Below are 144,179 nucleotides of genomic sequence, written 5' to 3'. Positions count from 1 at the left end.
CGGGATCGGGTCGCGGGGGCAACAGCTCCAGCAGGGGACCCCAAACTTCCCTTTCCCGGGCCACATTAACCAGCTCTGACTGGGGGATCCCGAGGCGTTCCAAGGCCAGAGTAGAGATATAATCTCTCCACCTAGTCCTGGGTCTTCCCCGTGGTCTCCTCCCAGCTGGTCGTGCCTGGAACACCTCCCAAGGGAGGCGCCCAGGAGGCATCCGTGCTAGATGCCCGAACCACCTCAACTGGCTCCTTTCGACGCAAAGGAGCAACAATAGAGACGGAGAATAAAAAATGGAGCAAGTTATCGCGGTCAACAGAGAATGGGAATTGTGGAGCATTCTGGGGCGCGCCGCCATTTTTGGAAGGTAGCGTACGGCAGCTACTGGTCATTATATATCACCGGTCCTGTCATCTGTCAATCGTTCATCATTAGAAATGTATAAAGTACGTGCGGAAATCAAATGCAACTAATCAACTTGCTTGGGTTTAGGAAAAGATCGACTTGGTTAAGTTTAGGCAACTAAGCTACTTAGTTAGGTTCATGAAATAAAACTACTTAGTTAGGTTTAGGAAAAGATCAACTTGGTTAGGTTTAGGCAACACAACTACTTAGTTAGGTTTATGAAATAAAACTACTTAGTTAGGTTTAGGAAAAGATCGACTTGGTTAGGTTTAGGCAACACAACTACTTAGTTAGGTTTAGGAAAAGATTGACCTGGTTAGGTTTAGGCAACTAAACTACTTGGTTAGGTTTAGGAAAAGATCGACTTGGTTAGGCTTAGATTATTTGTTCTTATCAATCGAGTAAACACACCAGTCTGTTTGTGTTGTTAGTTCTGTTGACCTGTAATCTCGCAGACCGTTGAGCTAACGATAGAGACGGAAAATAAAAAATGGTTATCGCGGTTAAATGTCAACAGTGAATGGGAATCGCGGAGCATTCTGGGGTGCACCAACATTTTTGGAGGGTAGCGTACGCAGCTACCGGTCATTTTATATCACCGGTCCTGTCATCTGTCAAGCGATCATCATCGGAAATGTATAAAGTACGTGCGGAAGACAAATGCAACTAAACCACTTGGTTAGGTTAAGGAAAAGATTGACTTGGTTAGGTTTAGGCAACAAAACTACTTGGTTAGGTTTAGGAAAAGATTGACTTGGTTAGGTTTAGGCAACTAAGCTACTTAGTTAGGTTTAGGAAAAGATTGATTTGGTTAGTCTTAGTTTCTTTGTTCTTATCAATCGAGTAAACACACCAGTCTGTTTATGTAACTTCACAATCATCCGAACAAAGATAAGAATACTAACAATATGTTAATACTGCATATTTAAAATACCGGTGTCTTGCAAAATTAAACACATAAAGTTAGCCTTAGAGTTGTACCTATTCCAGTGTTGGAAATGCGTCAGATACTGCCCAAATTCGGGATCAGGTATTGGCAAGTATGCCAGTCTATGCACCGATCCGATACCATTATTTATTTACTGGAAATGAATTCTTCCTTGCCGCTCCAAAACAGTCGCCTTCACTGTGCTGTCGCCCTGGATATATCATGGCTGCCACTGGCAACTACAGTTTTAAGAAATGATTGCAGCTAGTTTGTCACGTGACAATAGCAAACAACAACAGTGCAGTGCTAGTGGAGAGTGTAACGGTAACAGTAGTCAGAGCGAGGAAAATGTCAGCCATTTGGCAATATTTCACAGTGGAAAATCTGTTCATGTTTTGCAAAGGGTCTATCCTGAGCCAGGCCACACAACAAAGATAGTAATGATACCACATCATACATGGTCAGTAGTAAACAGCTGTTAAATAATTAAAACAATAATAACTATATCTTTTTTTTTTTATCACGCTCGGATCGGTACTCGGTATCGGATCGGTACTCGGTATCAGATCGGTACTCGGTATCGTCCGTATCGGGAAGGACAAAATGGTATCGGAACATCTCTAGCTAGCTTACCTTTGTGTCTGACTATATTCTCTATGTACTACAATAAGGCTTTTGAATCTTATTCACTATGCAGTGTTGTGTGTTATCTTTGGACACTTGCAGTAAACAGCCAGCGGGTGGCACTCTTACCCTTTATCCTCCAAAAACGTCTGACTTGCTGTCAGTGACGTCACATTTCCATTCCCTATTAGTAAGCTAGCTAGCTAGCTAGCTCGGGGAGCTTTTTCCCATTCTTCAATAGAGTGCTGAAGGGATGACGTATTTTTGTAGGTCAACCAGGAAGTTAGCATCGCCGTGGTTCCCTCGACAAAAAACTAATGGGATTTTCCATTGGATTTTGAATTATTGCAGAAAATAAGCTCTGTGGCAAACAAACATTTATGATACTTACGCAAAATAATCTCCACAAATTAACACCACTTTAATGATTATCAAAGTGTGAAAGCAATCGCCAGAAGTAAAAAGCTAACATTAGGCTATAAACGAACTACACCACAGTCTCATGAAAGGAGTATAAAAAAACGAGGCTGTAAAGATGACCGAGTTGGCCTGATGACGTTTTGTAGTCTCATTTAGCCACTTGTTAAAAACCGCCTTTTTTAAAATACGTAAAAGCTTCAAAATTCACATGTCGAGTACGTTAAAAACCTCTTCAGCTGGTGTTATTCACAGACGTTATTTCAGGCATCTAACTAAAAACCCATTAAAAAAAAAACATTGACTTCAAGACGAGGGAAACTGGAAGTGCTAAAATGCTAACTCATTTCCGGGTTTTAGGACTCATTCTTGCAGCATTCTATAACTCTTTATTGAATGAAATGATACACAATCATGACAGTAAAATGGTGGTTTAGGACATAGAAAACTGAAAGGAGCTTTGAGAGCCATGCGACTGACTAGTGCTTGCATGTTCCCGGCTGCTAAGTTACGAAGGTATGACCTGCCCTACTCTGCCTCAGATTACTCACTGTCTGTCTGTCTGGTGTGATTGGTTAGGTTTAGGCATGAGGAGTGAGATTGGTTAGGGTAAGAATATCAGGGTAAGCCAATCAGAGGCAGAGTAGGGCTGGTCAGGGGCAGAGTAGGGCGGGTCATGCCTTTGCTATAGTATGATTCATAATATTGCTGCCTGACTGGCCAGCGGATTAGTCGTTACCCCGTGAGTTATAGTTGTCACCGACGAGCCTTGCAGTTCCTAGGTCACAAGGCTGTGTTTCGCATACTGACATATTGAATATTAACGTACTGCATACTAACATACTGCATACTACAATAACCTAAACTGCATACTCAATCTGTATACTGCATATTGCTTACTAAATTAACGATTAATTATGCCATTACTGAAGTAAAATCAAGCAATACGTCTTCTCTGCATCACATGTATCGTCCAAGCCACCGTATTATTTTAGGACAAATTGAAATTATTACATATTTTAGTCCACCATTGTACAGTCTGAAAAGCCGCAATGCATTTTGGGGCGGTTGAGTATGTTCAATAAGCTCTCATCTCATACTCAGATTTTCTTGCTAATCTAGTATACATCCGGGCATTTCTTGGGTGCACAAAATCCACATACTATGCATTCGGAACGCACTGTATACTCAATTTTGCGTCATACTTAGTAGGAATCAATATGTTAGTATGTGGTGCTACCTCGCTAGCAACAGTTGTTTACAGAGCCTTGCAGTTTCTTGGTCTCCAAGCCTCTAAAGCTGCCTTCACATGATAAGACATTTGCTCTTCACTACGCGAGGTAGGGCGCAGAGCCTTGCAGAGGCAGCAGGTAAAGTATGTCACCAAAAAGAGCGCAAGGAACGCCATTCACTAGGCAACAACGACAGTTTTAGCTCTTCTCATTGGTTGTGCTGGTCAATAACTCTGCTTATCCACAGAATATGTTGTTTCTACACCCTCTGGCGTTTCGGAGCATATTGCAACGAAAAATGCTCTGAGCATAAACACTTCACACATGGTGCATGCTCGTAGCACGCACCATCTACGGAGGCCTACGCCACGGTGTCTATAAACAAAGCATAAGTAACTGAGTTTATATTAACACACAGTAACGGGGAACTGCCTTACCTTAAAACAAGCGTTTCTTCCTCTGGGGAAAACTATCCACCATCTTTGAGTACTTAGTTCTGGTATAAATGATTAGTAATTGCTAACTCTACACTCTGAGCTAACCGGGTGAGTTCAGACTTGAGATAATGAACATTTCCACCCATTACTAGGCCTACTATAATAATTACTGACGTTTTTTATGACATTTTTTATGTTGCACTAGGCTATGATCTTTTTATGACATCTTTTATGACATATTAGGCTTGGGTGGTATCTGTTTTTTCATACCTTCCTACGGGGTATATGGTACATTAAGGCCCGGGGGGGGGGGGGGGGAATGCTCGGAGGAGCAGCTTGTCACTAAAATGAGAATAGCTGGTCTAAGAGCCTGAGCTGAAGTTGTGGCTAACTTTAAGGCTATCTCCCTACACTTAAATCAGCAGCAGGTGGTAAGCAAGCCCGGGAGTTGTAGCATTTATTCACCAACAAATAGCCTAAATTGTACACACACTGCTACGTTCACAGCTATACCGTTATTGATAGCTAACTCTGCACTCTGAGCTTACCAGGTGGGGTCAGTCTTGAGATAATGAATATTTCCAACTATTACTTTCCACAGATTTGTACAGTTTAAGCCTTTTAAGGATGATCTCCTCATAAGCTGTCAGTCATTATGGTTTATTTTCAATCCCAGGCATGTGTGCGAATCTCACGGTTGACGTCTCTTGGAAACACATAGTCTGAGCTCAATTCCTACAATCAACCATGTTTTTCACTGGCATTTATGCTGGGGAGACCCGGTACGGATTAAGCCAGATTTTTGCCCCCGGCTAATTTTAGAGTTGTGTCAAAATTCTGCTAGATCGGTTGTCATTTGATGTGCAGTTTGAGGGGGTCACGAGTCACAATGCCTGATTAATTGTCTGAATGATCTGCCTCAGACAGATTTCTGGCATGTCATAGTCAGCTGTCTTGCAGTTTGAGCAGGTCTGAATTTCCGTCATGGCTGCTGTCAAAAGATCCGTTATAAACTGTTGTGAGCTTGTTTTAATAATATTAGAGAAGTATTTTACATGTTGTGTAAAATTGTAGTCTTGAGACTGCTGTGATATGAAACAGAACTTGAACTGAACACCGCAGAACAGACAGACCATATTGTTTGCATCTTTTTCTGCTTATTTTCCGTTCACAGTACAATTGCACAAAGCAATCTTTCTCTCTCATTGTTGTGGATGCAGTTGTTGTTGTTGTCTTGTTTGAAATTCTATTGGAATAAGTTGTCAATGGACAAAACCCACCGTTCCGTGCTCATGCTCATTGTGAGCTCCGCGTTGTGGCTGTGCAATTGATCCGAAGAGTGTGAGCATAATAGTCGCGGGTTCTGGCCGTGCAGAAATCCCAATTAAAATGTGTAGTGTTTACACATTTTGCCATCATGTACATGCGGGCTGATGAGTAACAGGCTGCAGTAGAGAAATGCTAAGGACATGCTTGAAGACATTTAGAGACAGTGTCTCCATTACCTAGTTTGTCCACCAGAGAGCACCGACCAAGTTTATTTTTGGCTGGACTGCAGAGGGCCAGCCTTAAAAACGTAAAAGTCTGTCACTGAGTTAATGAGTGATGAAGTCACAGGATATGTCGGCTGAGTGTTGGCGTTTCCTCATTGGCCGTTGCTCTTTCAAAATTAAAAGGCGGGAACAGTCTTTTTTTTTACGTTTTCAGGGGGCACGTCAGCGATTCCACTCACCGGCGCGAGCGGGTTATGGCTAGAAAGGATCCGTCTAGAGTAAGTATGACATCATGTTCTCGTAATCGGAGCGACTCAGGGAAAAAAAACTCAGAAGGGATCGGGATTCCGAGGTGTGCGGGATGCCCTTCGCGGGGGAGAGAAGATTGTTACTGTTGTGTTAATGTTGCATGTTGATTTCTCACTTACTTTTGACTGAAACAGTCCTAATGTAAAGCTTTGTTTATACTGGCATGAGACCCCGTGGCGTGGGCTTCCGTAGATGGCACGCGCAATACAAGCATACAAAGAGGCGTTTATGTTCAGCGCGTTGTTCGTTGCAACATGCTCTGAAACGTCAGGAGGCAACGAACAACATATTCTGTGGATGAGCAAGAAGTCAACGAGTGATACAGGAAAGGAAAGTAGACTGCTTGGTAACAGTAGTAAACACTAAACACCAACGTACCGCCAAACATTGCATTTGTGTACTGTAATTATTACTACCGCTTACTTCCAAGTCAAAATTACTTTCTGTCTCACAGTGCTCTCCCTCATGTCGCCACTCTTTCCATGAGACCTTTTTTCAGCTTTTACAAAACGTCTTCATGTGATTGTCCCTGTGGTCTCTCAATGAACAGTCATATAGACAGTCTTCCCTCAAAGGCATCCATGTTGAAACGAAAAGCAGCGCGCGCAGTTGGCGCGTAGTTACAAAAATTCAGAGTTGCACAACCAATCACTGCAACAACTTGCGGAGCCAACGGTAGGGGTAGGGAAAAAAGTCGATTCAACTATGTATTGCGATTTTTTTTTTCTACGATTTTGAAATGGATTTTTTTAATGCCAAAATCATTTTTTTTTTTGCTTCATTTAAGTCTATGCTTAGGTAGAATGAAGTCACCGCTTTATTCTTTTAGCCAGAATAACGTGACGTCATATCCGTTCCGTATGTGTTAAAAGCAAAACAAACAGCGAGCCGCAGTGAGTTCAGCCGAGAAAGTTGAAAACGGCAGAGGGTCTGCGTGGATACGACCTGCACCCTCACAGTTTAAATCCCAAATGGTAAACACTACACATACAGTAAAGTATGGAAACACTTTGGGTTTCACACATTACCAGGAAAAGCAGAGCTAGACATCATGGCTAAAGCTGCATGCTAAATCTGTCATGGACAGGAAACATTATCATATTGTGGTAACGGCCAGCAGCCACTTGCATCTCTGTCGGCTGACTCTACAACTGTAGAGCACCCATATACTGACATTTATGGTAAATGCATTCAAACGGTCCTCATGGAGCTGACAATGGATGTATAAAGAGAACGGAGCTGATGGAGAGTGTACACATATGACTACATCTCGTTTTCAAAATAAGGTGTTAACAATGGGGATTGTATATATAAAATACATATATGGAAATAAGATTGATTGGATTATATTCAACAGAAGTATAAAACATTACATGTACATTACATTATAAAATACCACTAATTTGTGAGGGAAATGTCTTTATTCTTTGATTTTTGGGTTGCTGGAAAAAATGTAATAAATACTTCCTGACAATGACTGATATATTTTAATGTATTAATTTAGATATTTTTCAAATTAAATGTCCCTAGAAGTCTATGATTCAACTTTTCCCCATGGTCTAGTGTTAAAAAAGTAAACAAAAATCGCAATAAATTGTTGAATCGCAATACTTAAAAATAGCAATACTTATTGAGTTGGCACCCAAGTATCGTGATAGTATCGAATCGGGAGATAGGTGAATCGTCCCAGCCCTAGCCAATGGTGCAGGACTCACCGCAAAAACTAGGCCAACAGACGCTCATCGATGGCCCCAAACTGTCCGACCGTCGGCTTGGTGTGTCAGGGCCTTTACAGACATGCTAATCCTATGCTTGGGCAAAAACCATGCAGTTTTTTGCACGCCTATTCTAAAAATAGTTTCTGCATACTGAAGTCCCTAAACAGGAAACTGGAATTGCTGTAAAGCTGAGACTCTTGTGGATTCAATGAGCCCAATTGTATTCATGTGTGATGATATTAGTCCCCATAGTAGCCATTTCATTGTAGTGAGACCATTTTTTGAAACTTGACCTTACTGTATAAAATGACCTGCTGTGACCTCTAGCATAAACAGCCTCATGAAGCTTTACAGCCACAAACTAGAGACCTAGTGCATTCAGAGTATGTATGACTTTCTTAGGCTTTCCTCGCCATGCAATCTGCGGAAAAATGCAGTTCTTGCAGAAACCTCCAAATATAAAAAGTTTTTGATGCCAAATCACAGAATGGCTTTTTCTATGGTGTTCCTCAAGGTATTAAGTCTTAATGTGGTATTTTGGAGGGTTTTTTGATAATTATTTATCAATTTGTGGACTGCTAAAAACTTGTTAAATTTAGCACCAAATCTGTGTAACAAATGGGCCCGACGCTGACTTTCGTTGACTTAACGGCAACAGGTGTCGCTGTTAACAAGCAATTCTGAAAGCCCCGCCGAGTCTATTTCCTCTGTGGTGGTGCGCCACGACCGACTCTAGGTTGACTTGGAAAGGCCTGCGGTGAAGATGACGCTTTACAGCACCCCTCACCTGGACTTCGCCGCTTAGTGCTCACCGTGCCTTTTCTGCCTACACTGAGTTAGACTGGATCGGGCTTGTTACATTTCATGCTCTGCATCTAGAGTTCCTGCTCTGGCGTATCAAATGAAGCGCTCTCCTTTCATCAGTTAACTGACCAATCACAGACGTTTGTGTCAGCTCGCTCTGATTAACTGCTCTGTGACCACACAGCAGCAGCTGCATTTTCACCGTGAAGGCAACCTGCAAGAGAAACAAAACTACATTTACTGAGGAAAGAGAATTGCTTTTGATTGGTTTCATTCTTTGATCCAGTTGTAACAGCATTACACTTGAAGAATGTGTTGTTTTTGTTTCAAATCATTTGTTTTACATTTTGACAATTTTTCCAGCTGCGGTGGTGTGAAGTAGGTTCTTATTCGCGGTTCAGTGATTGATTCGTCAATACTTTCTTATTCCCGCCAACAATACTCTGATTGGAATAGTTGTTTTTTTCGTACCGGGGAAACGGCTGCACATGAGCACAGCAGACCTGTTTGAATCACAAGCCCCTTTTACACAGAGATTCTGCAATACTGCCGTAAAGAAGATCCACCATTATGCCGGCTTTGCTTTTTCACACAGAACCAAACAACGGCCCCAGTGTGTCATAGATAGCATGCTGGCATCACAGGAGCAAAAGAGGCGTGACGTTTAACACAACAGCATTGGCGTCTAGTGTGTGTGTGTGTGTGTGTGTGTGTGTGTGTGTGTGTGTGTCTGTGTGTGTAGTTCCGCTGTGTCGGCTGTCCCTTTTACACAGACGGCGGCTCGGCTCTGTGAGTACCTCAACTGCCGGCTCAGCGGCAGAACAACTCTGTCTCCCCATTCCGCCTCCGTATCTTTTATACAAAACAGCGAGGCGTAATAACGGCGCAACGGTCCCGCCTTGAGCAGGCTGTGTGAAAGGGGCTACTCAAAAGAATCATGTGTGGTTTGTGATGAATCACTATAAAGCAAGGAATCTCTGTCTGTCTCTGTCCTTTGTCCTTCTGTATGTCTGTTGCATATCTCAAACGTTCATCCGATCAACTTCACACTTAAGCCAAGTTCACACTACATGATTTTCAAAGTCGTCAGATTGCAGTACTGTTCACACTACACAACTTGCTGTCTTGTAATCGGGAGTCTTGGGCTCTCATTGGCTGTAGCTCATGGCCGGAGTCCCTGACAGGTCCAGATATTTATAGGGATGCACCGATCTGACTTTTTCAATCCCGATATGATATGTACACGTGTTCATGAATTATTCATATTCTGCCTTTCCCCGCCAGAGACCGTAGGTGTTGAAAGTGACCAATCGAAGAGCGGACACATCAGCCACTGTCTATTCCATCCCTGCCTCCAAAGTCTCAAAAGTCAACTTGACGAGCGAGCGAGTTGAGCAGTTCCGAGCGCACAGAGGGGGTCGAGTGAGCGCTCATCACAGCCAAGCGCTCGCGCAACTGCATTTATGCACGCAGAGCAGAAATGCTCCCTTGGGAGGATGCATTTCCGCTTGCGCATACTGTTCTGTGTGCGCGCGCAGGTTTTGACACTAATTAAACGCCATTGCGGACCCCACCCATGTAATGAGAAGTGTAATGTTGCATTCATACCAAGCGCAAAGCAAATGTTTGCCTCGCTTTACTCGCGCGAGTTGGACCGCGGGATCATTTGTGTTCATTCATGTCACTTGCGCTAAATGTGCTGGAGGGGTTTACCTCCATGGATACCAACAGTTTCATCAACCATGGCCGAAATAACCAATATTGCTGCTTTGTAAATATTGTGGAATCTGTAAAAGTCCCAGATACCTTGGAAATCCAAACGCTGTCCTGTCTGGGTTCAAAACATCACCTGGCTGTATTCACTGTATCTAGCAAGCCATACGTTGCTACAGCTGTATGAACCAAAAATAGACAAATTGTGCTGTGATTTAATTGCAATAAACACATCAAAAGTATGCCTAAATAACTACATAATGATGTTGATTTGTAAAACGTCTGAATTCATACTTTGTCAAGTCTGTCTGCAAAACGACAAGCAAACAACTTTTAAAATACTTGTTTTCTGAATGGAGTTCGGATCGATCAGTGCCAGGCTATGCTAACATTGTAGCTGCTTCATCAACGCTCAAGATAAAGTCATCTAGGCATAAACACAGCTGCAACAGAAGGCTACAATATTTCTCTCCTCCATTTCTGAATCAACAACGTCAGGATGTGAGTGACGACAGGAGGAGAATCTCAGTGCTGATAGGCTTTCGCAACACAGTTGCGAAAGCCTATCAGAATGTATACTTCAATTTCAACAGAATATACACTTCAATTTTATTTAGTTGTTGAAAGTAATCTCACCTCACAACAAGAGCCAGTTGCTTGGTGACAGTGATGACACAAGGCAGACGGTTGGCCGTTGGACAGTTTTGGGTCGTCAGCCTACTTTGTGGGGTGTGTCCCGTACTGTTGGCTCTAGTCTGCCCGTGTTGGAGGTTATTTGGCGGAGCCCGCCGGTGACAGAAATCCCTCTGGTTGGTGGTTCAGCTTAAATGAATCAGTGCACAAGAAGAGAAACGTAAATGAGGAAAGCAAGCCAACGAGTAGAAAAGAGGAAAAACACAGAAGGCTCTTCTAATTTTTCATCTCATCTGATCATTCCAATACAATGGAATGATGCTAAGTGGTGAGTGAGAGTGGTGTGAAAAAGGTCGGCAAACGCTGCTTTGTTTTATGTACGTATCATAACAACGTCTTGTATCCACCGTCCTCAGTCTTCTGGTTACCCTTTTTGATTGATGAATACGGACTACTGTCACCTGCTGGTAGGGAGAGTTATTTCATCTCATGCAGGCGCCAAACGTACGTGGTAGTTGGTCATTGGGTGTAGTCTTAGCTGTGTGTTTGAGACCAGCTTTTTTGGCCAAGACAAAGGAGACGCAAGTCGACTCAATATTCGGCCTTCATCACTGCTAGTTCTTTGATGTCGGTTTGGTGTGTCTGGGCCTTAATCCCCACACTGGGGATTTTGACAACTCTGCCACCAGATGGTCTTCCAAAATTTGGCCAATGATCTCCACCATTGATGTGGCTGCTCATATATTTGGTGTTGGCACTGAACTAGGGGCAGAAAAGTGATTAGGTTGGCCTACTTGACAGTAATTATGTGGATATGTTCAATTTACAATCATGTAATAAAATAGCTGCATAATTTACAGACCATCAAAACAAGCACAGCCGAGTCGCTTGCATAAGAAAATAATGGGCTCATAGCTGGTGTGGTGGGGCCACTTTTGCTTGAGGCATTCATGTATTATTTTGAAGCAGCCTTTAAGAGCCCTGTGGTCCACGTCCACTTTTGCAGCTATGGCATGCTGCAGTGTTCTCCCTAAAGAAAGTAATTATTTTTTAAAACAACTATTTTATATTAGATAATAATTTTTCATAACTTATAGAGTGAAGTTTTCATAAAAGTGCTGCCTTACCTTCTCTATTGCATTTCTCCTTTTCTTCTGCCACTTTTTGGATAGCTGTCATGACATTTTAAGTTATCCATCCTGTAGTTTGGGGACCGCTGTCCCACAAAGCCAGCAGCAAGCTGCAACGTGGGGGCACAATGCTTTTGGCATAGGTACCATGTATTGCCTTACTCATTATGTCTGAGCCAGGCAAATTTGTTCAGCCGTTCAACCATAACGTTAATTTAGGTAACCTTTTAAAAAATTGGATGTGTTTGGATGCAAAAGAACAGCCACGGTGTATCAGGGCGCCGCCGACACAATTTGACTTGAAGGGAAAAGACCAGAAAAGACTGTTGCTCTCTTTTCTTCCTCATTGGTAAAATAAGCAGCGCCTTTCCCGGTGCACTGTGGTGATTACTACACTGCTCAAAAAAATTAAGGGAAAACTTAATCATCACAGTATTACACCAAGTCAGTTAAACTTCAGGGATATCAATCTGTCCATTTAGGAAGCAGAAGTGATTGTGAATCACTTTCCCCTGCTTTGGTTCAATGGAGAGGCAACAGCAAGACGACCCCCAAAAAGGGGATGTTTGGCATGTGGTGGCCAAAGACAGTTGCCTTCACCCTATCCTTCCTGACTGATTCTTCTCTAGTTTTGTGTTCTGCTAGTGTCCTTGTCATTACTTGTAGCATGAGGCGGTACCTGCAGCCCAATCAGGTCGCAAGAAGGTTTGCTGTGTCTCCCAGCACAGTCTCAAGAGCATGGAGGAGATACCAGGAGACTGGCCGTTACACGAGGAGGGCTGGACAGGGCCGAAGAAGGCTATCAACCCAGCGGCAGGACCGGCCAGAGAACACCAGAATTGGCAGGTCCACCTTCGGCAACCTGTTCTCTTCACAGATGAAAGCAGATTCACACTGAGCACATGTGACATGCGTGAAAGAGTCTGGAGACACCATGGTGAACGTTATGCTGCCTGTAACATCATCCAGCAAGAGAACTGGGCGCCAATGGCGGACCTGCCAATTCTGGTGTTCTCTGGCGAATGCCAATGGAGCTGCACGGTGCTGGGCTGTGAGCACAGGTCCCACTAGAGGACTTCGAGCCCTCATGCCACCCTCATGGAGTCTGTTTCTGACAGTAGCCTGCTGGAGGTCATTTTGTAGGGCTCTGGCCGCGCTCCTCCTGTTCCTCCTCGCACAAAGGAGCAGATACCGGTCCTGCTGCTGGGTTGATGCCCTTCTACGGCCCTGTCAAGCCCTCCTTGTGTAACGGCCGGGCTCCTAGTATCTCCTCCATGCTCTTGAGACTGTGCTGGGAGACACAGCAAACCTTCTTACGACCGCAAGAATGGATGTGCCATCCTGGAGGTGCTCTACTACCTGTGCAACCTGATTGGGCTGCAGGTACCGCCCCATACAACAAGTAATGACAAGGACACTAGCAGAACACAAAACTAGAGAAGAATCAGTCAGGAAGGATAAGGAGAAGGCAATTGTCTGTGGCCACCACATGCAAAACCATTCTCTTTTTGGGGTCGTCTTGCTGTTGCCTCTCCATTGCACCTGTTGCCACTTTCATTTGCACCAAAGCAGGTGAAAGTGATTCACAATCACTTGTGCTTCCTAAATGGACAGATTGATATCCCTGAAGTTTAACTGACTTAGTGTTATATTGTGATGATTAAGTGTTCCCTTAATTTCTTTGAGCTGTGTATACAGCGCCACCACCACATCGGCATAATGCTGCAATTGCAGTTACAAATGACTAAATTCCACAGAGTGCAACACCGTGCAGTGCTTGTTAGAAAATAACGTTTCCCATGAAGACACCCGTTGTCGAGAGCTGGAGGCGGTGTGAAATTTGACGGAAGTGGCCGCCTTGTAATTCTCTATGCAGGAAAAACCCAGGTTACAGTCCAGTGCACCTGCAAAGCCGCCCCGTCACCAAACGAGTCATGAGTCTGAGCTGTAAGACTCAGGCTTTAATGCCTTTGTTCATCATCTGTGATGTGGAAACATCAGATTTCCAGACAGCCAAAGAAAACAAATGTCGGGCTCTTGACAGCGCGGTCACTAGGACTATACCGAATATAATTTTTTTTACATTCAAAGCTTCGATTGGGGTTTCCGGATGAAGCTTCCAATGTCCGTCATATGTTATGACGCCATGACCCTAAAAAGATCCAAACACAAAATCCTCAATTTGAATAAAGTGATGAATGAATGAATGTATGAATATAACTTGCCAGTTTAGTCAACATAAATACGCTGCGCTCGCTGTGTAGATTGTTAATAACTAATAGCTTATTCACATGACATGACTTTAACCCTGATTTTCTGCTCCCCCACAAAAGCCCCATATCGGAAGCAAATCAGTGTTGACTTGCCGCGTTCAAGCGTCATGTGTGAGCTGCTCAAAGACGCTCACAGAGAGGCTCGCTAGCGCTAGCCGATGCCTCACTGACACATTCCAGATATCTAGCATGCTAAACATCTGGACCTGTAGGGGACTCTGGCCACGAGCTACAGCCAATGAGAGCGTGAGATACGGGTTGAGGGGAAATCTGGGGGAGGAGGGGTCGCCTGTACAAATAGGAACTTACTGTATGTGTTACATTTGCAACGGTCGTGTCTAGAAGGTAACCTCCAAGTGTGAAAACTGGTGGAAACAGGCTATTTTGTGAACACGTGCCAACAACAACATCAACAATATGTCTAGCGCATGGTATCACGTCATTTATCGTGTATCTCTTTTGTGTGTTTTCGTGACAAAATGTGTTCAGAAGTATTGATTTTGGTAAATTGCATTCACATTTTGGCAAATTCCATGATATTTAGCATTTTACAGTGGATACCATTTTTATTATCAAATTACACGATTCTGTCCGTGTTTTACGCATCGCGGAAATCATAGGGCCCTACTTATACCAGGTGGGGATGATTTTCTGTCTGCGGGTGTGCAGTCCTTCTGTCTGTCTGGCAGCAGCATGGATACTTTGTGTGTTGCTGCCTCTGATTAATGGGCCTGATAGTGTGCATGTTCAACTGCAGAGTTGCAAGAGATCTCCTTGGCCTACTCTGCTTCTGCAGGCTATGCTGTCTTCTGCGCCGTTTAAACTGTAAAATGAATAAATTAACTACCACATACTCATACTCATATACTATATATAGTTTACCTGATGAAATACAATCTCATTCATTGTCTGCAGTTTTGATGTAAGGTAAACAGTAAACAGAACATGGCTTGTAATATTAGATCACATGTGAGGTGGAAAATTACCAACAGCCAGCAGACTGATGCTGAGATCTACAGACTTTGTCTTTTATATCAGGCAGCTAATTAGCATCTCCAGGTTCACTGGTATTCTGATGTACGGTTTTCTTGTTTTCTCTACTATTTTATAATGCTGTTGATAGCTTTCTGGTCTTTAACCACATAAGAAGTGATTAGTTTCTTTGACCTTTGTCGATCCTTCAGAATAAATATTTGAAAAACATACACAGTCTTAATATAACTAGTTCTCCCAGAAAAAAAGTGAGTAGCAGTTTGAAAGTATAACTGTGTTGAATCTAGCTCAATTTTCTCGTTCATTGTACAGACTGTAGCCACGGAAAACCTTTAGTTTGTCAGCTTGTTGGGGGTTATGATTGCCAGGAGGCAGAGCTTTGAACTAGAGAGAGATGATGATGATGATGTCGGCCCGTCTGTTGAGCCAACATTTTGGTTTAGATTAGGGTTGCAAATTGTAAGCATTTTACTTAATCGATCATTGGTGGCATTAACAATCAATCAATCGATTAATTGTAATTTTAAAAAAATTGCGATTTCTGCTTACTTTTACTTTGACTTGTTCTTGGTGCTGTTACATTGCTGCTAGACCGCCCCGTTAATACAGGTGTGTTCAGGAAAGTAAACCGTTTTTGACCGCAGTGAAAATGTTGTTTTTGAAAGGCTAAACTCCAACATATATGGATTGAAGCAGAATATTCCTAAAAATATGTTATAAAATTTAGAAATGATTACATCTATCTTTTTTCAATACATTTTTACTTTTATCATCCCGGTGATCGGCACATCTGGGTGATGCCGTCATATGTGCGTTAGCATGTTGGATGTGTTTACATTCACATACCCTACAATGATGTAGCCACGCCGACACACCGTCCCGGTCTTATGCACAACTCTCTCTCCGTTGCTGTTGTAGCCGACTTGGAACAAATCTATTTAATTGTTAATGAAACGTAAACATTAGTTGCAACCCTAAACATCAGCATGCAAGTATGTTCTAACGTTTGCATGTTAACCCAAAGGATGGGTTAGTTCAGCTTAGGCAAGTTCATCCTGATAAAGTGCAGCTGAAGGCTTGATCCGACTTGCTGCATTGAAACAGGATCTGCCACAGCGCTTGTGCATTTAACCAGGAAATATCAAGCAGAGTAACTATATCAGGTAGCAAGCGGGGGCAAGTGCATTGGGGTCACTGGACCAGTTGATTCACCATGCAGCCTGGCTTCAGTTTGTAGTCTGATGGGATATTGGTATAATGATTACCCCTCCCTTATTTATCCACCGACAAATAAACAGCTGCTAACGTAGCACAAAAACACACTCTGTTTGTCAGACAATCGCTATCGTTAATCTGGGCAGACAGAGTATCGTTACGCCGGGCAGACACGGCGGACAACCTGCTAAACTAAACTAAATGTGTGGTGGAAACTTTTACTGGGAACGTGGCTGCATGTCCGCGACACTACACGCAGCACCATGGGTGCTGCAGTTACTCTCCTGATGGTTAACTGAAGAATCCGTTGTCTGTTGTGCTCCATTCACTGCAGCTGGTGCACCGCTGCATGCTAGGCACTAATCTTGTTGGTTAACGGTTAATAATCGGTTAACAAGGGTTGGTTATCGGTTAAGAATTTTTTTCAAAATAGCAACCCTATATATAATATTCTGCAGTTTCCCTCCCTCGAGACTCGTTGAACTACCATGTCAAGTTTTTCTTATTTTTTTCTGTTGGAAGAGGATCCCAGGGCGTTGTTTCTCCTGTCCCAATGGTCCTGGTTGCCATGGTAGCTAATGAAGCTCGTTTAAATGAAGGGTATAAAGGTGTTGAACTGGTGCTGAACTGAGAGAAGGTCGCAGTGGCAACAAGCCAGCTGGGGTCATTCTCTCAACAGATCGTGGTGCTTCACTGTTTCATTATATTCACTGTTGCTGTCTGCTGGTCTGGCTGTGTGAGGTGTCTGATTACACTGCTGCTGACGGTAAACTAGCTTCTCCCCCAAGCATTAATTTAGCAATTAAAAATGCTCAGCCTGCGTGTTCACAGCTGCAGCAAGTACATGTTCATGTTAACATTTTATATTCAGGTGACTTGTATCATGCGTATCAATAACATTTAGCAGTGAACTCAGCTGCAGAACACGCGTCAGTTTCCGGACTACATTTAACAAGTAGTAGGGAGGTCACAGCACCCAGACCCAGCGGAAATGATGATGGTAGAGAAATGTGTAGGAAAGACAAGAGTTGAACCACACATTGTTTGGATATGAACAGCTAATGCACTCTGAACAGATGTGAACAACACTCATTCATGCTGCTGTAAAATTTGAAATGAACATTATACATAATTGAAGCAAATCTACTGCAGGAATCAGTGAAACTCACTCCTTCCCAGGGTTGGGAGGTTTACTGTAAAAATGTAATCTGATGCGATCACAAATTACCTGTTAAAAAATTGTAATAAGTAACCTAATCCAAGTATCACAATACAAAAGTAATGTAATCTGATTACTTCCCATTACTTTTGGATTACCTCAGTACCAAATATGCAAATAAAGACAAGAGAAAAGAAAAATGCTGAAATTCGCAATTATTTTGTATGTAAAGCAGAAAAGAGTAACATCACGGTACAGTGCAAGGTCTGCCTTCCAGCTGTGAAAATCCTGTCATAATCCAAGGACTTGAATTATTGGCACATTAGTTAAATTAACTAAAATGAAATGAAATGAACTAAAATTCTTTCTTTTTTTTTAAAAGGAAAATGTGTTTTTGCATTGCTGAAAGCCCCTACATTTTTGTCCATTATTCTTTTCCCTCTGTACCAGTAACAGCTACATAGATCGTTCTTAGAATCAGTTTAGACTTTTTTGCGCTTCCTCTGTGACACAAAGTGTCACCAGCCACTTCTTTTTGTCTGCCAGGTTCACTGGGAAGGTGCAGGGTGGGAGGTCCACAATATCCCAACAAACATAAATTTGGAGTTAATGGAGGGTAAATTCCTCCTATTTTGGTAGAATGGGGACCGAAAAAAGAGTTGTAACACTATTAGGTTATGAAATAACAAAAGAGGTTCTTGTTGTTCCTTTCTGTGATTCCGTTTAACCGAATGCTTTCTCTACTTCCGGCAGGAATAGAAACATGGCTGATGCGGCGCGAGGTCCCGTGGTTGGCCGGCCATTGGCATTTGCCAATGAAGAGCGGGCAGTTCACTCCTGGTCCCGGATCTCGTCAGCGGGGCACAACGTCCTCCTGGATGCTCTGAAGATTCTCAGTCCGATGTCCCGTGACCTCTCGAGCAGTGAGGAGCTGGTCACCTTCCTGCAGGAGCTGGGCGAGGAGGGCCACAAGCCAACCGTGCTGCGTAGCAAGGACGTGTATGGCTACCGCTCCTGCACAAACCAACCCCTGACTGAAGACATGCTGAAGCCACCCAACAGAAACGTCAGACCCACCGCCAAGAGGAGGGGAAGGAAGCCCCTGGCCAGGAAGAGAGATGTGCACCCGTCCTGGAACTCCTCTGAGAAGAGCAACCCCAAGATTCAAGGGGTCCGCCCTCCAGAGCTGCTGGTGGACCATCGAGCCATCATCTGCAGCAGGACACCCAGTCGGACTGTAGAGATGTCGCAGGCACTGCAAGTGCGGCCGTGCCTCAGACTGACCAACATTGAGGGCCTTTCTGGCTTCCATACGGCCAGACTCCAGATCCACACTTCCTGGGACTCATCTTCTGAGGCACCCTCTGTTGGCTTTTCACAGCAACAGCACCCTCTTATGCTTTCAGGAATACCTTTGCAGCCTTCTCAGAATGGTGGTGGGGCGCCCACCACAGCAGTGGCCTTGTTCAGCCAGAAGAGCCTGTCCTGCCCCATCCGATTGGACGGTGCCCTCATTGGAGATTCTGCACCGGTCTTCTACGCAAATGGACGGGCGTTCCCAGAGACTCACACAGAGCTGACCAGCAATGGCTGGAGGAGCAATGGCTTCCACCGAAATGGTCGGGGCCCCAAAGAACTGAACAACACGACCCGGCAGAGAAACGGCTGGAAGGAAAAACACAGTCTTAGATGGAAAGTGATAAAGGTGGATGACTCTCGCTCTGTGACTGAGGCCTGCAGAAAAGCGCAGAAGATCCTACAGGTCAACCTGTCTCCAGTGATTCAGATCCAACCTCTCAACCATGTGCTGAGAGACTTCAGATATCAGAATAAGTGACAATTCCCCTCAAAACCCACAACCATTGTCTCCTTTAGCAGATGTTAGTGTTTTACATCCATTAGCCTATATCTGGCTGAGCCCCAGTGTTCATTGCAGACGTCTTACATGTTTTTGTTGTGATCTCTGCTGAGTGTTGGAGGTAGAGAAGTCAGTCTGTCTGTGAAAGTTCTGGTTCCTGACAGGGGCACTCGGGATTGAAAGGCATTTGAAGTTAGGTGATGCTTTTCTCAGCAGGCTGGGAAATGACTATCGGCCGAATGCTGGTACATTTTCACGGTCTACTTTAGTTTACACTATACAATACTTCAACCAACCATCATTCTGCTTTGAGTTGACTGCCTGCTAGCCGATGTTGCTGATGTATTTTAGGACGCAGCATCCACTGTGACTGTTAGGTTAAAGGTGAATTTTCTGCCCTTCAACAAGGCACTGGGTGCTCACAGTTGTTTGAAGAGTATTTATAACTCATTTGAAGTATAGCGTCGTTTTGTTGAAAAGCATTTTTTTTACTTGTAGCGCTTACAAACAGTGCTGTCACTGCAGCGCCCCATTTTCCACTGGAAAGAAGGAGAAAATAAAGCTAGTGGTGGGACAGGACGATCCCATTGGACTCCCAGATGAACTGGTGGATGAGCAGGGCGGGTTTCCAACGCCTTCAGACGAGCAGACGTGGTGGTTGGTTGGTCCCAAAAAAACAAATAAACTAAAAAAAGGAAAGAGAAAAAGTGTTTAGTTTGTCTTCCTTTTTTGTATTTTTGTTGTGTTTCCACTGGAAATCGGGAACGCTCTGGGAGCGAGTACAGCAGGGAATCAAACCCGTGGCCCATACAGAGATACACTGATACCTGGATGATTTGTTTCAACTACAGTCCTTCACTAAGTGTTCCTTTGGTTTAGTTTATCCACACATGGAAACAAAAAAGTTATAGAGTATTTTCAACTGTTGGGTGATATGATGTCTTACTGAAACAAAACGCCGATCAATGAACTGCAGAAAATGGCAGGTATTGAAGAGGACTTGGGCCTTATTAAACATTTTCACTTCGGAGATTCATCTTTGAATCTTAATTCTGGGAAAACTGAGAATTGTGAGATATAAGAATTCAATATTTAAAGTTTTTCTCATAAAACTTGATCTCTGAATTCAATATTTACAAATTTCTGACTGTAATTTCAGAGTTTATTCTCTATGGCTATTTCCCTCAAAATTCCTCCATTCCATGATGTGGCCCTGGTCCACCTCCATCGGTTTAAGGTGTTTTTCACCAGATACAAAAACAACCCTAATGCTGCTCAAGGTTTACCTTTGTCCAACACATTTCTGTACTTCACAGGCAACCAACTGTCATTTGGAGCCTTGATATAAGACATTTGTTTGGCCAATTCAAAAAATCTTTGTGGTGACATTTGTTAACTTGAGCTGCAGGACTGTTTATTTTCCAACCAGTTAAATTTTAAACTGCATCATCTGAAAGTTGAATCTCCCATCAGAACTAATCTGTGCTCTGTTGAGTCAATGGCGAGAATTGCACTTTGAGAGTGTGACGGTGCTTCATTGTTGCCTGTTTCCTGAACATGAAAGTCATTAATATTCGTATTTCCTGCATCACGTAGAAAATGTGTGAAATAATCGAAAAAAAATTGGTTTGGCTTTCTTTGAGCCCACGTTGGTTTTTGCTACAGGTGCTAACTTTGCAACGTTGGTGCTGAATTAAATGACTGGCACAAGAATGTCGTCATGTTCCTGTTTTTCTAGTTCAGATTGGAGCATTTAGAAGCGGTGACTTCCTGGGAGTTATTCTCTGATGGATTGATAGCACTGCTGCCCTTTGCAGGTTGGGATGAGCATGCCAAACTGCCTTGTGTGCTTTCCAAAGGGTTTCTAATGTGATGAGCCACCTGAATCCATTTTCATGTCATCATCTGTGAGAAACTCCTGTGAATTCCCCTATAACATTTGTTTGCGATGTTTAGACAAAACCACATTCCACGAGACAAAAGTTTAGTTTTTACCTCGGAAACGGTACTTAAACACAAAATCCTAAATCATTGTCCACTTACTAGCTTTTTTCGGAGCTTTTACGGATCTCAAGACCATTAAATGTGAATGAAAGCTCTGGAAAAAGCCAGTAAGCAGATCTTGATTTAAAATGTTTTTGTCAAACTACATTTTAATTCTTTCTCCAAAAAAATATCCAAATATCCAAATATTGACTACTTTAACCACCAGATCTTAAAACGGTTAAAACAGAGCTCGGTAAATGAGGACTGTTGTTTCAAAAACTACCAAAAAGATGAAAAAATTAAATTGTATTTCCTGTTTCATGTTTAAATGCTGTGTTATGGGCCACTTGGTGGAAAGAACTAATCAGATGTAAAGTGGAAATCTGTGCTTTCTACTTTGAAGTTCATGCATTATTCTCAAATTAGCAATCCGTTCTTTAAACTGAGGCCACATCAGTGTTTGGTGGTCGGCTTTACAGATTTCCACGTCTGTTCTTGTGAATTTTACGTTATGGAAGAGTCTCGGTTTCCTTGCCCCCTCCTCCCCCCTTCTGCGATCTGTCTGTACGCAGTCATGTTCATGCCCACTGACAGTTCCCTTTTCTAGATCTTCTATCTGTTAGTCTCGTTTGTGCCACACTTGTATAATATTGTATTTCCTACATGATCTTTGAAAACTCTTTTTGTTCAATAAAACCGATCTGAAAAGAATCATTAATTTTCCCCCACCAACTACAACATTTTTCATAACGTGACTCTTTAGCAAGAACAGTACAATCTCTAATTTCGAGAAAGTTTAGTTTCATTACCATATGATCAGATTGTTTATGTTCTTAGACCCCTGACTCACAAAGCCAAAAGTCATGTGTCATTGAGAAACGATTAAGGGATTAGTCGATTAACAGAAAATGAATCAACTGTTTTGATAATCATCATTTAAGTTATTTTTTTTTTTCTGGCAAAAATGACAAACATTAATTGGTTCCAAAATTTCATTTGGAAGAATTTGCTGCTTTTCTTATTCTCTTGTGATAGTAAACTAAATATCTTTTGGTTTTGGACTGTTTGCCGCACAAAACAAGCCGGCATTTTCTCTTATTTTTGACATTTTATAGACCACTAATGAAAGTCAGTCCTCCTTTTTTTCAAGTTTGTCTCAAACTATAACCATCATTGAAGTTGAAAATTGGCTGCTGATGAGGGGATTTTAATTATCTGGAAAAAGTCTCAAACTGTCCTTTTCTTTATTTATTTTTTTACAAGAAACAAAGGCAGTGAAATATTTGAAACTGGTCAAAGATCAGGAAAAATTAAAACTTGGTAACATAAAAAAAATATGTTGGCAAAATATATGCCCAGTCTCAAACATACGGGACAAGGTATTCTTTATGAAATATTGCAATCTTTAAATAGAATTATCAGGTTAGGAACTGATGTACAGTTTTGATGGCTACCAGCTCATGAAATGGTAGATCAACTTGCCAAAAATGTATTAAAAGCAAATTAGGGAGAGTTCACAAAACCAATAAGTAAGTCAAAAACCGAAGCTTTAATCTGGAACAAAATTAACAACTAGTGGCACATACAGACGTAGGCAAAATTGTTGGTACCCTTCCGTTAAAGAAAGAAAAACCAACAATGGTCACTGAAATAACTTGAAACTGACAAAAGTAATAATAAATAAAAATTCACTGAAAATTAACTAATGAAAATCAGATATTGTTTTTGAATTATGGTTCAGCAGAATCATTTAAAAAAACAAACTAATGAAACTGGCCTAGACAAAAATGATGGTACCCTTAACTTAATATTTTGTTGCACAACCTTTTGAGGCAATCACTGCAATCAAGTGATGTCTGTAACTCTCAATGAGACTTCTGCACCTGTCGACAGGTATGTTGGCCCACTCCTCGTGAGCAAACTGCTCCAGCTGTCTCAGGTTTGAAGGGTGCCTTCTCCAGACTGCATGTTTCAGCTCCTTCCACAGATGTTCAATAGGATTTAGATCCGGGCTCATAGAAGGCCACTTCAGAATAGTCCAATGTTTTGTTCTTAGCCATTCTTGGGTGTTTTTAGCTGTGTTTTGGGTCATTATCCTGTTTGAGGACCCATGACCTGCAACTGAGACCAAGCTTTCTGACACTGGGCAGCACATTTCGCTCCAGAATGCCTTGATAGTCTTGAGATTTCATTGCACCCTGCACAGATTCAAGACACCCTGTGCCAGATGCAACAAAGCAGCCCCATAACATAACTGAGCCTCCTCCATGTTTCACATTAGGTACAGTGTTCTTTTCTTTGGATGCTTCATCTCTTCGTCTGTGAACATAGAGCTGATGTGACTTGCCAAAAAGCTCCAGTTTTGTCTCATCTGTCCAAAGGACATTCTCCCAGAAGCTTTGTGGCTTGTCAATATGCATTTTGGAAAATTCCAGTCTCGCTTTTTTATGATTTGGTGTCCTCCTCGGTTGTCTTCCATTAAGTCCACTTTGGCTCAAACAGCGACGGATGGTGCGATCTGACACTGATGTACCTTGACCTTGGAGTTCACCTCTAATCTCTTTGGAAGTTGTTCTGGGCTCTTTGGTTACCATTCGTATTATCCGTCTCTTCAATATGTCATCAATTTTCCTCTTGCGGCCACGTCCAGGGAGGTAGGCTACAGTCCCATGGACCTTAAACTTCTGAATAATATGTGCAGCTGTAGTCACAGGAACATCAAGCTGCTTGGAGATGGTCTTATAGCCTTTACCTTTAACATGAAGGTCTATAATGTTCTTTCTGATCTCCTGAGACAACTCTCTCCTTAGCTTTCTGTGGTCCATGTTCAGTGTGGTACACACCATGATACCAAACAGCACAGTGACTACTTTTCACCCTTTAAATAGGCAGACTGACTGATTACAAGTTTGAAGATACCTGTGATGCTATTTACAGGACACACCTTAGTTTAACATGTCCCTATGGTCAAACTATTTTACATCTTTTCTAGGGGTACCATCATTTTTGTCCAGGCCAGTTTCATTAGTTTGTTTTTTAAAATAATTCTGCTGAACCATAATTCAAAAACAATGTCTGATTTTAATTAGTTCATTTTCAGTAAATTTTTATTTATTATTACTTTTGTCAGTTTCAAGTTATTTCAGTGACTATTGTGGGTTTTTCTTTCTTTAATGGAAGGGTACCAACAATTTTGCCTACGTCTGTACGTGTAAATTTGACTGGCACTGAATCGGCTATCTAAGACTAGTGATCCATGCATCTCTACTGACCTGTAGAGAAGCGAAGACCCTCCCCTACCGTGGACCACAATGGGACCTTAATTCGGAAAAAATATGTACTGTAGTTCATGGTGAGAGGCAAATACATTTTTAAATCACTTTGAAATGCACCATGATTTACACGTTGGTCAATTTAAAAGATAATTTTGCAAGTCAAGAAAGTCGCAGTTTGTCATAAAACTGTTGAAGATGCGTAATTAGAAAGACTACACACTCAGAAGTTGTGCGTAAATGACGTCTCTCTCGCTACGATTCCTGTCTGTTTCACACTTCGATGTACTCACACGAACAACGGGTCTCACTCGTTCTTTCTCTTCCTGGCTGATAAAAAGACCAGGAGTCGCTGGATAAAAGACATCAGGTAAGATAACGTTACATTGTGTGTGTGTGTGTGTATTTGGAACATAGTTAAGTTAGCTAGCTAGCTGGTGTTGGTGACATATAGGCTATTATGCGAGACGAGTTCACTGAACGGTTTCACACAAAACTAAATGTTACTCGGCAAACCTTCCTGTTCCGTCCCAGTCACGAGATGAATGGTGAAAACTCCCATCTCACGGGAATCCTGTTGTCAGCCTCTGCTTTGTATCAGATCCAGCAAGTCATAGGAGTGGGAAGGTCACTTGGGAAAAGTAGGAAAGAAGAGGAAGTCTGAGTTAATACATGCGCAAAATTAACATTCGCCTCCCGTTTGCTTACATTCTGTGTGAGAAAAGGTCCGAAAAAACACAAAACAATCTTCACGAGCAGTTGTGGAAATTTGATTTTGAATCTCCTCACTTATCTACAAGACACAGAACTGATAATTTAAGACTCGGGAGGTCTGCGCTCTCCCGAGTGCCATTTTAGTTTACTTTGCAATTGCTGTACACCTGTCTACCACAAATATACTGTATTATTTTATTTTAAAATCTCTCTCTCCATGAATCACTGCTGATCCTAGTGTTGGCTTTTCCTGCTTCATGTACTTCCTTTAAAATATTGAGAGACTTTACAGCTTTTTGTTTTTTGACATTTTCAAGTGAGGTGCCGTACTGCTTGAGTTCAACAAGAAACCGACGAAAGCAAGGTTGTTTGGAGTTAGACCATTTTGATTTGTGAATATGGAATTTACCAAGAATAATCAGAAGCTGAATTATATAGGTAATGTTGCTATCCATCCCATAAAATACAAAATATAACATCACATCAAATACGTTAATCTGTACATTAGTACTATTTATGAATTTTTGCATATCAGTCCAAAATAAAGTCGAATGATTACAATGAAAAAAAACAAATGAAATATTGTGTCTCGATCTGAATCAGTAGAAAACACATTTAGAGTCTATATTCATTTTAAATCTTTCTAATACTTCTTTAACAGGGTAAATTATATGTACAATCTTGAAGGTTACTTCTTTCACTTTTTTATTAGGAAGCATGTGCAGGCTTCCTGGTAGCCTTATGAGAATACACTGTTTACCATTGGCAGAGCATTTTGACAACATTTTCTTGGGCGCTACCCACATAATCAGCTGTGCTGCTCATCCCACAAATGCATGATCCTTACAAGTTGGACATCATTGTGAAGGTAAATAAACAGGCTTTCCAACGATGTAAAATACAATGACCATTAGCATTGTAACAACAGAGAAATAATCGACCAACACAAGTTTCCGAACTTTGTTTTTCCAGTTTATATATATATATTTTTTTACTACATTTGATATCTTCATTCAGATTCAGATTAATAATACAAGTATATCAATAAATTAATTTTGATTTTGATTTTACCAGCTGCATCAGTAAAAATAATATAATATATATTATTCTTAAACTGACCATTCTGCATGATGAGTACTTTTAGTTTTGGTACTTTTAAGTATATTTTGATGCTAATTCTTTTGTACTTTTACTTGCAACAGAGTTCTACACTGTGGTGTTGTTACTTTTACTTTACTACTTACTTTTAAGTATTTGATACATGCATTGATGATAACCGGTTAATGTTTCAAAGAATTTATGCGTATAATAAATAATATGCCTTACGTATGCCTGGTTAATGTTCTCCGATGTTGAGTTTTTATAATGTCTGTTATCTAATCTATTATTGATTAGTCAGACTGGCTATGGTGGCTAGGCTAACAATAGACATGTTAGCTTAGGCTGGCTCTATTATTAGCTTCAGGGTACATCGGCAAGTATCAAATTACTTTATCTATATTCAGACGCTATGTTGTTAATAAAGACTAAAACTAAAGACTAAATAAAGACTTTCAAGGAAACGGTATATGCCGGTGGACAGGAATGGCATACCACTCCAGGGACTGACCTATGACTGCAGTTTTATAGCTACTGTGTATATATTAGTGTATGCTACAGTGTATATATTATTGTATGCCAAGTATATAGATAATTAGTCTGTGTAAGTCTTTTTTTCCCCACAATGTTCCTAGTATGCTTTTCAGCACATAAACACAAGACAGCTCCAATAACACCAACAATACAACCTCTGAATTAGATCCATGATATTTGATGTGCATATTTAGCACTTGATACTCAAAGAGATAATTGCACACTCATAAACTCACAAATGTTGTGGAAGTCTAAATGGGAAGATGTCATAGCATCTATCTCTCTATGTGACATTTCAGTGTGAAGGGAGGGCGGCACGTTGAGCGAAGCTAGGTGGTCTCCTGGCTGTTTTTTTATTTTTGATTCACTGCTGTTACAGTGGATTCTAATGATAGAGTCATAGTAAGAAATGTCCATTAGAAACTTCTTGATGCTAATCTGAATGTGTAGTCTCTTCTAAACACACATAGTTTCTCCACAACACTGCTATAGAAACAAATCCTGTGTTGCACCCTCGTCTCAACTATCTGCTACCTCAGGTTGAATTTGTTTATTTCAAATGTAATTTACTGAGAATTTATCTTTAGACTTAACAATGTAGATTTACAATGCCAATGCCATCCATTCACTTAGCATGGTTGAAATAAATAAATAAAAAATATGGCCTCAGATCAGTTCCGGTCTCAATTTCACGGTTGGTTCACACTGGGAACGTAGGCAGCGCGTGGCGGCTGCGGAACCTGTTGTTTTTTATTCCGGTGTCCATGTTAACGGGTTAGAGCAGCCACACAGTAGATTAAAAGTGTAAGGTATGCACATGACTTATTTAAATGGACAATGTTTTGGATTCATCCCCCAACACTGGTGTTAAAAATCAGGACTGGAATGGCAGAAATTCAAACCAAACCCTCAGCATCTGGCTCTGATTACTGCCTGATACAAACCAGCAGTAATAATTCACCTGCCATAAGGCTAAGAGTGTGACAGTGAGCTGTTTATTGACCTGTTTGAGTAATGTCCGACTCAGAACAGGTCACACTGGTGTTTTCTGTGTCTTCAGTCTTCAGGAATGTTTATTAGACGACCTCAGTTAAGATTTTCTCACAACAACTGTAGTCTCAATGCAGGTAATAAAACTGTGGACTTCTGTTTGTTTCTCAGAACGTTCTGGAAAAATGCAGGAGGGGCACCAAAGTCAGAAATATTCAAATTGCACAGATATTGCAGAAATAAAATAATGATCTTCGGGTTAATTCAATTCACAAAAAATGGCTGTATGGGTCCAGATTGACAAACAGAATGCACAACCTCCAGATCAATCTTTAGGCGTGACCTTGCCAGGCTTTGCGTGAGCATTAGTTTACGCAAGTTCTACCATTGATCAGGAGAATAGTCTGTCTCGAGTCTGGTGATTTGTTTATAGAGGAAGCAACTGTTTGATCAGTGAACCACATTACGAATTCAGAGCCAACAAATTACCTCCATCAGTTCCAGCCAATGAGTGAGCGAGGATAGGGCAGCCCTAACTAATTACGGTCTGTCAATTGACCCTTCGCTTATCCCCGCCCCCCGCTGCTACTCTGTCAAGTGTTGCCTTCAAATGGGGTCGTGTTTACCGTGTTCACGAGAAGAGTCCATATGAACACCCCCCTCTTGTGGTATTCACGACCTCGTACGTGGAAAGTTTCTGAAAGCTTTGAGTTTACGAGTTGTGACGTGTTTGTTGACGCTGTCAGAAATTTTCTTCGGTGCATAATAAGTTAATATATTGTAATTTTAGCCGTATATTGTTTTTCTTCGTAATTTTATAATATGCCTGAGGAAAATGTTGATATTGCCAACGGCTTCATCTTTTTCCTCTGTCAGTATGCCTTTGCATTTACTGCATTATGTTACCTGCTTGCTAGCTTGTATGGGGCGTTGCCTTGGCAGGAGCCCCGAGGGGAGGGTGTGGGTTTAGACGGAGCTCCAGAGGCGATGCTACTTTCAAATTATGCTAGCTTTCCAACATCGTCAACCCTATCTTTAACTGACAAGATTAGTGCGTTGCATGCAGCGGTGCTATTTTTAGTGCGTAACAAGCCGCACAGCTGCAACGATAAGCTGATGCACAAAAAGGTTAAATCCATCATTTATCACCAGCTGCAGTGTATGAGCAAAACAGACAACTGAGTCCCCAGTTTGCCAGATCGGGAGAGTTACTGTAGCAGCCATGACGCTGTGTGTATTGTCGTGGAAACATGCATCCACTTTCCCAGTAAGTCTCCATCGCATAATTTAGTTTAGCTGCAAGGTTGTCAGCTGTGTGTCTGCCTGGATACTCTGTCAGCCCGGCGTAACGAGTGTCCGACAGACCGTATGTGTTTGTGCTCTCCGTTGTCACACATATACGGTCTGTCAGCGCGGCGTAACATTAGCGAGTGTCCGACAGACGGCGAGTGTGGGGTTGTTAGTGGCATTATAGCTGTGAATGTATACACAGTGCAGTGTGTATACAGTTTATTTGTCGGTGAATAAATGCTACATCTCCTTAGCTCAAGACCCAAGCCAACTTCCTGAACCAGCTTTTCTCCTTAACGTGACGAGCTGCTCCTCTGAGTTTTGCTCAGCTTTTTAGCTTTTTTAAATATTTCTTTTAACTGTTTAACCGAGAGCATTAATCGATTACAATCCTTAACGTTGGTTAACGGTTAAACAGTTAATTATTCACATCCCTTGTGAGAAGGCTCTTTGTTGGTATTGTTCTGTATTCTAAGGCAGTGCAGCTCATGCTGATCCCAGAAGGGCAGCACATTTTTGGTGCTTGTCTCTAGTGTTGTCAAAAATATCGACATGTCAATACATATCGATACTGAATATTTGAAACGGTTTCATTACTCATTTTCTGCTGTATCGATACATCTGCTCTCTTTTCTCTGACAGCAAGTTGACACACACATTGCTATCATTCTTTTAATAAAACTATTACATTTTATGCCAGATGAACAGGGTCATTGGACAAGTAGACATTGGGGGTTGAAAGCTACCTTGCTCTCCAGCAGTTTCTGTGAGATTATTGACCGTTTTTCTACTACAGGAACATTTCTAGGAACCAATGAACCTTTTAAGGAACTCAAGAACTTTCATGTGTTTTGGCAGGAGGAACTGACTTCTAAATTGAGTTCCTGGGTCGTAGCTCGTCCTTTGGGGAACTATCAGGTGTTAGCTGTGTCACTGATTGGCCAAACACAATCCTCACGACTGCTGCGACAAATGCTCAGCATTCATTTAGACATTAAACAACTCCAAGTTCTGCGGGTATCAATAATGAACTTCTTGTATCATCATTTAAACAATGGAGCCAACTTCCCAACTAGTCTAGATAAGAGCTAACTAAAGAGACTAGATGATCTCGAGATTGAGTGTTGAAATATTATTTGCTTATTGCAATTACAATTCATTTCCCTAGATGTAACAACAAATAATTTCTCCAGTACTACCTGTGCATTACAACGCTGTTGCTTTTAAACCCTTCATCGCTCTAATCTGTCTAATCTTCACAATTCTTCAGAAGACAGAAATGCACAAAAGCACTAGTCCTTTTAAAATTTTTAAATTCCAATGGCACGTCTGTTTCACCATTTGCGTCGAAACGCACCTCATTCCTAAACATCCAACAACAGTGCTAGCAGCGTAGCTTTAGTTATGCTTAGAGAGAGAGAGAGACTTGCTTGCTACCTACCTGCTGGTTAAAGTGAAAGGGGTTAGCCCCGAAGTTAGCAACAGCTCAGGCTCAAGTAAAGCTGCAGTGGGTAGAAATGGAGCAAATGTGATTTAAAAAAGTTAGTTTTTAACAGTCACTATATCGTGACAGTAGTACATGAGACAGGTAATCTGAAAAAAAATCATGTGCCTCTGTGTCCTCTGGTGCTCCTAATGGCATCTGCAAGATTTCACAGACCGGAGGAAAACAAACAGTTAGAGCTGATCTGGAGTCTGCCGTCCAGCTGCCGTCTCTGAAAGCCGGCTGTCAATCACTCGTGAACTCCGATCAAACGGTCAAACTAGGCAGCGCTGATCAAATATGAATCAATATTATGTTACGTTAATGCCTATTTCTCGCCTCAAATGTTTTCAGTCTAGTTTGACTGTTTGGTTGGAGTTCGCAAGTGATTGACAGCTGCTCAGAGACAGCAAGGCTCCAGCTCGGCTCTGATTGGTTGGTTTCCTCCGGTCTGTGAAATCTTGCAGATGCCGTTAGGAGCACCGGAGGACACCAAAGGACACCGGAGGACACAGAGGCACATGAGTTTTTTCAGATTACCTGTCCCATGCACTACTGTCAGGATATAGCGACTGTTTTATAAAAATAACTTTTTTAATCATATTTGCTCTAATCTCGCCTACTGCTGCTTTAAATGGGCATATGATATTGTCTCATATCGATCGCAGGCAGAGTTGAATCAAGTCAAAATTACATTGTGGCAGACTTTGTAATATCGGCAAACATCGTGTCGTCGTCAAGAGAATCAATGTATCGTATTGTGAAGAGACTGGTGATTTACACCCCTATATATCTGTAAATGTACACAAGTTTAAGCAGCTGCAGTGTCTGTGTTTGACCAATCAGCGCCGTTCAGTTCTGCAAACTCTGCCTGATAGTTCCTGAACCATCAGAAAGAACTAAACCCCATAGGGACATTTTTGGCACCAGGAACTATGGCAGAGGACCTAATTATAGTCCCTGGTTCCTCTGGTCAAAAGGTAGATGAAGTTCCTCAAAAGGTTCTTGGTCCCCTGCCAAACGGGGTAATTCCTAAGTCAAGTTCCTGGGTATATTTGGTCAAAAAGGGCCATACAGAAGGTCTCCACTGTGTCCTTGTCGGGAGTGCTTGCACTCCGACCAGACCTTAGGTTCATCAGTAAATTTATTCTTTCAGGGAAGTTCACACCAGTGAAATATGTGATAGAGTTGATTTTCAGTAGAGTCAGCAGAATGGAGAATCCATCCCCAGGGAGTTATAGGAAATCAGATGCTGCTCCACCAAGGCGGAGGCTTACCCGTGTGCCTCCAGGGAGTTGATGCTTTCTGCTTTCTGCTGGAGCCATTTGCATAGAGTTCAACCTTTCTCAACTGCTCCATGTCATGCTGTTGGGCACCTTTTGAATTTTGAGTCCAAGATAATTCATTTGATGTTGAATTCACAATGCATGGCATTTTGCAGCGTCTCCAGTGTTGGAGTCCTTATATGTGAAAAGGGGGTTAGACTTTAAGTGATGCCTTTGGCTCTTTCCAGCCTGTTCTCATTCACAGACTCAAATACTGGAGATGCAACAGAATGCTCTCTGACGCACAGGACTCTTGTTGGAAACCCCTTGCAGAATAGATGAACAGTTGTTTTCTACTCCACTCAACTACGTTAAAGAACAATGAAGGAAAAGTAGACCACTTCTCCGCTCTCTACGACATAACTTAAATGAGCTATCAGGGCTACAACAAGAAATGCAAGGCATGAATTACGTTGTCATATACAGTGTAGTGTCACCGTGAAAAAAGAACTACCCAATCAGAGTGTATTCGTGTGATTAATGTTAATTACACCAGCAAGTTTCATCCCCTCTTCATACATACAGACGTGACCACAAAGAACGTATATTGCTAAGAGGTGAAAGTCAATCGTTCGTTCCATTGCAACATCAGCGCCGAGCAGCAGAGCTACGCTTCCATTACTTTGGACTGAAAGCAACTACCGGACGCCAGTAAAACGTCTGCCTACAAAGAGCCGTACAAAAGTAAAACTAAATTATTTCTATTCTATTGTCATAATTTTAATGTCTCTACTGAAATTAAATGATGGAATGAAATGACATAAATATTATAAATAGGAGTACAACGATACGATACGTATCACTTTCCATGGTTCCGATACGATTCAAGGACGATATTTGTCTCATCTAGAGCAATACGATACAATTCAATGAATTTAAATTGATACAGTAACTTCTTTTTGCCAAAGATTCAATCAGTGTGACTGTGAAATAGATCGCTGGATACTGGACAGTGCAGGTCAGGATTCCTCAAAGTTTTTCTTGTAAAGGAATAAGGGATAAATTAATTATGGATATAAACAAGTAAACACAATGATTAATGGCAAATACATACACCTTTTATTTGATGATAATAAAAAGTGCAACTTCAGTACCTGCTGACTCAGTTCTCAAGATACAAGGCAGTGCAATATTTAACAAATCGTAGGAATATAAATCAATACATCGATGTTGTAGATAAATCGTTACACCCCTAATTATAAATATGCATACTATTAGGAGCATAAAGTGAGCGATGGACATAAATGGAAGTTAGAAAAATCCAGCACACAGATTTTGAGAGCAATCTCAAACTTTTTCATTCCAAGGACCTCCAAAATCGATGTCCAATAGACCACAGACCATGGATGTATAGGAGGTTGTGTCCTGTGCTTTTGCCCCGCGTGTTAGTAAATAGCCTACAACTCCATTCAATTTTGTTTATGTCATGCTACTAGCACTACTAGCTACTGGCTGATAGCCAGTTGTTTGGGAACAGAGACGTTAATACATCCACCACGGTACAGGCTTACAGCATACAGCCCATTGGTATATTATACGATAATAAAAGTGATGAATTACAGCCAATATATCCATTATTACAGCCGCATACAGCCAGCAGGAAGCCGGCAGAACCGGATATGTCATATGAGCGTGCAGGGCGGTGCAGTCCCGTGGGTCTGATGACCGTTTATTATGTCGAGGAAAATAACACTGAATTCAGCTATTAGTTAATTTTACAACTGTTAGGATATAATGATTTAAATGAGGGTTATTTAAGTGTTCGTACTGGCACTTTACAGACATCTCTTTATACATTCATGGCTATGGACTCATTGGCGTTTTCATTTTTCGAGTTTCGCCCCTTTGCTTCTATACTACTCTATGGTGACAGGGTGTCATTCATGCTGCCACCATCCACGACTGCTCAAATGCTCAAAAGTCACTCGTCAGGAGAAGTTGAAAAAGGTTCATTGACATGTCAAATGACCTGTCTGGAGGAAGTGACAACCTGGTGACCAAGCTGCTCATTTTGATTCCCTTGTGAACCAAAGAGTTGTTTTCCTCCATTTTGTTTGAAGTTCTTTAACGTAGTTGATTGGAGTAGAAAATTCAACGGCTTCACAATTCTGTACGATACCACTTTAGCAAGCTACCAAGACTTAAATAAGAAAAACGATGCGCGATACGCAATGCTCGAGAAATAAACTACTTTGTTGTGCGCTAGTATTGGCAACGTAAGAAAATAAATGCCAAAGAGACTGACTCTTTGGTTTCCTCTCCACAGAAACAACTTTCAACTCTTTAACGTGAGCGTTGGCTTGGCCGAACATCCAACCTGATCCGGATGTTTCATCAAACAGGATGTCGATTGAGAACCAACGACACCGGTTTTAAATGAGGTCAGCGGTGACGGCTTGCAGCCAGTCAGCCTGCAGCAGTGGAGGTCAGGGTCTACGATCTTCACTGCCCCCCCTTTCTTCCCCCACAGTGTCGCTTCTCAGGCAAAACCATTTCCAAGCTGCTCTGCTCTGCAGGCAGCGCTGCCGCTCAGCTCTTTGTGTGTTGGGGGGAAGGGAGCTCAGCAGGCAGAGAAACAGCCGGAACAGTAACCTCCACGACTGCTCGCGCTCCATTTTGGAAAAGGTTACCTCGTCACAGATATTCTAATCTCAATATGGCTTCAGTGTATAGTCCCACTGCTCCATGTACGTTGTGTGCACTGCTTTCTGCTGAACTGTCAATGCCATAAACTGTCTGACCGCCACATGGACAGCAGAGGGAGGAGGTCAGGCTTGTTTTTGTGTGTCTTGAATGTCGGCAGCAGAGAAGGAAAGCTATTTAAAGTGAAGGTCTACAGAGAGAGGAAGCATTTGGGGTTTTTCAGTGCGAGCCAGCGGTAGACGCAGCAGAATAACAACAATCTGTCTTTCTGCCTGGAGATTCGAACAGAGGAGGAAGGAGAAGAAACAAACCGGTTCCTTCCATCATAAACAACATGGCTGCTTTCACACAGAAAACCTGAGTGAAAAAAAAAAAATCTGCTGGCTGTGTTAACAAAACACATTTGTTCTGTTTAGACAGCCATGAGGAAAACACAAGTATGAAAAGAACAGATGTGGAGGCCAATGACACATCAAATACAATTGGAGCGAAGACTGAAGCAGATCTTTGTGGTTTTGATGTTAACTAAACCGTTAGAAGAAATCAGTTCTGGCAGCAAAGAAATTAATGAATCCAACAAATCCAACAAAGAATCATGACTTCATGTTTTTGTTTTATTGACACAGCAGATGATAATTAGTCTTTGGCTTGAACATCTGCTATAGATGTTTCAGTTTCAATAAGAAAAACACTGAACCCTGAAAAGCCTGTCAGCACGTCCTGTCCTGTAGTGAACTTCAACAAACTCTACCACAGGTCCCGACACCGGGACTGAAACTAATGATTACTTTTAGAATCACTTAATCTCTTCCTAGCCAGGCTAGCAGCGTGGCTCTAGGGATGGCAGTGTTGGTGAGTCAATAACTTTGGTCGAGGCTGAAATATCTTACAACTATTGGATGGGTTGTCATTAAATTTGAGACACCCATGGTGTCCAGAGAAAGAAGCCTGATGACTTTGGTGATCCCCTGACATTTCCTTTCGTGCCACCATGGTTTAGGTTTTTAGTAAAGGGTTTCAACAACTGCTGGAAGGATTACCCTGAAATATGGTATAGATTTCCATTGTTCCGCTCAGGATAAATTGTAACCTTTTCATGTAGCACCACCATGAGGTAAAATTTTAATTTTAATTTGTCTAATGATATTCCCGTCAGCCTCAGCTCTTCTTTGTGTTAAATGCTAATTACAATGCCTGTGTGTTTGTGTTCAGCTCAACCTCTAATTGGAAACTCAAAAGAAACTCAGGTTCTCTCTGTGATTTCCTTCCAGTCTCGCCTTTTTCTTTTCGTCTTTGTATTTTTTTGAAGCAGATTCATGAAGCCCCGGGATAAGTGCACATCTTTTTGATCAAGTTGAAATATTTTGAAGTTGCACTGCCTAGGGTAAATTCAAGTATAAATCACGCCCACTCTCGTCTCACTTCACTTTAATAATAATAACAACTAGAATGGCACTCGGCTCAGCTTGCGCGATCATCCACGTGTATTTCTGTTTATGTTGAGATAAGGTTAGAGTTATTGGAGTAATCCTCCAAACGGACAAACCAACAAATGATTAATGTTTAACAACGATGTAAAATACAATGCCAATTAGCATTGTAACAACAGAGAAATAATCGACCAAACACAAGTTTCCGAACTTTTTTCCCCCAGCTTAAATTATTATTATTATTATTATTATTATTATTATTATTATTATTATTATTATAAAGCAATTTATTTGAAACTCCTTTAATGTTTTGAAAAACTTGAACAAATCAAGTGCACAGCAAAACTAGTAGATTTCTATACATGAGTTCAAAAATAATAAGAGAATGTCAAAGAGGAGAAATTGACAACTCCTTCATAAGGTTTTTGATCAAGTGATAAAAGGCAAGGCCAGAGGTCTGTTTGTGTCGGACATTGAATAGAGGAAGTGGTGAGAGGTTGCTAAGGTTACCACGCAGAGTTGGTGTGTTCGTAAATAGTCTCCTCGAGCACCGAAGCGTTTAAACATGTTTTGTTGTGGTACTGAAACGATAAACTTGGCTCGCACTACATGAAATAAATAAGTCCTAAATAATTTTCTCGGTTGTGCTGTTGGCATATAGGATTTTGTTAGTATTTGTTATAGCCTGAAGAGTGAGGAATATGTTTCCTTAAATATACTGAGTTGTAGTATGATTGGCTGATTTATTATTTATTATTATTATTGTTATTATTTTGGATTTGACAGTTTATTACAGTATATTCTGTTTTGGATTAAGGATGTGCATTCCAAGCAAAAATACTATTCAATAATCACTGGGAATTATTCGATTATTATTCGAATAATATATATACAATTTTTTCTTGAAATGCCCATCCCTAATATATATATTTACTTACAATATAGCCAGCTGCAAGTAGGAAACGATCAGGTGATTTCCTGGTGATCTCCCCGTAGCCATCTGTCACCTTATTTAGGAGGAGGTATCGTAGAGATAACTCCTTATTTAAACTTCATGAATCAGCCACTTCTTGTCCGTTGCAGCACTTTCAGAATTTTTTAGACATACTATACTATGACATTGTTTTTTTTACTTTTTTCGACATACCATATTATGACTTTTTTATGACTTTCTCAGATACTATCCTTTGACTTTTTCTTGACATATTATACTATGAGTTGTTTTATTTTTTGACATACTAAACTAAGAACTTTTATGACGTTTTTTTACATAGTAAAATATGTCTTTTTCTGAGTATTTTATGACATACTATATCATGATTTTTTTTACTTAATATACTATGACTGTTTTATGACTTTTTTCGACATACAGTACTATGACTTTTTTTTTTACATACTTTGCGATGAATTTAAAAAATGTTTATTAGACATAATAAACTATATTTTTATGACTTTTCTCAACATACTATACTATGACTTTTTTGACTTTTTTCGCGTATTGTACTATGCCTCTTTTTTCGACATACTATACATACTATGACTTTTTAGAACTTTCTTTCGACGTACTATACTTTCACTTTTGTTTGACTTTTCTCGAAATACTATCCTTTGACTTAAGACTTCTTAGAGACTCCCTTTTCTTAAGACTTAAGACTACTTGACTTTGAACTAAGACTTTTTATGATGTTTTTCGACATACTATATTATGACTTTTTTCGACGTACTATACTATGACTTTATGACTTTATTTGAAATAGTATAGTATGACTTTTTTTTTTTTTTTTACGTTTTTCAACATGGTATACTATGACTTTTTAAAAAATATTTTGACATACTATACTATGACTTTTTTCGACGTACTCTATTACTTTAGGACTTTTTCGACATTCTATACTCTGACTTTTTAAAAAGTTTTTTCAACATTCTAACCTATGACTTTTTCTGACATACTATACTATGAAAAACTATACTATGATTATTTGTATGAATTTTTCCGACATACTATACAATGACTTTTTTTTAACTTTTTTCTTACAAATCTGATTTTTTTTCGACATACTATACCGTGACTTTTTTCAATATACTGTAGTATGACTTTTTATGACTTTTTTCGACATACTATAAGTTATTTTAATACACTGTACTATGACTTATTCAACATACTATACTATGTTTTTTTCCGACACTCTACTATGACTTTTGTGTACATGCTATACTATGACTTTTTTCGATATATTATAGTCTTTTTCATGACTTTGTTTCGACATACTATACCATGACTTTTTTATGACTTTTTTCAACATACTATGACTTTTTATGACTTTTTATTTTTACATAATATACTCTGACTTTTTATGACTTTTTTTTAAATACTATAATATGACTTTGTTCGACATCCTAAACTATGACTTTTTTAATTTTCGACATCCTAAACTATGACTTTTTTAATTTTCGACATACTATACTATGACTTTTTTTTAAACATAATACACTACAACTTTTTTCGACATCTAATACTTTAGGACTTTTTTGGCATACTATACTATGACCTTTTTTTATTTTATTTTTTTTTCGACATGGTATTCCATGACTTTTTTAGGCATACTATACTATGACTTTTTTCAACACACTATACTATTAATTTTTCATGAATTTTTTCGACAATGACTTTTTATAAACTTTTTCGACATACTATGAATTCTTTCAACATTCTCCAATTTCTTCACCAGCTAGTCTTTAACTGTCTATCTGCTGTTAAGTGCTGAGCAGGTAGTGCACAGTGGATTCACTAGAGACTACTTTCTGAAAACCAAACCGTAAATGTAAACTAGGAGCTTAAAGAGGCTAAAATGCACCATTGGGCTTCAAAGTTGGTGACAATTCATCAGAAATCTTCACTTTACACAGAATCAATTGATGCATTGCTAATGAGAAAAATAAAGAGAGCTTCTAGGTTAAGTAAACTGACCACTTTTCTTATTTGGATACAGATTTATTTCTTACTTGGATACAGATGAACATGAACCATTTTAAAGCCAACAGGTTATTGTGGTATGTAGACAGACATCTCTAGTTTTAGTGGTTCTACTGGTCCAGGTCCAGAATATTTGGAGGTTCTTCAGGTTCTAATGGCTCCAACCCCTGACCGGCGTCCTGTAGGAAGGAGAGAAAATTGTCAAACCAGGGAACCAACCGCACAAAAAGTCAATATTTATGGCTATTCCCAGTTTCAATCCCTCAGGGTGTTAAAGGATCCTAAATTGAAGTTGAGGTCAGGAGTGCAGAAAGTGGTCTGGATTTTGTGATTCTCTTCACCTATGACCGGTACAGTTTCACAGAAAGGTTATGACCTCTTGGGGTGCCTTTCTGCTGAAAATGTAGTCAATTTAAAAGTGGTAACTAAAAACAAAGGCCAGACTGCGGTTCCAACCACAGACGTGATTGCTTGAAAGTTTGGAAATAACCTGCTAAAGGTCGCCAAACAAGAACATTCAGAATAGACAGAATCACAAGTGTATGTCGAAAAAACAGAAAAAAGTCATGGTATAGTATGTCAAAAAAAATAAAATAAGTCTTAGCATAGTATGTCGATAAAATAAAAAGTCAAAGTATAGTATGTTGAAAAAAAATCATAGTATAGTATGTAGCGAAAAAAAAAAAAAATCATAGTAAAGTATGTAGAATTTTTTTTAAAAAACGTCATAGTATAGTATGTTAAAAAAATAAAAAAAAGTCATATAGTATGTAAAAAAAAAAGGCATAGTATAGTATGTAAAAAAAAAAGTGATAGTATAGTAGGTCAACAAAAATAATGAAAGTCAAATGCTGATGAAACTGTTCAGTCAGTATCTGATTGGTCAACTCACCCCAAATGGCTCGCTGAAGGCTCTAGAGCCGCTGTACAGAGGGTTGGGGATGGAGACCAACGTGGGTTTCATCCTGCCGCCCGCCGCACCGTCTTCATCCTCATTCTGTCACAGAGGAAACAAATGACTGTTAACAGGATATATCTGATTGATATTTGTAATGTAAAATCACTGCATGAAACATCATGCAGTGATGTAAAGGGGAGACTCGTGGGTACCCATAGAACCCATGTACATTCATATATCTAAATAAAACTCAGCCCGCAACAACCTCTGAAAGACAGAATAGCAACCAGGCCCGCCGGCGGGCCGTCGGAGTTTTACGAGGTAAAACTAATTGAAAGTATGCTCTAGTCGTCAGTTTCCACCGCTGAACATTTGAGTTATTTATTTAATTCAGACACTCTGTGAGGAAAATCTCAGCTCTATCTGAGACCGCGTCCTCTTCCCCCCAAAATCAGTGTCTTGTATCACAAATACAGTTAAATAAGAAAGCCATGCTTCCAAAATAAGGTCAGGGTTAGGGTAGAAATGTGATTACTGACCTGCTGCATGTATATTTACACAAACATATTTACAGTAACCAGATTACTACAAATGTTTCATTTGTTTGGCTGAATGTGGTGAAGCTGCTCTGTAGTGTTTCCAGTTCTGGTTGTTACAGGAGCTCATCTCCATCAGACTTTAGTTTAAGATTCATCTGTGACGCTTTTACACAGTGTGTGTGTGTGTGTGTGTGTGTGTGTGTGTGTGTCACTCACTCTGAAGTAGTGGAAGCGGAAGGCGTCCGTCTTGTGTTTGAAGACGTAGTAGCCGAGTGCAGCCAACACACACGCCAGCAACACCGACACCAAGATGGCTGACACTGTGCCACTTGAGCTGGCGTGGCCTCGCGTTGCATGATGGGGAATCTGGAGGTAACAGGTATGACATCACACACAAGAACTACTACATCTGTGAAGACATCACATTCAACTTTTTGGTCCTCACCACTGGATGTCTTCTCGCACGCACGCACGCACAAGCACACACACACACACACACACACACACACACACACACTTTATCTGTCCAGTTCTAATTACCATGGCAACAGCTACACTTTGGTGCACTGGCACCATGGAGACGTGACCCTCGGTGTCAGGTTTTTATGACTTTTTTTATGACATACTATACTATGACATTTTTATGGCATGCCATACGATTTTTTTCTGTCACCATGGAGACTGACTCAGCTTTATTTCCTCAGAGGAAGATGAAAATTCAGCCAATTTAAATGAATAATTAATATTAAATATCAAATGAGAAGACAAACAGGACTGATCCTCCTGATAAGTGACTCTGGCAGACATTTTGGTTTCCATCACAGGAAGAACTCGTATACAAGTCTGATTGAAAGAGGCTGGGACACGGTCTTGAGCTACAGGGTGTGACTCATGGTTGTGCGTTGCTATTGGCTCAATTTACGGTGAGTGCAGACCAGCTTTTTACTGTGCATGTGTTGTACCCCAAAGATATGACACGAAAGATGGCCAGCAATACTTCACGTGTCAACGTAAGTCATCAAAGCCTGAGTTTATTTATTTATTCATTTATTTTGTATGACTTTCTTAAAGGGACTATTTGTAACTTTGTAAGCGTATAAATGTAGCGGGTCGGCACACATGCGCGCTCGGTTATGCGCGTTCGCGTGTAGCCGCTGTACCCTCCTCCTCTGCCTGTTCGCCTTCACTCAGACAGCTCAGCTTGCTCCACCTCTAGACGTGAACGCGCGTTCACTCCTCACTGCAGAAGAGTTAGTTTAGCTCTGAGAATATCTAGTGAATGTAGAGGGGACGTTTGTGCAGAAATAAATGCTGCAGCTCCTCCAGACCAACAGAGGTTTTCCGTGTCTTGTGAAGTGACGGAGCTCTTCAGAGAGTTACGTTGTCTTCTCGTTACCGACCGGGTGCCGGTGTCTCCTCTGCTCTTCCGGCTGCGGGCGGAGAGAGCAGGGAGACACGCTGCAGAGCCCCGCTGCATCAGCCTGCACTTAGGCAGGAAAAGCCAACACTAGGATCAGATCTAAATCATGTTCATGGAGAGACCTTCGTCTGGTCAGCTAACATTACTGCCAAGCAGCTGAAATATAGAGTGATATTGTGGTTTTAGCTGACGTGTGTCGCCTCACTGTTTTGAGCGACGCTCGTTCAGGTATATTTAGAGCGAGCAAGCGCGAGCCCGACGCTGACTTCCGTTGATTTCACGGCCACAGGTGTCGCTGTTAAGAAGCATTTCTGAAAGTTACAAATAGTCCCTTTAAGGCATACTATACTATGACTTTTTTATCACATTTTTATGGCATACTATACTACAATTTTTTTAATGACTTTTTTAAATCATACTAAACTGACTTTTATGGCATACTATACTATGACTTTTTTATCAATTTTTTTGGCATACTATGCTGTGACTGTTTTATTACATTTTTATGGCATGCTATACTATGACCTTTTAATGACATGATATACTACAAATTTTGTAATGACTTTTTAAAACATACTTCATGGACTTTTATGGCATACTATACTATGACTTTTTAATGTCATACTAAATTAATTTGTATGACATGCTATACCAGGGGTTCTCAAACTTATTACTAAAAGGTCCGCATCAGATTTTTATTGAAGGTCAGAGGTCTGGAATGATTGGCAATAACAAAATAGATTCATAACGTATTGTATTCATAACACCAATAGAGATGGGTAACATTAGGATTTTATTGATTTTCACCAGCTACTTGATCCAAATACTAGAGATCCTGAAACAGAACTATGAAGGTGTGTCCAGACAAAACATGGCCACAAGTAGACGTCAATTTGTTATTTATGTATTTGAATTAATTACAAATTAGAACATTACTGTTTAAATTGAAAATCTGAAGAAGATTCACATCAAAATGTGTTAAATTGACAGTCAGTATGAGGGAGGGGTGAGAACGAGTGGAAATAAGGTGAACACTGAACATTGAGTCATTTGGGGGAATAAAATAAATAATTATTTAGCTAAAGGCTTCAGATTAATCTGTTGTGATCTAGTCATAATTTTCTTGTGTCCCACATCATGAATATTGATCAGAGTTATGATGTTATCTCAAACTCATCTGATTGAATCTTCATTTCCTGAAAACTGTGCCAAGAAACTAAACACAGCCATCTGCTCCCTGCCCACAGCTGTAGCTGTTGCCTGGCAACAACAGGCAGATCATTCAAATTAGAAAGCGCTGCAGAACGGAGAGGGAAAGGTCGTCATGGTGCCTCCCGGTGGCTGCGCTCAGAAGTGCAGCAGTTCACGATACAGCCATAGAAATACAATATAGGAGTAGATCGGACATTCTCAATCAAATCAACATAGCAGGATGGTCAGAGCGGAGGCACTTTATTGCTTGTTTTTTTTTACCGTGGCATTGTTTGGTGTTTGTTCTGTGACATAGGGTAGAATTTACCCAGAAGGCCCTGACACACCGGTCAATTTCAGGCCGTCGGCGAGCGTCTGTCGCCTTCGTTTTTGTAGTGTGTCCTGCACCGCTGGTTCTAGTCTGCCAGTGTCGGAGGCCTTTGGGCCGATTCAGCATATTGAATTGGCGGAGGAGCTCGTCGGTGAGAGAAAACATTCTGATTGGCTGTTCAGCTTAAGTGAATCAGTGCACAAGAAGAGAAACGAAAGTGAGGAAAGCAAGCAAACGAGTAAAGTCAAGTGCCCTACACACAGAAGGCTCTTCTCATTTTTCATCTTCATCTCTTCTGCTCATTCTAACACACGGATATTTTCACAAAGACATGGCCATCTGGAATGAAGCTAAGTGGTGAGTGAGAGTGGGGTGAAAATGGTTGGCAAACACTGCTTAGACTTCATGTACGTATCGTAACAACAGCTTGTATATCCGCATTCGGTTTTCCGGTTTCCTTTTTTGAATGAAGAATACAGACCACTGCCGCCTACTGGTGTGGAGAGTTATTTTCTCTAAAGCAGACGCAGGATGTACATGGTAGTCGGCCGTTGGCTGTAGTTTTTGCGGTGTGTTAAAGTGCAACTTTTTGGCCAAGACACAGCTGACTTGAGGCGACAAAGAGTCGGCCGCTAGCTCCTTGATGTCTGTTTGGTGTGTCTGGACCTTAATTGTCAGCAGCTCTGGGTTAAACCATCTTCACTCACCGGTTCAGGGGGGGCTGTCAGCGGTGCCTCGATGACGTGGATGATCCCGTTCACAGCAGGAATGTCCCAAACCAACAGCAGCCGCCGGTTCACCATCTTAGAGCTCTGAGGGGAGATCATCAAAATGAATAACAAAGACACATAATAAAGTAAAGTAATAAACATCTCTGATCGTTTACTTTTATTTCTGTGTTTGGATTCATGGACCTGAAAGCAGTATATAAATATATATACACACACACATACCCACGCATATATATATATATGAGTGTGTGTAGGTGTGTGTGTATTGTGTATCGGCCCATTCTGAGCAAGGAAAAACCCTGACGGCTAAACACCAACCAATACGGAGTAAAGTCGAATATTTCTTTACATAAAAACAGGTTGTGAATTTTGGAAATGATTACATCTATCTTTTTTTAATAAATTTAAAATTTTGGACTGAGGACTAAGACAATTACAGAGACGAGGACTGAGCGCAGCGGTGGGGCTCGCTGTGTGTGTGTGTGTTTGTGTATTTATAAATGAATATACAAGCTTGTAGATTATGCATTTATAAGGTCATGGAGAGAAAAGATGAACAGAGACCGACTGCGGTCACTTTTCATGTCAACACACACAAAGCAGATAAATTATTTTTTTTCCGCAGTGATAGCGGAGGCCACTAAAAACATGGCAGCCATCGTGCACAAACAGGCAAATATGAACAATGCAATTTTACAAAAATAGACTATTACAATTAAAATATGAGCAAACTAGGGCTGCACGATTATGGCCAGAATGATAATTTTGAGCGCTGCTTTCACTTCCAAGTTGTTCTATATTCCAACCGTCATAAAATTCATAATGTCATTCTTTTCCTTTGTTATTGTCATCTATAGTGGTTATTTTTATAAAACACTGTTTATTCTGAGCAGCATCATGTGAATGAATCACAATATAATAAGTGTCTGGTTAAGTTCATTGTTCCAAATGTTTTAAGGTTGTTCCTCCACGGCTTATTTTACACTTGCAGTTGTTCCAAATTGCAGCTATCTGTCACTTCCACAGCTACGACATCTCTAGCTGTTAATAATTAATTAATATTCGATAATTGTGCAGCCCGAGAACAAACAAGAAAATTTACAAGAATTGTCCTGCTGTAGCCTAACCTGAACTCAAACCTTCCTCCTGGTCCGCATGGACTTAAACTAAGTGCACGCTTGTGCGTAATCAAACGTACCAAGGAAGACTGGCTGCAGGGACAATTGTCATTAGTTTTTGCGTCTTTGGCTTGGACAGAGGACTTTTCATGGCCGTTTTAATTTTGTTCTGAAGGCTGAACCCGCACTCTGCTGCTACACTGGAGACTGGAATTACCAGACTCTCCGAAAGTGGGATTTCCCGTTCCTGCAAACACTCGCTTCACCGGGAGGAAATCTCGCAGCATGCACTCCTTCTGCACCAGTGGTGTAGCTGCACCGGCACCGCTCTGTGCCCCCCAGTGGTCATCACAGACGTGCTCAAAGGCCTCCAGTCCTTCCGAAACTTTGATTTTTCCATTATTGTTAAAAAATTCAGTCAATTATGGAAAATATTTGGTTAACGTGACCTCTGCCTGAGAGGTTTGTATGTGTGTGTTTCTGACCTCGTTGTTGCCATGGGTAACAGTCAGGTTGAACCCAAGCCTGGATTTGATGACTTCCTGGTGTCTCAGATCCTTGAATGGTCGTCTGCTGTGATTGGTTGAGATGTGATACTCAAGATCTCTACCAGAAAGAGTCTAAACACACACGCACGCACACACACACACACACCCACACACACACACAGTATAAACAGATTAGATTTCATTCACAGCTCTGTCAGTTGGAACGTGCTAGTATTCTGATTGAACAAACTGAACTAACTAAAAGACTACTGTACTCTCTATAGTCGTTAGTTGTAGTATGTAGTTTGTAATAATTGTAATGCTAACAGTTAATTTAAACTTAACACACCTACTGTACATACTGTAACTATTCCTTAAAGTAATATGTGTATATGTATGTATATATAAATGTGAAATATACAATACGTATTACTAAAAATGTATGATTAATTAATAAATTAATAAAAAAAGTTAATATAAAGTTAATACTAATGCAACCAGATTGGAGAAGATTGGAGTTAAAAAAATAAAAATAAAAATGATGTTGATAAAGGTCAACTATAGGGATGTAAATGTCCTTTTTTTGTCTGTATAATAGAATAGATAATTGTGTTAGCGAATGTGTCTAAGTGTATATGTATATGAATGCGTTCGAGATATAGACATATGTATATACTGTATCTATATGTATCTATATATGAGGTTGGCTGTATGTATATGATAATGAACTTACCTCTTGACACATTTTTTTTTTAATATATATATATGTTGTTGCTGCTGTCTAAAATACTAATAAAACCATTAGATTGTGGCACAAAAAGCTTTTAGAGGAGCTTTTAAAATGTATGATTGTGAAATTGACTATTAGATCTTTCCTGTTTATTTTCTATATTTTGTATTTCCTATATAGCTAGAATCATACATATGTTATTTATTGTACGTACACAGTAGATATCCTGATATATGTATAATGTATTTAGCTTCTGAATGTCACTTCTTATTTTGCTGTTAAATAGTAATTTATGTTTCATGTTTCATGTGAATATCCCTGTCAGTCTTATTTTATTGTCACATACTGTATGCTGTATTTGTCATACTGTATGTATTCACTTCTTTTATTTAAGTAAAAAAAAGTTATCTAACTGAACCAACATGTCTGGAGTTCCTCAGGGCTCATAACTCGGGCCTCTTATTTACCTTTAGATGTTTCCATTTGTTAACCTCCTCAATTTCTTTTTCTGTGCTTCAATCTTTTTAATTTCTGTTAAATGTTTTTATCCTACTGTTGTAAATGTCTATTTATTTCTAAATGTTGACCATTAAGTGATACACAGATTGGCAAGTAAAACAGTAACATAAAATACTTCTGACTTGTTTAGGTTATTAGTTTTTTATATATTCAAAAACATTAAAGTCAGTTAACTTGAGATCATGTAAGCAAAAAGGGTAATTAGTGTTGTTTTTTTCTTATGCATTTAGTAATTAGTAGGTAATTATTGAAGGGTACATCACCTGGTTTGGGGCGAAGCCAGCGTTATGAGGAACAAACAGTGTGACCTCAGACTTCATGTGAGACATAAATTCAACGAGCTGTTTGCCCTCTGAGGACTGACCACTATAGTCCAACAACAACTACAGAGAGAGAGAGAGAGAGAGAGAGAAAGAGGGAGAAAGAGGACATGAAGTTAGCACCACAGAACAATGCTGGACCAAACGTAGACCACAGAGGAAGATTAGAGTGCGTGGACCTGGTCCAGTTGATTCATCTGGTATTTGGGAGTCCAGATATTGATCCTAGGCCCGCCCTTTTTTTGGCTTGGTTGTTCCATTTCGGATTGTATCTCTTAACTTCAACTGCTATTGTTGGCTATAATAAGTATTTCTCAAAAATCTCTGTCCCGATTAGTTCAGACAGCCTACTGTACATTTCACAAAGCTGGCAACACCTGTCCACATTTTAGAGGTTGTGTGACCTGACAACACCACATCCACCACAAACATCAGATTAAAAAGATGATTTTGGCACAAAAATATTGTGAGTTGGAGAAGCAGCCCGATGTTTCTATGGCGAAAAATGTCAAAAGCACTGATCAGAGCGATGAAGTTATTAAGATTACTTACATTCGTCACAAACGATCACTAAACCAGCTGATTTTTACTTCTGGAATCTCATTAATCAACTTGAATTAAAACACATCTTTTCACCCATCTATGTAATGTATAATATGCATTGAATTGATAATATAATTTTGACTAATTAGCTTGTTACACAATTACAAGCCCATATCATTGAAAACTGAACTGTGTATCACAGTATAATTAAGCAAATGAGTCTAGTCTGTTTTGGATGAAGAAATATTGTATTAACACATTTTGAACAACCACACTGAGATACCTTCTGTTATCTTATCATAATTGTTATAAACACATAATAAAATGCAAATACCAACACATTGATCAGTCACCATTGATCCCTGATCCCTGCTTTGTGCAGGAGAACTGATCCCATTAGAGCTACTACTAGGTTTGGACGATATTGAAATTCCCCTATTGACGTAATTGCTTTAAGAAAAACAAGGATATACAAAATTCTTATAATTAATCTATGGACTGAGGACGCATATGTTGCAATACCTATAAGCAGCCACAAAGTGGCCACAATGTATTGGCAGTTAGCGCTATTTTACACTATATACGTAAAACCCCCCGCTGCGTCACATCTTTATGCAGGAAGCATCCCATTACGCTCCCGGAAGCGCAGAGCCCTCGGTCCCGCTCAGTCAGCAGCGCCACATAATGCAATAATCACATCAAATAAATTACAGCGATAGCCCATAAAAACAAATTTGCTCATATGTAGGCCTATAAACAAATGAATACATAAATAGACTGTAGCCAACATGTCAACATATAAAATAAAAGACATGGCATTGTTGAGACTCGTCTCTGTTTCAGTGCCCGGGACTGTGCTGCACCGACACACACAACAAACAGCGCTACACGTCTGAGAATAACTCTTATTTCATGGGCTATTTGGGATTTTTGGGGTAGGTTAATGCATATATTAAAAAAAAAACATTCGGGTCAGCCTTAGTAATTACGTACAGTGTCGGATATATGCTAGCATGTTACTTTTTTTTATATACAATATCATATTGAACGATAATCTCGTCATATCGCCTAAACCTAGCTGCTACGTAAATAATGGCCGACGAGAGTCTGTTATTTTAATCCAACGCTGTGGGTCCTGCGATATTTGCTAAAATGTAGCCTCAGGTTGATCACAAGCAGCAGATGTCAATGTACACAACCCAACACATTCCCTTTTCCAGTATAAATAGGGAATTAAAAGACAAAACAACAGAGTCAGAGCACTTCGTTGTTGCTGAATATATATAAGGTCAATGCGTTCATGCAGTAACAGAAGACAGGACTTTAACATTGAGCCAGAAGACAAACTGGGCTGGTTTTTTAACTACATAACTGCAATCCCTGAACACATCCGTAGTTCACAAGTTCTGTGTCATAGTTTTGTCTTTTGTTGCTCCACATTTGAAGTCAGACCTTGGACTGAATCCTCCTACAGCTTAATTTTTGTGGGGGTAGTTCGGTCAACATTGAGCCTCCCTATCTACAGTATCAGCTGAAAGCAGCTGCCTCTTTCTTTTCATTACCCTGTTAACTGGACGTCTTCCAAAGCTCAGTTATCTTTAGAATGTGACATCTGTGTTATCTCTCACAAAGATTTGATTAACAATGTAAGAGTCACAAGAAGTATTTCACTAATGTATGTATAGTTTGAAGTACTTTTTGTCTTTGTACAGTGCTTTTGTTGATGTCTACTATCACCTAGTTTTTATACTAAAAACAGCTATTGAAACATTTTTTTGCATTGTCACTGTTGTACTGAACAAGACTAAACTGGATTCTGATCAAGTTTGAGGAGACAAAAAAGTCTCTGTTTTGTTCTGAGGAAATGACTCACTGATGAAACACACCTGGATCAGACCCAGAAAGCTCTTTATACCAAAAATAAGAAAAAAAAAATAGTGAAATCACCATTAAATAAAATCATTTAATAAAAATAAGGTTGTTCAAGTCATTGTGTCTATGATTTGAAAATCTCACTGTTTGGCGCCTCACAATGGTAATATCATAAAAAGAAGTTATTAGTCAGCTGGTGACCAAACAGCTGGCGAATGAGCCACCGATGGTGAAATATGAATGAAACAACTGAATCAGCTAATCCAAGCACAACACTATACTCCAGTTATGAACACGCTGTATGTTATTATTACTGATAGAAATGACGGCCAAAACTGAAAATACTGATCCAAGTTATAATAAACCAGAATGATCATTTTACAACTAAATGATCCAACTTGTCACACTCACCTTGTAAAAGATGGAGAAGTTGCTGTACGTTGCAAGGACGCTGGTCAGGACACCGTTACAGAAGTCTCCATTTCCAATGTAACCAGCGGGACACGCACACGAAACATCTGCACACACACACACACACACACACATAATTTTTAGGTCTGGTGTCTCACGTCTCAACTCAACCCTGTGATTTTTCTTTCGGACGTTTTGATCAGAGATCAGCTCTCAACTCACACTAACTATCCAGAATTCCTTACAGTGGAATAAACTGTGATTGATATTAGATCCCTTCACTCCTGGCATTAAAATGCATTTTGGGTGATCGGATTGCAATTTGGAAAGTGCTTGACCACACAATTGCAGGTGCAAATGCACCCAAAACTCACGTACTAGGGCTGTCCCGAGTAAAACAATGTTGGGCCCCGGAGCTTTGGTAGTAATCAACAGCAAATAGTCAAAGTTTCAACCGTGTGTGTGTGTGTGTGTGTGTGTGTGTGTAGCGTTTTGAGGCTGATGTATCCGCTCATTACGCACCGTCTCTCCAGCAGTGCCCAGCTGCGAGCCCGTGCATCATGCAGACTTCCTCTCAGCCCTTTCAGACAGAGCGATTGGATCTCATTCATATCATAATCATAATCACATATTTTAATACCAGGTGTAAATGTAATCAGGTTAAATCATATCTAGATACAATCTGGATACGAGACGCATTTGATGCCAGGTGTAAAGGGGTCTTAGACTCACTGCTTCACAAGAATTACATTTATTGATCTATTGTTTATGTGTATTGCAGCACAGGAGCCCACATATTTGTAAATTATTAAATTGGTGCTGAAACAATTTGTCAACTTATCAATTTCCCAGTGAACAGAAACTTTGTCAACAATTTTGTCAATGGATTCATAATTTAAGTTGTTTGTGAAGCCAAAACACCAAACTTCTGAAATATGAGGCTTTTCACATTTTTCTATATTTTCTAGCTCCTATTTTTTATATTTCTTAATGTCAAACATTGAATGTTTGTCTCCATCAACATGAACAATGATATGAAATAAATCCAGGACTTTATCCCTCTGTGCCTGAGAAAAATCGTTGTTGGATTTTATAAATATATTACAATATTGTCAATAAATCAAACCAAATATCATTGTAATCTGAATAATTTAAATCTTAAAACGTCAGCTAGAGCTCTGGGAACGTTTTCTGACATATTAAAGAAAAAACTAGAAAAGTGTACTCAGTAGAGTGCAGATCTCCGCCAGGTGTGTGGGCAACGAACCCTAATGTAATGTTTAATTGAATGAATACAAACCACAATTGCCCCCCATCTAGACTGCAAGCGTATCAGACACGTCGTTTCACTCGCACGTCTCACGCAACACATACACTCTCATTTGAATCTATGCAGCTGTCTGCACCGGCTCCGTGCAGCTAAACTGCAGTTCACTGTGTAACGCTTCATGTTGACTGTTAAACGCTTCCTCTGAACAGAAACTGTCTTTCCCGCTGTGTGTTGAGATCCGTTACCTGTTAGCTCTGTTAGCTGTATTACCCCCGTTAGCTGTTAGCCAAACACACCGCAAGACTCTGCTGGCCAGTAGGTCTGGGCGATATGTTTAAATTTTCCAACCGTCCACCGTCAGTCCAACAACCGACGGACACTTTTGTTTTTCCTAGGATGGCAAGGCATGACCCGCCCTGCTCTGTCTCTGATTGCCTAGTACTCGTTGCCTTTGTTGGTTAGGTTGGTTAGGTTTAGGCATGAGGTGCGAGATTGGTTAGGGTAAGAATATCAGGGTAAGCCAAACAGAGGCAGAGTACGGTCATGCCTTCGCCATCTCAGGAAAAAAAATATCGCCAGCAGGCAATTGCCAATAAATGCACACAAGCGTGTAGGTGTGTGTGTGTGTGTGTGTGTGTGTGAGTGTGTGTATGCGGCCCCTACCGGGTGGTTAAGAGTAGTGAGGAGTCAGCAGTCAATTTTGGTACAAATTCAATAAAATCATAAAATATTTTCAGAAAGTGCGAATCACTGCAATCACGAGAGGTCCTTGAGCATACTAACATAAATGAGCACAAAAAATATTCGGCTGATGGGTCCAGCAGTATGCAAAATTAACTACGGACAGACGGACATAGAGATGCGCACACGACCAAATACATAATCTCCTGGCTGAGATAACAATATTAATCATTGCTAGTTGCAGCCCTTGATTATAAAGCCAATACAAACATTTCCAGTGATAAAAACAACAAGCCTGCCTCTGTCTGAACACAGAGAGTGTGCTGCCATAGTACCTTTGAGCCTGTAGCAGTAGGCGTCGTATTTGCTGCTCTGGTCCACAGGTTCTTTGTAGATAACCAGGCCCACGTGGTTGTCTCCACAGTTTGCCGAGGGAAAGCGGGTCGGGTATCCCACCTTCCCCCCCTCGATCCAGCCGGCCACACACCGATGCATTCCCAGCTGTCAGGACCAGAGAAGAGGGCGACAGCAGGATAAATGATTCATCACCAGCATGCACTGCTGAAAGTAATACTTCTTAATTAACTAGAAGAGGATGTTATAATGTGTTGGATACATCCATCTGATGTTGTGGTGATTCTATCAACGGGTAAATCAGACACCGTAGGTATCTACGGTGTGCACTTCTTGCCTCGAGCATAAATCTGGATTCGTAGTTTAACATTTGAGGAATTATACTTTTTTGTTTTCTTTTCGAGAGTGAATAAGATAGATACTCATGCATTAATGAGTTAATTGTTAAATAAAGTCTTGTTCATCAAGACATTTCAAAAAAAGGCTCAGTACTCATAAAAGTAAACGTTACTCAAACAGGAGGAATTTAAGAAGTCAAGGTGGAGCACGCTGCTCTCACTCACAAAGCTGTTTAGGAGAGTATAGCTGCAATCTCTACTAAAAACAATGGTCAACAACTTTTTTTCTTATAAATACTGTATACTGTATGCGTATTCATGAGTGTGGTGTATTGATCTGTCTATTGTCTCTATGGAAACCTCATCAGTGGGTGGGTTTACCTGCTGTGCATCTCCCAGCTGTTTAAAGCTGGCCAGTGTGGCGCCCTCGGCCTGGCAGGCGGTGTCGGCCTGACTGAAGTTCATCTTGTATCTCCCGTCTGGAGAGCGCAGGTGGAACACTCCAGCTGTGTTGGCTGAACCACAATAACCAGGTTACCTTTTACCTTAACATCAGATTACTGTAGTCCTGTACAGCTCAGTGCAACAGTGTTATCTCTACAGGTGAAAACAAAATGCAATGCATTGATTTAAGGCTGAAAATTCTACTGAAATGAAAAATTGTAACTGATTAAAATGGATTAAACCATAGCTAAAGAAAATCCTCTGATTGGCTGTCAGATTGTTTCCCCCATTGTACTACTAACACTAGTGCAGTGCCCGCTGTTAACATGCCGGTTGAGAACGGGCCGAATGCTTGGCCTGTGGTGTTGCTGCTTGTAACTTTCTTAAGAACCGCTCATACAAACGTCACACTCACTCACGTTTTCAAATAGGCATCTTAGTTGCTTGCTTTGACATAACCACTGTGGTTATAAAGTAGAGCATGGATTTAATTAGTGGAGGTATTTTGCAGGCGGTAACGTTAATAAAGTTATAAATTAGTATCAGTTATAAACCGGGGAAACACAGTCTTACTCATGGGGGAAAACACACACACAAGTCGCAAATAAACTCTGGTGCGATTCTGCTTACAATTGGCTATCCGCTCGTGTGACTCCAGGGAAGTGAAGAAGTGTTCGGTGGTAACGTTAGTATATCCAGCACCTATGTGACTTAAGCAGGCTTTGTTCAGCATCCAAGAGACTCCTTTGACAAAGACAGTAATTTTACCTTGCAGAACATGGGAGTTGCTGGTCTACCGCGGCCTCGGATCCGTTAGTTTGTTTGTGTTATTGTGTGATTTTGGTGTTTTAAAGGGTGAGTTCTGATTCGCCAAAGTCCTACAATAGGATGCGTGTCTGTGTGTGATTTTGAGGGCGGCATGGACAGAGGAATGCTAGGTAGCCTGTAAACAGGTGGATGGGGTCATAAACCTCCAGTATGTAGCTTAGTATTGCTTCTTCAGTTTCTGCTTGTGAGTTTGTCCAGGCCGGTCGTAAACTGTGGGCTTGTCACTTAACTTCAATTAGCGACCTGGAGGTCAACGTGAATAGTGTCTGGAAGAGGATTCCAAAAAAAATATTTTTATTTAACTCCTCATCATCCTCGTTATCCCGCTACACTGATATTGATTTTTTTAGGTGGGCCTTTCTTTTAGGTGGCTAAAATACGTTTTGCTGCTGCCCCCGTCCACAGCAGTACAAATGCTTAGCTTCCGTGCCGGTACTACTGTCTGTTTCTTCAAACTGGCGGCATGCCGACCGCCATCTACTGTAGGTAATACACTGACTACCTCATACGACCCCACTTCAAAACATGTGAACTATCCCTTTAACAAGTTCCATGTTTAACGAGCCCTAACGAGGTCTTGGCCTTAACGGGCTCTGGGCGTTACCTGCTGTATTCCAGCTGATTGCTTGTTGACGTTTGTTTACCAGTCCCTGAAAAATCGCTATTCAAACCTTGAACTAATAAACAATGTTCTCCATAACATCACCATGATAACATGAATGCTATAAAAGGTCAGCTGCTATAGAATCAACCGTTACCGTAGCAACTGCAATGGATTAGGACTGTGGAGTCAACATGGCTCCTGCTCAGCAGAGGCAACACAACACATGATTACAGTACAGCTACTGGTTCAGTCCAGATGTGTTACAATGGTAATAACCATTCAAATAAAAGTCAGTAAAGATGTGTTACCGTGGTAATGCAGGTCCTTGCAGATGGCCGCGGGGTCGCAGCCTCCGTTGTCTTCCAGGCAACGGTCAACAGGGGGCACCAGCTTCTCCAGACACTGGACACCATTACCCAAGTAGCCCGGCAGGCACTCGCACTGACGCTCGTTCTGGAGGAACCAGATTACGCAGAGATCATCAGGTTAATTCAGGTTATGTGCTGATATGTGGTTGGTCAGTGATCCTGTTTCTCCCCTCTGTCCAACTAGTTCTCTGAACCAGTATTGGTATGTTATTCTATGTGTATTTAAGATATTATGTCATAAGCAGGCTATACATGGAATGGTGTTACGTAATAAAGGTATGATAAAAAAGGTAAATGTATTCCGTTACAATTACAGGAAGAAAAAGATGTAATCAGATTACTGATATATTTACCAAAAATGGGGATTATTAGCAGGATTACAATTTTTAAATACATTTTAAAATAAAGAATGGTATACTACCACGCACATGTGCACACATTACAGCACTTCACAACACAATGGCCTCTAACGTTGAAAGTGAAAAAAAGGCTTGTTAAAAAAAAATGCACATTATTTTGTATGTAAAGCAGAAAAGGGGAACAACATCATAGTACAATGCAAGTGATGCCTTCCAGCTGTGAAAATGCTGCCATCCAAGGACTCCACATCTCATTCAAAGGAACATTTCCAGGTAGGACCAACCACTGCCTGAATCTGCTTCAAGAAAAGTACGTTTTTCTTTAAAGATACACTGAGCAGAGGACATATTTCTTTTGTGTTTCCCCATTTTCAGTTACATTGTAATGTTGTCTTACAGAATATACATATATAAGTATGTATTAAGTTTAAATAAGATAAATCATCTTATTGATATTTTTTATTGTTTCTATTTGCATATTTGGTATTGAGGTAATCCAAAAGTAACGGAAAGCAATCAAGTTATTTTAATATTGGTATACTTGGGTTTGGTTACTGACTACATTTTTTAATAGGTAATTAGTAATTTATCTGAATACATTTTTAAAGTAACTCTCCCAACCCTGCGTATATGACATAATAAGAAAACTGTTTAGGCCCATTTAGTAGTTCAACTTGTGGCAAGTTGTTGCAGGAAGATTAATAGTTTTGTTTGGTGAGTTTGCTGCACTGCCACCTGCCACAATTTCTCTGTCCTGGATCTTGTCAAACAAAATATGACATATAAAGCTCAGGATAGACAGACATGGCCAAAACAAGCTTCTCCTTCTATTTTCTACGGTGTCATCACCAGTGTTTTTCTGAAAAGTTCAGATATTTTCAACTAGAAGTGCTCGGAGCAGCCGCACAAAAAAGGTGGAGCGCTCAGAAAAAAAGCTGCATACAGTCGCATATACTCTCTCCTCATTGGGAACAATTGAAAAAAAAGCGCTCAGAAAAAAAGCTATATGTGGAATACGCCTATATATAATACGCCAATTTGGAAATAACCTCCGCTACAGTAAGTGTATTTCAGGGGCGGATTTAGTGATTCAAGGGCTCCAGGCAAATGCCGTCCTGCTTTATTTTTCACCCTCTCTAACCGGGAATGTTGGTATTGGCAGTGGTAGAAGTAGGCCTACTCAAAAAGTATCAACATCTATGTCATGGCAGGTGTATTGCTGAGGACCCAATGAAGCGCAGAGTGTGAAGTTGTTTGTATGAGCGGTTCTCCAGAAAGCTGCAAGCAGCAACACCACAGGCCAAGCATTCAGCCTGTTCTGAACAGGCATGTTTTGAACGGGCACTGCACTAGTTTTAAAGAAAAAAGATAACGGTTTTTACTCACTGGACCAGTGAACTTGCAGGAGGCAAAGTCACTGCAGCCACCATTCTGCTCTTCAATACACCTGGAACACAAACAGTCAGAGAAAAAAGCTTACATTCATATAAAATCTTCTTTGATACGGAAGAAGAGAAAACCACAGAAAGCAAAAGAGGAATTTACTTCAGAGAAAATTACGGGCCACGCCTACCTATTGATGGGCTCGCAGGAGTAGCCGTCTCCTTGGTAATCGCTGTGACAGGTGCAGTTGACGAGGAGCCCCGTCTGGTTACAGTCTGCGTTTTGGTGACAGCCACCGTTGTACTCGGAGCAGAGGTCTGGAGCTGCAGAGTGTTAAATAAAATTGTCATCTGATCTGCTCATATGGCGGAATCATGTCAGAACAAAGGATCTTCATATTTTATTGCCAATCATTTCAGGTTCTCTATATCCAGAGCATTAATATAGCAGCAAACAACTTTTGTTTATGTAAAGATATAGAGGAGTAATGTCTACCTGAGCAGAGAATGAAGTCACTCTCCCTCTGTGTGTGTTTTAATCAGAGCTTCTTCTTGCTTTGTTGACATTACTGGGCCGGCTGCACCTGCGTTTTAGTGCATGAGAGCATGTCCTACTTGCTAGCTCACAGCCACCGCTCTGCACTGCTCTCATACGGCGGTTACAGCTGATAACGCTGTCCCGACCAATCATAGCAGCTACCCTCCGGTTCCCCTCAGGTTAACACTGTTAGCTCTGTCAGCACTGTTGATGTTGTTTTCACTGTTAGCACTCTTAGCTGCAAGCCGCAGGTTCAGCCATCGCCATGTTGAGAGCCGTGCGGAGGCAGTAGAAATGCTCCCAATCTCACATTTAGCACCTTTAAATTTTGTGAATTGCTAAGAAAAAAATTTCAATAAATAAAGAGGATGAAGGAAAATATATAAGTTGGCTGACTTTCAACTTTGAGGGGTATTATATCCAGATTGGGTGAACAGTGTTTGATGCGTAACAACAAATCAACGCCTGAAGTAAGTCGGTCACGCTACCTTAAACCACCTGATCATGTGTTTCACTGCTACAGACCAGACTGAAGGCAAAATGTGTTTCCCCCAAAACAAGCAGAAAGTGAAGCTGGCTACCCTCCAGACCTGACAGACCATCAGAGGGAAGATACCAGCAGTCTGATGACTTTATCAGAGTTTATGTCAGCTTTTCCAGTTAACTTTTGTCCCCTAAAATTGACTGTGTATAATAAAATCTACAGCTCCTACACTGTTGATCCAAGGTGGATGTAAACTCCCTCAAATTAAAGCCAACACTGTAACTCCATAATCACCGTTATTTTGTGTGTGTGAATGAGAAAAAAGTCTGAAGTTATTTATTTTAGTCACAGCAGGGTCAGGGTGATCTAACATCCTGCAGCAGCCAAGAATTAGAGGTTTCATTGTTATCAAGGTCAGCGTTTTATACACTGTTTTCAGTTTCTCTTTCTTTTGTGGCTGCACAGAGATTTGTAATCGTTTTTTAAAAAGTTAAACTTATTATTATTGTTATATAACACCATTACCACGCCCTGGTTAGTTTGATATATCTTATTATGTTGCTACAAGAATCACTATCATCATACTGACAAAAGGCTACAGAAGTTCAATATCTTTGGCTGGTAAATCGTCGTCTTAGGCTGCAGTACACTCACGTGGCTCTGGACTGCAGAAGGTGCCGTTCCCCTCAAATCCAGATTTACACTGACAACCAACATCTGGCACACAGTCGGCCTGAGCGTGGCACTGCCGGCACTCCTCTGGGATCGAGCCTGGACAGAGAGACGGATGATTCATCAAAGTAAATTAAAAAGGTAAACAAGACTGTTAAAACTGTAAAATTATTTGATAGATGCAACATGACTGTATGACTAGTAACACGTAGAACATGCATTTCCTAATGAAAATGCGTGTGAATGCTGACAACTGAAATTAATTGCAAAGAATTGCTGAAGATGCAGAAATCTTAAAGTGCAAATGCATTGTACTGCACTCCTGTAAAACTGAATAGAAAAGCTGGAAGCTAAACTGTAATACTGTCAAATGTGGAAGTTGAAATTAATTAACTTGTTAGACCGAAAGTAGTATTTGGCTGGAATAAATTAGAAAAATGATAGGAAAAGGCCCTTTGGCGTGCTGACTTCTTTTACACTCTGGGGACAGACAGGAGCGCTGTATTCTGAGTCCTGATTGGAGCATAAGGTTTAAGGAGATCAGGCAGGTAGGAAGGGGCGTGTCCATTTACAATTTAACGTCTTATCTGACATGATAGGTAGCCAATGAAGGGAAGCTGAAACTGGTGTAATATGCCCTTTTCACTTAATTATTTTTATTATTTTTTTTAGTCCATGACCAGCGCCCCCCAGAAGGCGGCGCCCTCGGCGACCGCCTATATGGCCTATGCTTTAAGCCGCCAAACAAGTCAAGCTTCTCAGGCTAAATCCGTAACTCCTAGCGCTTAGATATTTTACGTGAGGTGTTAGGACCCTCTGATGAACACATTGTGTGAGATTTGTGTATAGTGTCGAAAATGAGCCCATGGGAGCAGTTTAGATAACTTGTACTTTTTGCTCTCTTACAGTAAAGAAAGGTCGACGTTAACATGGGTCCCTATGGGGGGAATGATTGGAGTTCCTGTCACTTTCAGGCTTTTATAGTCAAATGTGTAAGTTCGACAGATTCCATAGTAATATGCCTTCGACCAGCACAAGATTTCCAACATTTAGACAAGAAATTATGTATAAAGAGTGAAAATTGTGGGATTGGGAGCAAGTTTAAAACATTTTTTTCAGAAGATTTTAAAGCTCCTCTCCACTCTAGCTCTGATGTCACTCTTGCTGAGAACATGAAGGGATGGGGTGGGGGAGAAATGTAAAGGGAGGTGTGGCTGACGTGCCCATTAGTTTTGGTCTGAGATACTGATGCTCTAGTGCGACATCTAGTGGTTCTGAATGTCATGCTGTATATTGAACCTGTAAAATTGAAAATATATATTTTTGAGGGGTTTTCAAAGATTGAGGTCTTCAGTAGGAACCAATGGGTTTGGAGCTGAGAGCCACAGACAAAGTAGGGAGGTCAGATTGAGAGAGAAGCATTGTTGGTTTTGGTCTTTTCATGGGATTTGTTGACAGAAGGAAAAATATAGAATAACACCAGCCTTATCCTTTAAACATCCTGCACTGACTTTAATCAATTGCATTCAGGAAGGAAACTCACCTATATCGATCTGGCACTGATCACCCTTCCAGCCCGCGTTACAGACACACTGTCCAGAACCTTCAATGCCTTCATCACACCTTCCCTGCCGCCCACAGCTGCAGACTGAAAGAGAGAAAAAAACATGCCTCAACATCTCTGACTGATCATTTAAAATGATCTCACAATAGAGTTGTGAAGATGGAGGAGTTATTTCAGAGGTTCCTGCCGTAACATGGTTTATTTTCTCCACTGACAATGTTAGGTGATGGACAGTTGGAGCTCTTTGATCGACATGAAACTTTCTTGGTTGAATCAACAGCACAAAAGATGAACAACTGTGTTTGAAAAGTTCTGTAAAAGTCAAAAGGTGAAAGCCACGAAGGAGGGAAGTTAACTACAACTCCAATCATGGAGCTTTAAATTCTGTTGAGTGCTCTCCGCTAACGATGAGCTGAAACCTGATGAAACATTCAGCAGTTTAAATCAGTTCGCTTTCTCCTTCTGGATCAGTTTGGGATTAATTCAGTAACCATGGCGACGGGTTTTGTTCCTCACTGCAACAAACGAAGCGTTTTGAATTCGCCAAAAGCTCTGATTCACTCCTCTGACTGGCTTCTTCTCGTGTTGATCAACACTGAAATTGATCATTTCGGAATCATTGAGAAAAAACCTCTGAAGCCGAAACAGAAGATGATCAGCAGCTGTTCTGCTGGATGACTCTGAGGGAAGACAGCTGGCAGGTTTGTCCTTAGCTGGAAGCACACCCAGCTGTGTGATGGTGAGTGTGGAGCGTTGCTATGGCGACAGACTGCAGGAGAGCTGCTGGGGGTGAGACTGTCTGGTGACCAGAATTTTTTGGGGGGGGTCGGGTTGGTGATTGGATGGAGGTGGGTTGTGAGGGAGTAAAAACACATTAGTCAAAGATAAAGAAAAGTTCTCATGTCCACTGTGGTCTTATAGCAAGTAGGCGATTTGTTCATGTTTAACAGGGGGGACGGAGCCCTACAGTATGGTAGCTATATAAACAGGGAAAAAAAGTTTGGAAACTTGTGTTTGGTGGATTATTTCTCTGTTGTCACAATGCTAATTGGCATTGTATTTTACATCGTTGGAAAGCCTGTTTATTTACCTTCGCAATGATGTCCAACTTGTAAGGATCATGCATTTGTGGGATGAGCAGCACAGCTGATTATGTGGGTAGCGCCCAAGAAAAATTTGCCAAAATGCTCTGCCAATGGTAAACAGTGTATCGTCATAAGGCTACCAGGAAGCCTGCAATGACTGCCCTTCATCGTCAGGCCCGTTTGCGCGGGTGTCAACAACACAGACAATGGAACCTGAACATGTGGGGGAATGTCATGTTCAGTGATGAGTCCAGATTCTGTCTGCGGAAGTTGGATGGCAGGGTCAAAGTATGGAAACGACGCAGAGAATGCTATGCTAACCACATAATCAGCTGTGCTGCTCATCCCACAAATGCATGATCCTTACAAGTTGGACATCATTGTGAAGGTAAATAAACAGGCTTTCCAACGATGTAAAATACAATGCCAATTTGCATTGTAACAACAGAGAAATAATCCACCAAACACAAGTTTCCGAACTTTTTTTTCCCAGTTTAGTTTTGAGAATATTATATATCCAATATGAAACTAACAGAAGGGCGGGACTCAGAGAAAAAGTCAGAATTACAAATCCGCCTGCTACTTCAGCACCCATCACACACAGCACAATGGATTTATCAATGCACAGCACAGTTAGGCTACAGATGTTTCAGAGCCATGGTCGGGGCCATAGATTCTAACTTGCAGCACAAACCTCAGTCACATAAAGGATCAATGAGTCAGGCAGACTAGACTAGCATTTTGGTCATTTTGCTAACAACATCCCCCCTCATATCGCCTACTGCCTATAACTGTATTGATAATTGACACTTCCTAGGTCCCGATCCATTGCACTTTGTGTTCCAATAACAGCTGAGCAAGTTTGTACCCCGGCAGTAACTTTGATCAACTTTCCCCTTTCCTGTTGTTCTTAGATATGCTATGTCTGTTCAAAGGTAAGATTACTATGTCAGTCACATTACATTGGTGTCACAATCTTCACGGACACATTACACTGTACATAGTCACAGTTACTTCATTTTGTGTTGATTTTGGCGGTCTCTGTGGACAAAAGCGGTAGTGTTTCGGAGCACCAGAGTCCCTTTAGAAAACCTCTCATTTTACTGCAGCAGGGTCTGACAGTCTGCCCCGCTCAGTCCTGGTTCTGGTTCCTTCCGTGCCTCCCTTCCCTCCAGTGGGTCCAGCAATACGGCTTGGGCCTCCAGCAGCGTGGTGTCGGTGTTGGCTCCCAGCGGGGACCACCTCCTGCCGGAGCTCTGACTGCAGGTCGCTGCCGGAGGCCCAGCTGGAGTCTGAACTGAAAGAGTTTCTGGTGAACCTGTATGATTTTGTTTGATTTCATTCATTTTTTTTGTATTATCTCTGCTTCGTGCAACCCCGAAGTAACTTTTGGTGTTATTTATTTCGATATACACAATGTCTAGCATCCCAACGGGAAAGTTACCTGAGTAAAGTTTCTCATCATCAATATATCCTTCAAGTAACGGTCAGCTCTGTCTAAAAGTGAGAAGCTAGTATGTGAATATTGTGAACATTTGTCTTTGCTAATAAAAAAAAGAGCGAGGAGATATAAAAGGTTTGTATATTAGAGAATCTGAGTATTTATCAACCTTTTAAAAGCTAATAAATGATGCTTAAAACTAAAATATATTCATATCTTATGATCATTTTGCTGTGAAAACTGTCCACAGAGAATCACATTATGTTATTCTGGTATTTTCGTCTGAGAGGAGGATCTCACAAACACAGTCTAACATTTAAGTTTTGACTGAAATCAAAACAGTTTCCTGTTTTTGGTTTACCTGTGCAGTTGGGGCCGTAGTGCCTGACAGCACACAGTTCGCAGGCTATTCCTATGAAACCTTCATGGCACCTACATTTTCCTGAACCACGCATATTATCGTCGCAGTCACCGTGGTTACCACAAGGGGCCTCCAGGCCACCTGGACAAACTGAAACACACAGGGAAGGTGTGGAGTCAAAAAACACAAAGCGGACAAACAAAAGAGACACACTGTAACTGGGCTTCAAACCAACTGCTTTTTCTCATGGCTGATATTTTGATTTGTCAAATAAAGGTGTAACCAGAGGTGGAATGTAACTAAGTACATTTACTCAAGTACAACAGTTACGTACAAATCCAAGGTACTTCTGTACTTGAGCCTTTTCTTTTCATGCCACTTTATACTTATTCTACAAATTAAGATTTTTGCACACAAAACATATTAAAAGCTTATAAAATAGTGTTTTGTTATTAATCAAACCAGCCAATAGTTTTTAGTACAGCTGAAACAATTAGTTGATAAATCAATTAGTTAATAAATATTTTGATAATCATAATTTTTCATAAACATTTCATGGTCCCAGCTTCTCAAATGTGAGGATGTGAGGATTTTCTTTTAAATCATTTAAATGTATTTTTAATAATTTTGAGGTTTGGACTGTTGGTTGAACAAAACAAACATTGTGAAGGTGTTACTTTGGGCTCTGGGGTCATTTTTCAGAATTTTTGCAAACCAATCAATCGATCAATCAGCAGATTGATTTATAAGGAAAGTAATCATTATTTGTAGTTTTATAGCAGGTTATTTTAAGGGGGAATATGTTCTTAATCCTATGTCTTATCTAGCCTTTGTATTGGATATTAATTAAATTATTTATAAAATACACCTATGCCAAAAATAAATGTAAAATAACAAAACGTGAATTACTTGACTCAACTCGTGAATACTAAATCAACTCAACTTCTAAAAGTGCAATGTAAATAAAGATAATTCATCCATACATTGATTCATTAAGTCCATAAACATCTGTGTGGCATATATGGAAAATACCGCGCTTTCAGTGGACTTTTAAATGCTTACTGCGCAATTGTCACGTTCATGCCACTGGTCTTATCCCGTCTTTGAGGGTCGGGCTGGTTCAGGTGAGCTTACTAAAAAATATCGAGTGGGCGGGTCAAAAGGTGACGAAGCAGCGTTCCGAGTAAGTTATTAATAACTTACAGAAACATTGCGGGCAATGGTCCACTTTCTGTTCTCCTCTCTCTGTCTTTCTCTCAAACACACACACACACATACCAGTCATGGTGGCGGCACGTCATTTTAACACATTGCGTGCCACCACGTAATGCGCAGTCAAGAGGCCATGGTAAAGTATTTCTGTGAGATCACATGCGTGCACACTAGGGATGGAACGGTTCAGGTAAAAAATCTGAATCGTTTGGTTCGCTAGTCACGGTTTGGGACATGTATGAATTGTTCGGTTCATTTGAAATAAGTTATGAGGCCGATTGTGTATTTTTTTCTTGTAGAGTAAGGCTCCCGTTTATTGTCACACTAGAAATCAAGGCCTATGGAAGGAGGCTGGGACACGGGCGGTCATGGGTCTTGATGTATGAGGTTTAACACATGTGCAGAGTAACTGAAGCTGCGGTCGTGCGTTGCTACTAGCTCAATTTTGGCAAGTGCAGACCAGATTTTACTGCGCATGGGTTATACCCCAAAGATATGATGCGTTGATGAAGCGTGACCCAGCCCCCTTCACGGATAAAGTGCAGAGTGCGGCTGTCAGTCAGTTAAGGAAATAGCGAGTGGACACGATAAAGTACAGTTAGAGGATCCACCAGCATCGTTTCCCTCTCCTGTATAGGAGCATTACGGATTTAGTGTTACCTATGAAAATGACATGAAAAAAAAGTGGTGGATAAAACGGCAACTCTGTAAGCACTGTGCAACACGTCTGGTTTATGCAAGCGGCAACACTTTGGGTAGGTTTGCAAATTTCCCCACTGCGGGACTAATAAAGGAATATCTTATGTTTCCTGCTTCAGCTTCCCGACCGCAGGGAGACACCGGCACCCGGTCGAAGACGATAAAGTTTCTTGCTGCGGAGCCCCGTTACTTCACAAGACACAGGAAACCTCTGTTGGTCTGGAGGAGCTGCAGTATTTATTTCTGCAAAAACGTCCACTGTACATTCACTAGATATTCTCAGAGCTACTAACTCTCCTGCAGTGTGTAGTGTGCACGCATGCACGTGAGGTGGAGCGAGCTGAGTGAAGGCAGGCAGGCAGGCAGGTAGAGGAGCAGAGGAGCAGAGTACAGCAGAGATTCCGGCCCTGGAGACCAAAGCTACGGTCTCCCCCGCGTCCTCTGACCACGGCCAACACTGTTTTGCAAGACAGGCTTCACTAGATATAACTTTGCGGTTTTGGTGCTTCCGTGTAGTTTGTGTTGGAGTCTGAGTCTGAACAGCGTAGCCACACGCGAGCGCGCATGGGAAACCGACCCGGGTGATTTATACGTGTAATAAGTTACAAACAGTCCCTTTAAGGCAAACTTTTGATAACTTATTTTTGCAACATCACAACATGACCTCCTCGCTGTAACATAAATGTACCAAACGAAACCGAAAACCATGATATGAACCGAACCATGAATTTTGTGAACCGTTCCACCCCTAGTGCACACACACACACACACGCACACACACACACACACACACAGACCGCGAGCCGCGTCGCTGGATTCCGCTTGTCTCTGTCCATGTCTCAGACCTCAGTCATGGCCCCCGCCCCCCCCGTCCTCCGTCCCCCGTCCCCCTCAAAAAATCACCATCCTCAGGACATCTTTACAATTGTAGCTCCACAAATGGTAAGGCTTTAAGAATGAACACTGGAGCCTGTAGGGGACACACAATTTTCTCCAGACCCCTGTGGTCTGGATGAGATGAATGTTTGACTACAGGATCATCTCCCCTTTGTGCCTTCCTTACCTTGACAGTCTCGGCCGTAGTGGTTTTTGCAGCACTTTTGGACCCAGGACTTATACTGACAAACTCTCTTACAGCCCATCCGGCTGAAAGTATCGTCCAGGTCATGCCAACTTGGATAGCGGCGCCCATACCTGGAGCTACTGGGCCTATAGTTCAAACAAGGCTCCGTTGTTCCCTGGAAGAAGGCAGGACTGACATTTATCTCTACATATGTACTGTGCAAGCTGCGAATGTTCCGATTTTTTAGCAGATCTTACCATGTCTTGATGTCTGAAGGGGCAGGATGGAGGGGATATGCAGTTTCCACAGCGCCCCTGAGACATTTTAAGACAGAAAGCTTCAGTCCAGCTTCCGAGACAAGGATGAAGGCTGACATCAATATAATAACCACAGCAGTGTGGTAACGGTATTTGCAGTAGTGGAGTCATACTTGAAACAGTGGTACTAGTAACAATAGTTATGGTTGTAGCTGTATTGAGGTCCAGTCACATCCATGTGTCTTCATGAATGAAGAATATTTCATTCTAGAAGCTTGGTGACGTAGGGACTACTCGCAGTGAACTATCTCAGAACAATCTGTCTGACGATGGATAAGCCTCTGGGGCCAGGGGCTATACTTCTGGGACTCCGGTAGCCAGCAGATATCCGGGCCAAGACTTCCTTTTCTGTGCGTTGCTCACTGTTTACAGTCCGATGAGCTACTTAGGATGCAGACGGTGGAATTACAACTTCCGTGTCTGTCACGTGATGCCAAATAGGCCCAGAAAAACGTTTCCTTATAGACTTACATTGGGAAAGAGACGTCTGTAAATCAGCAGATAATTTTCTTTTCATTTTCAAATCAACTTCTTAGTATGACCACTTTAATAGCCCTTATTTAAATCATTAGGTCCTAAAAGTTGTAAAATGCACTAATAGCCGAATCAAGAGTTATTTCCCTTCCTCCGTTCATGTGAATGAGACCCAGACCGAGGCTGGACTGAGGGCTGGGAGGCGGAGTTAAAGGAAACGCTAGTGCGTTTGCAATGTGGGCCAACTGGATGCAGATGATCCGGGTACTTTATCACTCGGCAGTCGAGCCATTTTGGCTTCCTGCGACGCTGTATCCAGTTCTCTTTCTTCATACATCAATGGTTGAGAGATGACGTGTACGACCGGATTGTTTCATAAAAAGCCAGTTTACAAGCTAATTTTAAACTAATAAAAAGCCTGTGGCCTACAGATTCTACATGTGAATGCAGAATCTGTTCATAGAGATTAGTTAGTGAATTACCCTCGATGGCGAGCTATCCGCTAACATACTAGCGCTAGTCAGTCACAATAGTTCTCAAGATTGTACATCATTTCATTCAATGAAGAGTTACTTAAGGTGGAGAAAAACTCTCTGTCATTTAACATGAAAGTAACTTGACGGTTTAAATGGAGAACACATTTATACCACTGACTCCTGTCTCATACCTGTCTTTAAAACATCCCTCTTTTGTAGATCACTATATACTTTGACAGCGAATATTAAATATTAAACATTAAACTCTTTGTTCCCCCAAAGGTCAGCACTGTCAAGACGGCACGCTCTTGCAGCGCAAATTCGAAGGTTTACGCAGATTTACTTTGTCCCTGTGAGCAAATCCACTGATTGCAGTGATTCCATTGAATTGATTTCACCACAATATTTCTGAGTATTAAATGCTGGTGTGACCAGGCCTTTGGAGTTACAATGAGCAGTAAGTGTGGCAGATCTAATAGTATAAGTAGTATCACTAGTTTGTAGCCATTCTAGCAGCACAGTAATAACAGTAGTATTAACATTTATATTGTGAGTTTTAAAGCAGTAGCAGTATTCAGGGTAATAGTATTAGCACTACTAACTTTAGTGGTTTTATTCTCCAGGTTGTCGCAGATCGCTCCCAGGCCAGGTGGTTCCAGTAACTGGTCGATGCCATAAGCCACGCCCTCTTTGAAGTGTAGGTAGCGCTCCACTACCCTGGCTGCGTTCTCATCAATCAATACAGCACCCTTAAAACACACACACACACACAAAATAAATAACTTTTTAAGACAGTCGACCACAGCCACAGAGCCAGAACAGAATAGAATAAAATAGAACACATATAGAGGGCTTTCACACCGAAAGCGTTTGTTTAGGTTGGTATGAAAGTATCAAACTCTGGTGTGAATTCAAATGAACTCAGATAAGATAAGATAAGATTTTATTGATCCCCAGTGGGGAAATTCCGGTGTTGCAGCAGCACAAAGACAGAAATAAGACAGAAAAGCCATAGCACTTGAACAAAATGATTTGGAAGCTGTGCGATAAACAAGTCGGGACAAAAGATGGAAACACCACAAAGCTCCGCTCCCATCTTAAAACTCACCATCCAACAGAATACGCAATACGGACCAAAACTCCCACCACGGTGAGCAATCAATTTATTAGGGCTTCAACGAATAGTTCAAAGCTTCATTCATAACGTTGACATTCAAGTATTATTATTAATAACTTACAGTAACATTACGTGTAATAGTCCATCCTCTCTCTCTCTCTCTCTCTCTCTCTCTCTTTGTCTCTCTCTCACCCACACCCACGCACGCACGCACAAACACACACACACACACACACACACACACACACACACAGCGAGCAACGCGCAGTCGATCATCTCTGTAATTGCCTTACTCCTGAATCTGACACACGTGTTTATCTAACAAAATATTCTGCTTCAGTCCATATTTGTTGGCATTTAGCCTTTCAAAAACAACATTTTTACTGCAGCCAAAAAACTGTGCTCTCCCGCTTAGCGCACACAAAAGGAGGCAAATGTTAATGGGGCAGTTGAGCAACAATCTAACAGAACCATAAATTCCATTTATATAACCACAATATCATAAAATCATACTTTCCAATTCTTTTAGGGTGATAATGATGACATTATAAAGTATGACGACATTCGAAGCTTCATTTGAAAACCTCAATAGAAGCTTCAAATAGAAAATTACTTTCGGTACGGCCCTACAATTTATTGATCTCAGCATGCCCATGTGTAAAATAGCGATACTATCTATACATTGTGGCCACTTATGAGCATTGTAACATATGAGGCTCAAGTCCATAGATGTTTATATCTACAGTATGTCTATCTGTTCAGCTGATATTTGGACGATAATGTCAGATATTGTTGTTTTTCTTAAAGCAATATTGTCAGAAGGTGAATTTCAATATCATCCAACCCTAGTGTGTTGTGTAATGTGGGGAACCTAGCAACCACACAGTAAAGTGCATTGTGGGTCCATGTAGTGCTGATGGAGCAGGATGACATCACCAATCGATGACTTACCTGTCAGTCCAAATCACTTCATTACAGCTCTTGGTTTATTGACATGACTGATTGTTCATTGATAGCAACCATTGATGCGTTGCGTCCAAGATGATGCTGCTGTCAGTAAGAAACAGTGTTCTCTTCTCAACATCACCATGGTAACATGAAACAACACAACTTACTATAGCAACAGCTAGCTGGCAGGTGCAGATGCCAACATGGTTACCCTGTTTGATTTGTATGAGTGTGTGTGTTTCTCACCACCAGGGTCTTGTCACAGCTGTACTTGATGGTGAATCCCTGCATGGTGCGGAACGTTGAGTATTTATCCGGCTGACCGAGACCCATCACCTAGACACGCACACACACACATACACACACACACACACACACACACACACACGCGCGCGCGCGCACGCACACACACACACACACACACACATGCATAAAGAAAATCATATTGATCTGTTTCTAGAGCTATGAAAGACCATTCCTCCTTTTGAAGAACTCTACAATTTTTACATCTATTTTGATAACTGATTACTCATTTGAGTCATGTTTCAAGCAAACACTTACTGCTTTTCTTTGTCTTTTATCATAAAGACATATTGTAAATGGAAGATTTTTGTGTTTTGAACTATTTGTTTTGAAAAAACAATACATTTGAAGACTTCATCCTCTTGGGTTTTGGGAAACTGTGATTGACACTTTGACTATTTTTTTGACATTTTATGAAGCAAACAGTTCATTCACAAAATTAATGACAGATCAATCAATAATTAAAATAATCGTTAGTTGCATTACACAGGTGATTTTTTGGGGGGGCTGGGCTGTAATGAAGTTTCCATCCTTAAGGGGCGAGATTAAAAGAGTTACGTTTGGTAGGCCATCTTCCTACTGCCTTACCTCCTCCTCTTCCTACCTTGGCGTTGCGTATGATGTGAGCCTTCACCACGGCAGCCACTTGCTCTTGGTGTTCTGGGCTGGAGAGCCAGTGCTGTCTTTCAGCTGGCAAGGAGCTGAGGGCCTTGTCTGTGGGCCAGAACATGGTGAACGGCTGATGGATGGACATCTGGAGCACAGGGAGTAACCCCACATCCTACACAAAGAGAGGACAGTAAAGATTACAGTCAGAACTCACACTAGCAGTGTAAGTAGTAGTAACGTCAAGTTTGTTTGTGTTATCAGATAAAAAAAAGAGGTGAAAAATGTAGTAGTAGGAGGAGTTGGCTTTAGGGATGTAGCTGTAGGAGGATAAGTAGTGATAGAAGGAAGAAGGTGTAAGAAGAGGATGTGTAAATGTGTAAGTGGTGGAGGGATCAATGAAGGAGGAGGTGGATTCCAGAGTGAGAAGGAGGAGGTAGCATAGGAGAGGTAGCTGTAGGAGGAGAAGAGGTGGAGGAAGCAGATGTAGAAGAAGAACTCAAACCAGGAGGTGCAGCATGTTTTTTTTTATTTTACCTCTATGAGTTTGTAGAAGCGGCTGTAGCCATAAAACGCCGCTGCTGACGTTAAGTTCATCTAAACAGAGAGAGAGAGAGAGAGGTCACACATTCTGATTGACCATCAATATTTTATGAATTTCAAGTAAACTCAACGTACCGTGCTAGACCGGAGGTTTGGTTTGTCCTGCAGCCTGTAGGGTGTCAACAGAGTGTCGATGTGGTGAATGATTCCGTTAGTTGTGGTGTAATCACTCTTCACGATCCGCGATCTATTGTTGATCACGACTGAACCCTGCAGGAGGGAGAGAGAGACACAGGTGTGGAGAGAGAGAGGGAGAGGTGAGGCAGACAGGTAGAAACAGAGATGAGGCGAGTGGAAAAGTGGATTGTGATACAGATGGAGAAATAAAGACAGTTGGAGAGAGTGGGGTTTTCAGCAGTGTTTACAAGTAAGTGAGCTAGCTCAAAGCTCAGTTCATACAAATCAAAACGAACTAGTTCACGTTCATAGTTCACTATTTTGAATTTTGAACTAAGTTCACAGTCCCAAAAAATGAACTAGCTCACGTTTATTTCTTCTGTTTTCTTGTTTTTATCTGGTCGGATGCTATGGCGTTTAAGTAGTCTTAAAACACGCACACATAAAAACCAGGTGCGTGCACGTGATTTGAGCGCACAGAACAGTATCTGCGAGCAGAAAGGCATCCTCGCGAGGGAGCAAATCTGCTCCACGTGCAAAAATTCAGTCCTACAACCACAGGGCTGTGACAAGCACAAGCTCGACCTTCCCTATGCCTCGCATTTGCTCAACACTTGCTCGTCAAGTTGACTTTTTTAGAATTTGGAGGCGGGAAAGGAATAGACAGTGGGTGATATCTCTGTTCCTTTGACTGAACTAGCCATGCCGGAACAACAGCGGCATGCCAGGTGCCGTAAATCCTCGTGTGCGACGTAAAACACAGTGCGAGTGCGTCGTAAACTCATGCGTTGCAAACGTATACATCCATACGTCCACTAAAAGTGCTTGTTTTTGGCACTGACAGGCTGAGATTGTTACACATCTTACGCAGGGAATTAGGGGTTTATTTTGACCAAACCAGAGTTGGTGACTGTTGGAACAGTGGAAAGACTAAACAAGACGGGTTTGGTGAGTTTTATTCCGTTTCTGTCAACTCTGAATGAAGTGTGTTTTACGATAGGGTAAAATTATTGTCAATGGAGTCTGGCGTATTTGGTGGGAGCGATATAGCTGCTGTTTCTGGTTAAACAAAAATGATTATACTCTTTTCTAACAAAAACGTTCATCTCTGTAGAGATCCTTTACGTAATGTTGTGAGACACTTATAATAACTATCTGAGCAACAAGCACTTTTAGTGGACGCCAGGTAATGTGGTGGTTTTCTTTTAGACTGTGATCTGTAATGTTAGGCTTTAGCTTCTATCTTTATCTTTTTAACCTGTTTTCGCTGCTGAATCAGTTTAACATCCTGGATTGATCGTTCAAACGCATGTTGAAGACCCTTCTGTCTGCTTATTTCTGAAATTAGATCATATTTCTTCACAGAGTGCAGGTAGTGACAGTGTGGGCTCCTTGCTAACTCCGACAGCTTGATGGAGTAGCAGTGGCTAGCAACAAAGGGGCGGGGCTTAGTGAAGGTTCAATTAGAACAAGAATTGAATGGTGCTGTCCGGTAACGTTTTTCAAGGATTTAGCCAAGTTTCAGTGAAAAAAGGACATTAACGTTACAGTTCCTGATATCCCTTTGGAAACTGATGTGGGCACAGAGGTCACCCAGATCATCATTGGCCAGCAGGATGGCCGGTGTACAATCAAACACACAACAAGCCATACTATGTCCAATATTGGATGAAAAATTTCCAAAAGGCAGCAACACCACAAACACGGCCAAGAGTTCAAGTTCAGTGACTTGTATTAGCTTAGGCGATGCCTAGCAGACAGCTAACGGCTGTGACAGCACCCACCTGTCACTCAAAGTGACCACACCCTCAATTATGCCTAAAATTAACCGTTAATATAATTTAAATGGGTGAATTATATAAAAATTCACTCCTGTACAGTTGTCATGAGCAGAGATATTAGCTATGAACACCAAAACATTTTTTGTACCAGGCTATAAACAAGTTTATTTCTGCAGTTTATTTGGGCAATTTAACATGGGGGTCTATGGGGATTGACTCACGTTTGGAGTCAGCCTCAAGTGGCCATTTGAAGAACTTCAGTTTTTGGCACTTCCGTGTGGCTTAATTTTTCAGTCCCGGAGGTTGCCACTCTTGTCTTGACTAATAATGGTCACAATAATTTATTTCGTTGACAATTTTCTATGACATCGAGAGCAATTTGGGGTTCAGTGTCTTGTTCAAGGAGGTGGATAGACATATTTATACCATCGATTCTGTCATGTACTAACTATGATAACTTCTCCTGTTTTGGAGTCTCCGTCCCCTTAAAGGTCAGCACTGTCAGGATGGTGTATCAAAGTTCAACAAAGTTTGACGCCAAATATTTGCACAAAATCAATTAACCCATGTGACTAAATCCACTGATCGTGGAAACAGATTTTGTTACAAAACTTCACCATCTTAAATGCTGTCCTCCACAAATTAATATATATGTGTGTGTGTTACCTCCTGCAGGCTGAAGTGCAGTGTGTATCCCGACGTTGAAACAGCGAGCTGGGTGGTTTTAAGGTCACTCAAGGTCAAACTCTCACAGGAAACGATGTGATAACGAACCAGGTCAGAAATACGACCAAACAGCTTCCAATCCTCGAACTACACACACACACACACACACACACACACACACACACACAAAAACTCCAGTCAATGATGTACATATCATGCACTAGAAAATATTCCAGACTTATGACTCACATACAAAAATCGACTTATTAAATGATTATTAATATTGTGATTCAGCTTGTAAATGACCGTATAGTTTTTCTAGATAAGACACTAAATTTGAAAGATAAACACAAACTCAAGATAAGATTGGTAATATTATTATTGTTACACAGATAATATACAAACAGCAGATGTTGTACACACAGAGGAGTCTTGGTTGGTTTCCTCTAGAGGGACGAAGACAGTGTACGGTCCTTCACCATAAAGACCTATGCCTGATTGCTGAGAAACACAAAGAAAACAAATTGAACTTGTGATGATGGATCAGGGGCCTGTATCACGAAGCAAGTTCATATAGGGGATAATGTCACTGCATAAAAATGACAGCTTTAACCAAATGAAGACACAAGTCAAAACAAACACCAAGGAGATATATATGGATTCCTTTGCAAAAATTTCAGGTGGACTTTACCACCAGAGTTACCATCATGTGTAAGCAGTGCACCACCTAAACATTAAGGCCCTGTCTACATGTATACAGATATTTTTGAAAACTGGTATTTTCCCTGGAGAGGCATGACTGGGAGGTACGGCCTCCCTGATCTAAACCTGAGTGGTTGTTTGTTACTGGACTTTTGTGCTAGTCATGGATTGTCCATAACGAGCATTATGCTCGAACATAAGGATACTCATGAGTGTACATATGAGCATCCTAGGCCGAAGGTCGATGATCGATTTTGTGATCGTATCGTCTGATCTGAGGCCGCATGTTTTGGACACTCGGGTGAAGAGAGGGGCGGAGCTGTCAACTGATCACCATCTGGTGGTGAGTTGGGTCAGAGGATGGGGGAAGACTCTGGACAGACCTGGTAAGCCCAAACGGGTTGTGCGGGTGAACTGGGAACATCTGGAGGAGGCCCCTGTCCGAGAGATCTTCAACTCACACCTCCGGCGGAACTTTTCTGGCATCCCTGTGGAGGTTGGGGGCATTGAACCCGAGTGGGCGATATTCAAAGCTTTCATTGCTGAAGCTGCGGCGGTGAGCTGTGGTCTAAAGGTCTTGGGTGCCTCAAGGGGCGGCAACCATCGAACACCGTGGTGGACACCGGTGGCCAGGGAAGCCGTCCGACTGAAGAAGGAGGCCTTCCGGGATATGTTATCTCGGAGGACTCCGGAGGCAGTTGTAAGGTACCGACAGGCCCGAAGGGCAGCAGCCACTGCCGTGAAGGAAGCAAAGCAGCGGGTGTGGGAGGAGTTCGGAGCAGCCATGGAGAAGGACTTTCGGTCGGCACCGAGGTGCTTCTGGAAAACCGTCCGGCACCTCAGAAGGTGGAAATGGGGAACCATCCAAGCTGTGTACAGTAAGGATGGGACACTGTTGACCTCAAATGAGGAGGTAATCGGGCGATGGAAGGAGCACTTTGAGGAACTCCTGAATCCGACCAATACTATTGTAGAGGTAGAGCTGGAAGCTGATGGGGGATCATCATCAATTTCCCTGGTGGAAGTCACTGAGGTAGTCAAACAACTCCACAGTGGCAAAGCCCCGGGGATTGATGAGATACGACCAGAAATGCTGAAAGCTTTTGGGTGTGGAGGGGCTACATTGCGTGGAAGTCGGTGACAGTGCCTAAGGAGTGGCAGACCGGGGTGGTGGTTCCCCTGTTCAAAAAGGGGGACCAGAGAGTGTGTGCCAATTACAGGGGTATCACACTACTCAGCCTCCCTGGTAAAGTCTACTCCAAGGTGCTGGAAAGGAGGGTTCGGCCAATAGTCAAACATCGGATCGAAGAGGAACAATGCAGATTCCGTCATGGCCGTGGAACAACGGACCAGCTCTTCACTCTCGCAAGGATCCTGGAGGGGGCCTGGGAGTTTGCCTATCCAGTCTACATGTGTTTTGTGGACTTGGAGAAAGCGTATGATGGGAGATACTTTGGGGGGTGCTGCCGGAGTATGGTTTGAGGGGGTCCCTTCTCAGGGACATCCAATCTCTGTACAGCCAAAGCGAGAGCTGTGTTCGGTTTCTCGGCAGTAAGTCAGACTCGTTTCCGGTGGGGGTTGGCCTCCGCCAGGGCTGCGCTTTGTCACCAATCCTGATCGTGATATTCATGGACAGGATATCGAGGCGTAGTCGGGGGGAGGAGGGTTTGCAGTTCGGTGTGCTGAGGATCAGCTGGCCCTGGAAAGGGAAGTTTGGGGTCCTCTGCTGGAGCTGTTTCCCCCGCGACCCGACTCCGGATAAGAGGTTGAAGATAAGATGAGATAGTTTCCCCTCCATTTAAAAAAAAAAATCACGACCCTCATTTTACAAAATATCTCCGTCCAAACTCGAACGCAAAAACAACTCCAAATGCTCGCCGTAATATTTACATGTCACCAAGTGAGATCACAAGTTAAGGGTCAAGGAATTTTGTTATCACCCTTCTCGCTCCCTTTACTTTGGCTTCATTACAGTCAGTTGGATAACAGTTATTGTTGATGGGGGTCTCTCTACATGCATTACAAAACCAAACCATCTATGTTTTTACTAACAGCATCAAGCAAAGATTTTTCAATATGACTCACAGATGACATTCGACGGAAGAAGCCGTTCTCTGGTTGTCGGGACATCTCCTGTAAGACAGACAGACAACACAACTTCCTGTAAGGGGAAGGGGGAGGCAGTGTGGGGGGGGTCAGAGGTCAGGGGGAAGTCAGAGATCATGTGACTCACATTGTTGGTGTTTCCCCGGCAATCGAAGCCATCGCCCACGTAGCCTCTTAAGCAGGAGCAGTTCCTCTGACCCTGACCCAAATACTCACAGCGAGCATGCCTACTGCAGCCACCATTGAGCTGCATCCACACACACACACACACACACACACAAAAATGTATCTTTAATTGATGATACAGGACACGCAACCATTTTTTATTTTTGATAAAATTATAGATGATGTTTCTGTTTAGTTGAGTCATCAATCAGTCTGAAGCAGATGATTGCACAATAATCAGCAAAATGACACACAGACATACATTTCTGCAGGGGTTGGCAGCGTAACAGAATCTCCCAGATCCTTGAAAGCCCATCATACACCTGCAGGCCGTCTGGAGATGACAACAGAGCAGACAGAGAAAACAGTCAGTCAATAAAAGAGTCAATCACGACATACATCAGACCGGCAATACGTCATCCAGAACAAAACTTCTACTTTAAACAAACCAGTAATATTAATAACGCAATGCCGAAGAGTTGCTGTGTGGTTGGTTGTACCAACAATAAATTAAAAAAAAGACCAGCATGGCGCCATCGCCGAGGCTGCTCTCCCTTTTGGGGGAAAGAAACTTGCTGTCACATGAGAGAAAATGGGAAATGATGAAAAGCTGTTGTGTGGCGGGTTAACCGAGATATATATGATATATTAATATTCACTGCCAGTGTGGTAATCACTAAATGATGCTGGTGACAGTGACTAGCATGGCTAGCTAACGTTAGCTTGAGTGGGAGGTGTAAATGTGTAAAACAAATGTTTGTATAACGAGATAAATGCATACGGATTTGTCAAAATTACAATCCAAACATACGTCAAATTGCATTGAAGTCTATGGGATCTTTGTTTTTCATTCCCACAAAAGGGGGTGTGGCCTTGACTTTTAGCGAAGTATCCGTATGTGCCGGTCTGAAGTATCCATCCGTTTCCTCCCTCACCCTGTGCTCTGCCAATCAAATAATAATTTATCCTTAACTACAAATCAGTTTTTTGAGCTGTAAACACAATAATGTTTCTGGAGAGAGTTAATGACAACAGCTGTGCTGTATGATTGGCTATATCGACATTTAAAATGTGTGGTCTAAGAAAAAGTTAGAGTCGTCGTCTTAACCTTCCTGCCACACAGTGTACTCTGACTAGCAGCTTACTCTGCCGAGTGACAACCCGTTCATCGCTTAGTGTGGTGCTCTCTGCGGTCACTTATACTTTGTTTTAATGCAGTCGAATTCACAATATAGCTGTTCACATTTACATGTTTTTCTGTTTCTGGTGTCAGATAACTGAATGAGTATTAGCTGCTGTACTGCCGATATAAAATCCTTATTTTGTAATCACAACATCGTTTGACAAAATCATTAACATAGATATTGTTTGGCTGTAGTGACTTTAAAATGAACGACCACCTTAACTTTACTGCCACACCACCCCTATCCCTCAGAGGATAGCTTACATCACAGTCTTGGTAAAGCTAAGCTTTCCCTGTACACACTAAAACACCAAGTCAGCGCTGTAAGATTTACACACTCTGGAGGCTGTTTTGGAAAAGCTCAGTTTTTGGAGGAGAAAAAACAGTTTTATGATACTAATATGACAGTACTACGTTTTTGTATACGTTAGTGGTTAATTAAACATGGATAATGAATTACAGGCGTTACTGACCTTGCTGTCTATGCTAGCAGCGGTTGAGTAGCTAAATTCTGCATTTTATAATGCTACTGCTGCCTACATGCGCAGGAGGTAAGCGATTATTCAAGCGATTTGCGACAATTCCAGTGTCCAACGGCGTTATCAACCTGCTTCCTGTTTACACCAGCACATGCATGTCCTGTGTACAGGAGTGGTCATGTGATATGCATTTTCAGACTGGTAGAATTGACAGAGATTATTTCTGAAAATAAAATAATATAAAAGAGTGTTTTAAACGAAAATGTATTAGTGTGGATGTAGCCTTAGTCTGGACGGATGTCTGAAAGGGAGAAAAATATAACTTTGGCTTAGTGTGAATGTACTCTGACTTGGTAAATTAAACTTCATTTAAGTTTACTTTAAAGAATGCCCCAGGTGCTATTTCACTGAAATGAGACCCTCCTGAAACCTCACCTGACCTGAACTGAACCGAGTCTCAGGTACAGTGATGGCTTAGTGTAGGATCATTATGCGTCCAACATTATGTGCCATGAAAATCTGACATTTTACTGCAGTACAGTGTTGTCTTACAATGTTGGGGCCTGTTCTGGTGCACTCTGCTGACTTGGAGCAGCCTCCATTGTTAACCAGACAGCCGTCTATCTCTGTTAACACACAACAGGTTGGAAATTAATTTTTATGACATATACAACATGTAAAAAAAAATATTGCAAAGTAACTGCAAAACTTAAAGCAAGGGAACACCCACACAAAAAATCCCACCGTGACCCTTCAGGGGCTCCACATTTAGGAACACTTGAGGCCTTTAATTAACAAACTTTCAGGTATTTCAAGACTCTTCCAGGTTTTAGTAAGATGTCAGGAGGTTCAGATTAGGGGTGTGGGGTCAGAGGTCAGGGGTCAGGACTACATACCCAGGCAGATGACCCCGTCTCCAGTGTACCCCTCTATACAGGTACAGGTCCTCTCTCCTGCTGAGACCTTCTTGCAAAGGGCAAATTCTGAACATCCACCGTTAGACCTGCTGCAGAAATCCAGCTCTGAGAGACACACCGAGAGAAAAAGTAGTCCGATTTGATATTTGTACAGGATGTGTACAGGATATGTGTGTGTGTGTGTGTGTGTGTGTGTGTGTGTGCGTGTGTGTTTGTGTGCGTCTTTACCATTGCAGTAAGTTCCATTGCCTTCATATCCAGCCACACACAGACAGGCAGCAGCTGAACCCTTTGGTCCCGTTATACAGCTGCAGCACAGGACAAATTGTTCAATAATTTTGTTGACATATTATATCTAATATATACTGTATCTTCCTTCACTGTGCCACAGAGCTCCATTGTTGTCCGAAACACATCAATGAGCCACACTGTTGCACTGGGGGACATGTTCTTCATCACCATGAACACACACACTAGTTTATTTTGACTCAATTCCACATACACCGTCCTGCTGCCACTAATACTCACTAGAGCACCTAATATGGATTAATCCTCGGCTGAAAAAAGTCCCAGACAAATGCGCTATTTACTCCTGTTTGAGTAACATTTGATAAAAACAAAATTGCTGGTGAAATTATATTTATAGCCGATTTTAAAGATTTCAGTAGGAACCAATAGGCTTGTCGCTGAGTGCCTCAGTGTTCACACTTCTCAGACAGTGCTGCCCATTTACAGACTAACTCGCTAGATTGAGTGACTTTTAAGGCCTCTTTAGCAACAAATGTAGTGACTTTCTGGGCAGGCATTAGCTACTCTCCCTTGAAGAAAGTCGACTGAGGTCATTCATTCACACAGCAGCTAGTGAATGAGCTGTGAACGTGCGTACCTGTGCTCCTAATGATTTGACCCAGGAGTTCCTTTTGCGTTGTTTAATTTTTAAATCTTTAGTTTGACTGATTAACTTGGCTATATTTTTTCATTTGATTTACCATCTTATTTAAGAGTTAATCCTCTATTCAAGATGCTTCAGCTCCACAATCGATACAACAGCCTTCAAATAAAATAGAAATTACAGGTACATTTATATATATATATATAGATGAGATAAAATGAGCTTGAATCATGATAGCAGCACAATGATTATTTGAGTCAGTTAGTAGTTTGACTTAATACATTTTTTCAATCTTATGTTAATGAAACAAGGCAAAAGTGAGCATGGCTCACAAACCCCCGCTTACTGCTTGACCCCTACTAAAATAGGGACAAAGGGTTTTGTCCTTTTGGAACTAATGGAACAAGTTCTACTCCGGAAACGAAATTGAAGTCGAAAAAAATCACAGTTTTTGGCCAAAATTTCAAAAATGTTGGACACCCTGGACCTCAAACCCCCAAAAGGCACAACTAGACCACACAGTCAACCAACTAATATTGACTTTTTGAGGCGGGCTTTAGCTACTTCCCATGTTTCTAATATTTTGCCCAAAATATCGGAAACATCTCTCAATATAATCTATCCAGTACCAAAACCACCAACTACTACGACCTCAATAATAAACATACAGTAGAATTCACCGCTCTGACAGAGTCAGTGTCAAGTAGAATCTATTGCTGAGCTGAATGCCTATTACCTCCAGCTTTGTTTTCTTTTGACCAACCACCACCAACAACAAAAACCTGAGTAAGAACTGTCTACGGACGCTGTCTGGGCTGGCCGCCCAGGTGGAGCTCTCGGTCGGAGCTAGCCGCTGTTGCTGACAGGAGGTAAGCCCCCACAACTCACTGAGAGCCAGCCAGCCTTTGCTTTCGATAGCACACTGTATGTTAGGGAATGAACTTGCCCTAGACACGCCAGAAAACCGAACTAGCAGTCATTCTCATAACAGTAACTAGTTGTACCACAACTTATTTTGACGTTGCATGTTATCGTGGGATTATGTGAGTCCTGAAGGGTTTAATAATTCTCACTAGACATTTGGACAACATTACATAATACTGAACATGCTATGGTGAATAGTAAACGATTTCAGACAGCCAGGTGTATTTTAGCTAAATTCACAGCTTCTCCAAAGCCAGTGGTTCATGATCCAGATCACACACACACACAAACGTAAACCAGCTGTAGACACAACAACAGACTTACTTGGCGTTCTCGTCACACACACCTCCACAGGCGTCGTCTTTGATCTCTGAGACACACACACACAAAGATTTCAGGTGATAGCAGGTTAGAGAAAATATTGAGTGTGGTTACAATTTCACTCTGTGTGTGTGAATGTGTGTGTGTGTGTGTGTGTGAATGTGTGTGTGTGTGTGTGTGTGTGTGTGTCTTACCTATAGAGCAGGAAGAGCCTTTCCAACCTTTATAACAGACACACCCGCCACTTCCTGCCAGACCGTCCTCACATTTCCCGTGGGCACACACACACTCTGCAACACACACACACACAAAGGTTAACAGTGTAGGGCTGTCGCGATCAGTCAGCGTAATCGATGACGTTGACACTGAAAATGCTTCAACATCAATTCAGTCAAATCATATTTTAAACTGATGCATGCTTTTTTAAATCTTTTGTCCTTGTAGCTGCTAAATACACTCATAGAGCAATAAAGAAGCCTGCCTGTTACCTTAGAAATTACATTGAATAAGTGTTTGAAGGGAAAGTTTGATTTTCAACCAGCTCTGTGTAGATGCAGATGAATGGCACCCGCTAACCTGCTCAGAACACACCGCCAAACCTCCCACCACCCAGAACATACCGTCAAACCTCCGCACCGCCGGCATGTTCTGACGATTTACGGTATGCTGCCTTACTACCGTAGTGCTAATCGATAGTGGAATCTATTGAATTTACAAACAGGGGTGAGTGTATGGTAACAATATGAGGATCATATTTTGAAACTCTATAATTAGCGTATTTCGTTGGACCAATATCCCCCAATATCAAAAAAGCTCCCGCTACAGAATACTTGTATATTATACTACTACTCACTCTATACTGTAAGAATATAGAGAGCATATTTTTTGCATGTTCAGAGCTGCAAGTAGCACATCTCGATAGCACATATCAACCTATAGTTTTGCACTTTAATATGTAAACCTTTTTTTTTGCATTTTGTCTTCTGCTGCATTATACAATGACATACAGTTTGTCAAAATAAAATCAACTTAAATTAAATGATCAATTAGATTTTTTGGAGGAAAACTAATCACTTAATCGATTAGTAATTAGTAAAATAGTCGATAGATTAATCAATAGAAAATGAGTCGTTAGTGGCAGCCCTTTAACAGTGCCAGTGTTTCCTCTGTGGTTTAATCTCTCATGTTAAAAACATGACAAATCTCCTCCTGGGTTTTCTTAGCATCATCGGTTAGCATCATAGTTTTGTTAGCGATGTTTATCAGCATTGCTGGTTTGTTAAAGTTGTAGGTTTGTAAGCGTCACGAGTTTCGCAGGTTTGTTTGTCTTGCTGGTGTGTTAGCTGCACAGGTTTTTACCCTCATTCAACAACTAAGTCTAAAAAAGACTGCTCATTTTTTTGGTCAGTCTAATCAAGTAAAGCTCCCTCGGGGTAGACAAACATTATGGCAGACAAAAACTTCAGGCTGTCAGCAGTCTGATTGGCAAATTCCCAAAATATGGATTGCTGATAGCATCATGAATTGCGCATCACTTGTAACCGCTATCTGCTCCGTCTCACGGACTGATTCACAAAAGATATTGCACTAATAATATTACAGTGCAAACACAACCTTAAAATTTTGCAGCTTAGTGTAATTTGCCCCTTTTTGCATCTGACTGCAATTATCCATTTGGCAAAGTATAAACGTGCTTGAGGCCAACGCGTCAGTCGTGAGGGGAGAGAGTCAGCCTGAGCCAGACGTCTTGTCAGGAGGGGCTTGTCAGAGCGCCACTTTTATCCAAACCCCACGAAAGCAATTAAGAGAGAAGAGAGGGAAAGGAGGGAGAGGGAAGAAGTAATTTGTTCATTCATTTATATAATAACTAGGGCTGTCAATCGATTAAAATATGTAATCGCGATTAATCGTATGATTGTCCATAGTTAATTGTGATTAATTGCAAATTAATCGCACATTTGTTATCTGTTCAAAATGTACCTTAAAGGGAGATTTGTCAAGTATTTAATCCTCTTATCAACATTGGAGGGGTCAAATATGCTGCTTTATGCAAATGTATGTATATATTTATTATTGGAAATCAATCAACAACACAAAACAATAACAAATATTGTCAAGAAACCCTCACAGGTACTGATTTTAGCATAAAAAAATATGCTCAAATAACATGGCAAACTTAAGCCCAGCAGACAACAACAGCTATGACTATGACTTGCCCCAAACTGCATGTGATTATCATAAAGTGGGCATGTCTGTAAAGGGGAGACTCGTGGGTACCCATAGAACCCATTATCATTCACATATCTTGAGGTCAGAGGTCAAGGGACCCCTTTGAAAATGGCAATGCCAGTTTTTCCTCGCCAAAATTTAGCATAGGTTTGGAGTGTTATTTAACCTCCTTCCCGACAAGCTAGTATGACATACGTCGGACAGACGTTGGTACCAGACGCTTTAAAACTGAGCCTGCTACAACTTAAAAATCGCAAGTTATGTTAATGCGTTAAATAAATTAGTGGAGTTAAAACAAATTTGCTTTAATGTATTATTATCGCGTTAACTCTGACAGCCCTAATAATAACCTTATTTTTCATTCACTTTTTCTTAGTTTTTTTCCTCACGTATTTTATAAAAATTATATGTAGGTGAGCTCCATTTATATTTCATGACTCACCTGGCATTGTATCCTGTCCCCTCAGTGAGTTTGAGCAGACACTCCTTATACATTTCAGATGGCACCAACTCTCTGAAGACGCTAATAATTTCACTGTAACTGCATTGTGTAGCTGTGGCTATTAGCGCTCATCTTTGCAATGAGGCTCATTTGCGTAGAAAGGGGCAAACTTTGCACCAAATGTTTGCATATTACCCAAATCTCCAAATAGCACAGAAGCACAGAGACGCTATTTGTTGGCAGTGCAGTTAGGGTTGTATTTCACCATTTGCGGGTGCTTTGAGAATTACACAGTTTCTTTTTGTCTTATTTGTGCAGGTTTAGCGGCTGCAAAAGCCGCACAATTTTGTGAATTTGCCCCTCAGCATCTTTATGTGTGTTCAGGAGTGTTTCCGTCAGGATGAGTGTGAGTGTGTGTGTTCCTTACTGGAGGAGCAGTTGACTCCATATCGTCCTGGCTCACAGTCCTCACACGCGGTGCCGTGGAAACCCTCGAAGCAACGGCACTCCCCGTTGCCGTGGTTACCGTCTTGACACTGCCCATGATTTGAGCACCAGCTGCCGACGTCTCCGGGGCATTTGAAGCACTCGTGGCCATAGTAACCGGGGCAACAGGAGTGATCCTGCAGGACAGACATCAGTATTATTACTATTATTACGCCCTTTTCAGAACTGGAATCTGTAACACTTATGACTTCATCTGTTTGTTAAAGTGAGGTTGGTTTTTTTTCAGACATCACAAGACAATATTGGAAAGAGCCACAATGCTCTGTGATATTTGTCAGCTGGTCCACAGAGGGTGGGTTGTCACTGCTGGAGAATAATGATACCAACGAAGAAGAGTCTTTACATTCACTCACAAAAATATATAAAAACAACAAACTATTATATAATCTGTATTTCAGTTTCTGTTGAGGGTTGTATTAGTATCGCCCTGTATTTACCTGATTAGTCTAAGTATTCTCATTGAAAACGTTTTAAAAAGTAAAAAAGAAATCATACTGACAACAGTTTATAATCAGAAAAACATTGTACTTCACCATAATATTCAGCTTTGGTATGAAGTATGATGAAGTATGATGAAGTATGATCGGCAGCAGTTTGAGTGGTAACAGTTGTGGTAGTGTAGTAGCAGCTAGTATTAGCTGGTAACACTAACAACAGCTAATTGTTGCAGGTATTAGTATAGTAGCAGCATTTGCTGTCATTAGAGCAATATTACTACTACTAGTGAAATTACAAATAGCCAAACAGTAGTCAAGAATATTTAAAGCCAACTGGACTTGAGATGAAAGTCAAGGCAAGAGTTAAAAACAGGGTTGAGGCTGAGTGAAAACTGGTAGTAGTTATAGTGGTAGAGCTGTGGTGCTAGTAGTAGTGTTGGCAGACCGTGGTTAACCCAAGACATTTGACGACACAGCCAGGCATTGACTTCCTCCTGGATCCGATTCGCTTCCTGTATTTACAGTTGGATCGCATGTTGGCCGGAAACTTCTCTTTAATCTGCAGTAGAAGACATTAGAGACACAATAGAAACCCAAACTGAGAGCTATTACAGAACACAGGCATCTACAGAGATGACGAGATACACTGATGGCTGAAAAACTACACGTACACAATACAACTCTGACTTTATTTTGGCAATTAGAGCCTACTCAAGAAGTAAACACATGACACATAGAAACAGATTTCTTCCAGTGTGTGGTGCAAATAATAACAGCAACGCCTGTACAGCACACCGTGGTTAAATGTCATCCAGTCCTCTTAACCAAAATGTTCTTTTTGGTGTTTGATTTAACTCTTTAGTCATTTTTGGAGCCAAAGATCGTGTCTCTGGATAAAGCTTCACAGGTGTTCATGTTATTGCATCCACCCTCTTTGAACTATGCTCGCCCCAGTGTGATGACATCATCACGCATTGCGCGTAAAGCGTAAAGGCTCTGCAAGTTGTCGCAGTGCTTGGTTGTGCACCTCTGAAATTTTGGCTGGACTGCAGAGGGCCAGCCTTACAAACGCAAGTCTGTCACTGAGTGACTGACTGACTGAGTTAAGAAGTTACCCGATTGGTCGGCTGTGTATTCGAGTATCCTCATTGGCCGTTGCTCTTTTAAAATGAAAAGGCGGGGAACAGTCCCTTACGCAACCAGTCCAATCAACAATCCAGCGCTATGCGTTCGGCTGACGAATAACAGAAAGTTTACGAGTAGGCCGCAATGTCGTTTCCTGTTTGAAATGGCAAGCAGAAAACCAAGGACCAATCAGGTGCTTACCACGATAGGGTAAGTCACCGCTTGAATGGCCAGTTGAGTGGAGCAGCGCGTCCCCTAGTGTCCTTGCCGGACCTGGTGGACATGTACTGCTGGATTTAACATTATAGAAATGACCACTGACTATTTGTGTAACAATTTAGCCACAAATTCACAGACTGACCATACACAGTCCAGACATATACTCAGTTTGGAGTCTTGTAACTAGGCACCCCGCTGTGTGACCGAACTTTTCAGACATGACTGACACAATAAGATAAAAGCCAATCACTTAAATTAAGAAGTAAAATAATGAATTAGAAAGACTGCCACTTTGTTTTTAAATGCTTTAAAAACAGATAAGAACAAATATTTTGCCAACCGAATTAAAAGCATTTAACCTTTCAACCTTCATTTCATTATAATACATTTAATAATTTGACTACTTTCTTTACAGGGATTGTATAAAGGCGATAAAGTATGTCCATTAATATGAGATATGAGTTTACAGTTAATCACAATTCCTCTCTGGCACTGAGGAGTTTGGTCTATGGTGTTTTGCCGGTATCACTTGTTGACTTGCTTCTTCACAGAATCTTTTGTTTGTGTGCCCTCTGGCGTTTCGGAGAATACTGCAACAAACAAGGCATTGAGCATAAACACCTTTGTGCGTGCTCGTAGCTCGTGCGCCATCTGTGGAGGCCTGCCCCACGGTGCCTCGTGCGAGTATAACCAAAGCAAAACAGTTTTCTTACTGGTTTGTAGTTGAATAGGCATCGAGGTGGTCCTTCACAGTCTGTACACCTTCCCTGGAGACAAGGACAGAGAGAGAACAGAGGGGGTGGAATGCATAATCCAGCCATCCTGACAATAAACATCTGCATCTGCTGCAAAGTCTCCCCACTGCCAATATAATGATTTTGTCCAAAAGGGAAAATTAAATACTTGGAGCAAATGTGCTGAAATATAGGAATAATGCTTCAAATGTAAATAAACAGTTGAAAGAACACACTCCTCAGCCAGGAAATGCATTAAAATCTGCCTCAAAAAATAAAGTTTAATGTGGTTAGTTTGTTTATAGCCTAACGTTAGCTTTTTACTGCTGGCGATTGCATTCACGCTTCAAAAATTATAAAAGTGGTTTTCATTTGTGGAGATTATTTTACTGAACAAAACGTGTAAGTATTATAAATGTTTGTTTGCCACAGAGCTTATTTTCTGCAACAATCCAAAACCCAATGGAAAATCCCATTGGATTTTTATCCAGGGAACCCAGGGTAATGCTAACTTCCTGGTTGGCCTTCAAAAATACATCATCGCTGGAGCACTTGAGCCTTGTCGTCGTACTTCGCTGTGATTGGCTCAGTTGTTTCAGAGCGATGAGAGCAGCGTTGTGACTGGCTGAGAGCAGATTTATTAGTCACCTCACCCTCTGATCTATATTCACCTTCACCCAGCTGTCTATCATTCTATCAATCCATCCTGTCATTGATCCATTAATCCATCTATCTATTCTTTTTTCCATTCATTAATTTCCTTCATCCACCTTTCCATCACTCTCTCCATCCTTACGTTGAACTGCAGGTAGACCTGTTTGCTGCATCTGTTGCGTTGGATTTTGAGGACCTGTGGGAGGACTATGATGACGCCCCTCTGCGTCTCAATGAAAGTGCCGTCAAGAGGAACGTTGTTCACAACTGTCTGGAGGACGAGAAACAAATCAGACTCACTCCGCCTGACTGGTAAAGATTTACACATTAGAAGACCATACTACTGTGTTTGCATGTTTTAGCACAAAAACAATGAATCTTTTATACTTCACTAAACATGTGTGTCATCTGTCAAATCATCCACTCAGTTTTTAGATTGATTTCCTTCTTTCCAGATATCCATCAGTTCATTTCTATGAAAATAAACTTCCAGAGACTTGCTGCATTGTTAGCTGGATTATCGCGATGTCACGAGATCACGTGAGAATCGAGGGATCAAATGTCGCATCAGTTATATCAGAACTGCAGAGTATTTCTGCACTGAAGGCGATGTTCTCGCCTTCAGTTAGTTTTGCTTTCATTAGTTTGATTGACAAATGGTTCATCCAATCACCTGCCAAGTATTTTTTGAAAATGCCCTTTCCCAAACAGTTTCTAATGACGGCTTCTCAGATGGTTCTGTGAAAGAAACCATCTGATGGGGTCAGGTTAGGTTTTAGAACTCACCGCTCTGAACTATACCAGACCGTGGGATGGTTTTCTCTCTCGGTGATAGAAGAGAAAGACACCACCTCCTTTTTGTTTATAAAGTATTGGTAGTCAAGTTACCCTTCTACCTCACTTCTCTTTTAAAACTCAAAACCATTTGTCATCATACAAGCTCACAGGAATTGTTATCCCTTGAAACTCCTCAGATCAATACTGAGCTTGGTAAATTAGCTTTTAGTTTTTTTCGCACCAAATAAATGGAATAAATTACAAGAGGTACTGAAATTAGACAGGTATGTGTTGGTAGATCAGTTTAAGTGTATGCTAGATGATATGGTTGTTCTTGCTTTGGTTAATTCACAGACATGGTTGTTATTTATTGTTTTTATTTCACAGCTCTACATTTATTGTTTTTATTGTAGTTGTTGTATGTCCTTCCTTCTTATATACTGTATATCCTTCTACTAGTGTGGATGTGGTTTCAGGACATTGCTGTAAAAGAGCTCAGTCAATTCTCCCTGAATAAATAATGGTTGATGATGATTTTGCTGTTGTGCAGCTGTATCTCAGGCCTCATGTACTGTAACTTCGACCATAATAAATGTGTCTACATGTTGACTGGGATGGATTATTTCTCTGCATTTTGATTTTCACAGAAATTAACTGAAACTTGTGGCTACCGGGAAGAAAATCATCTAAAACCTGACGGGAATGCAAAAAGCAGCAGCATGTTCCTTAATTGAACAGACGAGTCTTCAACGTTTCGGTGTTCACATGACTGTCCGGCTATTATTACCTGGTTGTTGTTGTTTAAGTGGAACTGGACCTGGTAGTCGTTGCCCAGCAGTGTGCTTTTCAACGTGCCGTCAGACAGGTGGTCGGGGAAGAGCAGTTCATTGAGAATCACATGGTACTTGAACACATCAGAGTCCTAGACAAACAGACAGACAGAGGAAGTGAGTTAAAGAATAATTCTGGTCTATCGATAATCACATCTCTGACATGTCTGTTGTTGTGTCAAATGGCAGCTGTTTCCACTGTTGGAAAAACAACTGCCCAATCAGAACGTATTACATGAAACGAGGATGTCTTCTTCATGTGCCAGAGCCTGAGAAATGTCTCTAAGTGTGGATGAGATGTTTGCAGCTGTACAGGTTGTTGTAAGTTAAGCTAGACGGATGTTTTGTTATTAGTTATAGTTTATATTTTTTATTTTATTACTTTTCGTCAAACCTTTCCCCCTAGCAACCCGCCTCCTCAGTTCTTGTATCATGCCATAACTCGGCCACCGTTTGTCTGTTACTACAACTACAACTACAGCATATATATGTTTTTATAACCCGCCAAAAAATAAATTTAAAAAGAGCTATTGCATATCAATAAAATAAATAACACAAAAAAATCTAATCCTATTGGAGTTGGCACCTTGCCGTGGTGGATTAGATTGTGAGTTTCTCTTTTTTTGTCATTTATATTTTTATTCAATTTTCCATATTAATTATACAGAAATGTGGATGATACATATGTGATATAAGAGGATTCATAGTCAACTAAGGCAGAAAGCAAAACAATAATAGTACAGAAAGAACTCGGTGACCCTGTGAGCTATTCCGACAGGAGAATGATCTTAGTTTCCTTGTAGTTTCAACCAAGTGGGCTTGGTCACAGGTTAGAGACCAGACAAATATCAGCTCCCTTGCTCAGATTTGAAGGCCATTGCAAAATATTTTTGTTTTTTTAACCTGAAGCGCCAACCCAAACTAAAAATTTCAATCCCAAACTTTATCCAGTGATTGTCAATTTTACTGCTGATGAAAAGAGGTACTGTATATAGTGATGGAAAGCTGAAGATCCTGCCGTTCTATAGGTGTATTGGTTGTCATTCTATCATGAAGGTAAGGGGGTGAACTTTGACCCTGAAGTGTCCATGCTCCTTTTATTTGGCTTTCACATTTTTCTCAGGTTAAAAGTTTGTTAAAAGCATCCTTAAAAAAATAAAAAGAGGAAAAACATGTTTGTGATCTTCTGACATCTGATCTAATCAGTTTGAACACACTTTGGAAATCATCAAGACTCATTTTTGTGTTCATTTTTGTGTCATATCTATATCTTTTCATAACATATACCATATATATGTAAATGTACCTGTAATTTCTATTTTATTTGAAGTGAACCACAATATCACTCTATATTTCAGCTGCTTGGCAGTAATGTTAGCTGACCAAACGAAGGTCTCTCCATGAACATGATTTAGATCTGATCATAGTGTTGGCTTTTCCTGCCTAAGTGCAGGCTGAGGCAGCTCCATCACTTCACAAGACACGGAAAACCTCTGTTGGTCTGGAGGAGCTGTAGCAGTTATTTCTGCACAAACGTCCACTGTACATTCACTAGATATTCTCAGAGCTAAACTAACTCTTCTGCAGTGTGGAGTGAGCGCGCGTTCACGTCTAGAGGTGGAGCGAGCTGAGCTGTCTGAGTGAAGGCAAGCAGGCAGAGGAGGAGGGTACAGCGGCTACATGCGAACGTGCATATGCGAGCGCGCATGTGTGCCGACCCGCTACATTTATACGCTTACAAAGTTACAAACAGTCCCTTTAGGAGGCCTTAAAAATCGATCAATCTAGCGAGTTAGTCTGTAAATTGAACAGCAAAAGAAAAGTATTGGCCTCGCAGCGCTGTTCCAATAGTTTTTGAGGGGACTGTAAACCTATGTCTGTGCGAAATGTGCTGCTTTTATAGCAAAATGCACAATTGTAATGAATATTTCAGCTTAGCTGCCCCACTATTGGGGAAATATTAGAAATACTTATTTTTCCTCTCGAAGGGGCGTGTTGTTGTCTGTGTTTGATTGACTGCAGCTGGCAGGCTGCCAGAGTGTCTGTAACACTGTTGTGAAGGAGAGACAAAGTAAACAAACTTTCTCTGTAGCCTACATGTCATGTGCAGACAGCCTGTTGTCAGTGGGACCAAACCAGCACCTTACTGGGCTAAAGTGATATATGCACATTATGCAGGTATGTTTACATGATGTTTAATATGCTGCAGCTGAGCAGCTAATTGTGCAGCTTTCCCCGGTGAATGTTTGTTTGATCGCTCGTTCAATATGCTAAGGTGCAGCACAAGACATGTATTCATGTTGGTAAATCAGGTAAGACATGAGCATGAAAGCTAATGTGTGTTGTTGTTCAGAGTCTGTGGCTCTTGTGTTGTGCAGCTGCTGTATCGCTCAGGGTGACCATCTGCTCTGCCCGTGATCGCTGATGTTGCTGCTCCATTCAAATATGGTCACAATTAAGCAATTTGATTGGCTGTATGGAAACAAGTTCTCCATCTACGTAGAACAGCACTAGCTCATATTATCTGGACCTACCAGGAGGGAGGAGTCGGTCCTGTTGAGGTGCTGCCTGATGGCATCATCTGTTGGCAGCAGGAGGGTGAAACCTAACGCCTGCAGATCTTCTGACAGATTGTACATCTGTGAAAAAACACACACACTAAAACACACTGAAAAAACCTAACAAGGTTGAGTTCAGACAGCTAAACAGACAGACAGATGTCTTACCAGAGCGTGCTGTCTGAACAGAGTGAAGGTGGAAGAGGAGTTCAGGAAGGCCATCAGGCTGTGGGGCTCTGGGGGGAGGTCTGAGCTGGACGGGGCCAGAATCTGATTATGACCCAAACAAATAAACAAACAAAAAAGACAGGTTTTAAGTTCATTAAATGTTTTTGTAGGAACCAAAAGGACTCTAATTTTACCCACAAAGGACTCTCTTAAACTTTCTATTTATATCACGTTTAAGGTCTAATTTATTTCCTCCGCCTCCTGATCCAACAACCCGGGTAAGGGAGGTGTGTGTGTGGAGGTGAACAGTCCTCTGTTCCATATCAATCTATTATTACTATCATTTTTACTATTCTCCAGAGATTCCATGATAACAAATGAAAAAATCCTTCTCACTCGGAAATGAGTTTCATTGGGCCTCTAATGACACTGTTGTCTATCAGTTCAACATACCAGTTTGCCATGAAACTTGCTGTGGATGTTTATGAACTCCAGAGGATGAATCCTTTTAACAACCCCATGATCTTTCCTCTAGCGTCAGCATCAGGACAAACTAGCTCCTATGTAACTGGTAAAGCTCTAAGAATAACCAGTATGTTGTTTGCACAACTCGGCCTCCTGGCAGTTAAGACTCTTACCTGGTCTATGATGTGAATGTAGCCGTTGATTGCAGGCAGGTTCGGGGTGAGAATGGAGGCGTTTCCAATGTGGAGCACCTGGAACACAACGACAACAGTTAAATACAGTATACACTGCATGTGTGTATCTGTGTGTGTCTATCTAACTCAGAACTAAAATCTGAAAATTTGTCTGATGTGATAGTGATATTTTTGACAGAGTACCAGACACTCTCAAATTGTGTGTAATTAATGTCTGATCTGCTTAGGCGGTAGTTCATTACACCGTCTACACCTGGGACTGAGCTCTCCAGTGTCTGTGAGTGAAGCTGAGCTCAGAAGAGGAATGTATCATAGATCATCATCATAGAGATCACCAAGGTCAGAAAATAATTATAATGTGATGCTGCATAGACATATTCAATAATTAAGTAACAAGATTTTAAAACATTTACTTGGGCTGACAAATTAAATGATTTATTACAGTCCTGCGACAGCCACAGATGCCAAGATCTTTATCCTTTTTTTGTCAGAGCATTTGATTTATTGATTGCTGTCGGGATGTAAAGACAATTTCAACAAATGCAACAAAAATGTTTTTTAAATTTATTACGTACCCTACCTTTAATATTAATAAATACTTAAATGTTCAGTAATGGAAAAGGAATGGTTTAGACTTGTGGAAGATAATTTGTGTCCGATTTAGTTTTAGTCAGAATTTGAATGGAATTATATGACCTCTCCTTTCATCTTGCCGTTATGTTACTTTCCCTGCCTGGGGTCGCTGTCCTGCACATGCATACCCTGTAACATGTGTATGTGGCCAAAAAATCTGTGTTCTCCAGGAGAGATCTAGCTGAGGAAACCAGGTTTCTCATTAACATTAAGTTTAAATAAATCCACTTACTGAAGAAAGCTGACACTAACTTGTGCTCACTGGCCGTAACCAGCTGCCCGTGCTATAGACAGAGACGCTGCACAGAGGTGTTGGCCGGATGGCTGCACTGTTGTTTGCCATGAAATGGTCCAAAAATGCAACTCCTCCTAAAACCACGACCTGTGGTCTTGATGTTTCTGTTTGCTGGTTGCTCGTTGTTCCATGATACACTGTCAAGATATGTGTAGCCTACATTTCAAAAGACACTGGTTTATTTTTATTTAAATGGCACCAAACAATCAGCACTGCACAAAGGAATCTGCAGGTATGGATTTCCTGCCTGCTCGCTGTAGATTTGTCTACAGCACAAACCACAGTGCTGCAGTGCAACGGCAACTCCCACATGGACGTGTATTGACACATGAATTGTTGCAGATGGCAACGGCTGCAGAAGAGACGGCACTAAGAATGACACGGACACCCGTAATACACCTGTGGTATTTGGAATGATGAGATGAAGATGAAAAATGAAAAGCGCCTTCTGTGTGCCCTCTTGACTTAACTCGTTGGCTTGCTTTCCTCACTTCCGTTTCTTTTTTCGTGCACTGATTCACTTAAGCTGAACCGCCAATCAGAGTGATTTCTCTCACCGACGAGCCCCACCGCCAATTCAACATGCTGGATCGGCCGAAAAACCTCCGTCACGGGCAGACTAGAGCCGACGGTGCGGGATACAGCGAAAAAAACTAGGCCGACAGACGCTCACCGACAGCCCCAAACTGTCCAACGACGGGCCGTCATCTTGCTGTGTCAGGACCTCTAGTAAATCCATCTAAATGTGTAGTCAGTCAGTCTGTAACAATTACCCCATTCTTACCCCGCTGATGTTGCTGATCTCCCAGTAGGTGTTGGGGTTCAGTGTGGGCAGCCTGCTGCCCACCAGTCCCTCCAGGTCTTCTACAGAGTAGATCCCCTGCAGGAAGTGAGCCCTGCAACCAGGAAGAGCAAAAAATAGATGGTTATGACTCATTTCACTGAACACAAACTCACAACTTGCTCCTGGGATATTGTGGCTGTGGCTTCAAGCCTGAAGGATCTGCATTTCATCACGTTTAATGTTCCAGAGGTGAACAGTGTCGTCCAATATTTACACCATGACAGATCAAAACAGGGTCACAACTTCCAGTGAATACATCCCTGTGATCCTTCTTTAAACAACTAGACTCAATTGTAATCCCTTTTTATGGGACTACAAAACACATAGAATTGGCAAGAAACACCTTTGCAAATCTAAAAGGAGATCCAAACTTTTATATTATTGGGCTTCAAACATTAGAATTATGACATACTGGCAATGTAACACAGCAACTCCTCAAAACTGGCTTGAAATGGTACAGGAGGCATGTCAACCTTACTCTACAGTATATGTGCCATCCTTCTGAAACCTTACATAATAAGTATTGTATTCATATATACATATACTGTATATAGGAATCCATTGGTACCAACCATGTCATACTAGCTTGTCGGGAAGGAGGCTAAATAACGCTCCAAACTTGTGCAAAATTTTGGTGAGGAAAAACTGGCATGGCCATTTTCAAAGGGGACCCTTGACCTCTGACCTCAAGATATGTGAATGAAAATGGGTTCTATGGGTACCCACGAGTCTGTCCTTTACAGACATGCCCACTTTATGATAATCACATGCAGTTTGGGGCAAGTCATAGTCAAGTCAGCACACTGACACACTGACAGCTGTTGTTGCCTGTTGGGCTTGAGTTTGCCATGTTATGATTTTAGCATATTTTCTATACTAAATGCAGTACCTGTGAGGGTTTCTGGACAATATTTGTCATTGTTTTGTGTTGTTAATTGTTTTCCAATAATACATATATACAAACATTTGCATAAAGCAGCATATTTGCCCACTCCCATGTTGATAAGAGTATTAAATACTTGACAAATCTCCCTTTAAGGTACATTTTGAACTAGTAAAAAATGTGTGATTAATTTGCGATTAATCACAACTAACTATGGACAATCATGCGATTAATCCTGATTAAATACTTTAATCGATGGACAGCCCTTAAATATATAGTTTCATATTCAAGCACAAACTAAAAAACAAACAAAGTACTGCTACGTTCCTGAGCGTAGTGAGCAACGTTTGAGTGTGTGTGTGTGTGTGTGTGTTACACATGTCTAATCAGTGTGTGAGGTGACTGACCGCAGGAAGTGAGGCAGGCGGTGTCGGGTGGTCCAGAACGACCTCTGATCTGAAGTCATGTTCCTCATAGCTTCTCTGGACGGAACCAACAATGTGACGTTCTCATTCAGTTCCTCAGAGAAGCGACTGTACTTCTGACAACACACACAATTACAACTTATTTACAACTTAAAAATAACTTATTTATGTAATTTATCTTTAGTGTTTTTTGTTAAAACACTAACCTGTCATATTATTACAGTAGCTACATCTACTTTGAAATGAAAAGTTCTACGTTTTACAGCCTTTTTTATGATTTTGGCTCATTTAACATTAAACAGACCAGCAGCGTATTTCAGAACCTACATGTACATTTAGATTAGACTAGATAACTACTTTATGGGAAACTAGTTACCAGCTAAGTTTAAATATAGCTTGAATGCAGTTTGGAAGTTACACTAGAACTTAAAGTAAACTGAAAACAGGGTGCAACACACAAGTTAGTTGTGAGTAACTACAGTATAGAGCAGTGAGTCTGATTCTGACATACCTGAGTCAGTAGGTTGAAACTGGCCAGCTTTACGATCATGTCCAGCTCCTACAAACACATGCGCACGTAAACACACACACACACATACACACACACACACGCACACACAAACACACAGTTATTATTATTATTATTGTCAGAGTCACCATTGAAGTGTTGCTCAAGCACTTGTGACGTAATGTTATTAAAAAGCACTGGGAACTTGCTAACGTCATTTTTTAAACAGAACAGGGTGAAACAAAAACATGATTCTTTGATGCTTCACCGGTGAAGGTGTCGTGCTTCATTTTGAAGCTTCATGTCAATGGCTTCCATTGAAAATGACTTGTAGCCTGTTCCTGTGTCACTCGTAGTGTGAACGCAGTATCAGAGTGGACGGAGTGTTTTTGTAGTTCCAACAACTCCAACAGAGTGAGATGTCTTCTCGCTAGTGGATCGCTTAACATCAGTTTCAGGAGTCGCATTCTCCCAGTTTAACTATCATTCATATCGTATCAATAATTTAAGCAGATCATTCTAACAGTTTTGAACCATGACCTCCAGTATTTGGGTTAAATAACTTAAAATGTAAAATAAGGTGTGCCAAAGCAGTAAGCTACAGCTGTTATTTCAATGTGTCAGATACACATTTAGTCAACATTTCATATCTTCTGCTGCTATGTAAATATAAGTAACGGACCAGACTTGATATGGGCAGATTTTTTTTTTAATCAATATTACCAATCAATATTAAAGCAGCAGTGGGTAGAATTGGAGCAAATATGATTAAAAAAAGGTATTTTTATAAAACGGTTCCTAATGGCATCTGCAAGATTTCACAGACCGGAGGAAACAACCAATCAGAGCTGATCTGGAGCCTGCCGTTGTTGCAGCTGTCAATTACTCACAAACGCCGATCAAACGGTCAAACTAGGCAGCGCTGATCAAATATGAATCAATATTCTGTTTGAGTCTGAGGGGTTTGAGGCGAGATATAGGCATTACAGTAACAGAATATTGATCTGAGTTTACAAGTGATTGACAGCTGCCCCCATTGAATGAACAGCCAATAGGAACGCTCTCTGGCTGAGATGACCTGTGAATGGACAAAGTTTTTTTTAAAGCCTGAAAACAGAGCCATGAGGAGCTGCAGAAGTCTAGTTTCCTCTCAGAACACTTGAATTACAATATGCTTAAAGGTTATTATGGAATTTTTGGCCAATGACACCAAAAACATTCTGCCTACTGCAGATTTTAAGGACTCACATCAGGACCAGAGCCAATAACACCAAGATCCCCATATTATGCTGGTGTGAATACTCGCCTCCAGTAATGCTCCGTAGCAGATGGTTCCGTCTCCAGCGTAGCCGTCAGGACAGGTACAGGTGTGAGCTCCACCGTCCTTAGAGGGCTCACACTTTGCCTGACAGAGTGTGCAGCAGAAAGGGATCATGGGAAATGTATCTAACCTACTAAAACCACAGCAATTACACAACAATGACCAATTCTCAGTAGTCATGTTTTATAAATGAGTTTTCACTCATAACACAAATAACCATGTTGCACATAAAATTCTTCAGATGAAGAATCAAAACTTTAATCTCAATGCCCTGGTTACTCCACAGACATTAACAGTGTTGATAAATATTATCATTGAGAAGTATTGACCAAAAACTGTCTCTCTCCTTACAGAATGAGACAGGGCATTGTTTCAGCCATACCTTTTATTAAGCACCACAATCCATTAAAGTGGAGGCAGAAGTCTGAGCAGCAGAGATCTTACTTTCTATGTTTACTTTTGTTTGGACTCAAAGACATGCACTTGAAGTAATTTATGTAAAAACTGAAGCTTATTTGGTTTTAGCAGTTTCACAAATCTCCACAGTAGTGGTAATGAGTGTGAAGTTAGCATAACCCACAGTCAGAAACCCATCCTTTAAAACCTCAGTGAATTAAACCCAATCTTTCGTCATGCTGACATGATATTTGATACAAATACTTTGTGTGCGTGTGTGTGTGTGTGTGTGTGTGTGTGTGTGTGTTTGTGTGTGCGTGCGTGCGTTTACCAGTTCATGGCAACCTCCATGTTTCTTGTAGCAGGGGTTAACGAGTTCACACACAATACCGTTCCCACTGTAACCTGTTTTACAAATACAGTCACTCTGCAGAAACACACACACACACAGATAAACAGACATACACATAAACAAATTGTTCTTAACAGTCTTCTACAATATGTACAGTGAGGCAGCTCATTATTAATCATATACACAATAAGAGATGATCAGAATGAAAGAGAACAGAGTTGGACGGGGGGGTAGCGTAGTGACACATATCTCTGTGAGTTGATGTGGATCATTACATTTGTTAAAATAGAAGCATGAGACAGAAGAGTGAAAACATCCAAATGCTTTAGAAAACACTGACAGAGTCAGTTGACCTTTAGAACGACAAGGGCAGCTGGGCAGAGGGGACAGGGCATCAGGGAGAAAACAAGAGCAAAAAGGGAAAGTGAATTCTTTTAAGGAACTGTTAATAGTCGTTTAATTCATGATTATTAACTAATGCTTATTATCAATCATTAATTGTTAGTAACTGACCTGTCCAGGTCCGATGTAGATACAGTTGCCTTTGGGGCTGCAGCCTCCTCGACTCTCCAGCTGACAGTTGTTGATCTCCACACAAACTCTGCCGTCACCTTTCCAACCCTCGATACACACACACGATGCGTTACCTGGACCCACATACACACACTCTGCCTGTAGAGAGGGAGGGAGGGAGAGGGAGGATGTCTTATAAAGGCATTTTCGGTTTTATAATGAGCAAAGATTAGTTTCTGTCGGTTTATCATTATTATTTGATATCTGCTGATGAATTAATATGAACAGAGCTGATCCAGGACACACTGACACGTGTCTGTTTATGCTCTGCACAGATGTTTAGTTCTCTTTGCATCACTCTTGTGAGATTCGTGGTTCTGTGTTCAGGGAGGTGATTTTTCTTTTGGCTAAAGGGGATCTAGATTGACTGTTTTGGAGAGCAGGGCAGGGCCTTTTCCTTTTTTTCTTTAAAACACATTTCCATAGATTTGCCTTCCTGTGTGACCATTAGACTTATTTGTTTGCATAAAGCAGCTCAGTGCTATTATAATGTTATTCGGTAGCTCAGTTTAAAAATAGATAGTGGCAAAAATATTTGGTAAATGGAAAGCATGATTTTGTTTTCCCAGTGGGCTACCTCCAGTTCTGAAAAGTGAAGCCAATGTAGAAGAGCCTTAGACTTGCATTCTTTCTAATAGCCAGCAGGGGGCGACTCCTCTGGTTGCTAAAAGAAGTCTGATTGTATAGAAGTCTATGAGAAAATGACCCTACTACTCACTTGATTTATTACCTCAGTAAACATTGTAAACATGAGTTTATGGTCTCAATCGCTAGTTTCAAGTCTTCTTCAATACAGCATGATGTTCATTTTGTAAATTATGGTCCCATTTAGAGTCAGATAGACCATAAAGCAGGGTATGCTTTAGGGCGTGGCTACCTTGTGATTGACAGGTCGCTACCACGGCGTTGTTCGGTCTGGGAGATGTCCTTTAACCCTTTCACAGCGTGTATTCAGTTCATGAAAGTTAATTATATCCTTTTTGGTTGCCTAAAAATGTCTTATTCAGTGTTCAGTTGTGCTCAGCTCCACCCTCTCGTGTCACTTCTGGTTGCAAAAACCCAAGATGGTGACGGCCAAAATGCCAAACTCAAGGCTTCAAAACAGCAGTCCAGAAACCAATGGGTGACGTCACGGTGACTACGTCCACTTCTTATATACAGTCTATGGTTTTTCCATACATTTGACAGTTGCTAATTTCACCTCTAATGTGCTCATTGGTGGTTATTGTGAAAATAACTGCTGCATTAAGAAGATATAAAATTAAAAAAAGGATATTAACTGTTTGAATTCTTTGTTTTGACATTATTGATTAATGATGAAATGAAGGGAGGTTTAAATGGTTATTCCCATCCGCACGCACGCACGCACGCACGCACGCACGCACGCACGCACGCACGCACGCACGCACGCACGCACGCATGCACGCACGCACACACGCACACGCACACCCAAACCCAATGAGTCTTACGTTGGTGTGGCAGCCTCCTCGGTTGTTCTTCAGGCAGGGGTTGATGGGAGAGCAGGAGTGACCGTCACCCTCATATCCATCCCTACACAAACACCTGGTGCAACACACACAAACACAGCTTTTTGATGAGCAAACTCACCAGCTGTTGAAGTAACAGGAGAGTGACTGGTGTTGATCACCTATGAACCCATTGAAGAATTTCCCATCTGATTGCACATCAGAGAGGAAAGAGCTGCAGTAGTCCAGGTGCCTCCCTAGTGAGGATGATGATGTGCAGGAGGAATCTACAAAAGCTACTGCTGCCAGGTTTGGTGAGAATGTGACAGTTCATCATCCAGCGTCACCCCTCAAGTTTCTCGCTGTCCAAACTGACACCATCAAACAGTGTTGTCATGGTGATGGAGAGGTCTCCGTGCAAGCATCCTTTCCCGTGAAAAGACTTTAGGTGGTGCCTTGAGATCCACTCCGAGATATCTGCCAGGCAGGAAGTGAAGCCTCCACCTTAAGGTGCTTTCAGACAACGAGGTCTCTGCCTGTAATGTTACTTAACATTAACAGTTCTCGGATGGAAACGAGACTCTACATACACGCAAGGGGCTCTGTGAGGCTGTACTAAAGCACAGTGGTGCTTTAAACAAAACATGCCAACATGCTCAGAATAATGCTAGCATGTTGATGTTCTTTCACTTTAAACAGACATATTGTACTTATGTTGAATGCTATTTTTTATTGCATTTTTTAATTCTATATTTATGCTTCTTGACTCTTGTAGTACTTTCTTTGATTTTTATTTATTTTATTAATAAGTTTATTGTTATGCACCAACCACCAAGGCAAATTCCTTGTATGAGAAGTCTTACTTGGCAAAAAACCTGATTCTGATTTTCCCAGGTGTAATGTTTACCATCTTAAGTTTAGTGTGTTGGCATGCTAAATGTGTAAACTGGCACTAAACACAAAGTATAACTGAGGCTGATGGGAATGTCATTAGTTTTGCATATTTGGTCATAAACCAAAAGACTTTTCACTCAGAACCACAAATGTCAACCTCGTATTGGCACTACAGAAAAAGTCAGGGGATCACCAAAGCCATTAGGATTCATCTTCTGGAAACCAGGAATGTCTGTACAAAATGTCATGGCAATCCAACATCTGGACCAAAAAGTCACAGATGAAAACTAAAGACTTAAAAGTGATAAATGCGAGATTGGGAGCATTTTTCTATTGCCTCCGCACTAGGGTTTAATCCTGGGAAACAGGATTCAACTGTGCTGCCTTCTTGGCCAGGTAACCATCGTGAAATAGATTTTATCTCGATTAGTTTTACCTGGTTAAAAAAGGTTAAATAAAAATAAGTAAATGTCAACACTGTTGCCGTTATTTGCACTGTTAGCATTGTCAGACGTCGCCATGTTGAGAGCCGTGTGGAGGCACTAGATATGCTCTGAATTTAGTATTGAGCACCTTTACAAAAATGACTTAAATGTGACTCAAACTAATACACACTTTTTTGTTAAAAGATTACAAATAAATCTAAATCAGGTGCCAAAATGAACACTGTTAGTTGAAGTAAAAGTAGTAGTATCTTACTTAGTTTGCAGTCCTGTTTGTGTACAGTATGCATGGATGTGACAGTGTTCCTGCAGTCCGTCAGAGTTGCAGGGCGTGGCCGTCTTGTCACATTTTTCTCCAGAGTATCCCTCCAAACAGGATCCTCTCCGACACACACCACCGCTGGCAGGACGGTTATCACACACACCGTGGACACAGTGACACTCTGAAGACAAACACAGACAAACACACACATCATGAATTTAAATAACTATGGTGATACTTTTCCTCTAGCTCAATCAACCAATACTTTGGTTTATAACCAAAATACCTGCAAAACTAGTAACATTACCATCAGCACTTTTTGTTCAGTGCAAATGAGTTCGGCATTTTGGCCATCGCCATCTTGGATTTTTGCAACCAGAAGTGACACGAAAGGGTGGAGCTCAATACAACCAAACGCTGAATAAGACATTTTTAGGCGACCAAAAGGCTATAATTAACTTTCATGAACTGAAAACACACTGTGAAAGGGTTAAAGTTGTAAGACGAAAACACGGACAACTCCAAGACCGGACAACGCCGTAGTAGCGACCTGTCAATCACAAGGTAGCCACGCCCTAAAGCATCCCCTGCTTTATTGTCTATTTGACTCTAAATGGGACCATCATTTACTAAATGAACATCATGCTGTATTGAAGAAGACTTGAAACTAGTGATTGAGACAATAAACTGATGTTTACAATGTTTACTGAGGTAATAAATCAAGTGAGAAGTAGGCTCATTTTCTCATAGACTTCTATACAATCAGACTTCTTCAGCTGTCAATCATGACGTCTCACCCCCTTTTTATAGCATCAAATAACTACTTAAAACCAAATTTATCAGAAAAACGAACACTTGAACACACATCAGCGTGATAAAAAATGTATTTGATGTGTCCTTTGACTTTTTAGTTTGGCCCATGTCCCATCCGCTAACATGAATGGGGTTGGATTTATGACCTATACTGCAGCTAGCCACCAGGGGGAGATCGAGATGTTTTGGCTTTCACTTTTGGGGAGCTGTCATGTCGTCCATCTTTATAGAGAAGTGAAGTCCGTCCTTCCAGTGAACCACCATGGGACCTTATTTCAGGAAAAAATATGAACAGTAGTCAAAAAATATTTGTCTCTGGTCATTGACTACCATTCATATTTTTTTCCAAAATAAGGTCCCATGGTGGTCCACCGGAACAGGAGGGACTTTGTCTCTCTATATACAGTCTATGGCTTATCAGCATGTCAGCGTGTCAGCATTGTCATTGTGAGCATGTTGGCATTTAACTCAAAGCAATGCTGTCCGTAAATACAAACTCAACGAGTCTAGCATGGCTGTAGACTTTTAGTCTGCGCCCAAAATGAGCTGGAAAATGAGAAAGTGTGCTCCGGCCAGTGGGCGGTGCTTGGTTTTGGCTCGACTGTCTTCAACATGGTGGACGGGTCACAAACTTCCTCATTTTACAGCTGAACAGTACACTACAAGATGTTTCTGAAAACATTTGAGGCGAGAAATAAGCAATACAGTAACAGAATATTGATTCATTTGATCAGTTTCTTTGGGCACAATGAAATATTGAAAATGTAATTTGGAGCACTAAAGTGAGGCAGGGGAAGCTAATTTTTTCACAGATTATCAGTCTCATGTAGTACTGTCAGGATATAGTGACAGTTTGAGTAAATATGTCAAAACATTATTTTTATTATAGTTACCAACTGTAGCTTTAAAGCTTAAACTGGTGTTAAGGTGCTCTCCGAGAGAGGAGGAGCTGTTACCTTCGTCACAGTTTTCTCCATGCTTGGATCGATCTGCACAGATGTGGCAGGCGACACCCGTGAGGCCTGAATGACAGCTGCACGAGCCGTTGCCATGGATACCGTCAAAACACTGCATGTGGTAAAAATTAAAATGAATACATAAATAAAACACATCAGTAGACAAATGCTCCCGTGACAGTTTGTTCTTTGTTTGTTGCTCACCGTTCCTTTGTCGTAGCAGGGATGCTGGAATCCTCCAATACAAGGTTTACAGTCTGGACCATAGAAGCCTTTACAACACTCGGGTTCCTGTCAAACACACACTCACAAATTAAAACAAAAAGATACTGAATGTTTCAGATGAAGGACTATTCCACCATTTGACCCCTGGGACCTGAACAGTAAAACCATCGACTCTGTGTCAGTAGGATCTTGACGAGGAACCCTCCTAATGTGGGTCCTTCTTTGACTTCATGCTACCTTCAAATAGTAACTGTGAGTTTATGTTTTTTACACGGAAATACAAAGACATTTTATTCTATTTCTTTAAAACTTTTAGATATGGTTCTTTATCTGACTTGCTGGTTGTAGTCACAACATGCTCTCCCTCTATGTTTCACTGGAAAGATGTTTCAGCTCTAAATCTGCCGACTTGAAAACAACATGTTTTCCTATCAGGAATTATGCAGCCCAAAACATTTTTAAGAGAGCTTTACATTAGAAACCTCCACACAAAAACATTATTTTTTTTATTATTTACCCATCCAGCAGTTACGGAGCAACATCATCATTCATTTGGAGTCAAGTTTGTGTCCACCTAATGCATTTAATTCTAATATTCATGCTCTTTTAGCTCTGTTTTTGGTCTTCAGTGTCAAACTATCATCATAAATAGCTGTCAAAAGCATTCTAGTCACACAGCGTTAGCAAAGCGGGTGGTCATGGCAAGGTAAGCTGTCATGCTCCACAGATCGATAAAAATTAAAGAATTATTTATATTTAGCGATTATTAAAACTTAAAAGTGATGCAAGACTTCATTACGGCGCTAAATTGTTGTACGTGACTATGCCAGCATGGCGGAAAGCTAAATCTGCAATATTGTATTTACTTTTGGCGTTATGTTTCCAACTGAGGGCTAACAGTTAACGTTAGCAATCAGCAACACGCTAACTATGTAATGGAGAGCCGTCAGGGTCTAATGTTCACCTTCTCCGACATACATAGAGCTGCTGTGTGACTGATTGCGCTAATAACAAGACCAAAATCCAAGTCTCCAGTTTTATATTATGCCAGTTCAGGAATTGCGAAGGAAAAAGTGTCTGGCAGCGGCCATCAAGAGGGCTCGCGTAACTTAAACTCTGACGGGAGTGTCAACCAAAGCAGACCTTGGTCCCCGATGTCAAATCACACATGTCTGATCTATCTATACCCTACCTAAAAAACGTATTGACAGGAAAGAGGCAGAGGAGAAAACGGCGAAATCAGCTGGGGCAGTGTGGGCGGGGCTTCAAGGCCACCGTGGTCGATGGGCATCCAATTTTCAGAAGGGCGTCAAGGCCAGACAGGGGAGCCACGACGGCCATGGCCGCCGGTGAAATTTTTGCTCTGGTCATGTCCATATATTATACGATAAGACGATAAACAAAGAATTGTCTCACAGGTGTCCATGGATCTGGGTTACACCTGGAGCGCCTGCTGTCGTGGCCCTGCTTGACAGTCACTGCTACTACTATTATTATTAGTCATATCTCTATTATCATTACTGCTACTGCTATCGGGGTTCTACAGCAGGAGGAATGCTACAACTATGGATAGTTCATATGTACTAACACAGTCAACACAGTGAACACCTTCACATGTGAAGGCACCATAATGAGTAAAGACAGTTGAAATGCAGATGAATGAGGCTCAAAAATAAAACTCACCGTTTTGGTGGCGTTGCAGTATTTGGCGCAGCCTTTATGGGTTGTCCCTCGGGAAGTCATATAATCACAGTCGGTCTGATGATTTTGCTGGAGACAGACACACAGATTTGAAATATTATTGAAAAATCTGTACACAAATTCCTAAACTGAGCGCATGATATAGTAGCTGACATTTTGAAGCAACACTTCTGGAATATGGATCTGGCAATCTATCTATCTATATCTATATATCTATCTATATACTGTATAAATACTGTAAATAACATTACATCACCATAACACTTTTTAACCCACACCACTTTAATTCTGAAGGTCGAATGTCACATCACAAATCTTACTGTTTAAATGAACACAACTTTACTGAGAGTTCCTCCATATATTTTTCATCTTACAGTTTATCAATCTCTGCTAATGGACCGTCAATCTGCCAGTACGATTTATTTATCTGTTTGCACAGACTTTCACATCAATAGTGTATGACCCCCAGAGGGCTCTGTAGAATAGAACAGAATAGAATAGAAATGTTGCAGAAATAATTATAGGTTTTACCATTGTAATGGTGCCATCTGGACAGTTAGACTGATAGAGGTAAAGGCAATGAACACACGGACTCTGAAAACACACAAACACAGAAAAAAAGAAATTCATACTGTAGCTTTAACTGTTAGCCTTACTGTTAGCTATGAGCTTCTATTGGCCTGTTTATTCTCTCTGCGTGAAGATTATGAATCTGGTGATGCTGGCTAAAGTCATTTTGTCCATGATGACTATTGCTCTCACTGCTAGCGTGTAGTTAAATTCTGTTTTATTTGTATATGTTTAAGTGGACCCAAAACATTACTGAAAAATGATTTCACCAATTCTTTGAATGATGTCACATTAAACAGATAAAATCGTCACTTCTATGAAAAGATGTTAACTTTTACAAGGCTTGTATCACAAAGATATGAATTTTTAACTAAATTTAATTTAATAAATGTGTTTTTTGGCCATTTTCTGTCTTTATTGAAAAGCCGACAGAAAATGAATCGGGAGAGAGACGGGAATGACATGCAACAAAGGTCCCCAGTCAGATTGGGACATGAGATCATGGTCATTGTACATGGTCGTCGCTGTACAATGGCCCTCCCTCTACTCACCATGGTGATCTTGCTCTCGATGACATCACAGCGGTGAGGCAGGATGGGGAGGATGGAGGGCGGGTACAGAATCCCGTCAATCATATGGATGATCCCATTGGATGCCACAATGTTGGTGGTCGCCAGTTGAACGCCCTTCTCACCCAGTAAGATCTCACCCTGGAAAGGGAGGGTAGGGGACGACAACTAGTGTTAATAGAAACTGATGATTTCTACTGTAAAATAGTCAGGAAACAGGTTGCATTATGAGTCACTGTGAAGAACCAATCAGAGACACTTACATCTTTGGACACAGTGATGGAGACAATCTGATTGGCCATCGTCTGAATCTGAGGGAGAGTAGCCAATTCGTCGACTGTCAGCTAAACACAGAAAAAAGAATATTCAACAAAAACTTTTGTTTTTTTCAAACATCATGTAAGACAGAACAAACAAACACAATTTAGCTATTCTTCCTTAACAGCAGTGGAGCTAAAAATGGCTACGAATACAAGTACAAAATATTCTGATTTTTTGCCCTTATTCCAAAAAAGACAATATTCCTACTAAGCTGTTTAGGTGGCTGATGAAAATGAATATTCCACTAATATTCCTGTTTACATGCAGCTGTGCATACTCCGATTAACGTAACCGGTGGCGGCCTTGTTGGACCGTGCAAACACAGCCTCCCTCTTTCATTCCTTCAACCAACTTCTTGAAAAGGTCGGCGTTGCGATATTTGCGCATATCCAAAAACCTGTTGAAGTCCTTCATAATGTTTAAAAGTAGGTGTTTTTCTCCTTCCGACCAGAATTGTGGGCTTTTCTTTTGGGCATGCATCTCTGTAAAGTGGCGGCTAGTTGATTTGTGTTAAACGCACAAAGCTGGCTGTAAACAGGCAAGAGGACGTGTGTCGCAAACTGCAGTAAAAAAAAACAACTGAGACGCATATGCTGAATGTGCTGTATACATGTCCAAAGAATGTTCCTAAAGCCTGAATAATATCAGCATATCCCACATGGCCCATGTAAGGCCTAATTCTGAATATCCAAACGGAATATGCTGTTTACATGACCCATATCAAATTCAAAATATTGTCATATTCGGAATAATAGTGGAATATTACTGTGCATGTACTAAACGCCGTCTATGTTGAGTCTGTCCTAATGGTGGCGCTAGCGGAAAGGCCACAGGGTCTTTAAATCTAAAGGGTTCAGACACTACGTTAGGGGCTCCGTTATCATCGACTGTGCCGACACATCAGTGGGCTGAACGGAGATGATATGCGGGTGGTGGTGGTAGACTGGCAGTTGAATACAGTTATGTAGTAAACTGCTTTTGTAGTTTGAAAAAGACACTACAATACATCACATCAATACAGAATCATAGAAAGCAAAGCGTCTGAATTCATGATGGTATTGAAAATCATACCGACGGGATATCTAACTACCCTGGTATACCGTAATACCGCCCAAGCCTAACAGAAAGGCATTTCTTTCTACGCCTTCTTTGCAAGCAAACCAAAAAAGACAAAAGACAAAAAGGAAGAAAGAAGCAGGAAGTGAAAACTGATGGACAGATTCATTGATGGAGGGAGCATTGGTTGAGGGGTCTTCTTACCACAGCCTGGGAGAAAATATGGTGTCTGACAAGTTCCTGAAGTTTAGGTTTGGCCTTGAAAAAGAGCAGAATATCATTATAATCCTCATAATGACCATGATGATGGATAAAAGAGTTAACAGTAGCTGGGGTGGTTGTTGACATTATGTTAGGAAAGATCCATAGGAACCAATGGTTTGGGGGCTGAGAGCCACAGACAAGGTCAGGACGTTAGAGGGTATTGGGATTCAGACTAACACATTGTTGGTTTTCTTTTCATGGGATTTGTTGATTAAAAGAAATAAAGTGTAGACTGTAAGCAGACTTATCATTTAAAATTACCTGTATGTTATCTGCTCTAATCACAAATACAGTAAGCAAATGAAAACTTGAGTACTAATTACACCTACGTCGTGCAGCATGTACAAGAAGCTGCCGTCTCTGGATCTGTCCACAGCCTGGTTGATGGGGACGAACATAGTCAGGGGTCCCGGACCCCGCAAGTTTGGTGGCGACCCGCAGTTCTACAAACACACACAAACACACAGATTGTATCTGATTAGAGCCTTAGAACAAAGGATTTAACATTAAATCCCATTTAGAACTGGTTCCAACTTATTGGCTGTATTCTACTATGTTGCAGCGTTATGCTAAAACCGTTTTAATTCATTTTCCCACTCATCAATCTACACTCAATACCCCATAATGACAAAGCAAAAACAGGATTTATTTTTTTTGCAAATTCATTAAAAAGAAAAAACTATTACTACTAGCTAATCCATTATCCATGAATAGACTAAGCAAACAAAGTTGGGTTGATGGATTGTTTTATTGTCTGATTATGGAGAAACTTTCATATATACTGTATATACTGTAGTAAAAGGGAAATACAACACTTTTTCATAAGATTTGAGACTCATTCATGAAATTTCTGTAGGGGGAAGATTTTGCTAAAACATTGTAGTGCACTACTGTTCATTTTTTATTTTCCATTTTTGAATTCTGAGCGGTTTTGCTTTTTCCACCAAGATGTGATCTTAGTACCTTGTCAGCAACTACATCGAGCAGAATGTGCCTTCCTTACATTATATTCAAAGTGCCTTTATGTGTTGTGTTTAGGTTTGCCTTTTTCGCGCACCTTTTATGTGCAATGTGAAGTGTATGTTTTTAGGTTATGTGAAAATTTCAATAGACATATTTGTCAAAAAAAACTATAACATCTATTTGACATTAACTATTCAGACCCTTAACTCAGTACTTAGTTGAAGCACCTCTGGGAGCAATTACAGCAAAGAATACAATTTGAGCATAAAGGCCTTTACACACAGGGGGCGTGACGAAATATTATATGTCTGGGGCTTTTATTGTGAAAGATAAGAATGGAAGGAGTGGATCTGGTATGCGGTGCCTTTCTCAAGGTTGAAAGGTGTGATACAATTTGCTGTCATGGGTCGGACTACGGAGCCTCCATATTGTTGTTTCATATAAATTATATAGACACAACTCAACCCATTCCACACAACGGGCTCAGAAAGCTCAGAAAATCAACCTTGTTCCGAAAAGAGTACGTCGCTTTTTCGCTGCCTAATATTCGCGTTCTGTGTTAAAGTACTACTGACAAAAACAGTAAAAAAAAAATACAGAGACGTGTGAATTAAGCAATATTAATTAATATATATGCAATTTAGATTGATAAGAGTGGCATATTTAAATATTTAGATTTTTTTTTTTTTTTAAATAGTTAGCCCTTGATTTCATTTAAAACAAGAATCTTGTAAAAGGATCATCAATATACACAAGATGCTCACACACACACACACACACACACGATATCATGCTAAAAGACTGAGGCTAAAGCTAACACACAATACATAATATGTATGATAAAGACTTTGGCTGGGGTTTCTGGCATTTGGAAATTAAAATGATGTAGTTTCGACCTTAAAAATAACACTACATTACTACTGTCAGCCATGTTAATGTATGCATCTTACGTTAGAGCAGAGGAACACATTCTTTAAATGTTTTGCTATTATGTTTCTGGTTTTCGAGAGGTTAAAAAAAAAAGACACAAACCTCCAAACTCTTTAAATGCTGAATATCTCTGTTACCATACTATGCACCCTGCTTCAACATGTAGAGAAGTCCAAAGACTGACAGACCTGCTGAGCCTAGTTATGGTTGCTAAGTTATGATGTGGTAATCAGTGTTCAGGGGAGGAGAATCAAGACTGCTTCGTCTTACTGACCAATAAAGTTTGACAGATTTCTTCTCACGTGGGGATAAAACCAAACATCTGTGTGATGTTATTGGCAAGAACAAAATACTCACATCAACCAGAGACAGGAAGCGACTGTATTTTTCATCCTTAGCCAGAATCTCTCCGATCGTCTTATCAGCAAACTGGACACAAGAAGAAGATGATGATCGAATGACTGACATTCACTTTCATAGACCGCTATGAAGATTGGACTGTTTTAATGCAGGTGACACTCCAGTTAGCCGGAAATCATCTCGTATACATTTAACAACATAAAAAATAACCTTTTAATAAATTATGGCAAATATTTTTTATCAAACAAAAAATCCTGAGCACCAGAAATGCTTGAACAACATACATAGCACATTTCCTCTGAAATGCTCGGACAGTACATGTTGAAGTCTTTTTTGTAAGACACTTTTTTCTTTTTTTCTTTTTTTATTTGCTTCAAATGTTTTTTGGTTAACCTCAGTGTAGATGTAGTATTTTCTGACAGTGTGTTTTCAGGGAGTTTTTGGTGAAGTGACCCCTTAACTCACCCGTTCATCACGAGGAGGCTTTTCAGGAAGTGTGTTTGTGATTGGCTGGTCGATGATGTGCATGATCCCATTGGCTGCTGGCAGGTCTTGCTGGATGACGGTGTACAGTCTGCTGGGGTTGTCCATCAGGATGAATTTCTACATCAACCAGAGAAACAATCACAGTTTATGCTGTTAAAAATGTGTGAATAATAACTATTGACAACTGAGGGGCAGCAAACATTATGGAAGTTCGAGCAACAACTGTAACTCTGCGAAATATACTGTGCAAACCATGGCCTAAACAAAGAAACATAATTCTTCAGTATACTCTGGGCTGTCACATCTTGGTTTATGTGTTTTTGTGAAGGAAGTGCCATCTCATGGTGACACACTGCAATTGAATGAAAAGTCAGGATATTTTCTTTGTCTGCTCTTCTACTCTCTGCATCATATTGGGATCCTACAAGTGAATCTGTAAGCAGTAAGATAAAATATTTTGACCCGTGAAAGGATAAGAATTTTGTACTAAAAGACTTTCCCACTTGATTTGTCTATTTGCTGAACATTGAAAGATATAACTTTCCTCCCACTTTTCCTAGAACCTATCCTAACACGTCTTGACAAAGCTCCACCCTCTCTGACTCAACACAGACAAACAGGAAACAGGATATCACTCTTTGTTTTGGAGAGGAGAGACACAATGAGAGGCAGACAGTAATATTAGTCTTAACATCAAAGCTATTACATCCACAGAGAGACGACAGCTGAAGGAGGGAAGACTGGGAACACTGGAATTACTGGAATACTGAATACTTGCACTTCAACCTGCTGCTGATTCCACATAATGAACTCGGTGAGGCACGACTCAAAGTGAAAGTAACTTTTTAGTCTGACTGACTCTCCCTTCTGCTGGCTGTGTTTTCAGCTTCACTGAGAGACAAAATGTCTTCCATATCGAAGAAGGATCTCAGCTGTCCTGTCTGCTTTGAAATCTTCAAAAATCCTGTTGTCCTGTCATGTAGCCACAGCTTCTGTAAAGACTGTCTGCAGACATGGTGGAGAGGGAAACAAATACGCGAGTGTCCAGTTTGTAAGAGGAGCTCATCAAAGAGGGATCCACCTCGTAACCTGGTTTTAAAGAACCTGTGTGAGGCCTTCTTACTGGAGAGAGATCAGAGAGGTTCAGCAGAGACTCTCTGCAGTCTGCACTCTGAGGAACTCAGACTCTTCTGTCTGGACCATCAGCAGCCGGTGTGTGTCGTCTGCAGAGATTCAAGGATACATACTGACCACCGATTCAAACCCATCGATGAAGCTGCTCAGGATCACAAACAGGAGCTCCACAAATTCCTGAAGTCCTTACAGGAGAAACTGGAGCTCTTTAAACAAGTTAAAGGAAACTGTGATCAAACAGCAGAACACATGAAGGTCCAGGCCCGACGCACAGAGAGTCAGATTAAGAAGCAGTTTAAGAAGCTACACCAGTTTCTAGAAAAGGAAGAGGAGGCCAAGATCTCTGCTCTGAGGGAGGAAGAGGAGCAGAAGAGTCAGATGATGAAGGAGAAGGTGGAGGCTCTGAGCAGAGAGATAGCAGCTCTTTCAGACACAATCAGAGTCACAGAGGAGGACCTGAGAGCTGAAGACGTCTCATTCCTGCACAACTACAAGGCTGCAGTGGAAAGAGTCCAGCAGCGCCCCCTGCTGGAGGATCCACAGCTGCCCTCAGGAGCTCTGATAGACGTAGCCAAACACCTGGGCAACCTGACCTTCAACATCTGGAACAAGATGAAGAACATGGTCTCCTACACTCCTCTGATTCTGGATCCAAACACTGCCGACCCAGAACTCGACGTGTCTGATGATCTGACCAGTGTGAGATCTGGAGAGCGACAACAGCTTCCAAAAAACCCAGAGAGGATCAAATTTTCCTGCTCCGTCCTGGGCTCTGAAGGCTTTGACTCAGGGACTCACAGCTGGGACGTTGAGGTTGGAGACAACAAGGACTGGGAAGTGGGCATGTTAGCAGACTGCATCCAGATGAACGGACGTCTACAGTCTGGATTGTGGAGAATTATGTTCTCCAACGGTAAATTCACAGCGTTCTCCACATCAGATCAAGAGAAACAACTGCCAGTGAAGAAGAAGCTCCGGAGGATCAGAGTTCATCTGGACTTTGACAAAGGACAGCTCTCATTCTCTAATCTTGATACTAACACACACATACACACCTTCACACACACCTTCACTGACACCGTGTTTCCGTACATTTACACTGAGAATCAGCTCCCACTGAAGATTTTACCAGTGAAGGTCTCTGTGACGGTGGAAAAGCACAGTTAGAGATTATTATGATAGGGTTGGGCAATGTGACGATGCCTTAAACAGTTGTTGTTGTTGTTTTTTCAGAAATTCAAAAGTTTTATCTTTAGTTTCTCGCGTGAGTGTCAGATATAATCACTATACACTCAGTTGGCGCTTTATTTAGTAGTCCTATATAATCTAATGCAATCCAGTACAACTGTTCTGCCATAAAGTCTACTTTTATGATATATGCTTAATATGTTTTAGCAATGAGGTCCCAGTTAAAAGTGGTGTTGTACTGGACTAAATTATATTGAGAGGTATTTCCAATTGTTTTATCCTTCCTACATGAGGGGGGCAGGCTATTAGAAACACCTCTCAATACAATGCAATTAACTATGACCTCAATAATAAACACCAGCCCGGTCTCATTCCCAGATGATGATGGTGATGAAGCTGTGATGACGTTTTTACAGATACCATGACATTGCATTTTTGTGTGATGCAATTCCTTTTGAAGCAGCATGTTGGGACGGGTCAAAACGCCGGGAGAGATCACTGGAATATCAGTGTTACGGTCTCAGAGTGACAGTTCGTTATGGTTGTTTATATTGCTGTGCTGTGCTCTCCTTTTCGCTCTTTTCTTTTGGTGCGCTCCGCTGTCCCTCTGCTCCAAGATGACGTCACGTCTAGGGGATCCCCTTAAGGGCCACGCCTCCGGACCGCCCTCAGTTTGCCGCCGTTTGTGGTCCTGCTTCTGATACGTCACCGCTGATTATCCAATCACCAGCCGGCTGTGCCGCGTGTAAAGATTTAAAAGCCGGCTGTGACTATGGCGGGCAGTGATTACTATTGATCTGTCCCACGTGCCTCTCGATTGTTGTGTGTTGTTAACTAGCATATTGTGTTTAGGTCCTACTGGAGTCAGTGGACTTTAGATTGTTAGATATTGAATGTTAACTAGTATGAGGTACTCGTTTGTGTTTATATATTGTGTTGAATAGAGCAGTTGTTTAATTTGTGCCTTTTGTTTTCTCCTTTTCGGCCACCCGAAACCCTTGTTTTTGGTTATTATAATTTAAACTATTGTGTGCTTTATTTTGCTTTAATTTCAATCACGGCAAAAAAAACAAGTGATTGCCTGATAACACCGGCTCTATGTTACTTCCTTTACCCCTACACCAACTCTGGGTTGTAACAATCAGTTAATGAGAAAATGGGATTTGACAGAAGAGGCAGAAGGGTGGTATCAGTTCAAAATGTGTGTTATGCTATTTTAACAGTATGAATGTCAACAAAACTAATGAAATTAAAATTACTAATGAGTTAATAATCTGCAGCAGAAACCAAATCAATAACTTGTTGTGGGTTCTCTCTGTTTTTCCTTTGGATTATTATGATTGTGGGACCAATAAAAATGAAGTTAAAAGATCATCCTTGTGATCATTTTCAACAGTTTTAACATGTATACCTCATGTGGACTCTCCCATCATCATGATCACTGGAATATTTGTTCCATCTACAGTTTGGCTGCTGTGACTGCTAAACATTCATACTACTGTTTTAACGTTTTAAGACGCTGGTCAAAGAAATGAAGCTCTTCCAGTCACATCAGTACATGACGAACACGGAAGTTTTAGTACCGCCGTTTCGCCACTACGAAAGTTGGGATCAACGGCCGGCGCTCTTCCTTGGGGCTTGGTGGAGATATGCTCAGAAGCGAGAAGAGGTGTTTGAATAGTGCTGCATAATAGTGCAAGCTATTCAAGGGTAGTTGGTTCTGCATGACGCGACATCTCGATCACCAGCCAATCAGGATTGGCATAATGAGATAAATGCTTCTGAGGAATACGCAGGCAGGCGTATCCCATATAGTGAAACATCAAATGCGAAATGAATGCTATGTATGTATTTCAGGAGGCACAAGCAAATGTATCAATTATCTTTATAATGTTTCATGTGATTTATCTGATAAAGTAATTTTTTTGGCATTATAAAAAAATCACTTGATCAGATAATCATATAAAAAATCAATTTGCACCAAGTGTGGTCATCTAAGTGAACACCAACATCCTGCTCCCAACTCTTAAATATTAATTGTAGCTTTATCATTCATTGGTAAATGGCCATATGTGTAGGTCATCACTTTTTTATTAAGTGTTGATGCTTTCATTAAAAGATTGTCAAGAATATTCAACTTTCTGCAACTTTTATAATATGGAGCTGAGTAAATTAGTATTTTTTATAGCAAGTAGCAACTCCAACGAAGAGTCAAGATGTTTTTCTTTTTCTGTCCTTCTACTCTCTACATCATGTTAGGATCCTACAAGTGAATCTGTAAGCAGTAAGAAACAATTTAAACCTGTGAAAGGATAGGAATTTTGTACTAAAAAGACTTTCCCACTTGATTTGTCTAAATTAGACTGCTGAACATTGAAAGATATAACTTGAACCATCCTTTAACATGCAATAACTTGGTGTGTAAAGACAAAGATCATTTGTGGTAACACACACAAGAAGCTAGAGGTTTTTGGTCGAATGGCTTGCAACACACACCTGTTATGATAAACATGAGCAATCAGGAGAAATGTCTTGACAAAGCTCCACCCTCTCTGACTCAACACAGACAAACAGGAAACAGGATATCACTCTTTGTTTTGGAGAGGAGAGACACAATGAGAGGCAGACAGTAATATTCCGCTTAACACCAAAGCTAATACATCCACAGAGAGACGACAGCTGAAGGAGGGAAGACTGGGAACACTGGAATTACTGGAATACTGAATACTTGCACTTCAACCTGCTGCTGATTCCACATAATGAACTCGGTGAGGCACGACTCAAAGTGAAAGCAACTTTCTAGTCTGACTGACTTTCCCTTCTGCTGGCTGTGTTTTCAGCTTCACCGAGAGATAAAATGTCTTCCAGATCAGAGGAGGATCTCTGTTGTCCTGTCTGCCATGAAATCTTCAAAAATCCTGTTGTCCTGTCATGTAGCCACAGCTTCTGTAAAGACTGTCTGCAGACATGGTGGAGAGGGAAACAAATATGTGAGTGTCCGTGCTGTAAGAGAAGATCATCAAAGAGGGATCCACCTCGTAACCTGGCTTTAAAGAACGTGTCTGAGGCCTTCTTACAGGAGAGAGATCAGAGAGGTTCAGCAGAGGCTCTCTGCAGTCTGCACTCTGAGAAACTCAAACTCTTCTGTCTGGACCATCAGCAGCCGGTGTGTGTCGTCTGCAGAGATTCAAGGAAACATACTGACCACAGATTCAGACCCATCGATGAAGCTGCTCAGGATCACAAACAGGAGCTCCAGAAATCCCTGAAGCCCATTCAGGAGAAACTGGAGCTCTTTAAACAAGTTAAAGGAAACTGTGATCAAACAGCAGAACACATGAAGGTCCAGGCCCGACGCACAGAGAGGAAGATTAAGGAGCAGTTTAAGAAGCTTCACCAGTTTCTAGAAGAGGAAGAGAAGGCCAGGATCTCTGCTCTGAGGGAGGAAGAGGAGCAGAAGAGTCAGATGATGAAGGAGAAGATGGAGGCTCTGAGCAGAGAGATAGCAGCTCTTTCAGACACACTCAGAGCCACAGAGGAGGAGCTGAGAGCTGAAGACGTCTCATTCCTGCACAACTACAAGGCTGCAGTGGAAAGAGTCCAGCAGCGCCCCCTGCTGGAGGATCCACAGCTGCCCTCAGGAGCTCTGATAGACATGGTCAAACACCTGGGCAACCTGACCTTCAACATCTGGAACAAGATGAAGAACATGGTCTCCTACACTCCTCTGATTCTGGATCCAAACACTGCCGACCCAGAACTTGTCGTGTCTGAGGATCTGACCAGTGTGAGATCTGGAGAGCGACAACAGCTTCCAAAAAACCCGGAGAGGACCAAATTTTCCTGCTCCGTCCTGGGATCTGAAGGCTTTGACTCAGGGACTCACAGCTGGGACATTGAGGTTGGAGACAACAAGGACTGGGAAGTGGGCATGTTAGGAGAGTACATCCAGATGAACGGACGTCTACAGTCTGGATTGTGGAGAATTATGTTCTCCAACGGTAAATTCACAGCGTTCTCCACATCAGATCAAGAGAAACATCTGCCAGTGAAGAACAAGCTCCGGAGGATCAGAGTTCATCTGGACTTTGACAAAGGACAGCTCTCATTCTCTGATCTTGAAACTAACACACACATACACACCTTCACACACACCTTCCCGTACACCTTGTTTCCGTACATTTACACTGAGAATCCCCTCCCACTGAAGATTTTACCAGTGAAGGTCTCTGTGATGGTGAAAAAGCACAGTTAGAGATTATTATGATAGGGCTGAGCAATGTGACGATGGCAGTTTACCAGGGCATGTTTTATTAATATCTCTGGTTGTATTAGGCCACCGGTTGCAGTGCTGCATATTATAGCAATGTTGGATTTACAGGATAATTGCATCAATGTGATGAAGCAGTATGATTTTATTTTCACAAGTTATTATGTGTGCTTGTTCCTCAAGGCACAAATTACTAAGCTATTAAAATACTAGGATGGCAGGATATATTGGGAATGGTGTGCTCTGACTTTTGGTAGCAATGTATCAAATATTTTTGAAAAAATTCTTTTCAGAAATTCAAAAGTTTTATCTTTAGTTTCTCACGTGTCAGATATAATCACTATACACTCAGTGGCCACTTTATTTAGTAGTCCTGTATAATCTAATGCAATCCAGTACAACTGTTCTGCCATAAAGTCTACTTTTATGATATATGCTTAATACGTTTAGCAATGAGGTCCCAGTTAAAAGTGGTGTTGTACTGGACTAAATTATATTGAGAGGTGATTCTAATTGTTTTATCCTTCCTACATGAGGGGGACAGGCTAATAGAAACACCTCTCAATACAATGCAATTAACTATGACCTCAATAATAAACACCAGCCCGGTCTCATTCCCAGGTCATCAAATACCAAGGCTTTGTCACAGCCCTCAGCGTCTGATACCAACGCACAAGGCACCCTTTAGTGTCTGTATGAGACGCACCAGGCTTTAAAGTAACTCCAATGAAACTCATGTAAACAATATTAGACGCTCAGAGCAACTGCTCTGGAAGTCAGGTGACGCAGTATACAGAGAAACAAAGTCAGCGTAGGGAGTAGCGCGGGCTGAATGGATGGGTCAAATACCTGACTTCCACCCAGGAGACCGCTGTTCGTGTCTTGTGTGAAAGAAAACTGAACCTTGACTTATTTATGTTGACTACTTAAGGCTGCGTAACTTAACTGATGTAACAAACACAACCAAGTAGTTTTGTTGAAAATGAACAACATTAACCACGTGTTTAAAACTGTGACGTAGTGGAGCATCATAGTTTGACGCGTAGGGCTACCTACCTGTAAATACTGTATACTGTGATGAGGGATTCTATACCTAACCCACACCCCCAGGTTATAATAATTACATTTGATGCTTAATACTTAAATAAATAATGCAAATGGGAAATGTGTATGGGAATGGACATTTTATATTCATGGAACCTGTTTAAATAATTTAACTCACAATCATTTATTTATATATTCATATTTACTTATGAATTCAGATGGTCAGAAGTAGGGCTGGCTATTGTTTAAGCTCTTTCAATACCAGTGCTGATACAATGCCTGAGTTTGGGTAGCAATATCAAAATAATGTGGCTTTTTTGGTACCTTACCATGAGAAATATGAACATTTTGGTGTGATGATGAAGTTGACAGAGGTGTTATTAACTTTAAGGTGGTGGAGGGTGGATGATGATCAAATGGTTGATAAAGCTTATTTTGAACACAATGATTTTCATATGTATAGCAGTGATGATGGTGATTTTCGTGTGATGCAATTCCTTTTGAAGCAGGATGTTGGGACGGGTCAAAAAGCCGGTAGATCATTTGAATATCAGTTAATGAGAAAATGTAATTTGACAGAAGAGGCAGAAGGGTGGTATCAGTTCAAAATGTGTGTTATGCTATTTTAACAGTATGAATGTCAACAAAACTAATGAAATTAAAATTACTAATGAGTTAATAATCTGCAGCAGAAACCAAATCAATAACTTGTTGTGGGTTCTCTCTGTTTTTCCTTTGGATTATTATGATTGTGGGACCAATAAAAATGAAGTTAAAAGATCATCCTTGTGATCATTTTCAACAGTTTTAACATGTATACCTCATGTGGACTCTCCCATCATCATGATCACTGGAATATTTGTTCCATCTACAGTTTGGCTGCTGTGACTGCTAAACATTCATACTACAGTTTTAACGTTTTAAGACGCTGGTCAAAGAAATGAAGCTCTTCCAGTCACATCAGTACATGACGGACACGGAAGTTGTAGTATCGCAATCAGGATTGGCGTAATGCGATAAATGCTTCTGAGGAATACGCAGGGAGGCGTATCCCATAGTGAAACATCAAATGCGAAACAAATACTATGTATGTATTTCAGGAGGCACAAGCAAATGTATCAATTATCTTTATAATGTTTCATGTGATTTATCTGATAAAGTAATTTTTTGGCATTATAAAAAAATCACTTGATCAGATAATCATATAAAAAAACAATTTGCACCAAGTGTGGTCATCTAAGTGAACACCAACATCCTGCTCCCAACTCTTAAATATTAATTGTAGCATTATCATTCATTGGTAAATGGCCATATGTGTAGGTCATCACTTTTTTATTAAGTGTTGATGCTTTCATTAAAAGATTGTCAAGCATATTCAACTTTCTGCAACTTTTATAATATGGAGCTGAGTAAATTAGTATTTTTTATAGCAAGTAGCAACTCCAACGAAGAGTCAAGATGTTTTTCTTTTTCTGTCCTTCTACTCTCTACATCATGTTAGGATCCTACAAGTGAATCTGTAAGCAGTAAGAAACAATTTAAACCTGTGAAAGGATAGGAATTTTGTACTAAAAAGACTTTCCCACTTGATTTGTCTAAATTAGACTGCTGAACATTGAAAGATATAACTTTAACCTATCCTTTAACATGCAATAACTTGGTGTGTAAAGACAAAGGTCATTTGAGGTAACACACACAAGAAACTAGAGGTTTTTGGTCGAATGGCTGGCAACACAGACCCGTTATGATAAATATGAGCAATCAGGAGAAACGCCTTGACAAAGCTCCACCCTCTCTGACTCAACACAGAAAAACAGGAAACAGGATATCACTCCTTGTTTCTGAGAGGGGGGGCCACACTGAAAGGCAGACAGTAATACTCGTCCTAACAACAAAACTACCACATCCAGAGAGACGACAGCTGAACGAGGGAAAACTGGGAACACTGGAATTACTGGAATACTGAATACTTGCACTTCAACCTGCTGCTGATTCCACATAATGAACTCGGTGACGCACGACTCAAAGTGAAAGGAACTTTCTAGTCTGACTGACCCTCCCTTCTGCTGGCTGTGTTTTCAGCTTCACCGAGAGATAAAATGTCTTCCATATCGAAGGAGGCTCTCTGCAGTCTGCACTCTGAGAAACTCAGACTCTTCTGTCTGGACCATCAGCAGCCGGTGTGTGTCATCTGCAGAGATTCAAGGATACATACTGACCACAGATTCAGACCCATCGATGAAGCTGCTCAGGATCACAAACAGGAGCTCCACAAATCCCTGAAGCCCATTCAGGAGAAACTGGAGCTCTTTAAACAAGTTAAAGGAAACTGTGATCAAACAGCAGAACACATGAAGGTCCAGGCCCGACGCACAGAGAGGAAGATTAAGGAGCAGTTTAAGAAGCTTCACCAGTTTCTAGAAGAGGAAGAGGAGGCCAGGATCTCTGCTCTGAGGGAGGAAGAGAAGCAGAAGAGCCAGATGATAAAGGAGAAGATTGAGGCTGTGAGCAGAAAGATAGCAGCTCTGTCAGACACAGTCAGAGCGACAGAGAAGGACCTGAGAGCTGAAGACGTCTCATTCCTGCACAACTACAAGGCTGCAGTGGAAAGAGTCCAGCTGCGCACCCTGCTGGAGGATCCACAGCTGCTCTCAGGAGCTCTGATAGACGTGGTCAAACACCTGGGCAACCTGACCTTCAACATCTGGAACAAGATGAAGAACATGGTCTCCTACACTCCTCTGATTCTGGATCCAAACACTGCCGACCCAGAACTCGTCGTGTCTGAGGATCTGACCAGTGTGAGATCTGGAGAGCGACAACAGCTTCCAAAAAACCCAGAGAGGACCAAATTTTCCTGCTCCGTCCTGGGCTCTGAAGGCTTTGACTCAGGGACTCACAGCTGGGACGTTGAGGTTGGAGACAACAAGGACTGGGAGGTGGGCATGTTAGGAGAGTACATCCAGATGAACGGACGTCTACAGTCTGGATTGTGGAGAATTATGTTCTCCAACGGTAAATTCACAGCGTTCTCCACATCAGATCAAGAGAAACATCTGTTAGTGAAGAACAAGCTCCGGAGGATCAGAGTTCATCTGGACTTTGACAAAGGACAGCTCTCATTCTCTGATCTTGATACTAACACACACATACACACCTTCACACACACCTTCACTGACACAGTGTTTCCGTACATTTACACTGAGAATAACCTCCCACTGAAGATTTTACCAGTGAAGGTCTCTGTGATGGTGGAAAAACACAGTTAGAGATTATTATGATAGGGCTGGGCAATGTGACGATGGCAGTTTACCAGGGCATGTTTTATTAATATCTCTGGTTGTATTAGGCCACCGGTTGCAGTGCTGCATATTATAGCAATGTTGGATTTACAGGATAATTGCATCAATGTGATGAAGCAGTATGATTTTATTTTCACAAGTTATTATGTGTGCTTGTTCCTCAAGGCACAAATTACTAAGCTATTAAAATACTAGGATGGCAGGATATATTGGGAATGGTGTGCTCTGACTTTTGCTAGCAATGTGTCAAATATTTTTGTAAAAATCACAAAGAAATCAATTTTTCTTATTGCAAAAATCTTTTCAAGGCATGATCACATGGTTACTTTCCATCGAGATGTCTTTATTAGATGTGCGTTACTAAAAAGGATGATAGATAACAGAGTCTTTCTTCTACTTCCTTAACATTGTCTTCACTTTGAACAATCTCCACCAGCATCAGAAACTTGTAGGAGAAAACACCAGCAGGCCGAGCTGACTAATATCACTTCTTATCGTCTCCACCTGGTTATCTACGTAGTCGCCGCAGCCACGAATGTAGTTACATTTTTGAGGAGGTGCACGTCAGCTAGAGCTACATCTTAACATACAACTATAACTCTGGCTTACACCTAACACATTAGTTACCAAGTAGAAAGTGGTATCTAATGCGTATGCAACCACTTAGCAACAACCCATTCCTGAGATATGTACATAGCAGCGACACCTTTTCATGCCTTAAACAGTTGTTGTTTTTTTTCAGAAATTTAAACGTTTTATCTTTAGTTTCTCGCGTGCAGGTCAGATATAATCACTATACACTCAGTTGCAGCTTTATTTAGTAGTCCTATATAATCTAATGCAATCCAGTACAACTGTTCTGCCATAAAGTCTACTTTTATGATATATGCTTAATATGTTTTAGCAATGAGGTCCCAGTTAAAAGTGGTGTTGTACTGGACTAAATTATATTGAGAGGTGTTTCTAATTGTTTTATCCTTCAGTATAAAATGTGTGTTATGCTATGTTAACAGTATTAATGTCAACAAAATTAAAGAAATTAAAATTAATAATGAATTAATAATCTGTAGCAGAAACCAAATCAATAACTTGTTGTGGCTTCTCTCTGTTTTTCCTTTGGATTATTATGATTGTGGGACCAATAAAAATGAAGTTAAAAGATCATCCTTGTGATCATTTTCAACAGTTTTAACATGTATACCTCATGTGGACTCTCCCATCATCATGATCACTGGAATATTTGTTCCATATACAGTTTGGCTGCTGTGACTGCTAAACATTCATACTACTGTTTTAACGTTTTAAGATGCTGGTCAAAGAAATGAAGCTCTTCCAGTCACATCAGTACATTCTCTGATGTTGATTCTCTGACTGCCCTCTGAATTACAAACTCCAAATCATTGTAAATCTTTACATTATACTTGTGAGTGAGAGGAAGAAACGTGCAGCTTTGTTTTACATCATTAACACTTAGTTCGAAGAGTAGTTACCAGGGTTGTGGTGTTTGGAGAGGAAATGTTACCTTGTTGTCTTTGCTCCTGAACGTGGCTCCTCCGTACAGTTTGAAGTCTCGTCCCTCCAGATCCTTGTAGAGATGCTGACCCAGGATCAGGTGGTTTTTACACACCAGCTCCTCATTAACACCCTGTAGAGACAATGTAGGTGAGTAGATCAAAAGTCTTTTTCCTACTAGTTGTTGAAAACAGGATATCAGAAGTGTGTCGCATGTTACAGCTGTTTATCGAACAGGCAGTTAGCCCTGGAGCCACGGGGACATCTGCACTCTCTCTTTTCAAAAATACATAAAGTGCAAATGTTTAAAGGCTCAAAACTAGAAAATGAAACAAAGCTGCAAACTGTGAATGAAGGGAATCCAACAGAAATCCAACTGATGCAACAAAAAAAGGCATTTCACTCACACAGTGAAAGTGACACAAAAGGCCCAAATGATTCTGAGATGCACCCTGGGGTGCACTGGAATACAAAATCATGATGTAACCTGTGATGGATCAAAGGGGCTTGGGTATTTTAACATCACACATTGTTGCCCAGGATTAATCAGACCACATAGATAGCTCCTTCTGATCCATAGCCATGTGGAGGCTGAGGCTCTGTCAGCAACCTTTGGTGTCTCATTTTCTGTTTTTGTCACTTTCACTGCATGAATATCTTTTTGCATCAGTTAGCTTCGTCTTTGATTTCCTTTTTTCCTTTCCTATAGCAGAAGTTTGACCAAATTATTGACCACTGTCATCAAATGACAATCAGTCATTTAGGGTTCACGTGTCATCCAAGTGTCTGTTTTTGGGGGGGTTGCTGTCCATAACTCAGAGGAGCAACGTGTCACTAAAATGAGAATAGCTGGTCTACCTTAAAAGTCAGCCTAACTTAAGTGAGCCTGTGCCGAAGTTGTTACTGACTTTGGGGCTAACCCCGTCACTTTAATAAGCAGGTGGCAAGCAAGATAAGGGGACTTGGCTTGGGTCTTGAGGAGTTGTATCATTTACTCACCGACAGTCTAAACTGTACACACACACTGCACTCTCACCGTCACACACGCTCTCGACCATCTTAAAAGTAATTAGTTCTCCGATGCTTAGGCCAGGCGGGGAGTCAACTTAGTATTAGGGTGTGTGTCTCGGTGACACACAACCGACAGGAGAATGATCTTAGCTTCCTTGTAGGTTCAACCAAGTCGGCTTGGTCACAGGTTAGAGACCAGACAAATAGCAGCTCCCTTGCTCAGATTTGAAGGCCATTGCAAAAATAAAACATTGTCGTATGAAGCTGAATCGCCAACCCAAACTAAAAAGTTCTCATGCGACCTGTGACTAGAAGTTACTGCCAATCCTGAAATGTATCCAGCAATATCTCTGTCAATTTTACTGCTAATGAAAAGAGAAATACAATGATGGAAATCTGAAGATCTTGCCATTCTATAGGTGACCAGGAGCAATTGATGATGATTTTCTCCTTTAGTTGGGCATATACCACGGGTAGTTAGCAATACAACACAAAGTTCTACCAAGGTTAAGTATCACTTTAACGGTGATTAGAGGTTACTGGCGATCAAGAAATGTATCCAGCAATATCTCTATCAATTTTACTGCTAATGAAATGATAAACACACCGATGGAAAGCTGAAGATCTTGCCTTTCTACTGGTGTATTGGCTGTCATTCTATCATGAAGGCAAAGGGGGTGAAGTTTGATCCATTGAAGTGACCATGCTTCTTTTATTCGGTTTTCTCACGTTAAAAGCTTTTTAAAAGCACTTTTAAAAAATAAAAAGGGAAATCAAGAGTCAAAAAATCAGTTTTCTGCAACATTCCTGGAATATGTAACGCCTATTTGGAGGCCTTTTTGAAAAATGGCTGCCATGGCCCCCAGGCGCCAAATTTGCAGCTCCCCGATATCTAAATCTTTTCATAACATATAAACCTACATCTGTGCAAAATTAGTTGCTTTTATTGCAAAATGCACAATTATTACAAATATTTCAGCTTAGCTGCCCCACCATAGGGCTAGCGGGCCACTGGTGGAAACCCGGAGTCATTCATACCAATGTCTGCTCTGTCTCTGAGCTGCTGAGATTCTTTTCTGCTGAGAGAGTTTTTCAAGTCATGAGGCTGTCGAAAAATACTCCAAGCTGGGAAGCTGATTTCACCAGTTATGTATGTAAGCCAGTCAGAAGCAGCGTTGTACAGATTTTGATTTGATGTTGGAAAAAAGGTACCTACATTTTGGGTTTAAATGCTTTGTAGTTGTTAGATCTAAAACTAAAAAAGCAAAATCACAAAAATGATCTGAACCTCAGGAGGACTCCCATCTTCTCTGGGGTTTTCTTGCTCAGGTGTGTTACCTCTGCAAGGTTCAAGATCACCCATATTGTTAGCTTCCACTAGACCCTTCTTGTTTGACTTTGTTGCACAGACAAATAAAAACACACTTATTTGTGCAAGTTAACTGACAAAGATATTGTTTTCTTCAGTATTTAGACGTTTTGCCGGAGCGCCGAGTTTCAGTGCTGTTCAGCCGTGCGCCATAACTGGAACTATTGAGTCACATCAAGGCTTCACTGATTTTATCAAACTGAGATGAAAACCTTTTAAGTCTGATGTCCACATTTACCCTTTATAGTCTGCAGGTAGTGTTTTACAGTTTTTAATTCTTGCTTTAAATATCTAAAATTTTCAATTTTCAATACAGGTTTCTATGGTTACCTCAGATTTCACTGTCTGTCTGTCTGTCTGCCTGCCTGGTTGTCTGTCTGTCTGTCTGTCTGTCTGTGTGCCCAGAGGCCTCACACTCTGATTTGTTCTAGTTTGTGCTGACCATCTGCCACTCTGTTTTCAGGCCGAGCTGAAAGTGTGTGTGTGATCGGATTGGGATGGGACAAGGCGTCGAGGGACGTGTGTAATAGGGATGCGCGATATTGGATTTTTGCCGATATCCGATATGCCAATATTTTCCAACTCATTTTGGCTGATTACCGATGCCGATATATGCAAATATTTTTCCACCTACCTGCAGAGAACATCAGGTCTCTCCTGTAGTGGGATTAACATATTATAAGCCTACTCTTGTAGTGATGGCCCACTGACAGATCTAGACATAAAATACAATGCTTTTCAAAATCGGCCACCCATCTGTCACGGAACAGGACATGTTTCCTGGAGACATTGTGCTTTTTTAACTTTTCAATTCGTAAAGTCGATGCTCTGACAGCAAAAGCACTGTTTTCAGCCATGCTTTGGCCACACTCTTTGCAATAAATGCAATGCATAATGTTGGCCGTTTACAGGTTTAAGCATCTTACCAGGGTGGTGGAGCAGTTACCCCCGTCGATGATGTTGGGTCCGGGCTGAGTCTTTTAGGGACAGGTGTAACGGGTGGCACCGCATTTTTTTTTTGACGAAAAAACAATCAATATTTCTCCTCATTTTGAATTACCGGTTATGTTTTATGGTTGTGATGCTGCTTGTGGAGGATTACAGGGCGTGGTTTCACACATACACACACAGAGACAGACCTGCTAAATGTCAGGCGCACTGGTGTGACCAATGAAAATGTTAAGACAGATTTTGGTCTCATCTCTGGAGCCCTGTAAATCATGGCATATTTAAAACATGACATATTTATTTGTAACATATCGGCCGGTCATATTGGAGGAAATGACGTTTCATTTTGAAGCCTTTATCTGCCGATCCCGATGATGTGCCAATATCATCGTGCATCTCTAATGTGTAATTTAAATGTGTTATCATCTGACATTCTTTTTGTTTCATCAACTGACGCTGTCTCATTATGTTTGATGATTTAAGAGGCCTAGCAAAATTTTTGGGTAGACATTATAGTACGTTCAGACATGCAGCCACAAACAGACAAGAAGCAGCATGATGTCAGTCACTTTCAGAGGACACCAGGAGGCATGAGATAGGGTTTTTCCATACACATGTGCTGGCTTGGCTCAACTTGGTTTGACTTGGCACGTCAGCCCGGCATGGCAGGGATTTGCATCTCCATTACAACAGAGCTACCCGCTTGAGGGTGTGTGTAACCATGGCCAAAGAAGCAACTGATTTGCACCTCTATTACAACAGAACTATCCACTTGAGGATGTACCATGGCAAAAGGAGCAGCTGCAAAACGGTGGGTTTCATTTCCTATATCCTTCACAATAAAAGTCCTCCGTTAGGTCCATTTCAAGCGTGGTGCGACTCCGTGCAGCTAGTTATGCTAAAACTGGTAATGGAAACGCAAATCAGCGCGGCATGGTTTGACTCAGCACGGCCAAAAGTATCAATTGAAAAGCCCTAAGAGTTGCAAAGAAGCTTGATGATGTTGAGAAAAGTTGGGGAAAATGTCCTACAGCATAGAGGAGCGAGCAACACCTCAGACAAAACAATAGAGTAATTAACTGTGAGAAGTTATTTTGAGCCAACTATGGTGATGGGTTTTGCTCCCAGATGAAACAGCTCTGATTCACACCTCTTTAGAACCATTCACCAAAAAGCTAATTTCTCAGAAACAAATCTGAAATACTTCATAAATGTATAGTATGGCTACAATGACCAGGAGACTCCTGTGATTCTGTGCTGAGGAACATGAGGATATGATTAACAGGTGACACCAGAGAGACAGACAGACTACTTACAGTCAGAGGTGTTTTCAGCAGGGGGATGAAAGCTGTGAAGGGTCCATTGTGACTCAGTAGCAGCGAACAGCCTTTCTCTGAAACATACACACACATATACCAAAGGTCAAAGGTCACAGGAAAGATACCACATAGCAACGACAAATAGAAAAAGTACATGTCTCTTCTTTCACAATAACGTAAAAAACATAATTATGTGGTCTCACGTTATTGCTTGTTTATTTAATGAATAGAATAGAGACAGAAAAATAACAATTGGTCTTGAATCACATCACCAACTTGAAGAATCTGATTGAATAGGATTTCTGTTAAGGCAGGGATTCACACCACTGAAATAGTACAGTTCAGTATAGTATAACAAACATTTTTTGTAGTGATTTTGTGGTTCTTTTACCGAACAGAGCGACGGCTCCGGTCAGATTTTCTCTCTGGCTTCCACTCCTGTCCAGCTCTATCAGCCGCTCCATCAGGTTACCATAGCAACGGTGTCCGTCACCAATCTGACCCGCCTCACACACACACCTGAGGGGAGGGGTTGGGGGTGGATGGAGGTTAATACACACACATTCACACAAACTGACAAAGGCCCTGTTCAGACCTGCCATTAACATGCGTCTTGAGTGACCACTTGTGATCGCATCTCATTTCCCCGCTCTATATGCAAATAAACACGTGACTCTACATCACTTCCGTTTCTGAAAATGAAGAGCAAGTGAAGCAGTTAGCCAGCTATAGACTGAGAAAAAATAATTTAATTCACTGTGCCACTCAAAGGCTACCTGCAGAATGTTTTCTTGCATGTTACTCAATGCATGAGTTGACGTTGTGAATCAATCAACAAACCTTAAATATCAATATGACAACTTTGACCATTCAGTTTTTTTGGCTCTCTTGCATGAAATACACTTTAGTGATAATTGGACCTTCAAGCTTCAAATGTATATCAATTTCAACCGGAGTATGTTGAGTGCATTCACACCTGTACTTAGAGCTGTCCACTTGTGATCTGATCACCCTAGGCGCATGTTAATGCCAGTTCTGAACAGGGCCAAAGAGCTAAAGATAGAGGAACAGTGTCTGACATCTGCATTTTTTCTTCTAGTCCTGGTTCCAGACCTGACTCTCACTCACTTAAGTACTAGTCCTGGTTCCAGACCTGACGCTCACTCACTTAAGTACTAGTCCTAGTTCTAGACCTGACTCTCACTTTAGTATTAGGCCTGGTTGTAGTCTGATTCTTGCGGCAAGAAACAGAAAGGCAGAGACAGAGGATTTTTTTCTGGGTCTTCCTCTTATTCTAGAGCCATATATTTAGAAATAGATAAAAAGACAAATAGATTGATTCTGGGCCCAGTTCTGGTTCTAGTTATTTCTAATGTTAGTATAGACTTCGTTGTAGTTCTGGTCCTGGTTCTGTATCTAGACAGGTTCTAGTTCTAGAGAGTAAGGGCGCTTTCACAAGCCAGCGTTTTGTCTGTTTTAATCAAACTCTGGTGCGTCTTTTTAACACAATAATCATACTCTGGTGCGGACCAAAACAACCGGTCCAAGACAACATGTGAGAGGTGGTCTCGGACCATTTCCAAGCAAACCAAAACGCAGGCTGCCTGTGCAGGCATCCCAACATGATTTTTTTTTTTTTATTTGGTCCGCTTTGATTTGTGCACTGTGAAATCAAACCAGACTAAATAGAAAATGAGCCAAAATTATCAATTTCACTCTGATTCGGACTAGCCAAACTGACTATGGCTTGTGAAGGCGCCTCAAGACAGTTAGAAGAATAGAGAAACCCTGTTCTAGTTGTAGATCTGGGTTCTAGTCCTGGTTCTGGATCTAGACCTACTGTATTTCTAGAGAATAAGAGATAAAAAAATAAAAAAAAGAGGCAAAGCAGGTGGTCTGAGACGGCCTGTGGTTCTAGTTCTGGAGACAAAAAGTTGAAATAAATATCTCTCATTCTTGTATACCAGTAGTTCAAAACTTATTTTAGGTCTGATTCTAGCTCTAGTCCTGGTCCTAGTTCTAGATCTGGAAAGCAAAAAGAGAGCCAGGAATAGGGACTTGGTTATAGAGCTAGTTCTAGGGAGTAAAGATCTTGTTCTGGTTCTAGGTCTAGTTCTAGAGAGTAACAGAGAGAAACCTTGTTCTAGTGCTGGTTCTAGATATGGTTCTAGTGTTAAAAAGCAAGAGAGAGACAAAGAAAGACAACGGAACTGGCTCTCGGTCTACTTCTAGTTCTTGTCCTTGTCTAGTTCTAGTCTTGTGTCTAGACCTGGATATACCTCTAGTTCTAGAGAACAAAGGACAGACAGACAAAGTGTTTGTGTCTCTGACCTGGGTTGTCCATCCACTTCAGTTTGACAGATAGCTGTGGGGTCACATGTGTTCGCTGAGCAGGCAGAGACCAGCTCACAACCAAACTGAGCGTTGCCACCTACAGGGGACATGCCAAACATACACTCACAGACGGACTGAGAGAGAGACAGACAGATAGAGACAAAGTGAGTTTAGACACAGTTTCAGGATTTAGCTCTGTTTTAGATTCTGGACATGACTCTGTGTCGCTGGTCCTGGTACTGATGGTCATCTAGTTCTGGTTCTAGTCAAAGACACGTCTGGTTCTAAACCTGATTCTGGTCTTGGCTCTGGAGGAATCCTAACCTTGTTGGGTCCGTTGAAGACACAGATGGTGGAGTTGATGGGACACCCTCCGTTGTTGTCGGCGCAAGGGTTTTTGGGTACGCAGATCTTGCCATCTCCCTGGTAGTCCGGGTTACAGACGCAGCTGATCCTTGACCCCTGTGAGGAGCACTGGGCGTTGACGTCACAGTCCCTCCCTGAGCAAATACCTAAACAGGAAAACAAAGATCTAACTCAGTCCAGATGGGACTCTAGGATTTTTTATCCTCAAGACGAATACAAACATTGATGTTCATTGAAATAAAATATAAACAAGAGTACTAGTGCTAATCCTGCTTCTAGTCTAGTTCTAGAGGGAAAGAAACAGAGAGTGAGACAAAGGAATTTGTTCCGGTTCAAGGTCTTGTTCCAGCCCTAGTTCGAGTTTTGGAGACAAAGTAAGAGATAAGAGACACGTTCTGGGTCTATTCCTGACTCTGGTCTAGTTGTAATCATATTTGTGACCAGTTTCTAGTTCTTGTCCTGACTCTGTTCTAGGGAGCAAAGGCCTGGTTCTTGTTTTGGTCCTGGTCCTAGATCTAGTCCAGATTTTAGTTCAGGATTATACAAAAATATAGACAAACACCTTTTATAATGCTTGTTTTCTGAATGGAGTTTGAATCAATCTATGCAAAGCTATGCTAACATTGTAGCTGTTCCATCAACACTCAACGTAACGTCATCTAGTCATAAATACGGTAGCAATGTTGTTGTCAAACTTATAACTACATAATGATGATGTATGTAATTGCGTCACGTGAAAAGTTTGCTTCGCTCTTGTTGTGAACACGCCTTTAGATCCTTACCGCTTGGGGGGGAAAATGGAAAGTTTGTCCCGAGGGTGGCGTCAGAGGAAAGGTCATATTGCTATCTAGAGCAAAAGAGTTTACCCTTTGTACAGTGGCCACTTTAGGACATCGAAGACTCAGCTTGCTAAAATCAGCTCTATACTCTCAGACTTACCTTAACTTTCAGACGAAGAAGAACTTTGTCATGTTTATATTAGCATGCAACACAAATTGGACTGATGGACCGACAGACCGAAATAATGACACCACTTACATACTTATCCAATAAAACAGAGAAATCTGAGATGACTGTTGAGTTGTATTTACTTGCGCATTTTCCCAGTGTGCCCCTCTTGTATCCGGGCAAACATTCACAGTCGGCGGCGTCTCCCTCTCCTTTACAGTACGAGTAAGGGCTGCAGTTACTGCACCTGGTACTCACTGCCAACAACACAAAACACAACAGCAACAATTAAACATCACACAAACAGACAGTAAAAACTAACTGAAGCAATAAATGCAATATGTACCACCTAGTGTTTTACTAGAAGATTTAACTTCTCTGTCAATTCAGTTCAGTCCAAAGGGGAATATTGGCATGGGAAACATGCGTTTACATTATCATATCTTGTCCTCTCTCCAGGTTCCATGGTGGAGAGGAGGTCATGTTGGTCAGCCTCTATCTGTTTGGCGAAGGCCAAGAAGCTGCTTTACATCTCCTGGATCCATCTCTTCATATAAGTTCACCATTTTTGTCACATGGATTGTCTATGTTGTATTTTCATTATGTTGTTTATTCTGTACACACAACATCTATTGCACATCTGTCCGTCCTGAAAGAGGGATCCCTCCTCTGTAGCTCTTCCTGAGGTTTCTTACATTTTTTCCCTGTTAAAAGGTTGTTGTTTTGTTTTTGTTTTTTGTTTTGGGGGGGGGGATTCCTCCTCCAATGAGAGGGTCGTACAGTAAAGGACAGAGGGTGATGGCCTGTACAGATTGTAAAGCCCCCTGAGGCAAATTTGTGAATTGTCATATTGGGCTATATAAATAAATTGACTTGACTACTAACCGACACGCAGCAGGGTATAAAACCTCAATACTTTTGGTACAGACTCAAATGTGTCTTATTTTGTTTATTGTTTGATCAGACAGTTTCTGATTTAAATATTTAAATATTTTGTATATGTCCCCCTCAACATTCAACATTTTTTTTGTGTCCCTATCAAAATAAAAATCAAGTTCAACACAACACAGTTGAATATCATTGTTTTAGCTAAGATACAAACATAACATTATCTATCACTATGAAATTGTAATGTCAATTAAACCAAATGTGATTTTCAATAGCAGTTTCATAGCATATTTTAGAGGAAATTTCAGTATAACATGTTTTTCCTAGTTTGATAGAAATGCAGCTAATAGTATTCAAATAGTTTCAGGGTTATTTTATTTCTTTCTTAAAAAGAATATTTTATTTTATTTTATATAAGGATATCCAGTCCGACTGAGTATTTGGGAATCATATAATCTTTTTTTATCCTAATACCATGCAGTTATATGGTCTGATATAAATGAATATGGTTTATATAATCTAATATTGTATAATACAGCGCGTCATGGTCTTACCTTGGTCACAGCGCTTCCCAGTGTATGGCGGCTGACACAAACACTGTCCATCACCTTCTGGACCTTTCTTACACACTCCATGCACACAGTCACACTCTGCACAGACAGACACACAGAGTAGTTTTTCAAACAACTGTGGGACATTCTTGCAGCTGTTAACACAACAATTTGGAAGAGAATGTTTTTGCTTCGTATTTTTTTTTTTTTGAGTCGATACTCTCATACATTTTCACATTTTTTTTTTACCAGAGAGGACAGAAGGGAGAAAGCCTACCTTTGTCACACTTTTCTCCGAAGAAGTTTTCATTTTTGCACTCCTGACAAGCAAACCCAGAGAAGCCGTCCTGAAGAGAGACATAAATTGTAATTATTATTTTGCAATATCACCAAGACTTCAACAATCTTTAAAAAGCAAACAAAAAAACACTACGTTTTCAAATTCACAACTTCCCCAGTGTCTCCACCCAAACAAAAACTGAAACACATCAAACACGCAACAAAAAAGTCCTGTTAATCTGACATTGAGAGACTTGAGCAGTGGTCATTATTGTCAATGGTTAGTTAAGGGCACTGTTAGAACGGCCTGGACTGTAATAGGACTATGATAATGGAGAGTTCAGACTTTGTTGTTTATGGAAGTTTTTACTGTTTATTAATTATTTAATAGCTGTATTGCCTAATTCCCACCATTCTATGGATATGTAGTGAAAGTCCAAATACGCCCCCTGCTGGCTGACTGGATTAATACCCTAGTAAGCAACAAAGGAAACTGAGGCTCAGTAGTTGGCATGTGTCTGAGTTGAGGGAGCAAATTAATATCCACCAGTTTAAGACAGAGCCTTGATCCCTCAGTTACAGACACTGTCACCTATAAATACATAAACAATGATGATCTTTGAAAGATTTGACAAACAGGTAGTATAGTTACAGACAGACAGAGAGGATACTGACATCACAGACGCAGGTCCCGTTGCCGACGCCTCCATCCAGACAGGTTCCATGGAAGTTACAGGTCTTCCCTGACCAGCTAGGACAGGCTACAGACAGATAGACAGACAGACAGGTGAACAGTCAGACGGAGAGACAGGTGATTCAAAATTATCACTATTTATTGTTTGTTAATAGAATAGGATTCCATTGTGTTTGCAGGTTCATGTGTCACAATCACATGATTGTCATCAAAGTGCTGCAGATATAGCGAGGAATTTGTTTGTTGAGACCATGATGAAAATGAATAATAACCTTTATTTCGTAAGTATTTGGGTTTATTTTCTCTCGTCATTTAGCCAATATGCTAACCTGAATGAACTGAGATTAACGCCGAGCTGTGAGTGCATGGTTTGGTGAAAGACCAGAGGAGATCAGGTCCTGCTCCCACCATCCAGTCGAAGGCCATGGTAGGCCCACATCCCTTCTCTGGCGCCAGCAACCACACAGGCACTCAGTGTATGTTGTGGCCTGTTAGTAGCTGGTGTAGCTGTCAGCCTTGGCGTTAATGAATTCACCTTGATGTGACAACAAATCCTTTCTCTAGTATTACCTGTGCCATGACACATCACAATGTGTACGAGATTATCTAATCTTGGTCTCAACAACGTGTGTCAAACTGTACGATATCAGATTTTAGGTATGTCAGATTGTGAGATGAATATCTGGTTAACCTCAGCATTAAAGCCTAACGAGAGAAAAAAATTAAGCAGAGATGTATCATCAACTGATGTCATCTATCTGCACCACTCATGTTTTGAAAATGGAGCTAAACAAATCAAGCTTTGGCCCTACAGCCGGTAGTGTATTTTGTTTAAACATGACTGAAAAATGGCATTTACAGTGTCTTGTACAGTGCATATTTCTGCACAAACGTCCACTGTACATTTACTAGATATTCTCAGAGCTAAACTAACTCTTCTGCAGTGTGTAGTGTGCGCGCATGCACATTAGAGTGGGGCGAAATAGTGAGAACGAGCACGGTGTGTGAGTGAAGGCAAGCAGGCAGGCAGAGGAGCAGAGTACAGCAGAGACTCCGGCCCTGGAGACCAAAGCTACGGTCTCCCCCGCGTCCTCTGACTGCGGCCAACACTGTTTTGCAAGACGGGCTTCACTAGATATAACTTTGAGGTTTTGGTGCTTCCGTGTAGTTTGTGTTGGACTTTTGTCTGAACAGCGTAGGCACACGCGAGCGCGCATGGAACACCGACCGGATTGATTTATACGTGTAAAAAGTTACAAACAGTCCCTTTAAAGCTGGAGTAGGCAAATTTGAGCAAATATGATTAAAGAAGTTATTTTTATAAAACGGTCACTATATCCTGACAGTAGTGCATGAGATAGGTAATCTGAAAAAAATCCTTTTCCTCAAACATTGGACGAGAGAAAAAGGCATCACAGTAACAGAATATTGATTCATATTTGATCAGCGTTACCTAGTTTGACCGTTTGATTGGAGTTTGCGAGTGATTGACAGCTGCCGCCGTTAAATGAACAGCCAATAGGAACGCTCTCTCTCTCTCTCTCTCTCTCTGAAATGACCTGTGATTTGCCAAAGTCTCCCATCACGAGCTAGATTTTTTAAAACCTGAGGAGGTGCAGAAGTCTAGTTTTCTCTCAGAACACTTGAATTACAATATGCTGAAAGGTTATTATGGAATTTTGGCCCAATAATGCCAAAAACTTTCTGCCTACAACAGGTTTGATGTGAATTTACTTTGTGTGTGTGTGTGTGTGTGTGTGTGTGTGTGCGTGTGTGTGTGTGTGTGTGTGTGTGTGTGTGTCTTACAGAAACAAAGAGGTCCCCAGTGCTGTGAGCAGCATAATGGCATCATGTACCCCTTCACACAGATGTGCTGACATCCATCCAGTGCCATCTCCCTGCCGCCGATCTCCACCACGTAACTGCAGCACACAGTAAACATGAGGTGAAGAAACTGCTGCATTCACACCACATACTACTACTACTATTACTACTACAACTACTACTACTACTACTACCACTACAACTACTACTACTACTACTATTACTTCTACTACTACTACTACAAAGTCAGTTAACTGCATTCATGACACATTTATGAAGCTTTGTGTGTGTGTGTGTATTGTAAAGAATCCAGCACTGCTTTGATGAACTGTGGTATGTAACCACCTGGTACGTACCTGCAGTTGGTCGTGCCCACATTGCTGAAGCCGTGAGGGCACTTGGTGGTGGAGGCGGCAGCACAGGAAGTGCAGGAGGTGTACACGTCTTCCCTCTGTGAGACATCACACCTACCAGGAGGAGCAGTCTGAGAGAGCAGAGGAGATCCATCTATTACGATCTGATACCACTTTCTCCCAACACCTGTTCGTCTGACTCCAGATGGTACTGTAGGTATCAGTACAGCCCTGTTTTTAATTAAGCAACAGCTTCTACTAAAACTTCCACTGATAGCGACACCACTGTTAGTCTTAGTAGAGGTAACACTGGAGGTGGTAATAGCAATATGGTGGCAGCAGCAGTATTACTGAATGAATGAACATTGTTATTCTAGTACACACAGCTTACAGGATACTAAAAATACATACACAGATAAGAGAAAACAAAAGCAAGTACATATATGATACTTAAGTATATCCGTATGTGTATTCAAACATGAACTGAAGTTGACTCATCTGTCACGTCGAACAGACTGGAAGACATTTTCATGAATGGCTTAAATCTACGACTAAGACAAGTAGCAGCAGCAATAGTAGAAAAGTCACTTTATTGATAAAAACAACGGTTCAGAGTGTTTTTATTCTCATATATATCAGAATATTTAGATTGTTATTGTTACGCATTCATGTCTAAGCAGTATTTAAATGTTGCTGGATGAGGAGGAGCTAATATAAACTACTTTGTATACTGTTAGGTAGTTTAATCTATAAAAGTGTATCATATTTTATGTGTTGATCAAATGTTTTGCACGTCAAATTTTAACGTGCAAAGTAACTAGTAACTAAAGTTAAGTTAACTAAACTAATGTAGTGCATGAAAAGCAATATTTCCCTTTCAAATGCAGTGGAGTAGAAGCATAGGCCTAGTATAAAACGGAAGTACAAGTACCTCAGAACTGTACAGCAGTACAGTAGTTGAGTATATGTACTTAGTTACTTTTCATCACTGCAAACATCACATTTAAAAACAACACAAGTTGACCAAAGTGGAGAATTGTTTTCAAAGCAAGGTTTGGCTGTGTGAGAACAAGTGACAGATAGTCAAGGAAAGGTTTTAGTAGTGAGGGCAACTCCATCGATGGTGAATACTGGACAGACTGGGATTCTACGACAGTAGCCATGCTGGTTTTCCTGGGATATGGACACGTTTCTGATTCACATCTGAAAGATTTACACATCAAATTAAACTCATTCTGATCAGAATGTATTAAAAAAAAAACTATCTCTATGTCAGCAGACCAAATCTAAAAAGTGTCACATGATGGTGTCATCAGTTTGAATCTTGATGCTCTGATGATCTCAGATTTTGGAGATGCTGTTTCTACTCAGAATCAATTGAATACCACAATGTAAATTATGTTTTATTGTGGATTTTCCCTTTAAAAATGGCAGAGGATACTCAGCTCTGGGTGAGATCCATGGTCAGATCTCTATGTGCTTTACAAATACAATGAAAGAGGCAACATTGTTCCCATATAAAATCGATGTGCAGGCACGAATGAGTAAAAATTGATTCAGATTCACTCAAGGTGGTGAACTACAGCGAGGATGTATCGGATCGAAATGAAAATGTCTCAACTTGGATTACAACATGATGCAGTAAAGCCCCAGTTTTCTATCTGATCTTTGTGGTCTGTGGTGGAATCAGCTGAGATAAGACTTAACTTTATCCAGAGGGAACTTGCTGTGCAGCAGTTGCAATACAAAGTGGGAAGAGTGCAAATATAAAGATATGTAGCTGAAGACAGATGTAATTTCAATAAGGCTGAACAACAGTCGATTGACAGCTCTCTCCTTTACTTACGCAACAATGTGATCCCTTTTTTAACACCTGACTGGACAAAGACGTTGTCACTGGTTTCAAATTTGCAAAATATGGTTACTATTGTGGAGATGTTGTCAATTTTCTCCTTAACTGTCCTCTGAAATCTATTTCTGAAAAAATCTGTAACAAGAAATAGACCACGCACCTGCTGCATCAGACTTCAGTTCACTTTCTACAACACTGAGTTTTACTGTAATGGTTGTTAACGGTGTTCACTCTCTGTGACTGTGGTGCTGGAAGAGAGACTCCAGACAATTATTGAGCTAGGTTAAATTATTGAAGGAGGTCTCTATGTGGCTCTGGAGCAGCTGTAAAGTCTGAGAAAATAACCCTGATGACGTCACAGTGACGTCATCAGGGTTTTCGCGGCTTGGGCTTGGAGACTACACATTTTAAACAGAAGGCCATCATTACAAACTGGAAGTGTTTGAAAGACGTAGCTGTTCACCCAACCGATTACACTGTTGTCAGGCTATTAAATAGGCATCATCAGTAGCTAAAAACCCCATAGATGTGGGTCAATAGGGGCCTACTACACCCAGTAGTAGGTTTTATCCTCTATTCACATGATAGATCACCGAAAGAAGGTATAAAAAACGACAACAGCGACCTCTAGCGACCGTAATAATTATGACAGGAGCAGAAGCAGAAGTCAGGTGCTGTAGTATAGACAGTGTGAAACTCCATTAGGGGTGGCAGTCGGGGACGATGGGTGGGACACAGAACACAGGGGTTAGGGTTAGGGTAAATTGTAGTTTTGTCGCCTTAACCTAAAGAAGCCTTTTTGTTTGTGTTCAAAATGTAACGTTTTATTCAGTTTTACGTGTTAGAACGTGTTGCTTTTAAGTTTCACTTTCACTTTTACAGCTTAGTAGGCATAGTAGGCCCCTAATGACCCACATCTATGGTGCTTATAGCGACTGATAACGCCTATTTAATGGCCTGATAACAGTTGAATCGGGTGCTTCACCAGGCAGGAAGGGTCTGATGCAGAGACACTAGTGAGTTGAAACTTCAGAAACTATTGGATGGATTGCCATGACATTTTTTTTACACACAGTCATGGTCCCCAGAGGATGAAGCCCTCTGAATTTGGTGATCTAACAAGCTAAACTACAATGATGAACCAGGTACATTGCATGTTATCATGCTGATACAGTATATGCATCTAGCTCAAAGCACAGCTGTGCTTCAGTACAGCTTCACAGAGCCGCTAGCATGACTGTAGACTTTCACTCGTGTTGAAGTTTGATCCATTCTAGGGACTAAAAGTCATCATATCTGGATCTCTGCTGCATTGATTCTTCTTTTAATTTGTCTCTTGTTAGTCCCCAAAATTTCCAGTACAAAAAAAAGTACAATAATGAGCTGTTCTTTAAAGGTTGTATTATGTTAGGGTTTTTGTCAGGACTGTACTAGTGTACGATTATATGTACTACTAACAGTAGTTCACCCCTTAAATTCTCACTTAATGCAAAAATGACTGGCTGAGTCCACACGATCCACAACTTTTCATTCATTCAGTGACCACAAATTAGATTCTGTACAAACGAGCAAAAGCATTCTGTGAGGCTCTGGAACAAAAACAACGAGTAGTATAATTGCATTTATCAGAGAGTAAAGCAATCCACTTATAATTTAGAGATCTAAAAAGAACAAACAGGTGATGCTGTATCTCAGTGTAACAGAGTTGGAGGTGTCTTACCTGTTCTTGCAGTGAAGTTTGCAGGCAGAGCAGCAGCAGAAACAGCAGCAGCAGCATGGCTCAAAGTGTCACATCCAGGGGGGGAAAAATAAATCCACCAACCAGCGTCCTCCTCAGTTAGTAGAAAAAGTAGAGAATGTTTTCAGGCAGCGTTGGATTTTCACATCAGTTGTCTCCTCTTATATCTAGTCTGAACCTCAACTACAACCTGCTCTACGAGCTACAGGAAAAACACAGATAACAACATCCTCTGTGCGGGAAAAACAAAACTATTAGAAAACAATAGACTTCTATTCCAACAGTAACAGATGTGAGACAACTGAAAACAACCTGCTCTTAACAGACGCAAAAACTCTGTAAAAAAAGAAGTACTTAGAATCTATAAAAAAATAAAAACTATGGGCTGGATCCAGACAGTGTTGTGATTATCAGATGTATTCTTTGTTCATTTTCAGCCTGAAGGCAACACTCACTATTATTTAGGAACTAATAAACAAATTACAACTAAGGAATTTACTCTCAGCTCAGTGTCCAGCGAGGCAGATGGCAGCCAGAGAGCCAAAGCGACTGCAGGCGTCACTTCTTTTCCTCTCCAATCTAGGAAGAGAATGAAAGGCACAACAACAGAAACTGGCAAAGTAGGAACCTCCCAGCAGAGGTCATCTCCTCATACTACTCCCCTAGCAGTAACAACAGCACTATTAGTAGTGGTGGTGGCAGCAGTAACAGCAGCACTTGTATTAGTCACAGTAGCAATAGTAACCAGTAAACTGTAGTAGCCACACACCACACCCCCCCCCAGGCTCCACAGCTCTTATGGTGACTATAGTTCATGGACTAGGGATATATAACAGAATACAGTTCAACAGCACTACACACTACAACCTCTAAAACTGCCATAAAGTTGAATCAACAACTCTCTAAAGCAGTGTTAACAAAAACTGAACATGATAACCTTCATGAAAGTATGATTTATTGCAGGATCAATCCTTTTTGCAAAAATGAACATGCAGGTTGAAAGTACCATACATCCAACAAGAGCTTTCTACTGCTCCTTCAGACTCAGTAGCACCTCGACTAAGCAAGCATGCTACATTACACTTTGGCATAGAGGAAAACAATAATAATATGATCAAATAATTGAAACATTGAAATTGATAATAAAAAAAAATACTATTTTACTCACCGGGGACGAGTGGTTCTTGGCTGTAGGTGCTCCTGGTAGCCATGCCAGAGAGCCAACATGCACACCACCAGGGACCTGGCTAATGCTAGGCATCATTAAAGTTATTAGTTACACCTTTTTTTAACATGTCAAATTGTCAAATGCTGTGAGAAATGTCTACAACAGTCGTACACTGGTGGGAGTATTAAATCATTTAAAAGTAACAATATTACACAATGTAAACGTTTCACTAATTTTCAATATTTTGGATACTAAATCATCATATATCATCATATATCATTGTGAAGACTGGTTTGTTTCAGTTTTAAATTATTAAGGTAGTAAAGCATGTATTCCAGTGTTGTATTCCAGTCCGACTACATTATAAAACACTAACAACGTGTCATATTGTCACTGTCATGTATCTCAAATTGTCAATCGCTGTCTGTCAATCGATTAATATATTTATAATTATTAATAATAATAATCATCATCATAATAATAATAAATAATAATAATAATTAAATAAATAATAATAATTAAATTAAAATATATATATATATATATATATATATGATAATCAAACTGCATGTGATTATCATAAAGTGGGCATGTCTGTAAAGGGGAGACTCGTGGGTACCCATAGAATCCATTTTCATTCACATATCTTGAGGTCAGAGGTCAAAGGACCCCTTTGAAAATGGCCATGCCAGTTTTTCCTCGAAAAAATGTAGCTTAATTTTGGAGCGTTATTTAACCTCCTTCTTAACAAGCTAGTATGACATGGTTGGTACTAATGGATTCCTTAGGTTTCATATGATGAACGTATCTTCAGTCTTGCTTTAAAACCCGCTACAACCTTAAAATTGCAAGTTGCATTAATACATTGAAGAAATTAGTGATGTAAAACAAATTTCCGTTAATGTGATATTATCACGTTAACTTTGACAGCCCTAGATGATTTGCTGCTTTCAGATCAGTTGAGGGATCACATGCTCCTATACAGTTTGAGTAAATTCTTCAAAACTTTCATTACCTTAAAATTGTCTCTAAGTAGGCTACAATATGTGAGTAGAAGTACTCAGTTAACCCCCACTTTGCAGAAGTAGTTACAGTACTTTACTTTGTAGCACTTTGTAACAGTGCTACAAAATAAAGTTTATTACAAAAACAAAAGGACACAAAATAACATTGCAGAAAGTTCAGTTAGAAGTATGAACCTGGGGAACTGCCAGGGGAACAACAGACATAAAAACACACTTACCTTTGGCTTTAACCACTCTGGTTTATCAATTTAAAACAGTTTTGTGAACTACAACGTAAATAAAGATTGGTATATCTTTGTAAAATAAAAGACTTTTCATTGGACATGTTTCTTGGGCTTATTCAGAGAAGTATTTTATTGGATTTATTACATAGTTTTGGATTCATTATAACTCTGGATTGAAGTTAGAATTGCTGGATTATTGCATGTTGTAGTTTTACTAAATCTTTTGTTTTTGCCTTTTCCCTCCGAGGTCTCCTGCTGCACACTAGGTTGTCTGAGGACAGGAACTGCTGCTGTTTTAAACCCTATATGTGGATAGAAAAATCTGCTAAATATTAGAATATTCTAGCCTCTAACTATGAAGTCTGTCTGAGAAGAGAGAGAGAGAGAGATTGTGAGAAATCCTCTCTCTTCCTGACAGGAAGTTTTGGGCGGATTTCCCCTCCTGGCTGTCCCAGCGGAGCGGTGCAATTTGAACGGATTTCCTCGTCAGCTGACACAACTCCTCGTCTGCTTCTCAGAGTGTGAAGGAACAAATATATGTGAAAGCAGAGTTTCTTTTCCTGTTTTAATTTAGTTTGACTTTTACAGACAGATGACAGACACAGCGAGGGGAGTCAAAGGTCAAACTGCAAGCAGACAGAACAATAGCAGGAAGCAGGCAGACAATAAACCACTGCAGTACTTTGAGGTTTACTGCCCTGCTCACTGCCAAGGAGATTTTAACCAGCAACCTTCCAGCCACAATCTTCTGTCACTTTTTGCAGGAAATTTCAGTGATGGCTACCAACATGTTTATCTGCTGTTTAACAGTTCCATCAACATAATCAGTAATGCTGCATTTGCTGCAAATTTCTTTGGGCAAATTTGAACGCTTAAGTGTTTTTGCAGTGTGTGTTTACTCGCCCCACACAGCCGATTAGTACCAACTTTATAGACATTAACTATAGATAGCTCGCAACGTATGCACTGACTGTGTGTATGTGCTGCAGTTCAGATTCTGACTGATCTCAGAACTCACCAAGATGTAAAAGTCTGTTGTTTTCAGCCAATTTCTCTCAGATGGCACGGGCACGTTTTTGCCACAATTTGTGGCACCTGGGGGAAATCTGCATCTACTCCTGTCTGCAGTGACTTTCTATTCAATCATGCCGCCTGAACACACCTTTAGGAAAATATTGCCATTTGATTCAGTTTAAAATAAATCAACTTGGACTAACATGGTCTACTGGCAATTTTTATACCTCGATAAAATCTAAATAAATCTGATGGTTGTCTAAGTCATGGAGTGCAGAAATTAGTATCAACAATTTGCTATACAATTTGCTATACAAAGAGACATTTGACAGGATTTTTTTGTCCTACAGAATCTAAACCCCAACAAGACTAAAGCTTGAATTATTATTCTCCAAAGATACATGTTAACATCTCTACGGACCTACACAGAGAAGGGTGTTATGGGTAGCTGTAGGTCACAGACGTGCACAGAAACAGCCATGCGAACGTATCTTAACGACCCTCGTGCATGTTTGCCTACATGCAGCCTACCATCTTAGTTTAGCATGTTAGCATACTAATATTTGCTAATTAGCAGTAAACACAAAGTACACTGGATGTAGCTGGAAATGTCAGTTTTTCAGGTATTGGTCAAATTACAGTTTTGTCCAGATAATGGTGCTAGAAGAAAAGTTGAAGGATCACTAAAGTTATTACAATTCATTTTTTAGAGGGATATCAATGTATGTCCATCCAATAGTTGTCAAGATATTTCAATCAGAACCAGGGAGACCACAAGAGTCGTTACGATTCATCGTCTGGGAACCATGAATATCTAAATTTCATGGCATTCCTTTTAATAGTTGTAGAAATATTTCTGTCTCGACCAAAGTGGTAAATCGAAAGACAGACAACATTGCCATCCGGTAAAAAAGAAACAAGGTGGAATTTTGTGGCCCCGCTGGCAA

General features: G+C 40.9%; 4 protein-coding genes across 7 annotated transcripts in view; 3 read left to right on the top strand and 1 right to left on the bottom strand.

The window, feature by feature from the left end:
* si:dkeyp-87e7.4 (uncharacterized protein LOC557283 homolog) overlaps window positions 1–22,033 on the top strand; it is a 23,545-nt gene extending 1,512 nt beyond the window's left edge. For both annotated transcript variants that reach the window (XM_037755146.1, XM_037755054.1), the window contains exon 2: window positions 18,231–22,033. In XM_037755146.1, coding sequence (XP_037611074.1) covers window positions 18,241–19,314 — 1,074 coding nt within the window. In that variant the 5' untranslated portion in view covers window positions 18,231–18,240 and the 3' untranslated portion in view covers window positions 19,315–22,033. The remainder of the gene's footprint in view (window positions 1–18,230) is intronic.
* Window positions 22,034–39,054: 17,021 nt separating this feature from the next.
* stab1 (stabilin 1) lies at window positions 39,055–141,357 on the bottom strand. Of its 3 annotated transcripts, XM_037785978.1 has the most exons (71): window positions 140,301–140,983; window positions 139,784–139,895; window positions 136,215–136,342; window positions 135,841–135,956; window positions 134,016–134,101; window positions 133,339–133,408; window positions 133,065–133,160; window positions 131,766–131,879; window positions 130,633–130,820; window positions 130,306–130,442; window positions 128,366–128,493; window positions 127,972–128,048; window positions 123,338–123,460; window positions 110,857–110,994; window positions 110,389–110,460; window positions 108,468–108,581; window positions 108,079–108,132; window positions 106,761–106,841; window positions 106,480–106,638; window positions 105,890–105,952; window positions 105,341–105,427; window positions 103,637–103,723; window positions 103,433–103,544; window positions 101,658–101,844; window positions 100,068–100,161; window positions 98,539–98,697; window positions 98,005–98,100; window positions 97,263–97,361; window positions 95,960–96,007; window positions 95,431–95,564; window positions 94,081–94,192; window positions 92,348–92,425; window positions 91,710–91,811; window positions 91,518–91,622; window positions 88,941–89,075; window positions 87,519–87,647; window positions 86,702–86,755; window positions 85,090–85,203; window positions 84,128–84,323; window positions 81,224–81,319; window positions 81,033–81,078; window positions 79,121–79,200; window positions 78,872–78,997; window positions 78,528–78,601; window positions 76,576–76,647; window positions 76,276–76,395; window positions 76,128–76,175; window positions 73,764–73,841; window positions 73,341–73,487; window positions 70,852–70,986; window positions 70,711–70,770; window positions 70,172–70,348; window positions 69,511–69,600; window positions 67,802–67,948; window positions 66,190–66,246; window positions 65,933–66,107; window positions 62,959–63,108; window positions 60,051–60,155; window positions 58,490–58,606; window positions 57,005–57,137; window positions 56,818–56,878; window positions 55,013–55,157; window positions 53,210–53,343; window positions 52,472–52,637; window positions 50,186–50,292; window positions 47,303–47,422; window positions 45,788–45,922; window positions 44,161–44,265; window positions 40,728–40,877; window positions 39,967–40,071; window positions 39,055–39,253 (listed from the first exon to the last, which is right to left on the bottom strand). In XM_037785978.1, exons 2-71 carry the CDS (start codon window positions 139,838–139,840, stop codon window positions 39,185–39,187), a joined length of 7,659 nt encoding a protein of 2,552 aa, XP_037641906.1. In that variant the 5' UTR covers window positions 139,841–139,895; window positions 140,301–140,983; the 3' UTR covers window positions 39,055–39,184. The 3 variants fall into 3 exon arrangements, 2 of the variants coding, with proteins under 2 accessions (XP_037641906.1, XP_037641895.1); XM_037785967.1 differs by having other exon boundaries at window positions 139,784–140,983; XR_005208959.1 differs by lacking the exons at window positions 39,055–39,253; window positions 39,967–40,071; window positions 40,728–40,877; window positions 44,161–44,265; window positions 50,186–50,292 and having other exon boundaries at window positions 139,784–141,357.
* LOC119497701 (nuclear factor 7, ovary-like) lies at window positions 111,451–118,423 on the top strand. Its single transcript, XM_037786037.1, has 2 exons — window positions 111,451–113,234; window positions 117,756–118,423. Exon 1 carries the CDS (start codon window positions 111,781–111,783, stop codon window positions 113,176–113,178), a length of 1,398 nt encoding a protein of 465 aa, XP_037641965.1. The 5' UTR covers window positions 111,451–111,780; the 3' UTR covers window positions 113,179–113,234; window positions 117,756–118,423.
* On the top strand, window positions 115,389–117,747 carry LOC119497705 (zinc-binding protein A33-like). The gene has a single exon (XM_037786050.1). The coding sequence runs from the start codon at window positions 116,057–116,059 to the stop codon at window positions 117,452–117,454; it is 1,398 nt and encodes a 465-aa protein (XP_037641978.1). The 5' UTR covers window positions 115,389–116,056; the 3' UTR covers window positions 117,455–117,747.
* Window positions 141,358–144,179: the final 2,822 nt, after the last annotated feature.

This window comes from Sebastes umbrosus, chromosome 1 (assembly GCF_015220745.1).
Source record: "Sebastes umbrosus isolate fSebUmb1 chromosome 1, fSebUmb1.pri, whole genome shotgun sequence".
In the NCBI taxonomy this organism is placed as follows: Eukaryota; Metazoa; Chordata; class Actinopteri; order Perciformes; family Sebastidae; genus Sebastes; species Sebastes umbrosus.
Note: the sequence above shows the minus strand (reverse complement) of the source record. Positions and strands in the feature narration are given on the sequence as shown.

Coding starts and splice junctions, on each gene's coding strand:
- LOC119497705 (XM_037786050.1), top strand. CDS start 116,057: ATGTCTTCCAGATCAGAGGAGGATCTCTGTTGTCCTGTCTGCCATGAA.
- stab1 (XM_037785967.1), bottom strand. CDS start 139,840: ATGCTGCTGCTGCTGTTTCTGCTGCTGCTCTGCCTGCAAACTTCACTG. Junction 92,426..94,080: donor AGATCAGCAACATCAGCGGG/GTAAGAATGGGG, acceptor GTTGTGTTCCAG/GTGCTCCACATTGGAAACGC. Junction 85,204..86,701: donor GCCTATTCAACTACAAACCA/GTAAGAAAACTG, acceptor CTTCTACTGCAG/ATTAAAGAGAAGTTTCCGGC.
- LOC119497701 (XM_037786037.1), top strand. CDS start 111,781: ATGTCTTCCATATCGAAGAAGGATCTCAGCTGTCCTGTCTGCTTTGAA.